We start from the raw sequence: 144,179 nt of genomic DNA on the forward strand, positions 1-144,179 counted from the left end.
GAAAGGAAAACCCAAATTATTGACATTAGGCATACAATACAAGTCTTTAATGACAGAGGCGGACAAGGTAGGGGTTTGACCCCTTACTTAGAAAGTGATTGACTTTTCATCTAAGGTCTTATTTGTTTCATGAAAAGTGGTTTTCTAGAAATTATTTTCCAAACTTTCCTGCATTTATTTATCATTAGAAAAGTTGGTAAACAAAAAAACCTTTCTAATCAAAGGAAAATTCGACTTGGTTTTCAGGAAAATATTTTTCTTTTATTTTTGGCGGAAAGCACTTTCCAAAAGTTATGAAAAATTTAGAAATATTATGTTTTTTGTTGATTATAACAAATTTGGTCTTCAAACTTTTGATTGTTATATATTTTGTTTTGAATCTTTTTTTATTCAATTTCATTCCCTTAGAATTTGATTTAATTTGATTTTTAAATCAACTTTGGTCCCCAGTTTTATGATTGTTATTTGATTTTCTCTTATAATTTTCTTAATTGAATTTTTTATGTATCAAATTTGATCTTCATTCTTTTGATTGTTATTTATTTTATTTCAAATAATTTATGAAATTATAATTTTTTTTTAATTTCATCATCTTTCAACTTTTTTATCTGTGAGATTTGATCTTGATTGATAATTTATGAAATTAGATTTTTTTTTTCATTTTCATTCTCATTCAACATTTTAATTTTAAGATTTGTTTCTCGTTATTTTAATAAACTTGAAAGTGTTTTTCAAATTATTTTTCATGATACTATCAAACATTGAAAAATAATTCATTTTTCAGAAATTCATTTTCCAAGGAAACCACTTTCTAAAAGGAACTACTTTCCAACAAATAAAATTCTCTTATAATTTCCATATAAGAAGCAGGTTCCCCTTCAGTTAGCTTTTCCCATTTTCTTTTTCTAAAAATTTCTTCAATGAAAGCAAAGACAATATTAGATAAATGAATTATAGATACCTCACGTTCTCTTAACACATTCTTCCTTTAGAAATTGGTCATGTATGCCTTTTCTACCTCTAGTAATGTGAAATGCTCCATCTTGGTAGAATGTTGTTCAGGTTTTAAAAATTGACCACATCTTTGCTTTTGTCGTTAGTCTTTTGAATCTAGAAAGGCTGAATAAGGGTTTTCTCAAAAGATAAGGTCTCCTACTCTTGTTCATCCAAGGAGCTCAAAAAAGGTGATACAACTTTCTTTTGTGCTTTCATCTTATACCGACCCAGTATAAATTAACACAACATTCATCAATAATGTTTCCAAGAAATTTCAAGATTCGTGCTTTTCAACCTCACACAAGATCCAACAACATGTTCCAATGTTGGATCAACAAACAATCATTTTACCATTTTTCTTGAACGATGTAGAATGAAGAGAAGATTTTGAATGCATATTGAAGAGATTATTAGGGATATCAAAATAGAAAAGAGATGAAAGATTTTGTCTTGGAAATGGGCAAAACAAGGACTTTAAGTCAAGATGACGATAAAGAGAATTGATTTGACTGAAGCTTGCGGTAAAAACAGATATAATAATGCAATATTTGACAAAGGCTCTATAATATCAAATCACGTTTCTTTTCATTTTATTAATAAGTCCAATTGACTATTCCCTATTAAAACATGTCCTTTGATTATTTAAAGACCTTTTTTGAACCACTGATTAATTTTTTTTTTTTTAAATAAGAACTCATTCAAAGTTATAAACCTTAATAAGGTTAGCCAACTTTTAGCCTAAAAACACTCACAATTGACAATTTTGAAAAGAGATACTTATCTCAATGGTTAATTTTCATTCATGAAAGCATATCATTTATTTGACCAAATAGAGACATGAGTATGTGAGTGAGATAAACATACCATTTTGAATTTTTTTTTTAATTCTTTGATCATCTTTATACATTAATAAAATATGCTAGCATGGTGTTAGCAATATACCTTAAAAGTCAAACTTTATGCTAGGGCCTAAATACATAAACATTTATTATTTCGAACATAAAATTTCATTAACTCAAACAAGAAAATACATGTGAATATAGGGGTTGAAATTGACCAAATCAGGGAGCCAAATTGAAAAAATTGAAAGTTGTTGGTTAATTGAGAGTCAAAATGCACAAATTCAAAATAAAAGACCAAAATAAAAAAGGTGGCCAATTTAAAGGATGATATTTAAGTTTGACAGGGGTTAAATTGCATCTAATTAAAAAAAGCTTTTGTGTTGATTAAGGGTGCATGTGCCATAATTGGAAGAACAAGGACTAAATTGAAACTTTGACAACTTCTAAAATAAAAACCTTAATTTCTAGGGTTTTAATGTGTAGGTCTACTTTGCTTTCAACTAATCTTCTACTTTTTCTTAGTTCCTGAGGTAAGAGCTTTATTAAGCTTTTTTCCTTCATGGTTACAAGGTATTCCTTGTAATTCCTCCTTTAATGTCCTTCATTGCCATAATGATGACAAGTGCCCTTGTTTTTCTTGATGCCCCTAGTAGGTTTGTTTGCTTTAGAGATAACACCTTTATTCTTCTTATCCTTCTTGATAGACATTGTTGAAGACTAAACTAGAAGAACTAGACCATTTTCCTTCTTAAGAACCCCTTCAGCAGTCTTAAGCATATTAAATAATTCTGGCAATGTACTATCCAACTTGTTCATATGATAGTTTATAATGAATTGTGAAAATATTTGGGGTAATGACAAACCCCAATTAGCTCAATTTCTCAATATAGCCAATCATTTTCAAAACATGGGTGTTTATTGAACAACCCTTTGTCATCTTGCAACAAAATAATTTCTTAAAGTTTTCATACATTTTAGTCTTATTACCCCATTCAAATAATTTTTTGAGTTGCATAATCATAGTATAGGCATCCATATTCTCATATTACCTTTGAAGTTCAGGTGACATACTGGCTAACATCATATATGCAGCCAGCTCATCGTCATCAACATAACGTTGATGTTCATTCCTAACTTTTTCTTCAACATCCTTAGCAGGGACATTTGGAATTGGATTTTCAAGAACATATAACTTCTTTTCTTGCTTGAGAATAATTCTCACATTTTGGTGTCCATCCAAGAAATTTGGTGAATTTAACTTGTTAGCATCAAATATGTTTCGTAGGGATATGTTACTACTTATTTTGATCTACCAACTATTTATATAAAGATAGAGAGTATTAGTTTCACACACGTATAATTAAATTCTGAATTTAGATAAGGTCTTTAATACTAACTTGATCTCCTACTATTTTCTTGCAAATTAATAACGGTCCGTATTAATTCATGAAATCTCACTTAGATTTTTTAGTGGCTTAGGATCCTATTTAATTTATCTGACATTGAGTGACTCAACAAACCAAAGTAAATAAAATTAGATAAATAACAAAGTTTATCAATCACATCTCTTTGTGATTTCTAGATTAGTTAGGTTAGTTAAGTAGAACCTAATTTTACATTATTAAACGTATTTGATTAATGGTAATCTTGGGTGACTTAACAAGTTATCCATGAATAAAACTTTGGTTTTATGCATATAAAATTAGAAGACAACTTTTCATGTTCTTAATATGCTCTTAATATTTTAATGAGGAATTTATTATCAATTAATTAGGTCTCATAAATAACATGACATAATAAATTAACATTTAATACATAACAATTTATATATAAACATACACCCCTAGCACGCTATTTGAATTGGATGATTATAGACATGTCTAAGCTAATTCTCTTAAGCCATTGAAGGAAATTAGGTGGTCAAAACCTAAGTAGCCGCTATAAATTTTCATAAGTCCTTTACGAGCACTATAGTTATATTTTCATGGTTCTTTGTCTTGCATTACATAATAATTTTCCTATCTAAATTCCTACATTTCTAAATTAAATAACCTTTATATAATTAATTAAGAAACCTCGAGTTACATTTGAGGGGAATTAGAATGAGAAAAGCATACAAAATATTTATTATTTAAAAAATACCAAAATATGTTTTTATTTTTATACATATGGCCAAATTCTATAAACATTTCATGCATATTTTATAAAAAATAAAAATTATATTTTTATCATACTTTGAAAAATACAAAGAATCAGTCAATGAGTATCATTACCAATTTATACTTATACATTCAGATTTGACTAGAATTAAAAAAAAACCAGAAAAAATTAAAATTTTAATTAATATTCGGGGTATTAATTTTACAATGTAATGTATATTCTCGGTATTAAATTAAATGAATTAAAAAAATAAAATGTTAGGAATTAACTATAGAATTTAATATTTGAGAGTATAAAATTACACTGTTAAGTATATCCCTAGGTATTAAATGTACAAAATAGAAATACAAACACCATTAAAATTTAGACTTTAGAATAGTTATATTTTAGCCTGATAATATAGGGACCCCTTTTATTATGAGGGAGCTTTCTTGAACTTTAGATAGGCCAAAAAATGAAAAAATAACTTAGAAATTTTTTTTTTCAATAATGCGGCTTACCATAGGTAGAGTGCATTTGGGGGTTTTATGTCTTTTCCATGCATAACTTGTTCCTTTACCCAGACTCTTGCAGATCAACAGGTTTCGTAGTAAACATAATACCAGATGGTGACTTCTAAACATTTCAAAATCATAAATTTATGATTAATCCAAACACATTCAAAACCCCCATTTAATGTCATGCATGCTAAGATAGGATAACGACTCCACTAGAGATATCTCTGGTTGGAGTAAACTTTGTTGATTGCTTTCTTGTTTTCTCATGTTTATTTATTGGTCAAGTTATTTAATCTAGCATGTATTTCTTTACATTCTATTCATAGATAAGTAAATTGAATATGGATTCATGCCTTCTTGCATTTTAATTCTGAGAGTATAAAACCTAATTCTAGGTTAGGTGGGGGATTATCAGTCTACCTTATGACTTTCAGTCAGGATCCAAATTCGTGAAATATCTAACTATGATTTAAGTTATCACTTGGTAATGATGACCATACTATGTCTCAATCATCACTTGTAAACCTTTATAATGCCTTTATAAAAGGTTGTCACTGGGCACATCATAGATCATTTTTAGATCAGGTAGTAAACTTACTCTTTATATAATGACTAGAACCTTCCCTTATGATGATTAACTCAATAATTCATTTTTGCATTAGGGAAACCTAATCAAAATCCTAAAATTTGCAAGATTGTTTTGAGCTAAGACCATGACATCCATAACCTTTTCTGAATATGAGCAAAAATCTGAGATGATATAACTAGCTGAGGGGAATTGCCCAAGAACCAGGGCGAGTGAATTACCTCACATAACTAAAGTACATTGTTTTATAAATAATATGGAGAAACTGTTGTCAATTTTGGGTTATGTGATTAGTACTTAAAAGTGCATTTTTATCAAGGTTTTATATCATTATTTTGCACTTGAAATATCAATAACTACTTAACTAAAGTATGTTTTATAATAACAAGTCTGATACTATAAGATACCTTAATTTATGGTAAATGTTCATCTTAAATGTAAGCGTATCACATAAATGAAAAGATTGATTGATGAGTTTAAGTACTGAAATTGAAAGGACAAAGAGATGGCCAAACTTAGAAAAGAGATGCTGATTCAGTCCAAACTGGAATATTGTTTGGTAATTAGGTCATATTTGGAGCTGTAGATTTTGGATTTAGGTCTGCTTTATATGGATGAAAAACTAAGACATAGGCCTAAAACTTTCATGAGAAGTCCAAGATTTAAAAAGAACGTTTTCAAGTCAAAATTGTAGCAACAAGAAAGTCTTAATCTGTCTTATAGCTTAGACACTGTTCAATGTTCAGTCCATATCTAGAGTTCTAGAAGTCTAAATGACCTTAATTGTTTTTTCCTGGAAAACTGAGACAATTTTCTAGAAGTTTCATGGTAAAGTTGGTTCGAAATTGGACGTTATCAATGATGTTTTATTTAGACAAGAAGATAAGGATTGTCACAAAGTCAAGATATGGCCACTCACTCAACAATTATTCATCAAATCAATAGTTATAAATTTTGGCCTATAAAAGGAGGCATTTGCTATGCATTTAGGCATCTTGATTGTTCAGATCAAGATCATGCTCTTTATTTCTTTCTTTATATTTTTGTAATGTTTAAGTTTTATTTCATGTTATATTTTCCTTAATCTCATGTTTATGCTTTTCATTTCCTTTACTATACTTATGTTCTTATGCTGTTTATTTATGTTTCTCTTCTTCATTATGTTTAGCTAAGTTTATTATGTCAAGGTGAAAAGGTTTCACTAATGGTGTTAAAATAGGTATAATATAAACTCAACATGGACTTCAATTTTTATATCCAAGAAAATTTGTTATTAACATGTCTTATCTTTTTATCTTATTAATTCTTAAGACCTTCTTGTTAAATGGTTAATCTAGATTTGTGTTGTATAACATTTGATACAACAAATGCTTGGCACTTTCATAGCCAACCATATGGTATAACCTACACTTGTGCTATGAAAGGAACTTGATTTGTTGTTAACATAAGTTAGTATGATGAATTCCTAACAATATTTAAAAGTTTGTTGTTACTTAAATAAGATAATTAATATGATCATGTTAAAAATTTATAACAAACTATTAAGGATAAGTCATCCGATTGGAAACTCCTTTGTGTGTGGTTTCTAGTTGATTAATAAAAAGAGTTTATGCTATACTTATTTTTAATACTATTAGTGGATCCTATAACCTTGACATTTGTTTTTATCATTATTAAATCCTCACATTAATCTTTCATTTTAAAGTCCTCTTTAACTTGTTATTATTATTATTATTATTATTATTATTTATAATTTATATAGTTAACCTCTCTATGGTTCGACCCTTGTCTTATCGGGTTATTTATTATTTCGACACTCCTACACTTGGTAGAAGATATCAATCTTTTGATCGTGTCAAGTTTTTGACACGGTAGCCGGGGAGGTAAATTTCTATACAAATTATAAATATTGTTATATTTTTCTCCTTTCACTTTTCTTTTATCTAACTTTTTTTTTCTTGTGTTTTGTCTCCTTTTTTTTTTTTTTTATTTCTTCTTCTTTTTATTCTCTTCCTACATGTGCATGAGAGTTTGGTCACAAACATTAAATGATAGACTTTGTAGGGTATCATCATCTTCTTTAGAAAACATGGTTGAAGAGGATAATCAGTCGCTTTATAATGAGAATAATGAGAATGATCGGGTTAGAACACTTAGAGATAACATGAATCCAACAAGAACAATTGCGTGATCATGTATATTTTTTTTTCCTTCTGATGCATCTCATTTTAATTTTAAGCTAGGCATTATTCAACTTTTACCTTCTTTTCATGACTTAGATCTAGAAAATACATACTTGCATTTGAGAGAATTTAAAGAAGTTTGGAACACTTATAATGACTCAAATTGTAGCATGAACACCATTAGATTAAAGCTTTTTCCTTTTTCTTTAAAAGATAAAGCTAAAATATGGCTACAAAATTTGAGATCAGGATCTATTCATGCTTGGGATGAAATGCAATAACAATTTTTAAAGAAGTTTTTTCCATCTCATAGGACAAACTCTTTCAAAAGACAAATCACCACTTTCACTCAAAAACCAAGAGAAACATTTTACCAATGTTGGGATAGGTATCGAGACTTACTTAATACTTGCCCTCATCATGGTTTTGAAACATGGAGATTGGTTTCATATTTTTTAAAAGGATTAACACCTAAAGATAGGCAAATGGTGGAATTAATGTGCAATAGAACTTTTGAAGATAAAGACCCTGATGAAGCAATGGAGTACCTAGACTTGATAGCTGAAAATGCTTAAAATTGGGATACTATGGGCACTTATGAGGCACCAGGTAAAACTCAACTTTATACATCTAGTGGAGGTATGTACAACCTTAGAGAAGATCATGACCTCCAAGCCAAATTTGCATCTTTAGCTAGAAAAGTCGAGGAACTTGAATGTAAAAAAAGTGGTCAATTAAAATTTGTTCAAGACATTGTGTGTCAAATTTGTGAAATAAATGAACATGCAACCAATGACTGTCCAACTTTGCCTTCTTTCAAGGAATGCCTCCACGAACATGCTCATACTTTAAACAGTTTTCAAAGGCCCAATCATAACCCATACTTGCAAACATACAACCCTGGTTGGAGAAATCCTCACATTAATCTTTCATCTCAAATCCTTTATAATTTATTATTATTATTATTATATAGTTAATGTAACAGCCCGGCCCAACATGCTGAATATTGTCTGCTTTGGGCCTTATCGCCCTCACGGTTTTGTTCCTAGTGACGCGAGCCCACTACTGAGCCTGACGTCCCAAAACGCGTTCAACATGTTAGAACCAGCACTACTAATAAGGCCAGCAACATATTCCTCACCCGCCGATATGTGATCTTACAATCCACCCTCCTTAAGGAGCCCGATGACCCCGTCGACACAACCGGACAGCCAGTGAGGTCAGCTCTGATACCAAATGTAACAGCCCGGCCCAACATGCTGAATATTGTCCGCTTTGGGCCTTACCGCCCTCACGGTTTTGTTCCTGGTGATGCGAGCCCATTACTGAGCTTGACGTCCCAAAACGCGTTCACATGTTAGAACCAGCACTACTAATAAGGCCAGCAACACATCCCTCACCCGCCGATGTGGGATTTTACAGTTAACCTCCCTATGGTTTGACCCCAATCTTACCAGGTTATTTATTACTTCAACACTCCTTTGATCGTGTCATTATGTAGATGATACTTTTGTTTTTTTAAAGAAGTATGAAAGGATCACTCATCTAATGAAGATTATAGTACAAGTTTTAGCAGTTAAAGCCCTGCTACATTTCTAAGACCTAAATTACAGATTTTTTTTCCTTCGAAGAGATTGATATGCTCCCTATTATTGAGGAATATGTTTAGATTTTGAATTTCCTGAACAACCTTGACAAAGTTTATTTTAGAAAAAGAATTGAAGGCAACTACTAAAGTCACTAATTTGCTACATTGAAACAAAATTAGCCAATATAGAACAACTAATGGAAGTTTTAAGTGGAAGTTTATTGAAGCTAAGCTAAAGATAAAAAAAGATGAGGGGAAGTTAGGAGATGAAAGATACCAAGCAGTTGCCTTTTTCACATTTGGGTTAGTGTTATTTCCATTAGAAGTTGTCAATATTATCAGTGTTGAAGCTGCTAATGCTTTTATTGAATATGAGCAAAAGAGGAGTAACCCTACTACAACTATCTTGGCTTTGACTTTCCTGTCACTAAACCATTGTAGGCTACATAGAAGGGGTGTGATGCGATGTTGTATTTAAATGCTATTCACATGGGTGGTAAGCCATTTGAAAACTCTAAAAGAGGTTTTTAATAATTTCTAGTGGTTTCACATAAGGCCTTTAACTTGCTATGAATGAAGATTAAAGTAGCTTGGATGAAAGAATATGGGTAGAGAAATATTAGACTATTCCTCATAGTAATTTCAAATGGAAAGCCTATTGGGCTGGAAACTCCTCTTATGTCATAAGTTGTTGAGAAAAAGTATGGGTCTCGCTGATTGGACTATTTGGTTATATTAGTTATCCACATTTATTAGTTGCTAAGTAGTTTAGGGGAATGCATCATGTATCAAGAACCTATGATTTAACTGAATACACTAGGTTGTTTAAGAATCTTGATTCTCTAGCCAAATTAGAAGTTATCAAACAATACTAGGGATAACTTGCACTGGTTCAAATAGGTGAAAAAAAGATCAAATTCTCAAATAGTCCTAATTATTCGGTTTGGATAAACGATGGGTTATCTAGGGTATTTGATAGCTTTGAAGCACAAGACCCAAAAATAGTTAATGAAGTTCGACCATTTGTCATCGGAGAACCTAAAAGAAAGAGAATTTGCAATGAAAAGGAGCTACAAGATGATTTGGATAAGTTTATGATTGAGCTAAGTCATATTAAGAGTCAACATAAAGTTTTAGAAACTAAGTCAAAAATACAATGCATGAAATGTTTTCATATGCATTTCTTGTATACCACACTACATATACAGCTTTTACAGGTGCAACTACTTACTTGGTATGTGGGATAAAGGCAGTGATGCTTTTAGAAGTAGAGATTCCATCATTGAGGATTTTGATGGATGCAAAACTAGAAGAATCAAAATAAACGAAGTTGAAGTTTGAGTAGTTGAATCTAATTAGTGAGAAGAGACTAGAAATTATTTGTCAACACCAGCTAGACTAGATCAAAATGGCTAAGTCATACAATAAAAGGGTCAGACCAATGGTATTTCAAGAAGGAGAACTTGTATTGAAAAAGATCTTACCAAACTCAGGAGAAAATTAGAGCAAATAGGCACCAAACTATGAAGGACCATATGCGGTGAAGAAAGCCTTTTTCTAGAAGAGTCTTGATATTGACCACAATGGATGGAGATGATTTACCTAAGTTTGTAAACTTTTATATTGTAAAAAAGTACTATGCATAATTTATTATGTCGATGAATTACTAAAGATCAAAGTTTGGCCAAAAATCCTTTGATGTATTTTCCTTTTTATAATTTCTGAATAGCTTTTCACATGATCTTACAGGCTTAAAAAAACATTGTTTTTGCAAAAGATAAAACAAATTTCAATCAAAACTTTTTGAAAATCAAAGGTATGAGTACAAATTCAAAGATCAAATTGTTGTTTGTTTTTAGCAAACGAGTTTTGGAAATTCAAGTGATCTCCTAATGAGGTAATTATACGCTTAGAAACTTGAAAAATGAACAAAAAACAATTCAAACTAACTTTAAAGTTGAGTTTTAGTTGGTTGAATAATGATTCATAATTTAATTTACAAATTATAATGGAAACTGTTTTTCATGTGTAGCTAATCACAATGAAAGATAGTAAAGCTTATTGATCCTAAATGTATGCGTTTAAGATGATGAAAAGCTATCTTTGACAATCATTTAACAATACTTGAAAAATATCATTTGCAAGTCTTTATGGAACCTGGTAAAATGTTTCTTACAAAGGAACTCTAATTTATATCACATCTCACAGTAGAGGCAAGTAAGAGGATTATAAAAGCAATATTGACATTGGAATTATACAAAATGGTCCTCAATGATCAATGAAAAAGACTAAAAGTGCCAACATAAAAGTTGGGGACACATAGTGATTCAAAGATTAAAAAAGGATAAGCATGTCATGTAAGAAATAGATCATTAAAAAAAATAAAAATGATGAGGATAAGGATGATGATGATGATGATGCTTAAAATAAAATAAAGAAACCAAGGACAAGTAATCCAAAACCGATATTGAGGAGCATGACAAGTTCATTTTACAAGATAAATCCTAAGGAATAGAAGGCCATTAACCATAGTGAAGAAAAATAAAGGAAGACATAGAAATGAACATTAGTGATGCTTAGTTTTGAGAACTTTTAAACACCTTTTAATCCTACAAATATTATGTTCTTTCATAAGCAAGAGTCAAGCCCCATATTACGTGCCTAATAAAGTTTGTTTTAATCTAAAACAAGCAATCTAGTTTAGTAAAAAATGCTCTCCCAAGCAAAATGAGTTCAAAAGATTATGTTTATGCTTTATTTTTCATACAAGTAAAATGAATGATTCAAAGATTTTCTTCTTTTCGAAACTCTTGAGTTAAAACTCGATCCCTTTGACCAACAAATCATGAAAACAAAAAAGTCACCTCATATTTTTACTAAAAGAAAAGGCTACAACAAAATTTAAAACTCAAACTTCATGAAACCCTATCTATAGGAGTTGCTTGAATTATTTTTTTGAAATAAATTTGCATTAAACTTCTATCAAAATGGTTTTTGCATTTGGAAGTAGCTTTGAAATTCCAAAGATTTTTTTTTTTATATTGATCTTTTATAAGAACCAAACATCTTCTGCATGACATCTTCCTTTAGAAAACACAAGTAAACAAAAAAAGATAAAAAAAACTTGGGGGTATGATCAGGCCAGGGGAAATTTAAGAAACCTATCAGGGCTGGCTACATAAATCTTTTTCTAGGAAAACAGAAAATGGAAAGCAAATTGTTTAAATCCTTAAATGTCTTTTGAGAACTCAAGAGATAACTGGGAAAGTTAGTATAAGGCAGGCATTGTGAATACTGAGTAGTGGTCATAACACCTTAGTAGGGGTACTTATACAATTACGGTGATGAATATAGGAGACTCGAAAGGTCATAATCAATAAGGCAAAAATGCCTAAATAATAGGATGGGCAAAGGTCATTTGAGCTCATTAAATGAACATCCCTTTCCTAAAGATCAAGTCCATAGGTTATGGCTTGAGTAGGCTAAAGTAGAGGAACCATGAATGTTTGCTACAAAAATTGAAGCTTGAAGAGACAAATTCCATTAAAAAAGAAGACCTAGGTCTCCGAGGAAAGAATTCTTGACAAATTTGAGTATTTTCCGGCAAAGGAAAACTATCAAAGGTTTAGTTCCTGCCAATACAAGAACAAAGAAAGCTTAATTTTCAAAAGATGATATCGTGAGATAACTTTAAGGTTATGTTAATGTAACTTTTAAAGCATATCTTTTGTAGTGCGCTTTTAATCCACTTACTTTTAGACAACATCTTTGAAACCTTCACCTTTTAGAATGTGCCACTGAGCCCTCGCCTTCAAGTTATGTGTTGTTTAGCAAATCAAACTACATAGGATTATACATACAACTAAAAACATTCCCCAAGAAACATGGGATGTGAGATTTTTATTTTTCATGTCTTGGTTCAAAATTGTTTGGTCACCTTAATTTAGGAATTGCTTGAATAACTTTTTGTCACCTTACAAAAGGGTGTCTAAATACCGTTCTAAGAAAACATCAAATTATTTCTAAAATAAAATAAAAAACTCATGATTATTTTGGAAAAATGATTTTTTACAAAACTAATGTGGTCAAAATGTTTTGAAAAGAGCCATGTGATCATTTATGAAAGTTATTTTATGAGTTTAAAAAGGGTGGTGACTGTCGTATGTGTGCGACGTCACGATGAATGCATCCACTCTTTGGTATTTGAGTAATCGGGAAATGGGGAAGACAAAGATTTCTTATCTTTTATCAGTGGAAAGAGGGAATTGAAGTTGTCACCTAGTATTTTGGTCATTAGAAATCCTAACTAGTCTTAGAGATTGAGTACAGGGACTAATTGTATAAAGAAAAGATAGTAGCACCTCAAATGTGCCTTATCTAAGGTAAACTGCATTATTTGATTGTCTAATATATGCTAAGGTGTTGCCATAGTTTCTAATTGTTGGTCTATCTAAGGTTTAAGAAAAGTGCTCCTCTATAAGGAGATCCTTATCTTACCGGGTAAAAATCTAATCGTTCTAATTTCTATAAAAGAACTATCTTTTTAATATCAAGAATACATCTTACATATAAGTTTATAATCTCAAATAATAATAAAAAATATATTTTTTTTGGTATTTTTTGAAATATTGGCCTAATTCTCATGGCTTTAATAATTTGGTTATTAAAGCCCTAACATACATGTTCATACATATATATATATTTTTTTAATGAAAATATGATATGAATATTTCTTATATTTTTGAGAGACTTGGCTTTATGCATGAAAACAAGATATTTTTTTTTGTTTCTTTTTTATTTTTTATTTTTCCAAGAAAACTGAATATTTTAATATCAGATTTGTATCTTTATAGTATAAAAATACAAATTGATCTTAATCAAAACAGGTAGAAAATTCTACACGAAAATCATAAATTTTTTTGAAAGGAATTTTGGAATTTGTTTATATATAATATAATATAATATAATTATAAATATATAACGGGATGATTTTGGACCAATTATATGGGTTGAGCCCACCTTGGTTGGGTCGAGAGTAGCACAAGAGAAAATTAGGCCGTGATCGACCCAAAAGGAATTGGGCTAAGTTCGACCTAAAAGAGCATTGGGACAATATTGGCCCAAAAAATGGGTTGGGCTGATGTCGACCCAACATACTTTTCTCAAGGAGAACTAGGTTGGACCCGACTAGACATTTTGGTCTGGGTCGGTGCTGATCCGACCCAAGAAGAGTTGCTCTCAACTGTTTACATGCTACATATTAGCAGAACAATGGAGAGGGGGGGGGGAAGGGAGGCTAACCCGATAATGGTGTTGGGGGAGTTGGGGGGTGGCAGACGATGGTGTTGTTTTTGTTTTTTTTCCTGTGCAGAAGCACCAATTTCTTTTTTTTTTTATTTATTTTTCTGTCTTTTGTTTCCATTTTTTCTGTCTTTTGTTTCTATTCTACCTCCTCTTATCCTCTCTTTCATGTCTTCCCTTTTCTTTCCTTTTCTCCTTTTTCTTTTTACTATATTTTTCTTTTCTTTTTTTCCTTTCTGCTTCGATTTCCCTTCTCTTTTTGTCTTGTTTCTCTCTCTCTCAAAATCTCGTTCCCTTTCTTGTGTCTGATCCTCTAGTATTTATAAGTGGGGAAAGGGGAGATAACCATCCTACCCTATCCAATCGTGCTTAATGGGTAAGGTGGCCACTAGGCAGTCACTTACAGGGCTTGTCCCCTTGCCCTTTTCTTCTTAGCAGACCAATAGGTGTGGGTCTTGTTGGTTTTGGGTTTTTAGAAGAGAGAGGGAGAGAGGTGTTGTAGGGGATAAAATCTTTTTTTTTCCTCTGTCTATGTGCTTCAAGGGAAGAAGAAAAAGAAGAAGAAGCACAGTTCCGTACAAAACAACACTATTTTGAGCATCTTTTTTTTTTAAAAAAAAAAATAGTGCATGAAATGACGTTGTTTTGAACAAAATACATTGTTTCATTTAAACAAAACAACATAAAAAAAGCCTTATTTCCAAATGAGTCCTTATTTTTTTATTTGTTTAATCAAGTCCTCAATTGCAGTTTTGATTTTAAAAATCAATTCAATTGCATCCCTATCAAATTCAAATGTCAACCCTGATGCTGGCCGCCTTTTTTAATTTGGTCCTTGGTCTCAAATTTATGCAATTTAACTCCTAATTGATCATCAAACTTTTAAATTTCTTAAATTTGGCCCTTGATTCTCGTCAATTGGGTCCCAAGAGTTTGGTGCCTTTTGCAAAGTGGCCTTGGCTATGAATTTTTTTCAATTTAGCCCTTAATTGACTTTAAAACTTTGATTTTCTTGCAATTTTGCCCATGATTTCAATAAACTGACTTGGTAAAAATTAAATTAGGTCTCTTGAAATTCCAATCTTCTTAATTAAATCTAAATTGGGCTCCCAAACTTAAATTTTTCACCAATAAAGCTCTTAATAAAATTAATTTGACCCATTTAAAGTATGATTAAGTCTTTGCAGTTGATTAAATCCTTCAATTGGACTCAAATTAATTCTCAAGCATAATTAAAATTTAATTTGGCCTATGATTTAATCAAATTGGCCTATTAAAACTTTAATTATACCCTTGGACTTAATTTTTATGCAGATTCGTCCAATAATAATTTAATGTGACCTTGAATCTACATTATTTCTTTAGTTTAAGGTATAATAGGGTACAATTAGACTTCAAATTTCATCCAAAATTATAGCTTGATTTTCCTATATGTTTGAGATCCTCGACCTGCTTTCTTCACGTTGCCCGTCTTTATTTTATTTTTTTAATTTTTTGTTGTGGAAGAACAAAAAAGTGAATTTGGGGAATAACAAAAAAATAGGTTATGACAGGGACTACCTCTTAGCATCTTGCATGAAATATCTTTGGGTTCAATCATTTCTGCCAATGTATTTATCCAATCATGGACAATAATATAATGCAAAGTTACTACTTTTACAAAAACATCTTTTGATTTTAAAACAACAAAGAGATTAAAAAGGCATATAATGCAATCCCAAAACCAAATACACAACAATATAGTTTGATAAATACCACACTTTTTCTTAGGTGAGATTCCTTGGCAGCATTTGTGTCTTGTTAGTTTTTGTCAACCACTTGTTACATTAAATATGATTTGGTGACAATGTGGTAAGTGACTTTATCTTCCACAAACTCAAATTGTCCCTTGCTCACTAGTTTTCGAACTTAATACTTGAAATTCTTGTAATTTTTTATTGAGTGGCCAAGGATCTCATCATAATATCCACATATCACTTAGAGAATGGTGGTTGTATGTGATCTAATAGAAATATGCCCCATGTTCAAAAGATACTAGTGAACATCTTTAAGTGATAAATGTATATTAATATTTGTTTTGAAGCCTTGACAAAAACAATGGAATGACCTACTGCTCCTGCATGGTATTTGCATTTGGCATTCTCGTTGTACCATTTAGGAAAGGGTGGTTGGATGAGTTTAAGTGGTTAAGGTATGAGGCACTATTTAACGAGCATTTATGAGGCTTGATAGATATCATTAATGAAAATTGGAAAGGGGAAAAAATGTTCTAGACATTTATTTGATTTGGATTTGGATTATTATGATATCCAAGCTATAACAAAGGCAAAGGTGTTTGGTGTATATGGTTTGTAGCAATTTGTAGTGAATTCAGAGGTAGAACAGCAGGAGCCTTTGATGAACTTATGGCGTAAAAAGAAAAAAATTATGAACTTTGATTAACCAAATAAGTATTAGAAACAATCTTTTAATGAGGGTGTAAAGAGGGCTAAGAGGCATATACATAGTAAACTTCTCAGTATTGGCTTTCATATATGGGGGCTTGCTTTCAGAGCAAAAGGTTCATCCTAATAGATCAATTAACTAAGCCATCTCTATTTTCAAATAGTCATCTTGCTTTGTCCATGTTGAACTCTCTAATTTGCTTCTTATAGATCTTTGTAGGGGTTGACGTTTAGGGGTATGCCTATATTTCTCCTTCAAATGAAAAATATGCAATATTGCAAAACAAATATGAGATTGTAGGTGAAAATAAAGGTAAATTAAATACAAATTCACCCTTCAGGGTTGAAAAATGATTGTCATTTGATGTCATTATTACACCAACAAGGGAATTCATATTTATCTTAGTCAATTTGTAATTATCTAGACTCTTACAGAATTTATATGACAACCATCAACAACTAAAAAGTCCTAAAATCCAAGATGTTACATGTCAGGCTTTCCTTGATGCAATTTACATATGACATATACAACCTAAGGATAGATTCTATTCATTAAGTGAGCATGAGTATGTTTTTTACCTAGTCTTAAAAAGATCTTAGATCTACCCAGTGATGGTTTTTATAAAGATAGTATGGGGGCATTGCAAAGAATAGTTAAAAGCATGTATACTCACTAGTACCAAGTAGGCACTCACATATGAGTTGGGTATTTAACAAATTTGAACCCTGACTAATAGTCATAGTGATGCGAACCTCGTGATCATGTGGTCACGCAATCCACAATCAAGATTGAGATCTGATCCTAGAAAGCCGAAAGAGGTCTGATAAGAGTGTGACACAATGAAAACGTGTTCCAAGGCACTAACACTATTGAAATGAGTAGAATGACACCACGAAGCCAGTTAATCTTCGATAAGTCAGATTCAGTTCGTTCAAGAACTGAAGAATGAAAGAATCACTCTCACACGTTAAAACTGAAAAATTCAGAATAATAATCATCAAAGCTGCCGAAATTTTGGCTTACATGAGTTTAAATAGTTCTTGAAAAAATTAACCTTAATGGACCCCTTATGTGGACTTATATGAGGGCCACTCAAAATTGGCCCAAAACCCTAAACTAAAAAGCCCATAACCTGATCCAAACAAGCCTTGGACCCTAGCTCAAAACAAAGTTTTAATTAAGCCCAAACATTAAAGAAAATAATAAAAATAACTAATCTATTGATTAATACTTAAAAGTGCATGTTTATCAAGGTTTTATATCATCATTTTGCACTTGAAGTATCAATAACTCCTTAACTAAAGCATGTTTTATAATAACAAGTTTGATATTATAAGATACCTTAATTTATGGTAAATGCTCATTTTAAATGCAGGACTATCACATAAATAAAAGGATTGATTGATGAGTTTAAGCATTGAAAGTTAAAGGACAAAGAGATGGCCAAACTTAGAAAAAAGATGTCGGTGCAGTCCAAACCGGAACATTGCTCGGTAATTGGATCATATCTGGAGCTCTAGATTTCGGATTTAGGTCCACTTTATATGGATGGAAAGGTAAGACAAAGGCCTACAACTTTCATGAGGAGCCCAAGATTTGAAAAGGTCGTTTTGAAGTCCAAATTGAAGGAACAACGAAGAAGTCCGAAGCTGTCCTGCAGCCCAAACACTATTTAGTGTTCAGCCCATATCTTGAGTTCTAGAAGTCCAAATGACCTCATCTTTTTTTTGTTGGAAAGCTGAGACAATTTCCTAGAACATTCTTGAGGATTCTAGGCAAATTATGATGTTATCAATGACGTCTTGATCAGACAAGAAGATAAGGATTGTTATCTAGTCAAGATGTGGCCACCCACTCATCAATTAGTCAACAAATCAATAGTTCCAAATTTTGGCCTATAAAAGGAGGCACTTACCATGTATTGAGGCATCTTGGTTTCCAGATCAAGATCATGCTCTTGCTTTCTCTCTTTGTATTGCTTATGTTTTGCTTTCATTAATATCAAGTTTATGCACTTCATTTCCTTTCCTTTGTCTAGTTAACTTCTTTCTCATTTATGTTCTTGTCTTGCTCATTTATGTTTCTTTCTTTTATTATGTCTAGCTAAGTTAATTATGTCAAGGTGAAAAGGGTACACTAATGGTGTAAGAACAAGTATAATATAAACTTAACATGGACCTTAACGTTGGATACTAACATGTTTTATATTTGTTATCTTGTTCACTTTAATACTTTGCTTGTTAAATGGTTAATCTAGATTTATGTTGTGTAACACTTGGTACAACAAATACTTGGCACTTTCATAGCCCATACTGTATGGTTTAACCGACACCTGAGCTATGAAAGGAACTTGATTTGTTGTTAACATAAGTTATAATCATGAATGCCTGCCAACATTTACAAGTATTAGCTTTATTCGAATAAGATAATTAATGTAATCATGTTAACAATTTATAATCTGATTGGAACCTCCTTTATGTGTGGTTTCCAATTGAGTAATAAGAGTTTATATTATACTTGTTTGAAGTACCATTAGTGGATCCTCTAACCTTGACATTTGTTTTTATCATTGTTTAATCCTTACGTTAATCTTTTATCTCAAAGTTCTCATTAATTTCTTCATCTTCTGTTATTATTATTATTATTATTATTATTATTATTATTATTTATATTCTGTTTATATTATATAATATATATCTTTGATCTTTTCATAAAGTCAGTATATAGGCTGGAAACCTGTGACCCGATCTTTAGATCATTCTCAGGTATAACAACGCCACGTACTGAGTATTATTATTGTTGTTGTTGTTGTTGTTGTTGTTGTCTTGTTATTTATAATTTATACAATTAACCTCTCTGTGGTTCGACCCCGGTCTTGCCGGGTTATTTATTACTTCGACACTCCTGCACTTGGGAAGAGACATCAAGCTTTTGGTCGTGTCAAGTTTTTGGCGCCGTTGCCGGGGAGGTAAATTCTTGTATAAATTATAATATTTAATTTATTTTCTCTTTTCACTTTTCATTTTATCTATTTTTGTTTCCTTTGTTTTGTTTTGTTTCTTTTTCTTTTATTTTCTTTTCTTGCTTTTATTCTCTTCTTACACGTGCATGAGAGTTTGGTCACGTACATTAAGTGGTAGACTTTGTAGGGTATCCTCATCATTTTCAGAAAATATGGCCGAAGAAGATAATCAATCACTTCATAATGAGAATAACCGTATGAGAACACTTAGAGACCACATGAATCCCACAAGAACAAGTGCACCCTCATGCATAGTTTTCCCTCCTGATGCATCTCATTTTAATTTTAAGCCAGGCATTATTCAACTTTTACCATCTTTTCATGGCTTAGACTTAGAAAATCCATACTTGCATTTAAGGGAATTTGAGGAGGTCTGTAATACCTATAATGACTCAAATTGTAGCATGAACACCATTCGATTAAAGCTTTTTCCTTTTTCATTAAAAGATAAAGCTAAAACATGGCTACAAAATTTGAGACCAGGATCCATTCGTGCTTGGGATGATATGCAACAACAATTTTTAAAGAAGTTTTTTCCATCTCATAGAACAAACTCTTTCAAAAGACAAATCATCACTTTCACTCAAAAGCCAGGAGAAACATTTTACCAATGTTGGGATAGGTATCGAGATTTGCTTAATACTTGCCCACATCATGGTTTTGAAACATGGAGATTGGTTTCACATTTTTATGAAGGTTTAACACCTAGAGATAGGCAAATGGTTGAATTGATGTGCAATGGAACCTTTGAAGATAAAGACCCTAATGAAGCAATGGAGTACCTAGACTTGCTAGCCGAAAATGCTCAAAATTGGGACACCACAGGTACTTATGAGGCACCAGGTAAAACTCAACCTCATACATCTAGTGGGGGTATGCACAACCTTAGGGAAGATCATGACCTCCAAGCCAAGTTTGCATCTTTAGCTAGAAAAGTCGAGGCACTAGAATTAAAAAAGAGTGGTCAATTAAAATCTGTTCAAGACATTGTGTGTCAAATCTGTGAAACAAATGAGCATGCAACCAATGATTGTCCAACTTTGCCTTCTTTCAAGGAATGCCTCCATGAACAAGCCCATGCTTTAAACAGTTTCCAAAGACCCAACCATAACCCATACTCACAAACATATAACCCTGGTTGGAGAAATCACCCAAATTTTAGTTGGAAGAGTGATAGCAACAATGCACAAACTTCACATCCACCGTTTCAAGCACACCATAATTTCCAAAAATTCTCATGGATATGCACCTCCTTATGCTCCACCTCCTAGAAGAAATTTTGAGGAAACATTGCATGCATTCATTGAAAAGCAGGAGACAATCAACACTCAACTTGCTCAAAGCATGACCGATTTTTAAAGATGCTCTTGCAAAATTAACATCTGCTCTCAGTTTCCAAGAAAAAGGTAAGTTTCCTTCTCAACCACAGCAAAATCCAAAGGGGCAATACAATGCAAATGCAAGTAGTTCTGGAAGCCAACACATGGATCAAGTCAAATCAGTCATCACTCTTCGTAGTGGTAAGGTTATTGAAAAACCTATTCTTGAACCTTGTGAGAAAGATGATGAGTCTATCTCTGAGGGTAAGGAAGGGGTTGAACCTGAACATTGCAAAGAAAAGGCTGATTCCCCGCCAGCACTTCCATTTCCTCATGCCATGATCAAACAAAGGAAAGTTAGTCACAACTCTGAAATCTTTGAAATTTTCAAACAGGTAAGGATCAATATACCTTTGTTGGATGCTATTAAACAGGTTCCTTCCTATGCTAAATTTTTGAAAGATCTGTGCACTGTGAAGAGAAAATTGAATGTGAAAAAGAAAGCCTTTTTAGCCGAACAAGTAAGTGCCATTCTTCAGAACAATAATGCTTTGAAATATATAAAGACCCTGGTTGTCCTACAATTTCTTGCTTTATTGGAGAACATAAAATTGAAAGAGCCTTACTTGATCTTGGAGCTAGTGTGAATTTACTTCCATATTCAGTTTTCAGAGTCTCAATCTAGGTGAGTTAAAACCAACCTCTGTAACTCTTTTACTCGCCGATAGATCTGTAAAAGTTCCTAGAGGAATAATTGAAGATGTGTTGGTACAAGTTGATAAATTCATTTATCCTGTGGATTTTGTTGTCTTGGACACGCAACCTGTTGAAGCATGTAATTCAATTCCTGTCATTTTAGGACGTCCATTTCTTGCCACTTCTAATGCATTGATTAATTGTAGGAATGGATTGATGAAGCTATCATTTGGAAACATGACATTGGAAATGAATATTTTTCAACATTTACAAGCAACCTGGAGATGATAATGATTTACAGGAAGTAGACTTTATTGAAAAATTAGTTCATGATCAATTTCAAACCACTTCTAGTGAAACTGAGATTGATGAATCTGATGATTTGCAAATGGTCTACTTTCAGGAATCAAAGGCATGCAATTGGAGACCACAAATTGAAGAATTGCCACCACGATCAATTGAGCCCATACCTTCAAGTGTTCAACCACCAAAACCTGAATTGAAGCCGTTACCATTTAATCTCAAATACTCATTTTTGGGAGAAAATGAAACTTTTCCGGTAATAAATCTCGTCCAAACTTAATGCGCATCAAGAAGGTAAGTTATTACAGACTTTGAAAATGCACAAAAATGCATTAGGATGGACCATAGCTGACATAAAAGGAATTAGCCCTTTGATTTGCACACACAGGATTTATTTGGAGGAAAATGCTAAACCCTCTAGAGAAATGCAACGAAGGCTTAATCCTAATATGAAAGAAGTAGTGAAAAAATGAAGTCATTAAGCTTCTAGATAATGGAATCATTTATCCTATTTCTGACAGCAAATGGGTAAGTCCTACCCAAGTTGTACCCAAAAAGTCTGGAGTCACTGTGATAACAAATGAGAAAAATGAGTTAATTCCAACTAGGACTGTTACGGGTTGGCGCATGTGCATTGACTATAGGAAACTTAATTCAATGACTAGAAAAGATCATTTCCCTTTACCTTTCATGGACCAAAATCCTAGAAAGAGTTGCAGGTCATGAATTTTATTGTTTCCTAGATGGTTATTCAGGTTACAATCAAATTGAAATTGCATTGGAAGATCAAGAGAAGACTACTTTCACATGTCCATTTGGTACTTTTGCATATCGAAGGATGCCTTTTGGATTATGTAATGCACCAGCCACGTTTCAAAGATGCATGCTTAGCATATTCAGTGATATGGTTGAACGTTTTCTTGAAATTTTTATGGATGATTTTTCTGTTTTTGGTGATTCATTTGATGATTGTTTGACTAACTTAGAAAAGGTTTTGAGCAGGTGTGAAGAGAAGAATCTTGTACTGAATTGGGAAAAATGTCACTTTATGGTAACAAACGGCATTGTACTTGGTCACATTGTTTCATCGAAAGGAATTGAGGTTGACAAATCTAAAATCGAGTTAATTGCCAACTTACCAACACCAAAATCTGTTAAAGATGTTAGATCATTCTTAGGACATGCTGGTTTTTACAGAAGGTTCATCAAAGATTTTAGTGTAATATCTAAGCCCTTGAGTAACCTTCTAACAAAGGATAATATTTTTGAATGGACTGAACATTGTGAGGAAGCCTTTGTTAAACTTAAAAACTTGCTTACTTCTGCTCCTGTCATTCAACCTCCTGATTGGTCATTACCTTTTGAAATAATGTGTGACGCTAGTGATTATGCCGTGGGTGCTGTCTTGGGACAAAGGAAAGATAAGAAACCTTATGTGATTTACTATGCAAGTAAAACTTTAAATAGTGCTCAAATGAATTACACTACCACTGAAAAAGAATTACTTGCAGTAGTATTTGCATGTGACAAGTTCAGATCTTATCTTGTTGGCTCACCTGTTGTTGTTTTTAGTGATCATGCAGCATTGAAATATCTTCTCTCTAAGAAAGATTCTAAGGCTAGATTGGTGCGGTGGATTTTGTTACTTCAAGAATTTGATATCACAATCAAAGACAAGAAAGGCACCGAAAATGTTGTCGCGGATCATTTGTCAAGATTGACAACCGATTCGAGATCTGACATTACACCAATCGATGACTACTTTCCTGATGAATCTTTATTTTCTGTCTCTACGATGCCTTGGTTTGCTAATATTGTTAATTTTCTTGTTTCAGGACAATTGCCAGCTCATTGGAGTACCCAAGACAAAAGAAAGTTCTTGAACGAAGTAAAAAACTTTTATTGGGATGACCCTTATTTATTCAAATATTGTCCTGATCAAATATTTCGAAGATGCATTCCTGACAATGAGGTAAGTAGTGTCATTAAATTTTGTCATTCTGAGGCATGTGGGGGTCATTTCTCATCAAGAAAGACAACTGCAAAAATCTTACAAAGTGGATTCTATTGGCCACCATGTTCAAAGACTCACATGCATTCTGTAAGATTTGTGAAAATTGTCAAAAGTTGGGATCTATTTCGAAACGTCACATGATGCCTTTAAATCCTATTCTTGTCATTGAGATCTTTGATTGTTGGGGTATAGATTTCATGGGTCCATTTCCTCCATCATTTGGTTTCTTGTATATATTGGTCGCAGTAGATTATGTTTTCAAAATGGATAGAGGCGATTCCAAGTCGAACCAATGATCACAAAATAGTGATAAAGTTTTTTGAAAGAAAACATTTTAAGTCGATTTGGAATCCCTCGAGCCATGATAAGTGACGGTGGAACACACTTTTGCAACAAGCCATTTGAGTCTTTAATGAAGAAATATGGAATCACACATAAAGTTGCCACCCCTTATCACCCTCAGACAAGTGGACAAGTAGAGCTTGCTAATAGGGAGATCAAACAGATCTTGGAGAAAACAGTGAACCCTAATAGGAAAGACTGGTCTTTAAGACTTAATGATGCACTTTGGGCTTATCGAACTGCTTATAAAAACATCATTAGGTATGTCACCTTATAGACTAGTCTATGGAAAACCTTGTCACTTGCCTGTGGAAATTGAACATAAAGCTTATTGGGCTATTAAAGCTTTCAATTCAAGCCTTGATGATGCTAGTCAGCTGCGAAAATTGCAAATAAATGAGCTTGAGGAAATAAGAAATGATGCATATGACAATTCAAAAATTCATAAAGCAAGAATTAAAGAGTTTCATGACAAGAAAATACTGAGAAAAACATTCAATGTTGGTCAAAAAGTCTTGCTTTATAATTCTCGACTCCATTTATTTCCTGGAAAACTAAGAACAAGATGGAGCGGTCCTTTTATTGTGAAACATGTGCATCCATATGGGGCCTGTGATATTGAGAATCCAAAGAATGGCGATGTTTTCAAGGTAAATGGGCATCGTTTGAAAGTTTATTTTGATAATTTTTCGGTTGAAAATGACTCTATTGAATTGAGTGATCCTGTATATAAAGATTGATTCTTTTTCTCACATTGTTTTGTGTTTTCTTGTTTTTGCTAGTCTCTCTTTCACCCCGGTCAAATGGCGGATAACGGTACTCCGTGACTTAAGTCGGTTTTTTTTTCAGTTTCCCAAATAACTGATATCTGTATATGTTTGTATAATTCTTAGCTCTTTCTTCCTTCTTTGAATCGCTTCTCTAATTCTCTTTTGAAAATGGACACCACTCTTGAAAAGTTGAAAAGGTATTTTCCCGCTTTGCCTCCAAATGCGATTAATAAAATTTACCGTGCTAGGTGTGCAAGATTGAGGTTGTTAATGAATCATGGAATTCCTGAAGATATCCGTTGGTTAATTGAAGCAAAGGTTCGATTATCAGGTGAGTCATCCAATTCTTTCATTTTCACACATGCCTGGAACAGGTAAAAGCACTTTTGCAAAGAAACGTCGTGCAAAACGACTGAAAGTCTGTCACAGATGTGCCAGATGGACTTGTAATGCAACATGTCGTTCTTTAGGAATGGTATCTGTAAACCGTGAAGATAAGATACAATTCATTAAGGATGGCCTGAGTAAGGGGTCTTTAGATAATCTTTTGTTGACCCTTGAGACGCATCCTAGTGGAGATGTACATCGTGTAATTCATGATTTATGGCCACAATTCCATAAAGAACATGATCGACTTAGTCTTGGGAATCTGACTAAAAAAGACCCTGTTTGCCAGTTTTTAAGAAAACTGGATGGGAAGCCTATCCCCGACCCATAGAGGGCGTTTAAGCCGTTCTTGGACGTAAAACCAAGGGAAGATGTGAGCCACAATCACAACTACCTGTACATACATGCTTTTTCAAAATAAATAATTAATAAAGAGAGAGAGTTTGTGAGACTACAGCTGGCCTACATATAGGTGGTATGATTGCATTTTCACTTTTTCATCTATAAATTCTTCTCTTCCTTCCCTTCATTTCTACTCATCCCATATATTCATCAAATATAGAAGTGTGTAGAAATGGCAGGTTCCTCAAGTCATCATATAAGAAATATTTGTGTTTTCGGTGGATCCAGTTCTGGGAAAGAAAAAGAGTTTTTAGAATCAGCAAATCATCTTGGCCGGGTACTAGCTGAGAGAAAGATTCATTTAGTGTATGGGGGAGGTAGCCTTGGGTTAATGGGAGGTGTGTCAATGGCTGCATTTTTAGGAGGCAGTCAAGTTTTGGGGGTTGTCCCCAAAGCTTTAGCAAATGGGGACATCATTGGAAAAACAATTGGAGAAGAACTACAGGTCCCAACAATGTCTGACCGACTGAATACCATGTTTAACCATGTTGATGCCTTCATTGCCTTACCAGGTGGTCTGGGCACATTGGAAGAGATCTTTCATATTTCATCCTGGGCCCAACTGCACATTCACCATAAACCCATAGGTTTGTTAAATGTTAATGGTTTTTATGATAAGTTGCTGTCTTTCCTTGATCAAGCTGTGGAACAGGAATTTCTAACATCTTCGGCACGACGAATCATAATCTCTGCTGCTACTGCTGAACAATTGATTGACCAACTACAATCTTTCATCCCTGTCATTGATCCCTGCATGAGTCGTCTAGATTGGTCAACTAAGGAAAGCCGTAAAAAGCTTAGATTAGATTTGAGCCTTCATCTGTGAAACCTTGTGTCTTTTGGTTTTATTAATAGCATATTATTTTGTTTTGTTACTTCTTATGTTTGTTTAAGTGTGTTTCAGGTTTGTCATTGTTCGCTGTTTCAGGTGATGTCTTCTATACTCTATCTTTCTACCTTCGAACATTGAGGACAATGTCTCGTTTTGGTTGGGGGGAGAGGGTAGTAGTAAAAAAAAAAATAATAATAAAAAAAAAATACTAACTTGCTAACTGTTTTTGCTATTATTAAAACCATTTGACAAAATTGTTTATTAGGATGGCAGAGTATGGAATCAATTTTATTGACTCTAGAGACGCATCTTAGTAAGTTTCATTACCAAGGTCTATCATAATACTTCTTGAAATATTCAGGTTTACAAACTCTCACATTGTTATCACTTGATTCTGCTTTTATACTCATTTAACAAGTATTATTAAACCTTCATTTTCACACACACACTTTAACATATGATTGTGGGTTGCACATTGGATTATTACATTAATTATGTTCTTTTGTTGAAGGTAACAACTAAGGGAAAAGGATAGTATATAATTTCAAAAAAAAAAAAAAAAAAAAAAAAAAAAAAAAAAAAAAAAGATAGTATTGATGATAATAAAACGTGGATAAGTTTGGTTTCGTAGCCTCCCTAACCTAAGCAATTAAGCCCGAAGGGGTGTTTTAACACCTAATACCCTAAAGTCAACTGACTTGGGAGCTATTGGCCCAAAGCTTGTTACATGGGTTAAGGAGAAAAGCTTAAGGGAATCAAACATTGCACTATCTACGTATCAGTATCTGCAACCCGAGTTGTTAAGCTCGTAGGGGTGTCTCAACACCTAATGCCCTAAGATCAACTGGTCTGGGAGTCATTAGCCTAAAACTCGTTACACGGGTTAAAGATACATTGTGTTTTAAGTTGTATGTGTATATAAATAAAAAGAAAAAAAAAGAAGAAAAAAAAGAAGAAGAAGAAGAAAAAAATAATAATCCCAACCCAAGGAAGTTCACCTTAAACATTTGAACATAATATTGTTTTCTTCCAACAAAAGCCCCATCATCTATGTTTTCATTGAGCACACAAAAAGAAGGTTTATTAATATCTTGTTTACGAAGTATGAAGCAGGAATATAAATTTAATGAGAGTTTGTTTATCTGGATAGATTAATGGAAGTTGAATGATGAATGCCTTGCTTTGTGGAACTTGCAAATTGTTTCTCTATTTTAACGCTTTAGATTACTAGGGACTAGTAATAAGCTGGTTGGGGGGTGTGATTAATACTTAAAAGTGCATGTTTATCAAGGTTTTATATCATCATTTTGCACTTGAAGTATCAATAACTCCTTAACTAAAGCATGTTTTATAATAACAAGTTTGATATTATAAGATACCTTAATTTATGGTAAATGCTCATTTTAAATGCAGGACTATCACATAAATAAAAGGATTGATTGATGAGTTTAAGCATTGAAAGTTAAAGGACAAAGAGATGGCCAAACTTAGAAAAAAGATGTCGGTGCAGTCCAAACCGGAACATTGCTCGGTAATTGGATCATATCTGGAGCTCTAGATTTCGGATTTAGGTCCACTTTATATGGATGGAAAGGTAAGACAAAGGCCTACAACTTTCATGAGGAGCCCAAGATTTGAAAAGGTCGTTTTGAAGTCCAAATTGAAGGAACAACGAAGAAGTCCGAAGCTGTCCTGCAGCCCAAACACTATTTAGTGTTCAGCCCATATCTTGAGTTCTAGAAGTCCAAATGACCTCATCTTTTTTTTGTTGGAAAGCTGAGACAATTTCCTAGAACATTCTTGAGGATTCTAGGCAAATTATGATGTTATCAATGACGTCTTGATCAGACAAGAAGATAAGGATTGTTATCTAGTCAAGATGTGGCCACCCACTCATCAATTAGTCAACAAATCAATAGTTCCAAATTTTGGCCTATAAAAGGAGGCACTTACCATGTATTGAGGCATCTTGGTTTCCAGATCAAGATCATGCTCTTGCTTTCTCTCTTTGTATTGCTTATGTTTTGCTTTCATTAATATCAAGTTTATGCACTTCATTTCCTTTCCTTTGTCTAGTTAACTTCTTTCTCATTTATGTTCTTGTCTTGCTCATTTATGTTTCTTTCTTTTATTATGTCTAGCTAAGTTAATTATGTCAAGGTGAAAAGGGTACACTAATGGTGTAAGAACAAGTATAATATAAACTTAACATGGACCTTAACGTTGGATACTAACATGTTTTATATTTGTTATCTTGTTCACTTTAATACTTTGCTTGTTAAATGGTTAATCTAGATTTATGTTGTGTAACACTTGGTACAACAAATACTTGGCACTTTCATAGCCCATACTGTATGGTTTAACCGACACCTGAGCTATGAAAGGAACTTGATTTGTTGTTAACATAAGTTATAATCATGAATGCCTGCCAACATTTACAAGTATTAGCTTTATTCGAATAAGATAATTAATGTAATCATGTTAACAATTTATAATCTGATTGGAACCTCCTTTATGTGTGGTTTCCAATTGAGTAATAAGAGTTTATATTATACTTGTTTGAAGTACCATTAGTGGATCCTCTAACCTTGACATTTGTTTTTATCATTGTTTAATCCTTACGTTAATCTTTTATCTCAAAGTTCTCATTAATTTCTTCATCTTCTGTTATTATTATTATTATCATTATTATTATTATTATTATTTATATTCTGTTTATATTATATAATATATATCTTTGATCTTTTCATAAAGTCAGTATATAGGCTGGAAACCTGTGACCCGATCTTTAGATCATTCTCAGGTATAACAACGCCACGTACTGAGTATTATTATTGTTGTTGTTGTTGTTGTTGTTGTTGTCTTGTTATTTATAATTTATACAATTAACCTCTCTGTGGTTCGACCCCGGTCTTGCCGGGTTATTTATTACTTCGACACTCCTGCACTTGGGAAGAGACATCAAGCTTTTGGTCGTGTCATCTATCATTAAATACCACTAGCCCTTCTTTCCTTGTGTAGCTAGGATGAATAAGGAATCTTTATAAGAAAAGGATTCTGAAACATTAATGAATCACTGCCACACTTGTAGATTATATTGCAGCTCATTAAAGATCCTTATGGAACTAGGAAATTCCCAAAACCAGCTGCCACATCCTTGTAGGAAAAGAATCCTAACCAAATAGGAAGTCCACAAGTCAAATGGAAGTAAATAACAAAATTCGTACAGCCTCCGTTGACCAGTATTGCGGTTTCTTCCTGAACTGCAATTGACCTGAATTTTTAACCCAAGGTAGTAAAACATGTTTGGAGAGTCCACATAAAATATTAGCCCGATCCAACAGTCAGATTGAGAAGTATGATTATTGCCGTAAACCTGGACTGTTGTGCTTTTTACGCCAAAATCTGAATCTGACCTTACTTGGGTCGTATCATAGGGCTGAACCATATCATTAATCCTACTCAATCTAACTCAAGATTTAATCTTACTCAAGATTCAAGGGTGAATCTTCTTGAAGAGGGAGGGAATGATATGGTTCAGCCCTATGATACTACCCAAGTAAGGTCAGATTCAGATTTTGGCGTAAAAAGTGCAACAATTCAGGTTTACGGCAACAATCATAATTCTCAATATAACCATTGGATTGGGCTAAAATTTTATGTGGACTCTCCAAACATGTTTTACTACCCTGGGTTAAAAATTCAGGTCAATCAGAGTTCGGGAAGGAACCGCAATACTGGTCAATGGAGGCTGTACGGATTTTGTTATTTACTTCCATTTGACTTGTGGACTTTCTAATTGGTTAGGATACTTTTCCTACAAGGATGTGGTTGTCGGTTTTGGGAATTTCCTAGTTCCACAAGGATCTTTAATGAGCTGCAATTTAATCTACAACAAGTGTGGCAGTGATTCATTAATGTTTTAGAATTCGTTTCTTACAAGGATTCCTTATTCATCCTACCTATACAAGGAAAGAAGAGCTGGTGGTATTTTTATTATTTTCTTTAATGTTTGGGCTTAATTAAAACTTTGTTTTGAGCTAGGGTCCAAGGCTTGTTTGGATCAGGTTATGGGCTTTTCAGTTTAGGGTTTTGAGCCAATTTTGAGTGGGCCTCATATAAGTCCACATAAGAGGTCCATTAGGGTTAATTTTTCAAGAACTATTTAAACTCATGTAAGCCAAAATTTCGGGAGCTTTAATGATTATTATTCTGAATTTTTCAGTTTTAACGTGTGAGAGTGATTCTTGTATTCTTCAGTTCTTGAACGAACTGAATCTGACTTATCGAAGATTAACTGGCTTCGTGGCGTCATTCTACTCATTCCAATAGTGTTGGTGCCTTGGGGCAGGTTTCCATTATATCACACTCCTATTAGACTTATTTTGGCTTTCCAGGATCAGATCTCAATCTTTATTGTGGGTTGCGTGACCACGTGATCACGAGGTTCGCATCACATAGGACAAACTATTAATCCTCCACCTAAGCTAGAAGCTTGTATGTGCTTTAAAAAATTAAAGTAGGTGATACATGAGACATTAATCCATATCCAATATACAATGCATGTGCAATATATAAAAAATTAATGCATAAAAAAGAATGCATGTTTTAATCCTCCACCTAACCTAGAAGTTTGTGTATGCTTTCAAAAATTAAAGTAGGTGATACATGGGGCATTAATCCATATCCAATATACAATGCATGTGCAATATATAAAAAAAATTAAAGCATTAAAAAGAAAGCATGTTTATAATACAAAAAGATAAACAAAAAGCAATAAAATTTAAAGTATAAATATACATACTAAAAAAAATATAACACAACAATCAAATAACAAATGAAGCTTAATCTACAAGATTTTCTTAGTGTAGTAGTCATTTTATCACATATATGCGGTGTCACAGCGATCATCCTCCTAAATTAGTATTTTTTATGATGGGTTGAAAGAACAATAAATTCTTGTACGTTATCAGTTAAAAGGTTTGGAGTCAACACCTAATATTTTGGTCACTAGAAACCTTAACTGGTCTTCAAAGTCTAGTTAAAGGAACCGGTTGTGTATAGGAAGGATGTATTACCCATACTACACCATATTTAAGGTAAGTTACATTGTTTATTGCTTCATTACTAAGCAAATGTTCTGTGTTTCTAACTGTTGGTTTGTCTATTAGTTAAAATAGATCCACCCTAGCAGAGTGGATCATGGCTTTACAGGTCTACCTTAACCATTCTAAGGCCTAACCATATATACAAACTTACATGTGTATACGATACTAAAAGAAGTAAAATAAATAAATAAATAAATATATATATATATATATATACACACACACATGTAAGTTTGTATTTTCTCAAGTTGAAAGGTGAGAAAGGATGGTTTTATTTACATGGCAAGTTTGTCATTTTGCTTTTATTTGAAAAGGCATTTTAGACACATGTATAAGACTAGACAAAATAATATTTTTAGAATCAGGTCTCCCCCCCCCCAATAGACTTCATAAGCTTTTTATTAATTCGATGATGCATGCAAAAATATAAAACTATGTTTTTATATATATATATATATTTAGAAATGCTAAATCATGAAAATAATTGTTTTTTTTTAAAATGCAAACTATGATTTTTTGGACAAAACTTTGCCATATGCAATTAAAACATTTGTTTAATTAAATTTTTTTTTAATCTTTTTTTACGATTTATTTAACACATACTAATAAAATAAAATAAAATAATGCAACACACACATTATTTTCTTACTATTGTTTTACTCACACACTACAATTGCATGCTTACGAACAACCTAAAATTCAAAATTTACCAATAATTCAAACACACACATTAAACATCTAAAATTTGCAAAATAAACCTTTCAAATAACAAAATAATATGGAGAAGTTGTTGGAATCTCAAGAACCATACTAGAAGATTTTGAGATTGCATGAACAGTGGGAGTGTGTGTTCTCCTCGTGCCACTGCCATGCCAATACGTGGAACCATGCGCCATCACCATTAAAGAGGGAAATATGGTGGATTAGGAGATGCTTTGTCTTCTTTTCCATGAAGAATCTTACCACTACCTAAAAAAAAACACATAACAAACAATTGATTATACCTATTTTTATTCCCTTCTTCTCGAGTTCAAAGATGGGAGAGTAATGAGTCGGTGGTTAAGGTTGTCATTGGTGTTGCCATTGTGTTGGGCTTTCTTGTGTGGAGGAGAACTTGTCATTACTATTGATGGGGGAGTTGATTGATGGAATGGGAAGATGAGTTAAGGTTTGAAGAAATCAAGAAGGGATTGGAAGTTTGTAAGTTGTAAGGATGCGAATTGGATGGTTTCAGGAGGATGGCTACTACTAGAGGGAGCTATTAATTATACTTCCAATTAAGCTCCTGATTACATTAATTTAGCTTTTTCAAGTTTCTATCATGTCTCTAATCTTTGAATCTGAATTGATCTAAATTAGCTCTGTAAACTTTATTTTTTATTCAATTAAGTCCTTAATTAAACCAATTAAAGCCATTAAAAGTTTCAGTAAATTCCTGAACTTAAATAATTATTCTAATTTTAGCCAAATTGACTTTTTAGTTTAATTTTGCTTTCATTAAACCCTAGATTAAATCAATTAGGCTCATCAAGAGTTCAATTAAGTCCTTGAACTTATTTATTATGCAAGTTTTCCTACATTCTTCAATATCTTTCTTTAATTTGATCCTACATTCTCATTGTTTTCTTCAATTAGGCCCTTCATTGTTGCAATTGAATTTCCAACCTTTTCTACTTAGTTCAATTTGGTCCTTCAACTTTCAATTTGAATGATTAAGTCCATTTTTCCATTTGTTATTTTTGAAAAAGACAATGTCAACATCAATTCAATTAGAAAAATTAATCAATGATTTTGAAATTGACATGTTAATATATGAACGCATTGAAAATAAATTTTTAAATTTTGAATCCTTTTGAAAAACACTAAAAATACCAAAAATATATATGCAAATACATCAAGAATATATATTTTTTTTATTTTGTTTTTGCTATTTTTTGGTTTTTTATAATTTTTTTTTTAAAAATAGGGTTATAACAAAGGTAAAGTCTCTCTCCATGGGTATCTTGCCTAGTCAACACAAGTATGCCCTTCATATTCTTTACCGAGCATAGATGTCTTGTCAACTAGTTGATACTCAATCATGTCCCTTCTCAAAATTGTCCATGGTGTTTGGTGCTTTATACTCTGATTTCACTCGGTTTAGACAAATTATTGGTGCTCTACAATATTTTACTTTTTACCATGCCTAATATATGTTATGTCATGAATAAGGTGTGTTTGTTCATGGATGCTCTTATTAGGGATCATTGGGTAGCTACTAAAAATATCTTGCATTATCTTCAGGCTACAACTTCATATGATTTACACATTACTTGAGGTTCATCCTTTTCTTTTTGTGGCTTCACAAATGCTAATTAAGCAAGCTGTGTTGATGACTGTAAATTTATTGGTGGGGTTATCTTGTGTATCTAGATAATACTCTTGTTTCATGGAAGTTTGGGAAATAACAAATTGTTGCTTAGTCCTTCATGGTACTATTGAGATTTAAGGATTCGCTTTTTATTGTTAAAATTCAGCTTCTCTATCCTACTATTACTACATTGTGGTGTGATAATTTAAGAGCTACCTATTTATATGTAAATCTAATTTTTAATACTTGTACTAAACATGTTAAGATTGGCTATCATTTCATTCACAATAGTGTTGCTAAGATGAAGATTCATTTTCAGTTCATCTCTTTAAAGGATTAGCTAGCTGACATTCTAGCTAAACCACTTCCTTATGCTTTCTTTGCTTATCTTTGGTCTAAGTTTCTTGTGGAGTCTTCACCTTCAGCTTTAGAAAGCTTATATAGAAATGTGTTTGCTATGACAATTACCTTGTATTTGTACATGCCTTATATATGTATCTATCTTATATAGTGTTGTTATCATGGGTAGTGCATTCCATTATATTATTATTATTATTATTTTACACAACCCTAAGTATATAAATATAAATGATGACGACTACAATTGTAAGCACCTATCATTATGCATACAAACCTATTTCTCTGAATTATCTTAACTAGTTAAAGCCAAGCTACAGATTCATGAACTATGTGTGTTTAATAATGCAATGCAAATGTTTTTGTAAAAGTGTATTTGGGCTGAAAAATTTGATGCTTTCCAAATGATTCTGGCAAAATGTGTTTTGAACAACACTTTCAAACGAAGTACAAACACATTACCCAAACACAACCTAAGCTTTGTTATTATTGCGTAATTATCTGCTACCTCGTTTTATTCCATCATGCATGGTTTGCTTGAAAACCACTGATTTTAGACCCTTCCCAAGCTGATTGATGGACTTAAACAAACTCCGCATCCTCTGTGGTATGGAAACTGGATTGATCTCAGTAGCTTTCTTGACTGCAAGACTTCTACTTCGTCAGATTTCTTGATCCTTCTTGTTGTTGAAAAATTGCAGGTGAAATGACCTTTTGTGGTCTCTTATGACTCCTCCAATTCTTGGTCTTCCTTGTTTTCCTAAGGATGAACCGTCGACATTTCACTTTGAAAAACCTTGTTGTGGTCTTCGTCAAAGAGTCAGTGTTCGGCGTATAGTTGGATTCTATCAATTCTCGGAGTCTGAGTCAAAAGTCATTACCTGTGTAAGCAAAATTCTCGTGAAGACTTGTCGCCCAGAAAACAGAAAAAAAAAAAAAAAAAAAAAAAAAAAAAAAAAAAAAATTCTCGTGAAGACTTGTCGCCCAGAAAACAGTAGATACTATCCCAATCAGGCTTGCAATAATTTAAAAAACAAGTTATTTCTAGCTAGCAAAATGAATCAAAGTTCAAAGCACTACATAAAACATCAAACACCACAAATTAAGAACGCTACCCAAGATGGAGGAGATGGTGGCAATACCAGAGGGCTTGAGACCGTGAGACTAATTCTAATGTGAGAGTTACATACCATTTCTACAACTCCGATCAACATATCAAGCCTGGTAGAATTTTATAATTATGTTATTTAAATAAATTAAAATAAAAGAATTAGACTTGTTTTTTGTTATTTCAATCCCAAGCACCTCTTTCAATTGTTTTTTTTTAATCTTTTTTATACAAAAAGAGTTACATGTTTAATTGTAATATAATTAAATAAAAAATAAATTTTAAAATAAAAAATTAATAAAATCTAATAGAGTGTATGATCTGGATTGCAAGTTTGATAGGTTAATTCAGGTTCATTTAAGCTTTCAATTGGATTTTAATTTTATCTTTATGATGAATTAAAAATTAAATTTTATAATTTATTTCCATTTGCTTTATAAGATTATTACAGTTTTATTACTCAATGCATGGTTTTGATTGTTTAACTAATTAGGTTGATCTAGGTTAATTTAATATACTACCACCTTTAATATTAAAAAAAAAAAATATATATCATCTAATATATCACTCTCTCAATATTTTTAAAAAATATTGCCCAGTGTTGGGTTTTGAAATCATGATTTTTTTCTCTTAGAAAACACGTTAATTAATAATACCTAGATATTTTTTATGTTAAAAACAAATTATTTTTACCCATGGTGTGATCTAGTACTAATTCAAGTAACATGCTAGCCCATTTTTAGCATTGTTATAAAACTCAAATATCTAAAGGTTGATTCGAAGCAAGACTTGATTTACAGGTCAAGAGGATCAATCTGGATTGATCTAAAATATATACACTAAATCACCAAATCAACCCATTAAATTAATGATATATCATATTAAAAATAATATATTTATTTTCAATGTAAGCTATTGACACAAGTTCATACCACGTTCTAGCGTCTCCAGCTTTGAAAATTAAGTTTCAAATTTCACAACCGGCCGCCGTCCTTCGCCCTCTCTTCTCTCTCTCTCTCTCTCTCTCTCTCTCTCTCTCTCTTCTCTCTAATAGTTTAGTACTTTTGGTGGATGTGAAACATCTTTGATGCTTGTTGACTCATAGGAATGATATGGACCAAGATGAAAGGGAGAGTGACAGTGTGAACATAATTATCACACTTCGTTCTTTCTTTTCTTCTTTCTCTTTCTCTGTTCATTGTATCATCGTTCTTTCTTTTCTTTTTCTTTTTTAATTCACCACTGCAAATTAATTTAGGTAATTCTTGCAAATTAATTGGGGTTGATGGCAGTGAAAGGATGTGAATGTGTGGCTACATAGAACCAGGGGCACATGATCAATGAAAACATATTAACCAGTTTTTATAAATTTACTCTCAATGTTCACTTAAAAAAATAAATAATGAAGGAGAAAAGCAGCCAAGACGTGCTTCGGCAAAACCTGCATTGTAAACGTGAATTGCACTGGCCCCGCCAAAAATAAATTGTGGTTCTTTGTCACCAAGGCTGCGGTTTGCTTTAAAAGCAACTAAAGCCTTGTAAACAAACAGCCTCTAAATCACCTAATCAACCCATTAAATTAATGATATATCATATTAAAAATAATATATATATTTATTTATTTTCAATGTAAGCTATTGACACGAGTTCATGCCACGTTCTAGCGTCTCCAGCTTTGAAAATTAAGTTTCAAATTTCACAACCGGCCGCCCTCCTTCGCCCTCCTCCTCTCTCTCTCTCTCTCTCTCTCTTGTCTCTAATAGTTTAGTACTTCTGGTGGATGTGAAACATCTTTGATGCCTGTTGACTCATAGGAATGATATGGACCAAGATGAAAGGGAGAGTGACAGTGTGAATATAATTATTACACTTCGTTCTTTCTTTTCTTCTTTCTCTTTCTCTGTTCATTGTATCATCGTTCTTTCTTTTCTTTTTCTTTTTTAATTCACCACTGCAAATTAATTTAGGTAATTCTTGCAAATTAATTCGGGTTGATGGCAGTGAAAGGATGTGAATGTGTGGCTACATAGAACCAGGGGCACATGATCAATGAAAACATATTAACCAGTTTTTATAAATTTACTCTCAATGTTCACTTAAAAAAAATAAATAATGAAGGAGAAAAGCAGCCAAGACGTGCTTCGGCAAAACCTGCATTGTAAACGTGAATTGCACTGGCCCCGTCAAAAATAAATTGTGGTTCTTTGTCACCAAGGCTGCGGTTTGCTTTAAAAGCAACTACAGCCTTCCAAACAAACAGCCTCTAAATCACCTAATCAACCCATTAAATTAATAATATACCATATTAAAAATAATATATTTATTTATTTATTTTCAATGTAAGCTATTGACACAAGTTCATGTCACGTTCTAGCGTCTCCAGCTTTGAAAATTAAGTTCAAGTAACTGGGTTCAAATTTCTCAACCGGCCGCCCTCCTTCTCCCTCCCTCCCTCCCTCTCTCTCTCTCCCCCTCCCTCTTGTCTCTAATAGTTTAGTACTTTTGGTGGACGTGAAACATGTCTGATGCCTGTTGACTCATAGGAATGATATGGACCAAGATGAAAGGGAGATTGACAGTGTGAATATAATTATTACACTTCGTTCTTTCTTTTCTTCTTTCTCTTTCTCTGTTCATTGTATCATCGTTCTTTCTTTTCTTTTTCTTTTTTAATTCACCACTGCAAATTAATTTAGGTAATTCTTGCAAATTAATTCGGGTTGATATGGCAGTGAAAGGATGTGAATGTGTGGCTACATAGAACCAGGGGCACATGATCAATGAAAACATACTAACCAGTTTTTATGGTTTATCTCTCCAATGAGATAAAAGTCATCCCTGGTATAGTCATTCAAAAGAAATTACTCATTGTTTTCTTTAGTGGACACTATCTTATTTCATAGAGTTAATAATTAGGAGATTAAAGTTAGAAATCAGTAATTATTAAAGCAAGCAAAGGGACCGAAATGAATGAGAGTTGTCACTATGAGCCTAGCTAGACGGGTGTCGGCCGATGAAATCTAAAATATTTTGATATGGCATGATACTTGGAGGATATTCCAATTCATTACAAAATCTAAATTCAAGCTGACAGTTTTCGATATATTAATGTTCTCGAATCCAATACCAAGTAAAAAGTTGTATTTCATAAACTACCAGAAGCAAGAGGGATTTGTGCTGTAAAGTTGTTTGTTCCACAAGAAGTTCAAGGATGAAAGTTGATCGTGAAGCAAGAACATATTCCGGTCGAATTTACATGTTATAAATGTCTAGCTAGTTGGTTTTGTTCTCGTTGCTCGATCACCATCAATCAAAAGCAAGAAAGTTGCCACAATTGCAGAGACGTGGGTTTGGGACCATGACATAAAATTTATAACCATGCACGGGGATGGAACAGAAAATGGGATAGAATAAAAGGGTTTAAAGGAATAGGCAGCGGAGGAAATACATTCAAAATAATGCTCGTTGTACTTCAAGGATCTGCTTTTACTTTTGATTTGATTTGTACCGATACGACCTCCCTTGCTTCTTTTATCTCTTCTTTTCTTTCTCTCTCCATTTATACTTTAATAAAAAAGGATACGGCAATTGCAAAAATAATAGGAACGAAAGATGGATGGTTGAGGCAATAAAGAGGAAAAAAGAAAAGACTTCTAAAATAAGAAATTTAGAAAAAAGAAAGAGTAAAGATTGAAAACAATATAAAAAAAAAACCATTAAATATTGTCATTATAAGATTCAATTTAGATCAACTAAAGCTTCTAAAACAAAAATCCGGAAACGATGTGGTTTTAGTTTTTTTTCATAATAACATTGTTCTGAAAAAAAAAAATCTATTGGCTCAACCGAGTTTAGATTACAATATTATTAAAATAAAATATAGGTTTTTATTTTTTAGCTGCAATTTTACGGAGAACAAAAAAAATTGGGAAAACTTTTGCATGGAACACTTAAGTTTCCGAGGAAAAATAACCATTTATGTATATTTATTTTGTAGTTATTTTCTAATTTGATTTTTTTTAATTACACTTCCCAATGTAAAAACTAGAAAAGAAATTCAAAAAACTGAATTTGTTTTAAATTATTACTAAATAAATAAAATTTTTAAGTATTTTAGAAATAAATTTTCAAATAAAAGAAATAACAAAAATAGTTTTGTTCATTATTCCCAACAATATTACCAATAATTACTAAATTAAAAAAAATTAATTTATTTTTCATCGATAATCCATTAGAAATAAGGTTTACAAGAAAATATATTTTTTGTATTCTTCATAAATAAATTAAAAAAATAAAAATATTATTTAGTCTTTTTTCATGTGTCATTTATGTTAAAAAAAATTATTTTGTTTCCAACGGCCTTACATGAAAATAATAACAAAATGTTTTGCCATAAATAATTGTTTTTTTTTTGGAAATGTAGGCCTCGGCTAGCAAATCATCGCACATGTATGGCATCATGAAGATTGTTTTTCTGGATCTGATTTGGGTGTGACAAGAATAAGAAATTCTAGTCCTTTAGGATTTAAAGATTTGGAGTTAGTATTTAGTGTTTTTTTATCACTGTAAAACCTAATTGGTTTATAGAGTTTGGATAAGAGGACTGGTTGTGTATATAGAACAAAATCACTTTTAATACACCCTACCTAAAGTAATATGCATTGTTCATTTGTTTCATTATTATTAAGGTCATGTTGTGTTTTACTAATTATTGATCTATTTATTGATTGAAGCGAACATAACTCAATAAAGTGAATCATTACTTTATATGTCAAGCCTAGCTCTTCTAAAGTGAATTAATATGTTATTTTATTTTTATTTCTTTTAATATCGGCAACACATATTACATATAAGTTCATAATTCTTAAATATTAGGAGTAAACAAAAGGAGAAAGAGTTTGCGGGTTTTTATTTATTATATACTTAATTTGTCATTGTTTAATGTTAGAAATATGTCTAACATATAAGTTCATAAATCCTAAAATATTAAAAATAAACATTTTTGTGGTATTTAATTTAGACCAAGTTCCTAATAAGCTTAATTAACTTGTTATTAAGTTAATTATGCAATCAAAATATAAAAAACTATTTGTTGTTTAAGTTTTGGTATTTTCAAGAAATGTTAAATCATGCAATATATATATTTTTTCTTTTTTCTTTTTTTTTTTTGCTTTCATATTTTTTTATTAAACATGAATTTTTGGAGAAACTTAACCATAATGTAAGTTAAAACAAGGAATTCAAACCATTAACTAGTTTTAAGTTAAACATGAAGTTAATTTTTTTCTAATCTATTTTTTTTTCTAACATATGCTAAAAAAAAATAAAAATTATGCAAAGAAACATACACACATACATCCTCTTTTCAATAATTTACTTGTATACCCTACAATCACAACGATGATGATGATGATGATGAGTTAAAAAGGACTTTGAGATGTAAGATTAATGTGAAGATTAAACAATGATAAAAACAGTTGTCAAGGTTAGACGATCCCTTAATAATATTTCAAATAAATATAATATAAACTATTTTTATTACTCAACTAGAAACCACATACAAAGGAGGTTCCAATCGGATGATTTGTCATTAATAGATCATTATAAATTATTAACATGATCATATTAATCATCTTATTTAAGTAACACCAAGTTTTTAAATATTGTTAAGAATTCATGATGCTAACTTATGTTACCAACAGATCAAGTTCCTTTCGTAGTACAGGTGTAGGTTATACCATACGGTTGGCTATGAAAGTGTTAAGCATTTGTTGTACCAAGTTTTATACAATACAAATCTAGATTAACCATTTAACAAGTAAGGTATTAAGAATTAATAAGATAAAAATGATAAGACATGTTAATAGCAAGTTGTTTAGGATATAAGCATTGAAGTCCATATTGAGCTTATATTATACTTATCCTAACACCATTAGTGAAATCTTTTAACCTTGACATAATAAACTTAGCTAAACATAATGAAGAGAAGAAACATAAATAAACAAGATAAGAACATAATTATATAAGTATAGTAAAGAAAATGAAAAGCATAAACAAGAGATTAAGAAAAATATAAAATGAAATAAAATTTGAACATTACAAAAATACAAAGAAAGAGAGCAAGAGCAAGATCTTGATCTAAATAACCAAAATACCTAAACACATGGTAAAAACCTCATTTTATAGGCCAAAATTCAGAACTATTGATTTGATGACTAATTGTTGAGTGGTTGGCCACCTCTTGACTTGGTAACAATCCTTATCTTCTTATCTGACAAAAACATCATTGCTAACGTTAGAATTTGAACAGATTCTCTTCATGAAAGTTATAGAAAATTGTCTTAGATTTTCATCTAAAAAAAGAATCGGTGCATTTGGACTTCTAGAACTCGAGATATGGGCTGAACACTGAATAGTGTCTGGGTTGTAGGATAGATTCCGACTTCTTCGTTGTTGTTACAATTTGAACTTGAAAATGGTCTTTTTGAATCTTGGACTCCTCATGAAAATTTTAGGCCTATGTCTTAGATTTCTAGCCATATAAACCAAACTGAAATCCAAGATCTACAGCTCCAGATATGACCTAATGACTTAACAGTGTTCTAGTTTGGACTGAACCAGCATCTCTTTTCTAAGCTTAGCTCTCTCCTTGTCTTCTTAATTTTAGTTGTTAAATTCATCAATCAATCCTTTTATTTATGTGATAGTCCTGCATTTAAGATGAATATTTACCATAAATTAAAGGTATCTTATATTATTAGATATGATATTATAAAACATGCTCTAGGTAAGGACTTATTGATACTTTAAGTGCAAAATGATGATATAAAACCTTAATAAAAATATACTTTTAAGTACTAATCAATTATGGTTGGTTGTTTATTGAGGCTGTTGTGTGATAGGTCACAACATTTGATGAAGAGGAATGTGTTGATCTATTGGGTTTGGAGGAGAAGGAATTAAGGACAAGAGAAGAGATAATAGGTAGTTGTGGGTGAGAGGGATTGCTATGTTTTTTTTTTTTCTTTTTGGAGAAATTATACATAATGGTGTGAAAATTATAGGATTTTGTCCATTTTTTTATTTTTGTCTTTTTATTTTTTTAAAAGGCAACATCAATGTTAACTCGATAAAAAAAAAATAACAAAAGATTTTAAAATGAACAGGTTAATATATATATATATATATATATATTAACCTGTTCATTTCAAAATCTTTTGTTATTTTTTTTTATCGAGTTAACATTGATGTTGCCTTTTAAAAAAATAAAAAAAAATAAGAAAATAAAAAATGGACAAAATTTTTTAATTTTGGATTCTTTCAAAAAGACATTGAAAATGATGCAAATGTGTCAAAAATACATTTTTAGACTTTTTGTTGTTTTGTTTTGCTATTTTTGGATTTTTAAAAAAAATCTTTGAAATAAAAGGTCAAGTTTTGATTATGATATTTGCCATCTCTTTACAATACTTATTGTATAGAGTCTTATAAGAGACTTTAGAAGGTAAGTATATAAAGAAAAGAAATAGTGTGAAAGCCTTCTTAGGTTAAGAGAAAAATCCACTAAGAGTTTTGGTATTAACAAATCAAGAGATGGTTATTCTTATAAATGTTTGAAAATAAAGGGTTTTCTCTTTGTTTTCAAAAATATTATTATTATTCAGGCAACCTGTTTGTTATGTGAAAAATATCTAGTATTTTTCATGAACGGTTTGTGTTTGGGTAACCTACCCGTAGTCTATGATCGGGTGACCTACTTGTGATCTATGTTTAGGTGATTTGTCTATTGGGTGAAAAATATCTAGGATTTTTTTTACAAATGGTCTATGTTTAGATAACCTACATGTGGTTTGTGATCGACTAACTTGACCATGGTATGTGTTTGGGTGACCTACATGTGATCTGTATTGGATGACCTGCCCATGGTCTGTGTTTAGGCGACCTGCCTATAGTTTGTGATCAGGTGACCCACCCATTATGAAACATATCTAGGATTTTCACAAGTGAAATGATTAATTTTAATCAATGATGATTTTTTTTTAATAATATCTTGGATTTTTCCAATGAGATGCCTTACCTTTCTTTTCTAATGTGGACCACCTTCTAAATTTTCTTATGATTATACATATTGGATTTCTTATCATCAAATGGAACGTTGTTAGGTTCTTATTTCTCTAGAGTCTTATTGAATTTTCTCATTATTAAAAATTTGTTGGGTTTTTAATGAACTATAGCCTTGTTTGGCTCACAACTTTGTTGGGTTCTTATTTGTTAGAGTCTAGGACTCTTTTTTTTGGTTAAAACCTTATTAGTGTTTTAATCAAATAGAGCATTGTATAGGATATAATCTTTATTTGTCCTTAATTCCTTCTCCTTCAAACCCAATACATCAACACATTCCTCTTCATCAAATGTTGTGACCTATCTCATAACAGCCTCAATAAACAACCAACCATAACTGATTAGTACTTAAAAATGCATTTTTATCAATGTTTTATATCATCATTTTGCACTTGAAGTATCAATAACTCCTTAACTAGAGCATGTTTTATAATAACATGACTAATAAAATAAGATATCTTTAATTTATGGTAAATATTCATCTTAAATGCAGGCCTATCACATAAATCAAAGGATTGATTGATGAGTTTAATTACTAAAATTGAGAAGACAAAGAGAGGGCTAAGCTTAGAAAAGAGATGTTGGTTCAGTCCAAACTGGAACACTATTCCGTTATTGGATCATAATTGAAGCTGTAGGACTTGGATTTAGGTTTGATTTGTATGGATGAAAAGCTAAGACGTGGGCCTAAAACTTTAATAAAGAGTCCAAGATTCAAAAAGGCTGTTTTCAAATTCAAATTGTAGCAACAACAGAGAAGTCAGAATTTGTCCTATAACCTATACATTGTTTAGTGTTTAGCCCATATCTTGAGTTCTAAAAGTCCAAATGCACCGATTCATTTTTTGTTGGAAAGACGAGACAATTTCCCATAACTTTTATGATGATTATCTGTTTAAATTCTGATGTTATTAATGACATTTTGTTCAGATGAGAAGATAAGGATTGTCACCAAGTTAAGATGTGGCCACCCACTCAACAATTAGCCATCAAATCAATAGTTCTAAATTTTGGCCTATAAAAGGAGGCATTTGTCATGCATTTAGGCATCTTGGTTTTCATATCAAGATCATTTCCTTACTTCCTTTTTTTCTTTATAGTTTTAATGTTCTAGTTTTATTTCATGTTATAGTTTCATTAATATCTTGTTTATGCCTTTCATTTCATTTACTATACTTATATAATTATGTTCTTATCTTGTTTATTTATGTTTCTCTTCTTCATAATGTTTAGCTAAGTTTAATATGTCAAGGTGAAAATGTTTCACTAATTGTGTTAGGATATGTATAATATAAACTCAATATGGACTTCAATGCTTATATCCAAGAAAGTTTGCTATTAACATGTTTTATCTTTTTATCTTATTAATTCTTAATATATTACTTGTTAAATGGTTAATCTAGATTTGTGTTGTATAACACTTGGTACAACAAATGCTTGACACTTTCATAGCCAACTGTATGATATAACCTACACTTGTGCTATGCAATGAACTTGATTTGCTGTTAACATAAGTTAACATCATGCATTCCTGACAATATTTAAAAGTATGGTGTTACTAAAATAAGATAATTAAAATGATCATGTTAAATTTTATAATGAACTATTAAGGATAAATTATCTGATTTAAACCTCCTTTGTGTATGGTTTTTCGTTGATAATTAAAAGAGTTTATACTATAATTATTTCTAATAGTATTAGTTGATCCTCTAACCTTGACAATTGTTTTTATCTTTGATTAATACTCACATCAATATCACATCTTAAAAGTTCTCTTCAACTCCTTTTCATTTGTTGTTTATAATTTTATATAGTTCACTTCCCTGTGGTTCAACCTCGGTCTTGCCGAGTTATTTATTACTTCGACACTCATGCACTTGGAAGAAGACATCAATCTTTTGGCCGTGTCAGTCCTGCTAAACTTTTTTTTAATATTAAAACCTTATTAGGTTTTTTAATCAATTAGATCCTTATTAGGCTTAGAACCATACTGAGTCTTTATTTACTAGAGTGTTTCTGGACTTTTTCTTTGTTAAAACCTTGTTTGATTTTTAATCAACTAGAGATTTGTTAGGCTTAAAACCTTGTTAGGTTCTTATATAAGGGTTTTATTTGTGTTTTTAAAAGACTTTTTCTGCAAAAACATTATACAATGCAATGGAAAAGGGGATTAGATAACATATATCTTTACCTATTTAAAAGTATATGTCCCTTTTTCTTGCAACTCATCTTGAATTTGTGGCGTATTTACAATTTCACATGGACACCTTGACCCATTTATTTATTGAAAGCTTTATGTCTTGCTAATCAATTTGAATGGATCATCTAGTACCCTTTCATTTGTCATCATTAACAAAACATGAGCTTAAACTATCATTATAAATAAAATTGCTCATTGTCTCACTATTGGAAATTTTCACTAGCTATATAGAATGGATGAAACTACCTTTTGTAATTGAAGTTAGCCCTTTGACTTGATATACTCCCAATTGATTTAGCTATTGATTCTTTCAAATAAAATTACTTCTAGTTGATCTAACTCTTCTCATTCTTTCAATAATCATCAAAAGACACTCATACTATCATCACCAGGTATCGTTCATGGTTTTGATGTTCATTAAACCATAATTTGATTACTGGTTACAATGGACTCCTTACCCTAAACTAATATAAATTTATCCATTACCTTATAGGGTTCACAACATTGCCACCTAACTGCTCAATATTCCAATGAATACCTATAAGAAGTGTCAACATTGTCAAGAACTTTATAAACTCCGTCAATAACTGTTTTTGCATGAAAATCATTTTTTATTTGAACCAAATCATAAATTTCAAAGATCATATTCATTTAATTTTAATTGTCGCAAATATATTATGAAGATATAATTTTGAATGTTTTTTTTTTTTTTTTCGTGATCCTAAGACATGTCATTTAACATTAAGATTCAACTTTCATGTGTATTGGTTGACAATTGACACTGTAAGGATAAAAAGCAAGTGTCGCCTCAAAATCAGGTTATCCATGGATCAAATAAGCATCCTGAAAGTTTGATTATTGTATTTTAAAGCATAAATTTATTCGATGTAAGCTTTAAAACAAATTTTTTTGACTTTCTTGCAACTCTCTAAAGGTTTATCTTTAGGGAAACTAGTAATTTGATCTTTTATACATACAAGATTGAAATTGGTGAAGGTACGTGATAAGATGACCTTCTGTTTCTTAAGGTTTCAAAGCAAGAAGCTCGAGGTTTCATTGAGATAAATTTATCTTATTTTTTAACTCCCAAACTATTCATCTCCACCTTTGAACCAAACTAGCTTAGGGATTTGTCTTTTTAGCTTGTTTTTCAATGATTTTAAGGCTGCAATATGTAGGTTTTGGTTTATTATAAGGTGTGTCCTTTTAAGAACATAAGAGTATATTTTTTTTTCATCTTAAGCTTAGCACAAAATGAGGGGCTCAGAAAAGGACAAATATTTGGCAAACCCATGCATCTCACTAACTAATAAGTTTAGTTGATTTGTCAGGTCTTCTTATAGGAGTTTGTAAAGGGCTTTAAAGGGAAGATGGGTAAAAAATGTGCTTGGAATGGTAGTGTAGGGTTATTGGAAACGTGTTTTTGGTCCATTTTATCTCTCTTTTTATTATTATTTTTATTTTTTATTTATAAAAACAACATTAATGTCAACTCAATGAAAAAAAAATATCAAAGATTTTGAAATGAATAGGTTCATACATGAACACATTGAAAACAAATTGTTAGATTTTGAATTTTTTCCAAAAGATGTTGAAAATATATCATAAATTATTTTTTAAATTTTGTTTTGTTATTTTTGGATTTTTTTTTTGAAGAAAAGGTAGAAATTGGGTTAAGACACAAGTTAGTTTATTTTACAAAGAAGATTTATTTAAGATATAACTTGTGAGAAATCTACATTTGCAATCAAGTAATAATAAGTTAAGTCACAAACATACCTAAAGATAGTTAATGTTTTTATGTATATAGACAAAATAAATAAAGTACAAAGGCTTTTTTTTTTTTTAACTTTTTTAACAAGAAAGGCTAATAAAACGAATAAGGTTTAAGAAAAAAAAAGTTAAATTATAAAAAAAATATAAGATGAAAAATAAAGCAATATAAATTGTATTAAGAAAAATATGTATGAGTTTGATGAAAAGATTATAATAATAGGATACTTTTTGTTATAGAAAAGTTTTAAAATCAAAATAGGAGCTTTGCATTTATAAAGAGATTATAATTTGAAGCCCGATCTATGTTTTCCATGTGAAAATATGATTGTAATTATTATTATTATTATTATTATTATTAATGAGTTGTTTTCATTAAAAAAAAAAAGCTTTATATTTGAAAAAATTAATTATTTATAAGGAAAAAAATGAATTCATTTTCAAGATGGAAACTAGTTTAAATAGGAAAAAAAGTCTTTTTTTAGTGCATAATTTTGTCACTTATGAACAACTTATGAATGTTATCAAAGTTTCCTAATCCAAAGAGAGACTCCATGATCGATTCTATCCTTTTCTTATATTAGTGAGTCATTAGAAATTTAAATAACACAAAAGTGAAGTATGAATTTACATCTAATGAGAAGTTTTTTTAAATTGTCAGAAATTCAAGCTACATACCTAAATAGTAGCAAGGTCGATTTAAATTAAGGACCATTTCAGCAATGACTTATGGTTCCCACTCAACAAAATATCCCAATAATAAATAAAGTATATTTGTTAATTGTATTTTATGAAATGAAAATTGCTCTCATTTAATAAAAGGCTCCATGTACAAAATTTTAGATTGTCAAGGTCTCATTTGTCAGACATACATAAAAAATACTAAAAAAATATTTCTTAAATATTTTAAAAAGCCTTTATTTATAGTTTTGCCCTAGACCTCATTCACCTTAAATTAGCTTTAGATAGAAATTTTGGCGTGATGACGATATCACACACTTAAAGGTAAACAAGACTAAAAGTTAGAGTAAATGAATTGCAAAAAATTAAGGAAAAGTTTATAAATTTAAAAATATATATATAAAAATAAAATTCTTTTTAAACTGAAAGAATAATAAGTTCAATTTAATATAGCTCTCATAGATTTAGTGATGTTTATGCACTATGCTCCCTGCTCCCTTCCACAATTTAAACATAAAAATGAATATTCAAATAAAAAAATTAAACATGCAAAAAATAGGGTTATATATAAAGAAAGAAAGTGTTCGAAGAGAAATTCTAAATTACAATGAGATGAGCTTTGTATTTTTCAATTGCAATAATAAAAGCTCTACATTTATAGTTCATAAAGAAAAACTAATTTGAAACCTATGCTATTACAATTACAAATAAAACTAAAAGAGATTGATGATTTTACTTTTACTTTTTTTTAATTGTATTCTTTTGTGAGCTGTTTTAGGAGTTGAAAATCTTTTATCTTTGTGTGTTAAAGATATTCATAGGTTTTTACTAGATTCTAAAACTTTATTGAAAGCTAATTTAATGAGATGAGCTTTGTATTTTTCAATTGCAATAATAAAAGCTCTACATTTATAGTTCACAAAGAAAAAGTAATTTGAAACCTATGCTATTACAATTACAAATAAAACTAAAAGAGATTGATGATTTTACTATGACTTTTTTTTAATTGTATTCTTTTGTGAGCTATTTTATGATTTCAAAATCTCTTATCTTTGTGTGTTATAGATATTCATAAGTTTTTACTAGATTCTAAAACTTTATTGAAAGCTAATTTAATGAGATGAGCTTTGTATTTTTCAATTGCAATAATAAAAGCTCTACATTTATAGTTCACAAAGAAAAAGTAATTTGAAACCTACGCTATTACAATTACAAATAAAACTAAAAGAGATTGATGATTTTACTATGACTTTTTTTAATTGTATTCTTTTATGAGCTGTTTTATGAGTTGAAAATCTCTTATCTTTGTGTGCTATAGATATTAATAGGTTTTTACTAGATTCTAAAACTTTATTGAAAGCTAATTTAATGAGGTGAGCTTTTTATTTGTCAATTGCAATAATAAAAGCACTACATTTATAGTTCACAAAGAAAAAGTAATTTGAAACCTACGCTATTACAATTACAAATAAAACTAAAAGTGATTGATGATTTTACTATGACTTTTTTTTAATTGTATTCTTTTGTGAGCTGTTTTATGAGTTGAAAATTTCTTATCTTTGTGTGTTATAGATATTCATAGGTTTTTACTAGATTCTAAAACTTTATTGAAAGCTAATTTAATGATATGAGCTTTGTATTTTTCAATTGCAATAATAAAAGCTCTACATTTATAGTTTACAAAGAAAAAGTAATTTGAAACCTACGATTTTACAATTACAAATAAAACTAAAAGAGATTGATGATTTTACTATGACTTTTTTTAATTGTATTCTTTTGTGAGCTGTTTTATGAGTTGAAAATCTCTTATCTTTGTGTGTTATAGATATTCATAGGTTTTTACTAGATTCTAAAACTTTATTGAAAGCTAATTTAATGAGATGAGCTTTATATTTTTCAATTGCAATAATAAAAGCTCTACATTTATAGTTCACAAAGAAAAAGTAATTTGAAACCTATGCTATTACAATTACAAATAAAACTAAAAGAGATTGATGATTTTACTATGACTTTTTTTTAATTGTATTCTTTTGTGAGCTATTTTATGATTTCAAAATCTTTTATCTTTGTGTATGAAAGATATTCATAGGTTTTTACTAGATTCTAAAACTTTATTGAAAGCTAATTTAATGAGATGAGCTTTGTATTTTTCAATTGCAATAATAAAAGCTCTACATTTATAGTTCACAAAGAAAAAGTAATTTGAAACCTACGCTATTACAATTACAAATAAAACTAAAAGAGATTGATGATTTTACTATGACTTTTTTTTAATTGTATTCTTTTGTGAGCTGTTTTATGAGTTGAAAATCTCTTATCTTTGTGTGTTATAGATATTCATAGGTTTTTACTAGATTCTAAAACTTTATTGAAAGCTAATTTAATGAGATGAGCTTTATATTTTTCAATTGCAATAATAAAAGCTCTACATTTATAGTTCACAAAGAAAAAGTAATTTGAAACCTACGCTATTACAATTACAAATAAAACTAAAAGAGATTGATGATTTTACTATGACTTTTTTTTAATTGTATTCTTTTGTGAGCTATTTTATGATTTCAAAATCTCTTATCTTTGTCTGTTATAGATATTCATAGGTTTTTACTAGATTCTAAAACTTTATTGAAAGCTAATTTAATGAGATGAGCTTTGTATTTTTCAATTGCAATAATAAAAGCTCTACATTTATAGTTCACAAAGAAAAAGTAATTTGAAACCTACGCTATTACAATTACAAATAAAACTAAAAGAGATTGATGATTTTACTATGACTTTTTTTTAATTGTATTCTTTTATGAGCTTGTTTTATGAGTTGAAAATCTCTTATCTTTGTGTGCTATAGATATTAATAGGTTTTTACTAGATTCTAAAACTTTATTGAAAGCTAATTTAATGAGATGAGCTTTTTATTTGTCAATTGCAATAATAAAAGCTCTACATTTATAGTTCACAAAGAAAAAGTAATTTGAAACCTACGCTATTACAATTACAAATAAAACTAAAAGTGATTGATGATTTTACTATGACTTTTTTTTAATTGTATTCTTTTGTGAGCTGTTTTATGAGTTGAAAATTTCTTATCTTTGTGTGTTATAGATATTCATAGGTTTTTACTAGATTCTAAAACTTTATTGAAAGCTAATTTAATGAGATGAGCTTTGTATTTTTCAATTGCAATAATAAAAGCTCTACATTTATAGTTCACAAAGAAAAAGTAATTTGAAACCTACGCGATTACAATTACAAATAAAACTAAAAGAGATTGATGATTTTACTATGACTTTTTTTAATTGTATTCTTTTATGAGCTGTTTTATGAGTTGAAAATCTCTTATCTTTGTGTGTTTTAGATATTCATAGGTTTTTACTAGATTCTAAAACTTTATTGAAAGCTAATTTAGTGAGATGAGCTTTTTATTTTTCAATTGCAATAATAAAAGCTCTACATTTATAGTTCACAAAGAAAAACTAATTTGAAACCTACGCTATCACAATTACAAATAAAACTAAAAGAGATTGATGATTTTACTATTACTTTTTTTTAATTGTATTCTTTTGTGAGCTGTTTTATGAGTTGAAAATCTCTTAACTTTGTGTGCTATAGATATTAATAGGTTTTTACTAGATTCTAAAACTTTATTGAAAGCTAATTTAATGAGATGAGCTTTGTATTTTTCAATTGCAATAATAAAAGCTCTATATTTATAATTCACAAAGAAAAAGTAATTTGAAACCTACGCTTTTACAATTGCAAATAAAACTAAAAGAGATTGATGATTTTACTATGACTTTTTTTTAATTGTATTCTTTTGTGAGCTGTTTTATGATTTCAAAATCTCTTATCTTTGTGTGTTATAGATATTCATAGGTTTTTACTAGATTCTAAAACTTTATTGAAAGCTAATTTAATGAGATGAGCTTTTTATTTGTCAATTGCAATAATAAAAGCTCTACATTCATAGTTCGCAAAGAAAAAGTAATTTGAAACCTACGCTATTATAATTACAAATAAAACTAAAAGAGATTGATGATTTTACTATTACTTTTTTTAATTGTATTCTTTTGTGAGTTGTTTTATGAGTTGAAAATCTCTTATCTTTGTGTGTTATAGATATTCATAGGTTTTTACTAGATTCTAAAACTTTATTGAAAGCTAATTTAGTGAGATGAGCTTTTTATTTTTCAATTGCAATAATAAAAGCTCTACATTTATAGTTCACAAAGAAAAAGTAATTTGAAACCTACGCTATTACAATTACAAATAAAACTAAAAGAGATTGATGATTTTACTATGACTTTTTTTTAATTGTATTCTTTTGTGAGTTGTTTTATGAGTTGAAAATCTCTTATCTTTGTGTGTTAAAGATATTCATAGGTTTTTACTAGATTCTAAAACTTTATTGAAATCTAATTTAATGAGATGAGCTTTTTATTTTTCAATTGCAATAATAAAAGCTCTACATTTATAGTTCACAAAGAAAAAGTAATTTGAAACCTACGCTATTACAATTACAAATAAAACTAAAAGAGATTGATGATTTTACTATTACTTTTTTTTTAATTGTATTCTTTTGTGAGCTGTTTTGTAGTAAAGAGGAACAATTAAAAGAAATCAAACCAAACTGGAAATAATAATAATAAAAAAAAAAACAAAGTGGCCAATCTTAAATTCATGTTAAAAAAATACTTTTTGGTTCATTTATTTTCTCTAATTTCTTATTCAATTAGTTTTGATTCAAAATTTATTTTATTCATTTCTCAATTCCTAGGTGGGGGGGGGGTCGAGAGATGTTGAAAAATGATTGAAGAGAAAGAAAGTTATTTGTTGATCACATTCTAACAATTAAAAAAAATACAATCTTGATGTAAATGAGTTTCATTTAATAAGATGATTTATATTATAGTCTTTTTGAAGATTCATTTTGCTAGAAAAAAAAATTAAAACTTGGAAAATTCTTAGGATTCTAGTTATTTTTTTTTATCATTTTAATGTCAATTTAATACTAGAAATGAATTTATAAAAGTATTAGTATTTCTTTAGAGTCTTCAAATGATAAAAAAAAAAAAAAAGTCAAAATAAGTTTTTTAGGTTATAAAAATCAAAACCTCGACTAAGATGGATGGAAAGTCAACCAGTAAACGACATGTTTTTTATTGCATTTGTCATAACAAGTGTCACATTATCTTTTATGTTTTGTAAAATAAAAAATTAGATGAACAATACAAATCTAGCCTTCGAGGTGCACTCACAATTGCCTTTCTTTGTTTTGGGCTAAGAGCTAGCCTACATAGGCTGGATTAGGAGCCTAAGCTTTTATATAATTTGTTTTATATATTTTTTTAAAATTAGTTAAAATAAATTAAAAATAATAATATTTAGGATTTTATTTCATTAAATTCTATTTATACTTTAATTTATTTCAAATAATATTGTAATATTAGTAATGCTCTTTTTTATAGCTTTTCATGATTTTTTTATGATCTCTTAAAGTTTAATCAAAATTAATTATAATTAAAGAAATAAAACTATATGTAAGATATTATTTCATTAGACATTATTCAGTTTCACATTTATTTTGAAATCAGATTATAGGAATGTTGGCAATTATTTTGTTAATTATTGTATGTGAACCTATTATGTAGGCTTTTATATATATATATATATGTGTGTGTGTGTGTGTGGGGGGGGGAATATTCTAAGAAAATAAATTTCAAATCATTATAGTTATAATAAATATATATTTTTTTAAATGTTGTTAGTTTTTATCAAATGATCTATGCTTGTTATTAAAAAAGCACTTATTTTGGTAGAAAAACAAAAAATTACATGAATCACAAAAGGAGAATTTGATGAAAAATTCTCTTCATATCTTGCTAATGTATTTTTTTTTATCACCATATAATTATATAAAATAGATTTTGAAGAGTTTTTTACAACAAAAGATTTGACATTTTAATTTGTATCTATTTTTTAATTTTTCAACTTAGTTTTTAGTTAATTTTAACAAAAGTTTTTATATTTATTGGCATATATAAATCTTAATTTATATTATTAAATACATTCATCAATTTTTTGAAATGATTTGTGTATCCCTCGATAAAACCCTTGTACGATTCCAAGTACGAAACCCTATTCCTTTCCCAAGACGCAAACTAGCTAGTTTAAGTAGGAAAAAGGGTCCGGTCCTTGAAATGTAATGATTTCATTAACAATTTTGAATAAAGGGGTGACAAAAGCTTATACATATCAATCACAAAGAGAGAAGGAAAAGAAATATAGCAGAATTTAGAAACGATCATTCACAAATGGACTTCGAAAAGTCGCCCTACTACTTCGGGCATGTGACAATCCATGTAATTAACTTCAAACCCTACCTGGCTAGTCAAGAATCACGACTGCCGTGTTTATTTTACATGAATCTCAGTGAGAACGGAGATGGGACTTCAACTTCATGAGAAATGAGACTTGTAGCTTTTAGTTCATGTCAACATCTTATGTACAGCTACAAGTCACTACTGAGATCACCTTGCCGTTTTTCAACCTTTTCGGTGAAATCTCTTTTGTCCTTGCATGCACATAAAGGAAACATCGAAAGATGGTCATAAACTTCTATTACATATTTTATGTGCCACTAAGATGCCATTTTCTTCTTATAAATTAGAAGCATGTAGAGTCCCTCCTCAAGCATCTTTCTTGGCCAACACTCTTTATTCTTTGCTCTTGTTGATCTTTCTCAGTTCATGCGAACTTTCCTACCCTCATTTAGCCATGGATGCTGGGTCTGGAAGCGGTGACAAAGCTGGGTTTTTCACTCAAGGACGCAGGTGGCTCAAGGCCTTGCCTGTGAAGTTCAAAGCTAACATGGTTGCTATGGTTAGGAACATAAGGAAACTTGGACAAGATGATCCAAGAAGAGTTATTCATTCACTAAAAGTAGGGCTTGCACTTACATTGGTATCAACGTTCTACTACTGTCAGCCACTTTACAGTAATTTTGGTGTCACTGCAATGTGGGCTATCATGACTGTTGTTGTTGTCTTTGAATTCTCTGTGGGTAAGTCTCTGACATTTTAAAAATAAAATAGAATTTCTCTTTCATGATTTTTGACAAATTAATTTTCAGGGGCTACTCTTGGAAAGGGATTGAATAGAGGAATGGCAACGCTAATGGCTGGTGGACTAGGTATTGGAGCACATCACCTAGCAAACCTCTCTGGACATATTGGAGAACCCATACTACTTGGGTTCTTTGTCTTTCTACAAGGTATCTTTAACCATGCATGCACACAAAATAAAAATTATTGCTCCTCAAAGTTAATACTATATTGATCCTTACTGTTACATGAAAAGGTACTCATGTATTCAAAATTATTCTGTTTTTTGTTTGCAGCTACAATATCAACATTTTTAAGGTTCTTTCCGAAAATTAAATCGAGATATGATTATGGGATGCTAATATTCATATTGACCTTCTCTTTGATATCGGTATCTGGTTATCGAGACGATGAAATATTAGAGTTCGCTCAGAAAAGATTATCAACCATCAGCATAGGTGGTTCTGCTTGTGTCATCATTTCTACTGTTGTTTGCCCTGTGTGGGCTGGTGAAGATCTTCACAATCTGATCGCTCTCAACATTGAAAAGCTTGGCAACTCCTTAGAAGGTATGTATGTCCCCAACAAAGCAGTGCACTGAGTCGTAGTACCAATCAAGTACTGGATACATTCATTCCAGCTGTTCCTTTTTAACTAGATTTCAACATGCAGATGCTCAAAAACTTACTAAGATGACGTAAAATTTACAGGATTTGGTGATGAATACTTCAAAAGAACAGGGGGTGAAGAGAGCAAAGACGACAAGAAATTTTTGGATGGATACAAAAGTGTTCTCAATTCAAAAAATAGTGAAGAATCCTTGGTGTGTGTGTATCTCTCACCCCCCCACCCCCAAGCTCCTCTTCCTTTACCTATTTACTTGGATTTTTTTTCTGATAATATTTTTTATGCCTTCCAGGCAAATTTTGCATCATGGGAGCCAGGTCATGGTCGGTTCCCATTTCGACATCCATGGAAACTATACCTGAAAGTTGGGACTCTGGCTCGAGAATGTGCCTACCGAATAGAAGCATTGAATGGATGCGTAAATGCTGACATTCAGGTATAAGAAAGGAAATTAGCTCCCTGGCAGCTATCTCATCTTTGATGTCTACATACAATGTGATAAGCTACTTTAAGCCTTAGACATAGATCCATTGTCATCAAAATGAGTAAAGTTGAAGCTCTTATGTATGGGTTAAGTAATAAAAAAATGAATACCAATTAGGAACATGTATGCTAAGAAGCACTCAGGTGATTCGTCACATGCTTATCTCTAAATATTTTCTGCTTATTCTTGCAGGCATCATCAGAAGTTGGTAGCATAATTCAGGAAGCATGCACAAATTTGAGCATAGAATCTGGAAAAGCACTAAAGGAACTTGCATTGGCAATCAAAAAAAATGGTGCAGCCATCTTCTGCAGATTCCCACATTGAAAATGCAAAATCTGCTGCCAAAAACCTCAAATCTTTACTCAAATCAGGCATATGGGAAGACATTGACCTGCTGAAAGTTATACCAGGGGTTACATTAGCTTCAATACTTATTGATGTGGTCACATGCACTGAAAAAATTGCTGAATCCATACATGAACTTGCCTCCAAAGCCCAATTTAAGAGTGTAGAGCCAACTCTATCAACAGAAAAGTTGCATTCAGGACAAATTCAGAGTGTAAAATCAGTTCAGATGGTCAATTGCTCCCATGTTGTCATCAATGTCGGTGAATCAACTCTGCCTTCCCCACCAAGTGAGAGTTCTTCAGCACCAAACGCTAGCAAGCAAAGGATGGAAGTGTAAAAATATGTGACTATCATATTATGTATAGGGTATTATCAAAATGAATGTAACTATAATAAGAAATATGGCAGAAATATCCTGAACCATGTATTTCAATTTATATCATCTTTTTTTTTTTTGGTAAGAATAAATGTCTTTTCTTCAGGATAAGAAAAATACCATTCTTCAGCCATATATGGGCAACTTATATTCTTTATTTACTTGTCATTTTGGTAAATACAGAATATATGGCACATCAGCCATTAATAACAACCTTAAGCCCCAAGCAAAGTGATCAATTTGCTTGAAAGCTTTTTATCTCTTTCTTTCATAGCAGAACAATGAGCTAGCTAAGAGCCAGCCAAGGTTATACATATAAAGTGACTGAGGTCAAGATAAATGCTCTTTTGTTCTTCATCCATCATGTTGTGCTAACATATCTTTGATTGGGGTGCATGAAATGGACAAAGTGACTGAGGTCAAGATATATGCTCTTTTGTTCTTCATCCATCATGTTGTGCTAACATATCTTTGATTGGGGTGCATGAAATGGAAAAAAGGATTCCCAAACTCCGATATTATGTGCTTTAAAATATTCCAACGTTTACACGTTTAAATATATATGAAGGGATATGAGATTTAATGTGCTGATACAAAGAATTTGTCCTTAGATGTACTTTGACAAAAAGAAAGACTAACAAGAACTCAAAATTTGTAGAAATATTTCTGTAAGAACTTTATCATTATCAACAACAAGGTCCGTCCATCAGAATCATCTTGTTGCACTCGAGCATTCTGTAAATCCAAGGCTTGCATCAAGCAAGTGTCCCTTCAAGTTCTAGGAGGAAAAGTTTTGTAACTTTTTTAGTTTTTTTAACTTTAAATATTTAACCAATCATGAAAGCTTTTGAATTTGATTTTTAAATAAAATTATCATTATCTTATTCTTGATTTCACTATTTTAATTACAAAAAACAAGAATAATAAGATTTAAACTCTTAAATGTTTGGTTATTAAATATTGAATATCATATTAAATAACTATTCTAGTTATAGAAAAGTGATATAAAATTCATGTCTTATAAATTATTTTAAGGAAACCCGTATAATTAAAACAAAAAATAACTAATTAATTAAGATGCGTGGGTATATATATGATATGCAAATATTATGTCCAATTACCATGTCCGTCAAGACTAATTGATAAGATTTGGAAATTTTCATAGAGCAAGATTTCAACATGCTGCCTCATTTGTAGGGTAATGTGCCTCTTTTGTAGGGTATGAGAACGTCAATTATGAGTATCCCACTTGTTAGAAGTTTGATTCGAACCTTTCTTTTTATATTTGGAAATTTTCACAAAACAAGATTTCAACTACTGTAAAGCGATTCAATTTATCTCTTAATCTGCCCACAGAAAACTATCATCTGGTTTTATAAGAGAAACATACCTTCTTACATAGACAACCTTAGAGAATAAATGAAGACGTACAGCATGGTAATTGCCAGAAACGTTAACTAGGAGAGGAGTTCATGTCCCATGTCTTATTTGCCTGCAAATGCACAGATTTCTAAGGATAAAAGGTTCCTTCAGAATTCACACTAACCACACAAAATGAACATGAACAAGTGGTAAACAGCAAAAGGCAAAGGCGAAACAAAAGGTGGGATTTGAGTTGTTTTCCACTAGGACCTGCATTTGGTCGCTAAATAAATAAATAAATAATCCCCCCTGCCCCCCCTTTTTTTTTTACGTACCCCATAAATGGTTGAGAAATTAGAACCGACTTTTCTAAGATTTGTAGGAGCATGTATCACTTTAATAAATAACCCAACTTATCATAGTAGTTCACCAACTTTTATGGGCTTTGACTTCTTGTACCTGTCAAGATATATATATTTAATTATGAAAGGCTCGCCTTCTGTTGCTTTCCAAGAAAGAAACATGCATCAGCTAGCACTTCCAAATTTACTTAAATCAACAGCATATTAATATTCATGGCGTGGACTCTATGCAGAATTTAATTATATTGTGGATCGATCAGTTTGTTAAGTCATGTAGCGAGCACTATAAAGTAAGTAATTTATTTCATCTTTTTGCCTTGGGCTTCACTTTTTAATCAAAAACCTGTTAACATTCCACTTAGGTCTCGACCATTAAAATATCAAATATTAAATTAATTGTCTAGCCATTTTGATTTCATATATTTAATATGGTGCCAGTATTCCCGAGTCTATCACTGGCTGTGTAGGATAAAATTAGAGACGATGGCTGATGTTAAGAATCATATATATCAGGGTAAGTAATACAGGAAGCTAGCTCGGGCAGGTTGGCTTTGAAGTTCCATTGGAAATTCTCATATTACATAGCATGAACCTTAATAGATTTGTGCGTGAGATTCTAATGCATAAAAAAAAAAGTTAAAAACATGCAATATATATATATATATATATATATATATATATAATAAAAACCTTTTTCTTTATTTCTACACTTTCTAAAATATTGGAAGGTTTTGCAGAAGTACACAATCTAGTAATTTCTTAGGAATTTTGAGAACTAGTTGAAAGTCTAAGAAACAAAAATATTTGGTTGTCCGGAAAAGTGAAGGGCCAAGTAGCAAGGCACTTCTTATATCCTTTTCAGGGACAATAGTGATGGGCCACTACATAGTTATATTTACTGTATTGGATAATAACACTTTTCTTATATAATTTGGATGTCTGAATTTTATGGTACTCCAAACATTTACTTCATGAATTTAGATAGATATATTATGAAAGAAAATAAATGAGACTCTTATTGTTTTTCATATTTTCTATGGAAAAAAAAAATCAGATTTATATCTTACAACTCTTTGTAAAATACCGACGGCATAATTCCATATGTAAATCCATCAATTCTAATTTAAAAAATATTTTTTTAAAAATAAAATTGTGTAGAATAAATAATATAAATCTGTATATAATAGTAGTAAAAAAAACCAATTAAGCAAATAAAATATTAAAAATAAATAAAATAATATTCATCCATATATTCATTACAATTTTAGAGTGTTTTCAAAAAACAAAAAATTGAACTAGAACAATGGCGGATGAGGAGGAGGAGGCTGGTCGTTCCCATAACCATACAGCAAAAAAAAGGGCACACACGCCCCATCCATCTATGATCTCATGCACATGACGATCTGATGGGGTTGTTCATAATCCGCTAAGAGTTGCTGATATTGTTGGGTGAGATCAGCTACATGTTGTTTCAAGGCCACGATCTCCTCAAACTGGGTGCTCGACATTGATTGGAAGCTCCCAATGGTTAAGACATTACGGGTCGCTCGTAAGTTATCGGCCGTAGTGTTGGAGAATTCGTACACCTAATTTTTATCGGGTCCACTAGACAATCTTACCTCCATCCACAAAATCAGATTGAAATTCGAGTGGGACGAAGGATCGTCCTCGTATCTCTCCCTCATTCGGCTATTATATGTCTCTTGAAAATTTAAAAAGAAAGCATCATATGCAATTTAAGAAAATAATAACATATGAAATAAAATGGTTGAACGAACATACCATGAAATGTTGAGCGTGGGTTGTCGATGAACTATTTCACCCCTCTTTGGCAGTCTTCACTACAAACGTGCAGTCTCCACAAACATCTTCAATGAGCTCTGTCACATCCAAGAGACGTAGCCTGTAAGAATAAAAATGTTGCAAGTTAAATATATTTACAAATAACAACAAATTAATTAATGATAGATTTCATTAAAATTAATCTTACCATCCGCTTCACATGTGCAGTGAACAGAACGGAGACGCCAGTATACGTGGTCACCGAACCATGAATTTGCCTATTTTGATTGTTGGCACTAGACTATGAGCGTCATGTGATCGCTCAAACGTCATATGCTAAATATATTGCGGCCATATATCATCTAGGATGTATGGCGGTCTGAAATCCCTCCAAACCTTCACGTCATTCTAGCCTTGTAGATTGTTATCTCTTGTGTATTTTTTTGCTTTTTTCTGCACTTCATACCAAAAATTATGAAACATACTTCTATCAATGAATTTTATATGAGTTAATGACAAATTAGATTTTAAAACATATATATTTTTTTAAAAAAAGTATCGTATTGTTTTTGAAGTTACCTAATTACTGAATGATTCTCCCACACCATTCTCGCAACATTGTCATGCACGCTATACCACTCGAATTTGTTCTATGAATAAATAATTTATTAAAAATAAAAATAAAAATAAAAATTTAGTAAAAATAAATAAAATTAGAAGTTAACACCAACCTTAAATCTTTGAAACCATGCATCGATATAAGGTATCCAATTAGGATGTTTGGAAACCTGACTCCATTGAAATAATAGAATCTCCATCGATGATTTAAACATCAATGTTATTACTCAAGTGGCCTCAATGTTTGTGAACCTATAAATAAATTAATTAATAAAATAATAATTAGTTGTTCACAAATTATGTTATAAAAAAAAAAACCCCAAAACCAAATCAAAACAAACTTATATTGAAAGGTCATCCTTTCGATGTGCCTCGTACTTGCAGGTGAATTGACCCTAGTGTGAAGGCACACCGCTTTTGCGCTGTGGAACCGTACTGAAAGAGGCAGCATCACAAGTTGGCGCAAATGTCTCTTCTTGATCAGTAACTAAGGACAAGTCATCCTTACTCTAAAAAAACTAGCTACAACCATATGCTCACGACATGTTGTTGATTTTATTTTACACATCTACACAAATTAAACGAATAATTACATAATCAAATTCGATTATTTAAAAAAAAAATGGCAGCACCTCCCCTATACTAGAAACTACCCAAATTTTTCAAACCTGCAAATATTGACAATATATATGGCACAAACCAGTTGATTTTATTTCATTTATACTAGAAATTTCATATTTTTCAATTTCATCTCAGTTTCAGAATGATAATAAAATGTTTCTAACCATAAAACAAAGAAAACAAATTCTATATATAACTTGACATCTATATAAATTTAACAAAAAAATTAAAGAAAAAAAATGAAATTTAATTATATATTCAACTAACATCTATTTAAATTCATCAATAACAATTAAAAATTCATGGAAACAATCAAACACTCTATTATGCAATAATAGAGTAAAATTGAGATAAAATAATTAAATTTAATGCTATATATTCAATTAACATTTACAAGGCAAAATCAACAATAACAATTAAAAATCAACAAAATATTCAATTATTATAGCAATACAAACAATAAAATAGACAACAAATTTTTTAAAAAAAAAACTATAGATTTTAGGAATGAAAAATGCTTGTGTTAATAGTGTGTTTATTTCTAGACTTTATCTACGTACAATACAAAAAAAAAAAAAACAAAAAAAAGATGAAAAAAAGAAAATCATTAAGATGAAGATAAAGATTATGAGAAAAAAAACAAGAGTTATATTGCCATTTTTTTCGACAACCTTACTGACAAACTATTAAATAATATTATTTTTAATTATTCTCTTGGTGATTCCATCGGTGAATTCACTTTAAAATTTTAAATTTCACACTCAAATTTTTAAAGAACCCTTTAGAATTTTCACAATCCGTTGGTAAGGTGAAATAAATACACACGGCTAGAGATGCAATAATTACCCGCGCTTTGGAATTCACATTTCGTTGGTGATTCAGAGGACTTCACTGACATAGGAGGTGAATTGTTCCCATCCTCTAGAAAATTCCGACGGACTCATTTCATCTATAGAGACGTCGGTGACTGTGGCATATGCAGTAAATACAACTCTCTGTGAAATACTGATGAACTCATTCTCTCTGTAGAGACATCGGTGATTATGACATATGTAGTAAAAAAATTAAAACTCTTTATGAAATACCGACGACCTCATTCCATTTGTAGGGATGTCCATGATTGTGGCATATACGGTAAATATTTTAAAACTCTCTCTAAAATACTGACAAACTTAGTCCGTCTGTAAATTCGTTGGTGATGTGCACAATGCATGATAAATTGTGTTTGTATTGTCTATTTATTCTTTCTGCAAACACTTAAATTGCAAACTACCCGCACAAAACAATAACAATAGTGAACAATTATAAAATAAATATTTCATGCTACAAAATTTCATCCATAATATTACATTATAAAAAATTCTTTACACTTTTGTGTTATGATAATTAGTCAAAATTTTCTTCTTCTTCATCTATTGAATCATCATTAGCTCCATCACAATCTTCAATGTGGATATCATCATTATCATCATCATCATCGACATGTGCTTGTCCGCAAGAGCTCAGAACAACTTTCAACTCCTCTGCATCAACATCAACAAGACTATCATCGAAAAAATGAAAATTTAAATTTTCTTCTAAGTCAATCGAAGGAGTAACTCAATATGGTTTAACTAATTCACTATTTTGAAAGACTTCATCTCGTACACTTGTGTTTTCATTCTCATCCTAAACAACCTTGACATGATCTCTTTGTTTTATTTTTAAAATGGATAACCAATTAACTCTTGATCGATCCTTTCTAAAGGAAGGGGTTGTGTGTAATAAACTTGTTAGCATTGCTTTGCGAAAATAAAGATATTGTTTACGTTGCTGAGTCTAGATTTTGAGTTGATTTCAACCAGACCATAGTGAAGATCTACTTTGATTCCTCTTTTAGTGGTGTCATACCAATAACATTTAAATAAAAACACTATATTTTTCTCCTAATGATATTGCAATTCAATAACCTCTTTTAATTTACCATAGCAGTTAACTTCAAACTCATTACAAGTCGAACACAAACACCACTGTTATATGTCTTTCTTTCATGGCTGTATTCTTCAGTATGAAACACGTATTGATTAGTACTTAAAAGTGCATGTTTATCAAGGTTTTATATCATCATTTTGCACTAGAAGTATCAATAACTCCTTAACTAAAGCATGTTTTATAATAACAAGTCTAATACTATAAGATACCTTAATATATGGTAAAAGTTCATCTTAAATGCAGGCCTATCACATAAATCAAAGGATTGATTGATGAATTCAACTACTAAAATTATGAAGATAAAGATAGGGTGAAGCTTAGAAAAGAGATGTTGGTGCAGTCCAAACTGTAACACTGTTCGATAATTGAGTCATATCTTGATTTCTAGATGTCCAAATGATCTCAAATTTTTACACAGATTTGGTAAGATATAGGCCTACAACTTTCATGTGGAGGCCAGGATTTAAAAAGGTCGTTTTCAAGTCCAAATTATAGCAACAATGAAGAAGTTCGAATCTTTCCTGCAGCCCGGACATTGTTCAGTGTTCAGCCTATATCTCGAGTTGTAGAAGTCCAAATGACCTCAATTTTTTTTTTCCTGGAAAGCTAATATAATTTCCTAGAACTTTCATGGTAATGGTGGATCAAGTTCTGATGTTAGCAATGACGTTTTATTCAGACAAGAAGATAAGGATTTTCACCAAGTCAAGATGTGGCCACCCACTTAACAATTATTCATCAAATCAATAATTTCAAATTTTGGCCTATAAAAGGCGTTTTACTAAATCTATTATGTCAAGGTGAAAAGGTTACACTAATGGTGTAAGAATAAGTATAATATAAACTCAACATGGACTTTAATGCTTGATACCAACATGTTTTATATTTATTATTTTGCTCACTCTTAATACCTTACTTGTTAAATGGTTAATCTAGATTTGTGTTGAACAACCCTTGGTATAACAAATGCTTGGCACTTTCATAGCTCAACCATATGGTATAACCTACACCTATTGATTAGTACTTAAAAGTGCATGTTTATCAAGGTTTTATATCATCATTTTGCACTTGAAGTATCAATAACTCCTTAACTAAAGCATGTTTTATAATAACGAGTTTGATACTATAAGATACTTTAATTTATGGTAAATGCTCATCTTAAATGCAGGCCTATCACATAAATAAAAAGATTGATTGATGAGTTTAAGTATTGAAAGTGAAAGGACAAAGAGATGGCCAAACTTAGAAAAGAGATGTCGGTGTAGTCCAAACCGGAACATTGCTCGGTAATTGGATCATATCTGGAGCTCTAGATCTTGGATTTAGGTCCATTTTATATGGATGGAAAGGTAAGACAAAGGCCTACAACTTTCATGGGGAGCCCAAGATTTAAAAAGGCCGTTTTGAAGTCTAAACTAAAGGAACAATGAAGAAGTCCGAAGCTGTCCTGCAGCCCAGACACTATTTAGTGTTCAGCCTATATCTTGAGTTCTAGAAGTCGAAATGACCTCATCTTTTTTTTTGTTGGAAAGCTGAGACAATTTCCTAGAACATTCCTGAGGATTCTGGGCAAATTATGATGTTAGCAATGACGTCTTGTTCAGACAAGAAGATAAGAATTGTCACCAAGTTAAGATGTGGCCACCTACTCATCAATTAATTAACAAATCAATAGTTCCAAATTTTGGCCTATAAAAGGAGGCACTTACCATGTATTGAGGCATCTTGTTATTATTGTTGTTGTTGTTGTTGTTGTTGTTTATAATTTATACAATTAACCTCTCTGTGGTTCGACCCCGGTCTTGCCGGGTTATTTATTACTTCGACACTCCTGCACTTGGGAGAAGACATCAAGCTTTTGGTCGTGTCAAGTTTTTGGCGCCGTTGCCGGGGAGGTAAATTCTTGTATAAATTATAATATTTAATTTATTTTCTCTCTTCACTTTTCATTTTATCTAACTTTTGTTTTTGTTTTCTTTTGTTTTCTTTTTCTTCTCTTTTCTTTTCTTCCTTTTATTCTCTTCTTACACGTGCATGAGAGTTTGGTCACGTACATTAAGTGGTCGACTTTATAGGGTATCCTCATCATTTTCAGAAAATATGGCCGAAAAAGATAATCAATCGCTTCATAATGAGAATAATGAGAATAATCGTATGAGAACACTTAGAGACCACATGAATCCCACAAGAACAAGTGCACCCTCATGCATAGTTTTCCCTCCTGATGCATCTCATTTTAATTTTAAGACAGGCATTATTCAACTTTTACCATCTTTTCATGACTTAGACTTAGAAAATCCATACTTGCATTTAAGGGAATTTGAGGAGGTCTGTAATACATATAATGACTCAAATTGTAGCATGAACACCATTCGATTAAAGCTTTTTCCTTTCTCATTAAAAGATAAAGCTAAAACATGGCTACAAAATTTGAGATCAGGATCCATTCGTGCTTGGGATGAAATGCAACAACAATTTTTAAAGAAGTTTTTTCCGTCTCACATAACAAACTCTTTCAAAAGACAAATCATCACTTTCACTCAAAAACCAGGAGAAACATTTTACCAATGTTGGGATAGGTATCGAGATTTGCTTAATACTTGCCCTCATCGTGGTTTTGAAACATGGAGATTGGTTTCATATTTTTATGAAGGTTTAACACCTAGAGATAGGCAAATGATTGAATTGATGTGCAATGGAACTTTCGAAGATAAAGACCCTAATGAAGCAATGGAGTACCTAGACTTGCTAGCCGAAAATGCTCAAAATTGGGACACCACAGGTACTTATGAGGCACTAAGTAAAACTCAACCTCATACATCTAGTGGAGGTATGCATAACCTTAGGGAAGATCATGACCTCCAAGCCAAGTTTGCATCTTTAGCTAGAAAAGTCGAAGCACTTGAATTGAAAAAGAGTGGTAAATTAAAATCTGTTCAAGAAATTGTGTGTCAAATCTGTGAAACCAAGGAACACTCAATAAATGATTGTCCAACTTTGCCTTCTTTTAAGGAATGCCTCCATGAACAAGCCCATGCTTTAAACAGTTTCCAAAGACCCAACCATAACCCATACTCCCAAACGTATAACCCTGGTTGGAGAAATCACCCAAATTTTAGTTGGAAGAGTGATAGCAACAATGCACAAACTTCACAGCCATCGTTTCAAGCACACCATAATTTCCAAAATTCTCATGGATATGCACCTCCTTATGCTCCACCTCCTAGAAGAAATTTTGAGGAAACATTGCATGCATTCATTGAAAAGCAGGAGACAATCAACACTCAACTTGCTCAAAGCATGACCGATTTTAAAGATGCTCTTGCAAAATTAACATTTGCTCTTAGTTTCCAAGAGAAAGGTAAGTTTCCTTCTCAACCACAACAAAATCCAAAGGGGCAATACAATGCAAATGTGAGTAGTTTTGAAGCCAACACATGGATCAAGTCAAATCAGTCATCACTCTTCGTAGTGGTAAGGTTATTGAAAAACCCATTCTTGAACCTTGTGAGAAAGATGATGAGTCTATCTCTGAGGGTAAGGAAGGGGTTGAACCTGAACATTGCAAAGAAAAGACTGATTCCCCGCCAGCACTTCCATTTCCTCATGCCATGACCAAACAAAGAAAAGTCAATCACAACTCTGAAATCTTTGAAACTTTCAAACAGGTAAGGATCAATATACCTTTGTTGGATGCTATTAAACAGGTTCCTTCCTATGCTAAATTTTTGAAAGATCTGTGCACTATGAAGAGAAAACTGAATGTGAAAAAGAAAGCCTTTTTAGCCGAACAAGTAAGTGTCATTCTTCAGAACAATAATGCTTTGAAATATAAAGACCCTGGTTGTCCTACAATTTCTTGCTTTATTGGAGAACATAAAATTGAAAGAGCCTTACTTGATCTTGGAGCTAGTGTGAATTTACTTCCATATTCAGTTTTTCAAAGTCTCAATCTAGGTGAGTTAAAACCAACTTCTGTAACTCTTTTACTTGTCGATAGATCTGTAAAAGTGCCTAGAGGAATAATTGAAGATGTGTTAGTACAAGTCGATAAATTCATTTATCCTGTGGATTTTATTGTCTTGGATACGCAACCTGTTGAAGCATGTAATTCATTTCCTATTATTTTAGGACGTCCATTTCTTGCAACTTCTAATGCATTGATTAATTGTAGGAATGGACTCATGAAGTTATCTTTTGGAAACATGACATTGGAGATGAATATTTTCAATATTTGCAAGCAACCTGGAGATGATAATGATTTACAAGAAGTAGATCATATTGAAGAATTAGTTCATGATCAACTTGAATCTACTTTGAGTAAAATTGAGTTGGATGAATATGAAGATTTGCAAATGATTTATTCTTAGGAAGAAATCACGGATGAAAAAGGCACCAAAAATATTGATGCTGATCTTTTGTCAAAAGTGACAATAGATTTGACATCTAACATCCCACCAATCGATGATTACTCTCCTGACGAATCCTTACTTTCTCTTAGTTCAATGCCTTGGTTTGCTAAAAATATCAATTTTCTTCCTTTAGGAGATTTGCCAGCTCACTGGAGTACCGAAGACAAAGGAAAGTTTTTGAACGAAGTGAAGAACTTTTATGTGGATGACCCTTATTCAAAAATTGTCCTGATCAAATATTTCAAAGATGCATTCCCGACAATGAGGTAAGTAGTGTCATTAAACTTTGTCATTCTGAGGCATGTGGGAGTCATTTCTGGATTCTATTGGCCCACCATGTTCAAAGACACACATGTGTTCTGCAAAGCTTGTGAAAATTGTCAAAAGTCAGGATTTATTTCAAAACATAAGGAATCTTTAGATAATCTTCTATTGACTTTTGCAACATATCCTGGTGGCAATGTGCATTGTGCATTTCATGACTTATGACCCAATTTTCATAAAGAACATGATCGACTTAGTCTTGGGAATCTGACTAAAAAAGACCCTGTTTGCCAGCTTTTAAGAAAACTGGATGGGAAGCCTATCCCCGACCCATAGAGGGCGTTTAAGTCGTTCTTGGACGTAAAACCAAGGGAAGATGTGAGCCACAATCACAACTACCTGTACATACATGCTTTGTCAAAATAAATAAATAAAGAGAGAGAGTGTGAGACTACAGCTGGCCTACATATAGGTGGTATGATTGCATTTTCACTTTTTCATCTATAAATTCTTCTCTTCCTTCCCTTCATTTCTACTAATCCCATACATTCATCAAATATAGAAGTGTGTAGAAATGGCAGGTTCCTCAAGTCATCACATAAGAAATATTTGTGTTTTCGGTGGATCCAGCCCTGGGAAAGAAAAAGAGTTTTTAGAATCAGCAAATCATCTTGGTCGGGTACTAGCTGAGAAAAAGATTCATTTAGTGTATAGGGGAGGCAGCCTTGGGTTAATGGGAGGTGTGTCAATGGCTGCATTTTTAGGAGGCAACCAAGTTTTGGGGGTTGTCCCCAAAGCTTTAACAAATGGGGACATCATTGGAAAAACAATTGGAGAGGAATTACAGGTCCCAACAATGTCTGATCGACTGAACGCCATGTTTAGCCATGCTGATGCCTTTATTGCCTTACCAGGTGGTCTGGGCACATTGGAAGAGATCTTTCATATTTCATCTTGGGCCCAACTGCACATTCACCATAAACCTATAGGTTTGTTAAATGTTAATGGTTTTTATGATACGTTGTTGTCTTTCCTTGATCAAGCTGTGGAACAAGAATTTCTAACATCTTCGGCACGACAAATCATAATCTCTGCTGCTACTCCTGAACAATTGATTGACCAACTACAATCTTTCATCCCTGTCATTGATCCCTGCATGAGTCGCCTAGATTGGTCAACTAAGAAAAGCCGTAAAAAGCTTAGATTAGATTTGAGCCTTCATCTGTGAAACCTTGTGTCTTGTGGTTTTATTAATAGCATATTATTTTGTTTTGTTACTTCTTATATTTATTTAAGTGTGTTTCAGGTTTATCATTGTTCGCTGTTTCAGGTGATGTCTTCTATACTCTATCTTTCTACCTTAGGACATTGAGGACAATGTCTCGTTTTGGTTAGGGGGAGAGGGTAGTAGTTTTTTTTAAAAAAAACTAACTAACTAACTGTTTTTGTTTTTTTTTAAAAACCATTTGGCAAAACTGTTATTACTAGGATGGCAGAGTAAAGAGGAATTATTCTTGAGACGCATCTTAGTAAAAATTTTCTAATGGTTATTTGCAATATTCATAACAAGGCCTATTAGAGTACTTCTTGAAATATTCAGGTTTACAAATTCTCGCATTGTTATCACTTAATTCTGCTCCTATACTCATTTAACAAGTATTATTAAACCTTCATTTTCACACACACACTTCAACATATGATTGTGGGTTGCACATTGGATTATTACATTATTTATATTCTTTTGTTGAAGGTAACAACTAAGGGAAAGGGATAGTAATATATTTGCAAAAAAAAAAAAATTGATAATATTGATGATAATAAAAACGTAGATAAGTTTGGTTTCGTAGCCTCCCTAACCTAAACAATTAAGCCCGAAGGGGTGTTTTAACACCTAATACCCTAAAGTCAACTGACTTGGGAGCTATTGGCCCAAAGCTTGTTACATGGGTTAAGGAGAAAAGCTTAAGGGAATCAACATTGCACTATCTACGTATCAGTATCTGCAACCCGAGTTGTTAAGCTCGTAGGATGTCTCAACACCTAATGCCCTAAGACCAACTGGTCTGGAGTCATTAGCCTAAAACTCGTTACATGGGTTAAAAATACATTGTGTTTTAAGTTGTATGTGTATATAAATAAAATAAAAAAGAAGAAAAAAAAAGTAATAATAATAATAATCCCAACCCAAGGAAGTTCACCTTAAACATTTTGAACATAAAAAGGCCGTTTTGAAGTCCAAACTGAAGGAACAACGAAGAATTCCGAAGCTGTCCTACAGCCTAGACACTATTTAGTGTTCAAACCCATATTTGAGTTCTAGAAGTCCAAATGACCTCATCTTTTTTTTGTTGGAAAGCTGAGACAATTTCCTAGAACATTCCTGAGGATTCTGGGCAAATTATGACATTAGCAATGACATCTTGTTCAGACAAGAAGATAAGAATTGTCACCAAGTCAAGATGTGGCCACCCACTCATCAATTAATTAACAAATCAATAGTTCCAAATTTTGGCCTATAAAAGGAGGCACTTACCATGTATTGAGGCATCTTGGTTTCCAAATCAAGATCATGTTCTTTCTTTCTCTCTTTGTATTGCTTATGTTTTGCTTTCATTAATATCAAGTTTATGCACTTCATTTCCTTTTCTTTACTTAGTTAACTTCTTTCTCATTTATGTTCTTATCTTGTTCATCTATGTTTCTTTCTTTCATTATGTTTGGCTAAGTTAATTATGTCAAGGTGAAAAGGGTACACTAATGGTGTAAGAATAAGTATAATATAAACTTAACATGGACCTTAATGTTGGATACTAACATGTTTTATATTTGTTATCTTGTTCACTTTTAATACTTTGCTTGTTAAATGGTTAATCTAGATTTATGTTGTATAACACTTGGTACAACAAATACTTGGTACTTTCATAGCCCATACTGTATGGTATAACCGACACCTGAGCTATGAAAAGAACTTGATTTGTTGTTAACATAAGTTATAATCATGAATGCTTGCCAACATTTACAAGTATTAGCTTTATTCGAATAAGATAACTAATGTAATCATGTTAACAATTTATAATCTGATTAGAACCTCCTTTATGTGTGGTTTCCAATTGAGTAATAAGAGTTTATACTATACTTGTTTGAAGTACCATTAGTGGATCATTTAACCTTGGCATTTGTTTTTATCATTGTTTAATCCTTACATTAATCTTCCAACTCAAGTTCTCATTAATTTCTTCCTTCTCTTCTTTACTATTATTATTATTATTATTATTTGTTCATAAACTCAGTATATAGGCTGGAAACCTATGACCCGATCTTTTAGATCATTCTCAGGTGTAACAACGCCACGTACTGAGTATTATTATTATTATTATTATTATTACTATTATTGTTATTGTTGTTGTTGTTGTTGTTGTTGTTGTTGTCTTGTTATTTATAATTTATACAATTAACCTCTCTGTGGTTCGACCCAGTCTTGCCGGGTTTATTTATTACTTCGACACTCCTGCACTTGGGAGAAGACATCAAGCTTTTGGTCGTGTCACATGTGCTATGAAATGAACTTAATTTGTTGTTAACATAAGTTATCACCATGAATACCTGATAATATTTACAAGTATTGATATTACTCGAATAAGATAATTAATGTAATCATGTTAACAATTATAATCTTATTGGAACCTCCTTTGTGTGTGGTTTCCGGTTTGAGTAATAAGAGTTTATACTATACTTATTTGAAGTACCATTAATGGATCCTCTAACCTTGACATTTGTTTTTATTATTGTTTAATCCTTACATCAATCTTAAATCTCAAAGCTCTCTTTATTATTACTATTACTATTTATTAATATCATCATTACTACTACTACTACTACTATTATTGTTATTATTAGTGTTAGTATTAGTATTAGTATTATTATTATTATTATTATTATTATATTATTATTATTATTACCATTGTTGTTGTTGTTGTTATTTATAATTTATATAGTTAACCTCCCTGTGGTTCGACCCCGGTTTTGCTGGGTTATTTATTACTTCGACACTCCTGCACTTGGAAGAAGACATCAAGCTCTTGGTAGTGTCACATATTCATTGACAAAATACCCATTGTAGCACTTAACTTTTCTTTCAGGACCTAGACTTAGTAAAAACAATGAAATAATAGCACTCCTTCCCATTTGATATACGTTGTATATCAAGAGATAATGAGTTTGTGATAGTACTTATATGTGTTTTGAACCACATGGAAAATTGTTCATCTTATAATCAAAAGATTTGGGATTCGGTCAACTGTGAATTATTGGACAGTAAATATTGTCGATGTTGCCTACAAGGTTTTCAAAATTATATGAGTTTATGATATTACAATATATAAATAGTACATTTTTCACAAAGTTTAAGTAATATATATACTTACTAAATAAAAGGTCTCAACTTATCACAGTTAAATAGAACATAATTATATGCTTGTTTGAACTCTATTTCAGACAAATATCTTCCCCTTATGGCATTTTTAGGTGTGGGTCATTTAGGATTGGAGAATATTGACAAGTTCCCACTAAAAGACACTTCACCACCATCATCATACCGTGAAATGCGATTGATTCTCGTTTTTAAATGAGGTTTGAAATAGTACGAGATAAATGATGAGATCTCCTCAACAATATAGGCCTCACATATCGAAGCCTCAACAAACACCTTATTCTTAACCCTTTTTTTTTTAAGATTGAACAAGTACCTTCATGGAATTAAGCAAATATTTTTCAATTAAGAAAAACAATGAAAATACTTTATGAATTACATTGTATTTGTAATATCTAACCTCTCAAATGGATACATCCATCTATATTGGACTGGTCCTTCAACTTTTGCCTCATACGATAAATGTATAGGTAGATACTTCATCGAGTCAGAAAATGATGGAGGGAATATCATCTCAAGTTTGCATATTGTCTCAAGGATATTCATTGCAAGCCGCTTAATGTGATTTGTCTACAACTTGTTGGAGCATATATTTATGAAGAAATGACTAATCGTTGTGAGTGTATCCCATATCCCCTTTGAAAACAAATCACGATAAGTTAATGAAATGAGTGTTTGCATAAAGATGTGGCAGTCATGGCTCTTCATTCCATACAATCTGCATTCCTCTATATTAACTGACCTTAATAGGTTGGAGGCATGCCAATCGGGAAAACACAGACTTATAAGCCATTGGTAGACTAGTAGTTGTGTATTTTTCTATAACACGAAGGTTGCTTTGGGTTTTATGACCTATGACCCTTCAAAAACCAACTCTATATTTTTACAGTTAAAGAACAATGCTATATCCATTAGAGCCTTGATGTTGTCTTTTGTTTTCCCCTTCACATCCATGATAGTGTTGAAAATGTTTTTAAACACGTTCTTTTCTATATGCATGACTTCAAAGTTATAATAGAGGAGATTGGTCTTCCAATAAGGAAGCTCCCAGAAAATACTTCGCTTTACCCAGTTGTGGGTCAAACAAAACCTAAAAAACTTCTTCTTACCAAATTGTCATCGTACTCTAATACAACGTCATGCAATTCTTCACCAGAAAGATGCGGGGGTGCAAAATTTTTTTCAACTCTGCTAACAAAAAAATCATTTCTATTCTTTCTATACTTGTGATTTGTTGGTAAGAAACGACAGTGGCAATAAAACAAAAAGAAGCTTTACCTCTGTTTGTTAGTGTGAATACCTTGTTGTTTTCCATGCAGTATGGACATACTAGTTTTCCATGCATGCTCCAACCAGAAACCATTCCATAAGCTAAAAAATCATTGATAGTCCATATCAAAGTTGCCCTCATAAGAAAATTTTGTTTTCTTGATATATTATAAGTCAAAGCTTCAGAGGACTACAACTGCGTCAATTCATCAATCAATGGTGGAAGACAAACATCTATATTCTAGTCCGAACAGTTTGGACTAGGTATCACCATAGATAAAAACATGAACTCCGGTCTCATACACATCCCCGTTGGCAAGTTGTAAACAGTAAGTATGACTAGCTAATAAGAATAAGGAGCAACAAATTACTTGAATGGGTTGAATCCATTTGTACACAACCCGAGACGCATATTCCTTGATTCAGCTAAAAAGTGAGGATGCACGTTGTTAAAGTGTTTCCATGCTTTGGCGTCAGGAGGATGCACAATCACTCCATCATGTGATTGTTGTCATGTTATGTGCTTAGAAGTCCTTGGTGACATAAATGACCTTTGCAGTCTAAGTGTGATTGGGAAGTATCTAAGTTTTTTATATGCCATGAGAGTCTTTTCCATGCCGATTCTGGGTTTGTAACAGGAATGCCTACATGTCATGCACTCGGTCAGCTCAGGATTTTCAAGGTAGTATAGCATACAGATGTTAGGGCATATGTTAATTTTATGGTATCCTAAAATGAGGGGTTTCATCATGGATTTAGTAGCATATAAGTTATCTTTTAGTTTGTTCTCTTCACGTAAAATTCTTCTTGCTCATTTAATAATTTTATCATAACCGGCCTCACTTAACCTACAATCCAACTTGATGGTGAACACTTGTGCAACGGCTGAAAATTTACTATGATTCGTGCAACCATCCTATAATGGTTCATCAATATCTTTCAACAGATCAAACAACTTGGCCGCGTTTGCATTAGGTTCTTCTTTTATAATTGGACATTGTCTTGCATTACCTTGATCCATTGTTATGATGTCGCAGTCACACAAATTAATTATCCTACCTTAAATAAACAAGATAGTATAAAGCAAGCAAGGGGTCGATCCCACGAGGAAGGTTTAGTTCAGATTTTTATGCTATATGATATGCAACTAGGGGGTTGTAGAGTTAACTATGGTATGTGCTTAGTACTTAAAAATGTATTTTTATCAAGGTTTTATATCATCATTTTTCACTTGAAGTATCAATAACTCCTTAGCTAGAGCATGTTTTATAATAACATATCTATTAATATAAGATACCTTTAATTTATGGTAAATGTTCATCTTAAATGTAGGTCTATCACATTAATCAATGGATTGTTTGACGAGTTTAACTATTAAAATTAAGAAGACAAAGAGAGGGCTAAGCTTAGAAAATAGATGTTGGTTTAGTCTAAACTGGAAAACCATTCGGTTAGTGGATCATAACTGGAGCTGTAGAACTTGGATTTAGGCCTACTCTATATGGATGGAAAGTTAAGACACAGGCCTAAAACTTTCATGGGAGTGCAAGATTCAAAAAGGTCATTTTCAAGTTCAAATTGTAGCAACAAAGGAGAAGTCTGAATTTGTCCTGCAGCCTAGACACTGTTCAGTGTTCAACCTATATCTCAAGTTCTAGAAGTCCAAATACGCCTATTCCTTTTTTGTTAGAAAGCTGAGACAATTTCCTAGAAATTTCATGACATAAATCTGTTCAAATTCTAACGTTAGCAATGACGCTTTGTTCAAACAAGAAAATAAAGATTGTCAGCAAGTCAAGATGTGGTCACCCACTCAACAATTAGTCATACTCTTGGTTCCAAATTTTGGCCTATAAAAGGAGGCATTTTTCATGCATTTAATCATCTTGGTTGTTTAGATCAAGATCATGCTCTTTATTTCTTTCTTTATATTTTTGTAATGTTTAAGTTTTATTTTATGTTATATTTTCCTTAATCTCTTGTTTATGCTTTTCATTTCCTTTACTATACTTATGTTCTTATATTGTTTATTTATGTTTATCTTCTTCATTATATTTAGCTAAGTTCATTATGTCCAGGTGAAAAGGTTTCACTAATGGTGTTAGGATAAATATAATATAAGCTCAATATAGACTTTGTCATAACCCAATTCTGGGTTACTCCAAAAAAAAATCATTTTTCATTTTGAAAATAAAAATAAAAAATAATAATAAAGGCTGGTAACGTGGAGAAAGCAAATCAAGGAATCAAGCTATAATTTTAAAGGAAATTCAAGGCCTAATTGTACTATATTATGCCCAAAAATGAAGAAAAAAAATGCAAATTCAAGGTCAAATTAAACGATTATTGGACGAATTTGCATAAAAATTAAGTCCAAAGACATAATTAAATTTTTAATAGGCCAATTTGATTTAATCATGGGCCAAATTAAAATTTTCATTATGTTTAAGAACTAATTTATGTCCAATTGAAGGATTTAATTAAGTGCAAGGACTTAATTATACTTTAAATGGGTCAAATTAATTTTATTTTGAGCTTAATTGGTGAAAAATTAAGTTTGGGAGCCTAATTTGAACTTAATTGAGAAGATTGGAATTTTAAGAGATCAAATTTAATTTTTACCAAGATAATTGATTGAAATTAAGGGCTTAATCACATTAAATAAAAAAATTTTAGGGCCAATTAGGGTTCAATTGAAAGCAATTGAAAGAGAAAGGACTGAAATGAACTTTGGCCAAAAACATATTTCATCACTGTTCATTTTCTTTTTTTTCTCTGAAAAAACTAGTCCAGTTGACTACTTTGCAGCTACATTTAATGTACCTAATATACACCAAATTTGACAAATCTTATACGAAAATAATCCTCTACACTTTCTCTGTAACCCCATGTGACCCATTCAGGCTAAATTACAATATATTAGCACTGGTGACAGCCTAAAGAGGCCTACCCAGTCAGCTTTTGTCTGCAAAATTGCAACACATGATACCTACTTTGAGCTAGTGGTTGGGATTCTTCCCAACTAAATCAAGGGTTGAATTTTTTTCCCAAATATAGACAAGATTTCCCTCTTCCACTGCCTATAAATAAAGGTGGATTTGATGGCCTAGGGGAGGAGAGAATCGGGTCCAAAGTCAGCCAAAAAACTAGTTTTTCTTTCGGTTTCTGCACATTTCTTCTTTCTTTCTCTCCACCGTGTCCTTCAACCATCACCACCCTCATCACCAGTCTTCCTACCATCATCTCCACCACAGGAAGCCAACGCAACCACCAGTCGACCACCAAGAGCCACCATTGGTTTCTCTCTCCTTGCTGCAACCCCGCCAGCGTGTTTTTCTTCTTCTTCTTTTACTTCCTCTGCCACCGGCCACCATCTCTATCACAGCCTCAGCCACCGTTTCTACCACCAACCGGCCACCATCTCTATCACAACCTCAGCCACCGTTTCTACCACCAACCGGCCACCAAGCAGCCACCGTGATCTTCTTTCTCTTCTCCTTCCAACATTTCTCTCTCCTTTCCAACTTTTCTTCTTCCCACCATGACCTACAACCAGCTCCAACTACTAGCCACCAACTCTTCCACCGTCCTCAGCCAGACCAGTGACAGTAGCCACCACCATGCCAGGTTGTTCGCCCTCTCTCCCCTTCCCCTTCTTCTATTTCTTCTTCTTCTTCCTGCGTGAACAATAGGCGTGAATTATAATTCACGTCCTACTGTTCATGCAAGACATGAATTATATATATTTATATGTGTGTGGGTGTGTATTATAATATTTTAAAAAATCAAAAAATAAAAAATCCCAAAATCATTTTAAAAAAATGTGATTTTCTCGCATATTTTTTCTACTAATTTTGCATAATATCGGGTTGTATATTTACATTGTAAAATACAAATCTGGTATTAAAATACTGGTTTTCTCCAAAATATTTCTAATTTTTTTTAAAAAAATTCAGGGATATATAGATGAAAATCTGTTTGAGAACAAGTATCGAGGAATCGTCCATCTAATAAGAATTCCTATTCAGATTTCAACACTCAAAGCCTTGATGCATTTCTGGGATCCAAGCTACAGATGTTTCACCTTTGGGGATATTGATATGACCCCTACTCTTGAAGAATTACCTAGATCTTGAGTTTCCTGAATGACCCTTACAAAGTGTACTTCAGGCAGAGAATTGAGAGTACAGCCGCAGCGATTGCAAAACTTCTACATTTGGACTAAGTGGATCGATACAGGACATCCAATGAAGGGTTCAAATGGAAAATGATCGAGAATAAATTGAAGATGGAAAAAGAAAAAGGGAAGTTAGGTGAAGAAAGATATCAAATAATTGCATTCGCCATCTTTGGGTTGGTTCTGTTCCCTTCGGAAGCCACTGGAATTATTAGCATTGAAGATGCTAACACTTTCCTTGAATTTGAACAGACAAAGAATAACCATACTTCAGCTATCTTAGTTGAAACTCTCTAAATCATTGCAGGCTGCATGGGAAAGGGGCGATGAGATGTTGTGTTCCTCTCTTATTCATATGGATAGTTAGTCATTTGGAAATGTCAAAAGAAGTCTTCAATAATTTTTGGTGGTTTAACATGAGGCCTTTTTAGTTGGTGCTAACTGAAGAGTGGAGTGATTTGGATGAAAAGGCATGGGTAAAGAAATATCAAGCACTTCCCCAAAGTAATTTTAGATGGAAAGCTCCTTGGGTAAGCGGCGGCTCATCTTATCTCATGAGTTGTGGTGACAAAGCATGGGTTCCATTGATTGGCCTAATTGGTTATATGAGTACAATACGTGCCAAGAACTTGGTGGTTAGTCGAATATACTGGTCTATTTAAAGAAGCTAGCTCTTTAGATATGCTAGATGCCATAAAAAATGACTAGACGCGACCTGTTTTGGTCTATAAGGAAGAGCATCAAAAAGAGATCTTAGTTAGAGCATCTCCAACTAGAGAGGCAAATGAAGAGGCAAATTTAAAAATGTGTCCTTTTAACTTTTGTTTCTTTATTTTACCATTCCAATGCATCATGCAAAAGAGAAGCCAAAATGGCTATTCAATTTGGGAAGAGCTATTTCTACAGGTTTCTGTAGAAATAGCTAAAATGGAATTAACGTTGCCAATAACTATTTTTATAGTCGTTGGTCAATAGAGTTTTTTTTTTCTTTAAAAGCAAGGAAAGAAACTTGTTTTTTTATATAAAAAAAAATCTTGTATTGTGCCTCACTCTTCTCTCAAATTTAGAAAAACAAGAATAAATTATTCTCTGGTTAATTAATAACATCGGTTGTGTTAATTAGCTAAAGTTAAAAGGTATGTTTATTTAAAAGCTTTTTATATTTTCTCTTTAATATCTCTTGATTTTGTAGATCTTTTGTTGTTAATTTGATATTCGTGATGATTTTTATTTCTTTGTTATTTTATGTCAGACAGTAACAGTTCAAAGTCAGACAGTAACAGTTGGAAGTGAAACAATAATAGGTTGAAGTCAGACAGTAACGGTTCAAAGTCAGAGAGTAAAAGTTGGAAGTCAAACAATAACAGTTTAAAGTCAGACAATAACAGTTCAAAGTCAGACTGTAATAGTTCAAAATTGGACAGTAACAGTTCAAAATTTGATAGTAACAGTTGGAAATTGGACAGTAATAGTAGACTTTCACATGAAATATTGACGGCTTTTTTCAAAGTTTGAATTTGAATTTACTTTTAAAAAATTAATTTTTTTAACAGTAACATATAAAACTAAAAAATTAAAAATATTCATATAAATAAATTTTAAGTTTAATTTTAAAATTATATCTTTTAACTTTCATATTATTTCATTAAATTTTATATTATTTTTATAAATTACTCATATTAATTATAATTAATAACATCATAATTATATTATATATAAAATATCTAAATTAGTTATATAATTATATAAAAATGAATTTAACATGAAATATATTAAAATATAAATGGCCTTTTTAAATAGCTTTTTACCATTGGAATGCACATAATAAAAAAAGCTATATTTATACTATTTAAAAAGCCATTTTATTAATTTAGCTCCTCAATTTAGCTTTTTGCATTGGAGATGCTCTTAGCCTTACATACTCAATATGGAGGAGTGGTGGCTCATCTAAGATACTTCAAGAGACAAAGGAGCAAAGAAGAGCCCAAGATAAGCCATATGTGACATTGAAGCTAAAAATAAAAAGGGATAACAACGAGGAAGATATCCAAGAAGAGTTGGATAAGTTGAGGATTGAGCTCAGCAATAGCAAAAATCATCAAAAATTCCTGGAAAACTAACTTTTAAAAGAAGAAGAGATGAAAGCCTCTCTAGATCAGCAATTGAGGGAAAAAGATGAGCAAATTGTTAAGTTATGGAGGAACCAGCACGAAACGAATAAGCAACTAGAAGAGGGAAAGGTCAAGTATGATGAGTTGGTAAATAAACATGTAATGGTGGAGCAAGAATTGGTGACTCTTAAAAGGGCCTCAAAAAGTAGAAAGCCTGATGATAAAGAGACAAAGCTTCTCTGAAGAAAGAAAAGGACTAGTATAAATTAAAATGGGAAGCTGAAAGAGAGAAGAACAGATTAGCTGATCTCACTATTGAAGAAGAAAAAAGCTTAAGAACTTGGTATTAGGTACAGGCTGACGATGAGAGAGAAGTAAGGAGGATAGCTGAGTTAGACATAAAGGAATACCTCAACAAAATAAATGATATGAGAAACCGAGTTCCTGTGATACAAGCCGAGCTTGAGTCTCGAGAGGAAGAGGCAAAGAAGATGCAAGAACAATTTGAAGAATGGCAGTATTATATCGGCAGCCTTGATGTACAGCTAAACACCAAGGTAGCTAAGCTTGATATGGAGAAAGAAGAATTACAAAGGGTCAAAAAACAAATTCAGCAGTTGGAAAAGATGGTTCAAATCTTGTATGAACCATCTGTATAGGCCTAAGCCTACTTTTGAACTTTTGTAATGTGTAAGGAATTCAATCAATCAAAGGACTTGGGTAAAACCTCTTTGACTATATCAGACTTCAGATTCTACCTATATTTTACAAAGAAAGTCATGGATTAGCTCTTTAATCCTTATACATGCATCTTTTTCATTTGCATCCATATTCATACATTCATTCATTATAACACACATGCATACACCAGGTCAAAATATAGGTCCCCAAAGAGTCTACAACACTCGACTTCGAGCAAGGAACGTGGAAGATGAAGAGTGTGCTTATCGTGAAGCTCACTTCCAAGAAGAATTGGATTCTCTAAAGGTTAGTGTGGCTCGCCTCACCAGCTTACTCGAGCAAGCACTAAGGAATACCTCTGGTGAAGGCCCTTCCACTAGACCTACCACTTTCCTAGTAAATCAACTTGAAGAAATAATAGGAGAACAAGCACAGGAGCCCCAGCACAATCCAGCATTTATGCAGTTAACAACACCAGCACCAACACCTGCAATCGCAGATGCATTCGCTAATGAGTCCCACAAAACCAAGCCATTTGATGACATTGATCAAGACAAGATGGTAGCACTAGAGGCTAGGATTAAGGCCATTGAAGGAGTAGACTTATATGACCCAGTACGAGCTGTAGAAATATGTCTGGTCCCTAATGTGGTGGTACCAAAGAAATTTTGAGTTCCTGAATCTATCAAATATACTAGAACCTAGTGCCCTGTTACCCATCTTAAATCCTATTACAATAAAATGGCAGAAGTAGTGCATGATGAGAAGCTACTGATGCACTTCTTCCAAGACAGCTTGAGTGGAGCAGCATTGAGTTGGTACATAAGGTTAGATAATATCAGGATTCATACATTGATGGATCTCATAGATGCTTTCATTAAATAATACAAATATAACACGAATATTGCTCCAGATAGAACCAGTCTATCTAATCTGGAGAAAGGAGACCAAGAGAGTATAAGGGAGTATGCCCAGAGATGGAGAGATTTGGCAGCATAAGTACATCCTCCACTCCTAGAAAAGGAAATGGTTACTTTTTTTGCTAACACGCTAAAAGTGCCATACTAGGAACACGTGATTGGTAGTTTGGCTCAACAATTCACTAATGTCGTCGCAGTAACAGAGCGAATAGAGCAAGGAGTAAAGAGTGGGAGAATCTCTGCACCTATGGAAAAAAAGGGTTTTGGAGTAAAAAAGAGGGAGATTGATCATATCGAAAGTAGCTATAAAAGCAAGAAAGGCCAATTACAAAGATATAGCACTCCACCCCTTTCCATCCCAAATTGCCAACACCAATTTCAACTTCTCAATCCCAACCAGAAAACCTGAACCCCAAAACCACCAAGTAAAAAACCAAGTTAAAAGTTTCCCTAAAAAGAACTACCAAAGAACCCAAGAATAATTGCCCTCATTGTCGTTACCCCTGAATGAAATGTACAAAAAACTACTAAGTATCAGACAAGTAGCCCCTGTACCTTTGGCACCCCTACAACTGCCTTACCATAACTGTTAGAAACATAACACTAAAAAATCTTGAAGGTGTCAATGGATAGGATCTACCAAATGATGGTAGATGCAAGGTACAAAAAGGGTGGCGAGAAGTGTTGTAAACATTATAGCATGGAAGACCATGTGATTAGCCAGTGTGAAGGCTTTCACAAAAAAAGTGATGTAAATGATGAGTCGTGGATTGCTACAAATCGAGAAAGCAATAGGTGAGGAGGTGTCTATGATGGAAGCACCAAATAAAGAGGTATGTCGAGTACAATTCGTTACAGGAAAGCCACCCAAACTGGTCTTATCCAAACTATGGCCAAAAACATATTTCATCACTGTTCATTATCTTCTTTTTTTTCTCTCTGAAAAAGCTGGTCGAGTTGACTACTTTGCAACTATGTACTTAATATCCACCAAATTTGACAAATCTTATACAAAAATGATCCTCTGCACTTTCTCTGCAACCCCATGTGACCTATTCAGGCTAAATGACAATATATTAGCACTGGTAATAGCCTAAAGAGGCTTACTCAGTCAGCTTTTGTTTGCAAAATTGCAACACATGATACCTACTTTGAGTCAGTGGTTGGGATTCTTTCCAACTGAATCAATGGCTGAAATTTTTCCCCAATGTAGACAAGATTTCCCTCTTCCACCGCCTATAAATAGAGGTGGATTTCATGGCCTGGGGGAGATGAAAATCGGGTCCAAAGTCAACCAAAAAACATGTTTTTCTTCTAGTTTCTGCACATTTCTTCTTTCTTTCTCTCTCCACCGTGGCCTTCAGCCACCACCACCCTCATCATCGATCTTCCCACCATTATTTCCACCACAGGAAGCCAACGCAACCAACAACCGACCACCAAGAGACACTGTCAGTTTCTCTCTCCTCGCTGCAGCCCCTTTTGCGTGTTTTTTTTTTCGTTTTCTTTTGCTTCCTCTACCGCCAACTAGCATCTCTGTCACAGCCTCAGCCACTGTTTCTACCACCAAGCAACCACCATGATCTTCTTTCTCTTCTCCTTCCAGCGTTTCTCTCTCCTTTGCAACTTTTCTTCTTCCCATCATGACTTGCAACTAGCTCCAACCGCCGGCCACCAACTCTTCCACCGTTCTCAACCAGACCGATGACAGCAGCCACCACGACGCCAAGTTGTCTGCCCTCTCTCCCTTTCCCCTTCATCTTCTTCTTCTTCCTATGGGAGAAGTAGGCGTGAATTATAATTCACGTCCTACTGTTCATGCAGGACGTGAATTATATATATTTATATGTGTGTGGGTGTGTATTATAATAATTTAAAAAATAAAAAATCCCAACATCATTTTAAAAAAATATGATTTTCTCGAATATTTTTTCTACTAATTTTGCATAATATTGGGTTGTATATTTACATTGTAAAATACAAATCCGGTATTAAAATACTGGTTTTCTCCAAAACATTTCTAAAAAAATTCAAAACATTTTCAAAAAGAAAAAATATATATTTTGTTGCATACGGCCAAACTCTAAAAATTTTCCAAGCATATTTTTCAAAAAAAAAAAATTGCATTTTTTTCATGTTTAAAAAAATCCAAAAATGGATATCGTAAAAATTTGACCAACATGTTAAAAATCTTTTTCCAATTTTTTTTTTTTAGGATCCAGAGGTAGACTTTAATATTTATGGGTTGTAAAATTACACGATAAGTACATCCTCAGGTATTAAAGATACAAGGTGTAAAAATGCGATGCTAAAATTCAGACTTTAAAATGATTAGGATTTAACCCAATAAGATAGAGACTCTCTCATGAAGAGAGATTTGCTTTGAACCTTAAAAGAGACCAACAAATAGAAACCGGAATTAGAAAAAACAATCAAATAACAATACAGGGGAGCCCAAAAAAAAAGAAGCCCGAAACGGCGCCGTTTCATGCACTGTTGCCAAAAAAAAAAAAAAGCCCGAAATGGTGCCGTTTTGAACGGCACCATCATCTTCTTCCCCTGGACACGCAGAGAACAGGGGAGAAGAAGATTTTCTTTTCTCTTCTATTTCGCACCGACTTCCCTCCCCCCGTTGACTTCAAAAAGACGCCGACATAAACCACTTTCCATGTGTTGAAGGGACGGTGAAGGGGCGGCAGCACAGTGGCCGCCCCAGCCATGTCTCCCTCCCCTGTTTTCCTATAAATACAGGGGGGATTGAGAGACAAAAAGGAGAACCGAGAGAGGAGCGAGAACATAAGAGAGAGGGAAGAGAAGAGAAGAGAAAGAAGAGAAAAGAGAGGGGGAAAGCTGAAAGAAAAAGAAAAACAGAGAGAAGTAGAGGAGAACGAAAAATAGAGGAGAGAGAGGGAGAAGAAAAGCAGCACCGCCGGCCACCGCGAACCACCATCGCCGCCACCAACGTTGTTGCCTATCGCCTCTAGTAACTCCGCCAACGACAGAACCCACCGCTGGTCAGCCCTTCTTCTTCTTTCTCCTGCTTCTTCTCTGTTGCCAGCCTCCATTGTTCACGTAGCATGTGAACAGTGGACGACACTGTTCACACGGGCTGGGTTGAGCCCAGCCCATGCATTTGGGCCTGACCTGACCCATTTCAAAGAGAAAAAATTAAAAAATATATTTGTTTCAGCATTTTATAATTTTTCTACATAGTTTTTATGTCATTTTGATTAATATCAAGTAGTATTTTTATGTCGTAAAAGTTCAAATTTGGTATTAAAATACCCGGTTTTGTGTCAAAACTTCTGAAAATACAAAAAAATGTGAAAAAAGAGTAAAAATGTTTTTGTGCATACGGCCAAGTGTCTCAAAGCTAAAAAATTATATTGTATTTTTCATACACCAAAAAAAAAACACAATGTTTTAGCATGCATTTTGGCTTTAATAACCAGTTTATTAAAGTCAAGTGAACATTTGCCAAAATTTAAAAAACAACAAAAAATTTTATTTTGTTTGATTTTAGTATTAGGGATTATGAATTTATATGTAAAACGTATTCCCGATATTAAAAAGATATTTTCTTTTGACGACTTAGAATAGTTAGGTTTTTACTCCATAAGATAAGGATCTCCTTACAGAAAAAGACTTTTCTTAAACCGTAAACAGACCAACAATTAGAAACCACAACTAGACTTTAGATTTTATCAGACAAAACAATGCAACTTACCTTAGGTAGGGCGTAGTTGGAGTGTTAATACCTTCCCTTTATGCAACCAGTCTCTGTACCCGATCTTTAAGACCAGTTAAGGTTCCTAGTGACCAGAATACTAGGTGGCGACTCCCATTCAAATTTTTCACTGATAGGAGACAAGAATTCCTTGTCTCTACACATTTGCCAGGAATAAAACCATATTCCATTTTTTTTCTTGAGGGTGGACGATCGTCGCGCCGCCGTACAACATTATTAAATCCAAAAAAATTTCTGACACACCACACCTCAAACAAGAGGCATGACAAAGAGCCTCCACCGTTGCTAGATGACGTCGCGTCGCTTGCGCCCTGCGACAGACTTTAATGTTTATATCCAAGAAAGTTTGTTTTTAACATGTCTTATGTTTTTATCTTACTAATTTTTAATACCTTGCTTGTTAAATGGTTAATCTAGATTTGTGTTAAATAACACACTTGGTACAGCAAATGTTTGGCACTTTCATAGCCAACCGTATGGTATAACTTACAGATTTGCTATGAAAGGAACTTGATTTGTTGTTAACATAAGTTAGCATCATGAATTCCTCACAATATTTAAAAGTTTGGTGTTACTTAAATAAGATAATTAATATGATCATGTTAAAAATTTATAATGAACTATTAAGGATAAATCATCCGATTGGAATCTCCTTTGTGTATGGTTTCTAGTTGATTAATAAAAAGAGTTTATACTATACTTATTTCTAATACTATTAGTGAATCCTCTAACATTGACATTTGTTTTTAGTATTGTTGAATCCTCACATTAATCTTACATCTCAAAGTCCTCTTTAACTTATTATTATTATTATTATTATTATTATTATTATTATTATAGTTTATATAGTTAACCTCCTTGTGGTTTGACCCTAGTTTTGCCTGGTTATTTATTATTTTGACACTCCTGCACTTGAAAAAAAACATCAATCTTTTGGTCGTGTCAGTATGCTATAGTAAATAAAAAGAAACAATCAATGTTAAATCAAAGAAAACCAAAATTTATCAAGAAAAACAAATCCTGGTCGCAAGTACACATCCACCTACAAAAATAAAAAATAATCATAGAAACAAAATGTCAATTTCTACTCTAAATATTTATCTTTTCTTATGTTGATTAGTTAACAAATCCGTTATATAACTTATCATAACCATCAAACAACCACAGTATCCACACTAGTAATTTAATTCAATGACAACCTTAAGAACTAGATTAGTTGATTAATCCATACAACATAATTGTCCACAGTCCATGTTTGATTTGATCGATCAAATGTTCCCCCTAAGATTACTAATCTGGATCTGCTATAATTATTAATCTCATTTGCTTCACAAGTTTATAAACCTTAACTCTGGTTTTGATAGCAAACTTAGCAATAGATTGTTCAAAATAATAACTTAGAGTCCACTCTAGCAATTAACATAAACAATAATAGGAAATAAGCATAGGAGAACAAACATATTCATTCATCATATAAACTAAAAAGAAAAGGTAAAATAAATCTCATAGTTCTTGAAATCCGAAGGTTTTCGTGTCCATGCAACCAAGAAAAAGAATTTAGCCTTGCATGTCTGTTGAACAACTAATCACAAAGAAAGAAGAATGCATGAATTCAGGTTTGTGGAGGAAAGAGGCTTTTTTTTTTCTCTTGGCTGATCGCCCTCTTCATTTCTCTTTTTTTTTTTATTTGATAGGAAACCCTAATATCTCTTTCTTACAAAATAGTCCTTATCTAAGTAGACAATTTACATTGAAGTAGTTCAATAACACTTTTTCTAAAAAAGGAGAAATAGCCTTGAATAAAATGCTCAAACTTTGACTTATAAGAGTTAAATTGCTGAAATAAAAACTTGGATATCAATTTGGATGCTTTGGGAAGTAATTTGGACTTGTTTTTTTACAAAATCTGTCTGCTTGCAAAATTCATATGGCATCTTAGAAAACTCATATCTCTCTCATATAAGCTTTTTTCTGCTAACATTTTGTAGGCTAATAGGTCTTCGAGTAAGGAATCCAACAAAATTGAGTTTGCATCAATTGGACTTTTATAGCTCAAGATGTTCAAGTTGGAATGGTCGAAGGGCAACACTAGCAGATTGCAAGATTTGTCTTTGAAGGCTTCAATCTCCATGCTCTTTCTCTTTCTATTTTTCTTTCCATATATGTACATAAAGGTATGGATGTTAGCTTTCTAATTCCACTGGAATGACTTTATTTCGACCTCTAGAGCTGAAGCTCTGTAAAAAAACATTAATTGAAGGTCAAATCTGTCAATTATCTTCAATTTACTTCCTTTTTAATTTTACATCCAAAAGTGCTTTCAAAACATAAAACAAAGAATATGAAGGCATTTTATGTATAAAACATAGGCAAAATACTAGGTAAATGTGGGTAAAACTATCAAATAATATTGTTACATCATCCATTCTCATTGCATCCATAACCATATTCTTGTAAGTATTACTGTTGTCATTTACAACTTCATACACGTTGCTAGCACTACAGTTGACCCAACCATGCTCTCATTATGAACAAATAGATCTCCATGTGCATACCAATGCTGGTAATCCTCCATGAACTTCTTGTGTAGAAGATGCATCGTTACAACATCTAGATGTAGATATTTTTTATTTTTACACTTCTTGCATGGACACCTAATATCACCTCTAATAAAATTTATCAAAATAGATGTTGCAAAATTAATGAAACCCTGAACCCCATTACAATAATCCATCCTCCACAATCCTTGTGGTGAATCTCGATACATTCATGAACAATCATCCATGACTTTTATCGAACCTCTATAAAATAATGATGACAACATGTATTAATTAACTATGTTAAGTAAATAAATTTGCAAAAATATTGGCTTAACTCAAGATTATCCACCAAACTAATTAAAAGTTCTCTTAAATACTCATTATCAATTATCAATGTCCATACAAATTTATACATATAAAAATTTACAAAAATTACAACTCCGCAATAGCATTGATAAAAATTAAAACGAACTCGTTAAACAAGCTATTATTTATTTCATCACAACACATCTAATTCAATAATTAAACATAAGTTTCAATAATTTACAAATAAATACAATTTTATTAAATCTAAAACAAACCATAACAAGTACAAAATTATACATTCATACTACAAGTTTGTTTGAGAAAAAAACAATAAAACATGTACATACACTAACAAAATACATATACTAAAAAAACATTAAATAATAATAAAATTTACATTTTAATGTTAAAATTAAAAAAAAGATAAACAAAATCCACAATAAATTATAACACGGATGTTGTGACTAGAAAAAAATATAAACAAAATCCACAATAATTCATCACCACCACCACCATCATCATCATCGTTGTTGTTGTTGTTATTGTTGTTGTTCTTTATAATTTATATAGTTCACCTCCCTGTGGTTCGACCCCAGTCTTGCCGGGGAGGTAAATTCTTGTATAAATTATAATATTTATTTTATTTTCACTTTTCACTTTTCACTTTTCACTTTTCTTATATCTAACTTTTGTTTCTTTTGTTTTGTTTCCTTCTTCCTTTTATTTTCTTCCTACACGTGCATGAGAGTTTGGTCACCTACATTAAGTGGTAAATTTTGTAGGGTATCCTCATCATTTAAAAAAAAAATGGTCGAAGAAGATAACTAGTCACTTTATAATGAGAATAACCAAGTTAGAACACTTAGAGGCCACATGAATCCTACAAGAACAAGTACACCCTCATGTATAATTTTCCCTCCTAATGCATCTCACTTTAATTTTAAGCCGGGCATTATTAAAATTTTACCTTCTTTTCATGGCTTAGATCTAGAAAATACATACTTGCATTTGAGAGAATTTGAAGAAGTCTGTAACAACTATAATGACTTAAATTGTAGCATGAATACCATCAGATTAAAACTTTTTTATTTTTCATTAAAAGATAAAGGTAAATCATGGCTACAAAATATTAGGTTAGGATATATTCATGCTTGGGATGAAATGCAACAACAATTTTTAAAAAAGTTTTTTCCACCTCACATAACAAACTTTTTCAAAAGACAAAACACCACTTTCACTTAAAAACCAAGAAAAACATTTTACCAATGTTGGGATAAGTATCGAGACTTGCTTAATACTTGCCCTCATCATGGTTTTGAAACATGGAGATTGGTTTCACATTTTTATGAAGAGTTAACACCTAAAGATAGGCAAATGATGGAATTGATGTGCAATGGAACTTTAAAAGATATAGACCCTGATAAAGCAATGGAGCACCTAGACTTGCTAGTTGAAAATGCTCAAAATTAAGACACTACAGGTACTTATGAGGCACCAGGTAAGACTCAACCTCATACATCTAGTAGAGGTATGTATAACTGTTGCGACGTCGCGGTCGCACAAATTAATTACCCTAGCTTCAAACATAACACACAAGATAGTATAGAGCAAGCAAGGGATTGATCCTACAAGGAAGGTTAAAGTCTGATTTTTATGCTAGATGATATGTAATTTGGGGGCGTGTGGACGTTATCTAGGCTAAAGCAAAAGAAAATAGAAAACTATCAAATGAAATTTAATAAAATCAGAAAATTATCAAGAGAACAAACCTTGGTCGCAAGCACATATCCACCTATAAAAATCAAAACTGATCATGGAAATGAAACATCAATTTATATTTTGAATAGTTATCTCTTCTTAACATTGGTTAGTTAACGGATCCGCCGTATAACTAACCCTAAACATCAAACAACCACAGTGTCCGCACTAATAATTTAATTCAATGGCAGCCTTAAGAACTAGATAAGTTTATTAATCAAGAAAACATAACTGTTCGCAGTCCATGTTTTCTTTGATTGAATATTCTTCCTAAGATTAATAACGTAGATCCGCTACAATTATTAAACTCAGTTGCTTCATAAGTTCATATACCACAACTCCGGTTTTGATATCAAACTTAGCAATAAATTATCTACAATAATAACTTAGAGTCCGCTCTAGCAATTAAAATAAACAATCATAGGAAAAATAAGCATAGGAAAACAAACATATTCATCATATAAACTGAAAAGAAAAGATAAAATAGATCTCACAGTTCTTGAAATCCGAAGGTTTCCGTGTCCTTGTAACCAAGAAAATGAGTTTAGCCTTGCATGTTTGTTGAACAACTAATCAAAAACATGGAAGAATGCATGATTTAGGGTTTCTTAAAGTAGGGGGGCTTTTTTCTTCTCTTGGGTGGCTGGCTCCCTTCTCTTCTCTCATTCTTTTTATATTCTAGGAAATCCTAATCTCTATTTTACAAAACAGTCCTCCTTTAAGTAGACAGTTTACATTTAAGTAGTTCAATAACTAATTTCCTAAAAAAGAAGAAACAGCTTTGCATGAAATCTTCAAACTTTGACTTAAAGGAGCTAAATTGCTGAAATAAAAACTTGGATGTTGGTTTAGATGCTTCGGAACGTAATTTGGACTCGTTTCTTCACAAAACCTGTTTGCTGGCAGAATTCAGTTATCATCTTTGAAAAATCATATCTCCTTCATATGACATCGTTTTTGGCTGAAATTTGGAGCGTTTATAGTCCTTTGAGTCAGAAATCCAAAACAATTGAGTTTTCATCAATTGGACTTTTGTAGCTCTAGATATTCAAGTCGGAATGACCGAAGGTTAACACTGGCAGATTGCGAGATTTGACTTTGAAAGCTGCGATTTCCATGCTCTTCCTTATTTTATTGTCTTGCCTTAGATGTCTAGAAAGGTATGGATGTTATCTTTTTAATGCCACTAGAATCACTTCATTTCGACCTTTAGAGCTCACGCTCTACACAAAACATCGACTGAACATCAAATCTGCCAATTACCTTCAATTTACTCCTTTTTGCATCTTTCATCCAAAAGTGCCTTCAAAACATAAAACAAAGAATATCAAGGCATTTTATATATAAAACATAGGCAAAACACTAGTTAAATGTGGGTGAAACTATCAAATAATATGGTTGCATCAAATACCCCCACACTTAGCTCTTGCTCGTCCTCGAGAAAGGATAGGTAAAATCAAATTGAAGTTAAATAAAATCAAATCACTATGAATAATCTCCTAATCTTCCATCAATATCCAAGAATATATGCATTATAAACAAGAACACAATTAAGAAGGATAAAGAGTATAAGTTTTCATGAATTTATTTACATGCAAACTTCAAAACTCAATTAATCATCGGGATTTAAATAAAATCTATGCCATGCCAAAGTGATAGGTCCTCTCATTGATATACACTCCAACACTCACGTGTTTAGGGCTTATGTGTTTAAATCTCTCAAATTCAATCAATGAATATGTTCTACCATAAGCTTGCTCTTTAATCCCATCTCCATTACCAACATATTACAAACAATGCATGAATCAAAAGGTCTTATTTTCTGGTTGTAATAGGGCTAAGGTTAAGGTGAGGTAAAAGAGAGTAAAAGAAAAGGTTCAAACCAAAGCAAGTAGAGTATTCTAAAAAATAATATTTCAAATAAGATATTCCATCAAAGCACATAAATTTTCCATCTTTAATCACCAGTGCTAAACTTCTTTTGATTTCAAGCTTTTTCAACATAAAATCTTAAGAACATAAAGGAACATTTTTTTTTCTTTTTTTTTTCTTTTCCTTTTCCTTTTCCTTTTCTTTTTCTTTTTCACAACTTTGCCCATCTTTTCATCAAGCATCACTTATTCTTTCTTTTCACATAATTTCCAACCATAATTCCATGAAATATCACAAGTATATGCTCTACTTATCCTTGGCCAGGGAAAAAAGAAAACATATATAAAGTTAAGGCTTATACATGGATAAAGCAAAGAAAAGATAAACAAGCTCAAAAGAGGCTCACTAAGGATAATATGCTTTAGGTTGGCTTTTTGGATCAAGTGGTTAAAATTCCTAATGCCTTTATCATCTTCATTTATATGTGTAATGCGAATGTAATCTCAACAAGATATGAAGTAAGTTCTAGAGATACATATCATTGAAAGAATGCACAATCAAAGAATATAATGTTGAAGGCTCAAAAGCTTGCATTGGTATAACACTATAAAGTCAACATGGCATATTCTCAAAGTTAGTCCCTAAACCAATTAAACCTTACAACCTACATGCACGCTCCTTCATTCGATTCATATCTCCATCTATCTCAATTAATTCTCATATGTAATACTCACAATCTCATAAACTAATAGGAGTTCAAAAGATCAAACATAGAAATTTGTTTTTTTTTTTTAACAACAGAAAATCAAAATAAGAAAACCAACATTCTCCCAGAACCCCCACAATTAAAATACAACATTGTCCTCAATGTTGAAATAAAAGAAAAGGACTATAGGAGAATGACAAAAGTAAAATGCGAAAAATAAAAGATAAGGGAAAAAGAAAGCAAATCTGTTTTTTTTTTATGCTGGGTTGCCTCTCAATAAACGATTTTGTTTTATGTCATTGGCTTAACATGTTGCATGCTCATTCTTCATAGATTGGTTTAGCTAACTCTGCAAAAGCGATGAGTTCTACCGTCCAACCTTCATAGAAAGGTTTCAAGCAATGCCCATTGACCTTAAGTACTTTATTGGTTTCTAAACTTGTAATTTCAACTGCACCATAAGGAAAAATATTAGAAACAACAAAGGGTCCAATCCAATGAGAGCGCAACTTTCCAGGAAAAAGTTTCAAACGCGAATGATAAAGAAGGACTTTTTCTCCAACATTAAACTCTTTTCTTGTAATCATTTGGTCATGGAGTCTTTTAGTCTTTTCTTTATAAATCATGGCATTCTCATAAGCATCATTTTGAATCTCTTCCAACGTAATTCCAATCTTTTTGGGCACCAAAAGGATAGACGCCACCCAATCACTGTCCGTGATAGGGTGAATGACTCTTGCATCATTGGGAACAGTTTGCAAAGCTTGCAAAGCCAATGCTGATTCATGTATGTTTTGGGGTACACATATATGCCTCTTCATCTCTTCTATCTTGGTAAAATCATAGTCATAGCTCAAAGTTACGCTTAATCCATCCTCACTATCAAAACCACAAACTTGTTGCACACACTTATCAACTTGGTCATAACATGTGATAGAATAAACATTGCTATAAGGATATGTCATTGCATCATGAAAATTAAATTCAATTTTTTCATCTCCTACCTCCATAGACAAAGTATCCTTACCACAATCAATCTTTGTATTGGCAGTTTTCAAGAATGGTCTCTCAAACAATATAGGAGTGTTGTTTGATGAATCACAATAATCATGTTCCATATCAAGAATATAAAAGTCGCATGGAATGACCAAACTATCAATCTTGACTAGGACATCTTCTATCACACCAAGTGGGTAAACAAAACTACGATCTGCAAGTTGTATTACAATGCTAGTTTTATTCAAAAGCTCAAGACTAAGAGAATCATAAACATATTTAGGCATAACACTAATGGATGCACCTAAATTGCACAAGGCCCTTTTGAAACTCGCATTACCAATAACACATGGGATAGTAAACGCACCGGATCTTTTTGCTTCAAAGGCATATTCCTTTTAACAACAACAGATACAACTTCACCCATACTTACCATTTCATGACCTTTCGATTTGACCCATACTTACCATTTCATGACCTTTTGATTTGAAAGCTCTCTTAGAAGTACACAACCCCTTCAAAAAATTGGCATACTTGGGAATTTGCTTGATAGCATCAAGCAAAGGAATGCTGAGTTCTACTTTCTTGAAAATCTCTAAAATCTCTTTTTCTTTGTCCTCTTTCTTTGACCTAGAAGAACTCACAGGAAAGGGTCGAATTGTTTTAAAACTGGAAGTCATTGATTGAGATTCTTTTTCTCACATTGTTTTTATGTTTCTTTTTTGTGTGACTTTTGTTTTGCTAGTTTCTCTCACCCCGGTCAAATGGCGGATAAAGGTACTCCGTGACTTTTAAGTTGGTTCTTTCAGTTTCCCATGATAACTGATATCTATGTATATATTTGTTCAATTCTTGTTCCTTCTCTTTTCTTTGCATCTCTTTTCCACTTCTCATCTAAAAAAAAATGGACACCACTCTTGAAAATTTGAAAAAGTATTTTCCCGCTTTGCCTTAAAATATGATTGCAAAAATTTATCGTACTAGGTGTGAAAGGTTGAGATTGTTAATAAACATGGAATTCCTGAAGATATTCGCTGGCTAATTGAAGTAAAGGTTTGAATATCAGGTGAGTCCTCCAATTCTTTCATTTTATACATGCCTGGAATAGGTAAAAGCACTTTTACAAAGAAACGCCATGCAAAACGACTGAAAGCCTGTAACAGATGTGCCAGATAGACTTATAATGCAAAATGTCGTTCTTTAGGAATGGTATCCATGAACCGTGAAGATAAAATACAGTTCATTAAGGATGGCCCGAGTAAGGAGTCTTTACATAATCTTATATTGACTCTTGAGACAAACCTTAATGGATATGTGCATCATGCAATTCATGATTTAAGGCCACAATTCCATAAAGAACATGCTCGACATAATCTTGGGAATCTAACTAAAACAGACCCTGTTTGCCAGTTTTTAAGAAAACTGGATGGGAAGCTTGTCCCCAACCCATAGAGGGTGTTTAAGCCATTCTTGGATGTAAAATCAAGGGAAGATGTGAGCCATAATCATTAGTACTTGTACATACACATGTTTTTAACTTGTACATGCACATGTTTAAAAAAAAAAAAAAAAGCTGAGAGAGAGAGAGAGAGACTCTAGATGGCCTACATATAGGTGGTATGATTGCATTTTCAATTTCTCATCTATAAAATCTTCTCTTCCTTCCCTTCATTTCTTCTTAACCCACACATTCACCAGCTATTGAAGTGTGTAGAAACGGCAGGTTCCTCAAGTCATCAAATAAGAAATATTTGTGATTTCAGTGGATCCAATCCTGAGAGAGAAAAAGGAGTTTTTAGAATCAGCAAATCATCTTGGTCAGGTACTAGCTAAGCGAAAGATTCATTTAGTGTATGGAGGAGGCAACCTTAGGTTAATAGGGGGTGTGTCAATAGCTGCATTCTTAGAAGGTAGTTAAGTTTTGGGTACCGTTCCAAAAGCTTTAGCCAAAGGGGACATAATTGGAAACATAGTTGGAGAGGAACTATAGTTCTCTACAATGTCTAATCGACTGAATACAATGTTTAAACATGTTGATGCCTTTATTGCCTTACTTGGTGGTCTAGGCACATTGGAAGAGATCTTTCATATTTCCTCTTAAGCCCAACTTCACATTCACCATAAACCTATAGGTTTGTTAAATGTTAACTGTTTTTATGATACATTGTTGTCTTTTCTTGATCAAGCTATGGAACAGGGATCTCTAACATCTTCGACATGAGGAATCATAATCTCTTCTGCTACTGCTAAACAATTGATTAACCAACTACAATCTTTCATCCCTATAATTGATCCCTCCATGAGTCACATAAATTGGTCAAATATGGAAAGCCGTAAAAAGCTTAGATTGGATTTGAGCCTTCGTTTGTGAAACCTTATGTCTTTTTGTTTTATTATTTTGTTTTGTTATTTCTTATACTTGTTTAAGTGTGTTTCAGGTTTATCAGTGTTCGTTGTTTTAGGTGATGTCTTCTATACTTTATCTTTCTACCTTAGGATATTGAGGACAATGTCTCGTTTTGGTTGTGGGGAAAGGGTAGTAGTTGATACTTAAAGAAAAATTAACTAACTGTGTTTTTTATTTTCAAAACCGTTGTTACTAAGATGAAAAAGTTAAAGAGTTCTTTTGTTAAAGTAACTCTTGAGACGCATCTTAGTAAACATTGTTAAAGGTCTATCAGAATACTTCTTGAAATATTCATATTTACAAACTCTCTCATTATTATCAATTGCTAATGCTCATATATTCATTTAACAAGTATTCTTAAATCTTCATTTTCACACACACACTTTAACATATGATTGTGGGTTGCATATTGGATTATTATATTATTTATATTCTTTTTGTTAAAGGTAAGAACTAAAGGAAAGGAATAGTATATAATTTGCAAAAAAAAAAATAATAATAATAAATGTAATTAAATAAATAAATATAAACGTAGATAAGTTTGGTTTTGTAGCCTTCCTAACCTAAGCAATTAAGCCCGAAGGGGTGTTTTAACACCTAATACCCAAAAGTCAACTAACTTGGGAGCTATTGGCCCAACACTTGTTACATGGATTGATGAGAAAAGCTTAAGGGAATCAAATATTGCACTATTTACGTATTAGTATCTGCAACCCGACTTATTAAGCTCGAAGGGGTGTCTCAACACCTAATGTCCTAAGACCACCTGGTTTGGAAGTCATTAGCTGAAAGCTCATGACATGGATTAAAGAATTGTGTTTTAAGTTATATATATATAAAAAAAGAAAAAGAAAAGGAAAAAAGCCCCAAAGAAGTTAACCTTAATCATTAGAACAGAATATTGTTTTCTTCTAATAAAAGCCCCATCATCTATGTTTTCATACATTAAGAACATAAAAAAAGAAGGTTTATTAATATCTTGTTTCAACAGTATGAAGCAGATATATATAAATTTAATGAGAGTTTGTTTACTTGGATAGATTAATGGAAGTTGAATGATGAATGTCTTGTATTGTGGAACTTGCAAATTGTTTTTGTATTTTAACGCTTTGATTACTAGGGACTAGTAATAAGCTAGTTGGGGGGGGTGATTAGTACTTAAAAGTGCAATTTTATGAAGGTTTTATATCATTATTTTGCACTTGAAGTATTAATAACTCATTAACTAAAACATGTTTTATAATAACAAGTCTAATAATATAAGATACCTTTAATTTATGGTAAATGCTCATTTTAAATGCAGGTATATCTCACAATTCAAAGGATTGATTGTTGTGATTAACTATTGGAAGTGAAAGGACAAAGAAAATGCTAAGCTTAGGAAGGAGATGCCGATTCAATTCAAATTCAAACATTGTTCAGTCATTAGCTCATATCTAGAGCTATAGATCTTAGATTTCAGTTTGGTTTATATGGCTGGAAAGATAAGAAATAGGTCTACAACTTTCATGAATAGGAAAACACCCAAATCTGCCGTTTTCAAATTCAAAGTTTGGCCACAAAAGAGAAGTCAGAATCTATCCTACAATCTAGCCCAAACACTACTCTGAATTTTCCCATATCTGTAGTTTTAAAAGGCCAAATGATGTGCAATTTGATGGGTGGAAGGAAAATACAATTTCCAACAACTTTCATGTAGAAGACATGCTCAAATTCTAATGGTAGCAATGACATTTCATCTAGACAAGAGCTTGAGGGCTATCTACCACGTCCACCAGCAGCACTACTTAGTATTTTAGACATCTCTCGATCTATAGTGATCCAGATGCTCTGAAATTTGGTAGGGGGAAGGAAAAGACAATATCCAACAACTTTCATGCAGAACACTTTGCCAAATTATGATTGCATCAATGTCATTTCATCCAACCAAAATGCTTGAGTGCTTTTGTTCACCAAATCCACTAAATTAATAGTTGGCCACCATATCAATAATCAATTACCAAATGAATAGTTCCGAATTTTAGCCTATAAAAGGAGGCATTTGTCATTCATTTAGGCATCTTGTTTTTCAAATCAAGATCATGTTCTTGTTCTCTCTCTTTATATTTTTGTAATGCTTAAGTTTTGCTTTCATTAATCTCTTGTTCATGCTTTTCATTTCTTTTACTATACTTAGTTAACTTATATCATGTTTATGTTCTTAAATTGTTTATTTATGTTTTTCTTCTTCATAATGTCTAGCTAAGTTAATTATGTCAAGGTGAAAAGGTTTCACTAATGGTGTTCGAATAAGTATAATATAAACTCAATATGGACTTTAATACTTATATCCTAAACAACTTGCTATTAACATGTCTTATCATTTTTATCTTATTAATTCTTAATACCTTTCTTGTTAAATGGTTAATCTAGATTTGTGTTGTATAACACTTGGTACTTCAAATACTTGATCCTTCATAGTCTTCGGCCGACATCGTTGTTATGAGAGGAACTTGATTTGTTGTCAACATAAGTTAACATCATGAATACCTGATAAAATGTATAAGTATGGTGTTACGTAAATAGGATGATTAATATGATCATATTGATAATTTGTAAAGAGTTTATACGTTACTTATCTCTAATACTAGTAATGGATCCTCTAACCTTGACATTTGTTTTTATCATTGTTTAATCTTCACATTTATCTTACATCTCAAAGTCCTATTTAACTCGTCACCACCACCACCACCACCATCATCGTTGTTGTTGTTGTTCATATTATTATTTATAATTTATATAGTTCAGCTCCCTGTGGTTCGACCCCGATCTTACCGAGTTATTTATTACTTTGACACTCCTACACTTGGGATAAAACATCAACTCTTTGATCTTGTCAAGAAGCTCGAAAATTTTAGAAGTCATACATACTAACATATATGCACTATTTAATACTCCATGTTCGAATGGTTAGAGATATTTTATCTTATTTTCTAATTACCATACTGGATTTATGTATCTTTATCTCTTATTTAATAAGAGTGAAGCACTTGATACTTTTAAGACCTATAAGTTGAGGTACAGGGGGAAAAAAGACTATAAATATTGTAAGGTTAGATAGAGATGAGGAGTATTATGGTAAGTACACAGAAAAATGAAAAATGTCAGGTCCATTTTAAATAGGATTTCATCCAAGTTTTGTTCAGACACCTTTTGAATTATGGAAAGGATGAAAGCCCAGTTTAAATCATATATGTATATGTGGTTGTTTTGTTGAGGTAAAGATTTATAATCCTCAACTAAATAAATTGGCTCAAGAACAACTAGTGGTTATTTCATTGGTTATGCAATGAACTCTAAAGGATATAACCTTTATTGTCCTTCTCATAGGACAAGAGTAGTGGAGGCAAGAAATTCTACATTCCTTGAGTATCTTAATTTCAGTGGGAGTGATTTTCCTAGAATGATAGAATTTGAGAAAATACAAGATTTAACTTAGTTGTGTAAAGATAAACAACAAATGATTGTTCATAAATTTCATTTATAGAATTTTAAGCAATAACCAATTCAAGACCAACTAGTTTTTAATGAAGTAAACCTACATGAGAAAATTGAATTGGGGAGATCTTCAAGAACAAGGAGACACGATATTTCTAATGACTATGTTGTATATCTTCAAGGTTCTGACTTTGATGTTGTACCTAATGATGATCAAAGTTCATTTTTACAAGCTATGAATGGATAAAACTCTGCTCCATAGTATAATGCCATGAAGAAAGAAATGAATTCTATGTCTTAAAATCAAGTTTGTGACCTCATCGAAGTACTTGAAGGATTTAAAATTGTGGGCTGTAAATAGGATTATAAAAACAAGAGAGATGTTTCTGGTAATATTGAGTAATATAAAACTAGACATGTTGCTAGGGTTATACTAAAAAGGAAGTCATAGATTATCATGAAACCTTCTCTCCATTTTCTAAATAGGATTCATTTAGAATAATAATGGTATTAGTAGCTCATTTTGATTTAGAGCTATATTAGATGGATGTCAAAAGAATGGAAATTTGGATGAAGAGATATTTATGAATTAGCCTGAAGGTTTTTGTGATGACGCACATAGTCACTTGCTTTGTAAGCTAATGAAATCTATATATGAACTAAAGCAGACCTCCTAATAGTGATATATTAAATTTCATAATGTTATAGTCTTATATGGTTTTATTAAGAACATTGTTGATCAATATATTTACCTTAAGAGTAGTGGGAGCAAATATAACTTCTTTTTCCTATATGTAGATGATAGTTTTATTGCAAGTAGTGATTCGGGTTTGCTACATGACATAAAACAATTTATTCTCAAAATTTTGATATGAAATATTTTGATGAAGTCTCTTATCTCATTGGCATAGAGATTTACAAAGACAAGTCTAAAATGATATTAGAATTATCTTGAAAGGCTTATATTGAAAACGTTTTGGAAACATTCAAGGTGTCAAATTATGCACCTTCAGTAGCACCCATTATGAAAAGGTAGAAATTTAACCACAATCAATTCCCACAAAATACATTGGAAAATAGCAGATGAGTAACATTTCCTATGCATCTGTAATTGATAGTTTAATGTATACACAAGTCTATACAAGACCTACCTCGGTATTTGTAGTAGGAATATTGGGAAGGTTCTAGAGTAATCTAGGAATGGACCATTGAAAAATTGCTAAGAAAGTCATTAGGTACATATAAGGAACCAAGGATTACAAGTTGACTTCCAAACACACTAATCACTTTGAGGTGATTGGTTATTTAGGCTCGGGTTTTACTAGCTATATAGACATAAGAAAATTTACTTCTGGTTACATTTTTCTTTTTGCTAAAGGAGTTGTATTTTGGAGAAGTACTAAGCAAACCATTGTTGACTCATCTACTATAGAAGTAGAATTCATTGCATATTATGAAGCAACAATATAGGTGATCCAGTTAAGAAATTTTATTTCTTGTTTTAAAGTTGTCGATTCCATATCAAGACCAATAAATATATATTATGATTATCTGGTTATAGTTTTTTTCTCTAAGAATAATAAGAATGGAAGCCGAAACAAGCATATTGACATAAAGTATCTTATTGTGAGAGGAAAAGTGAAGGAACATGAAGTGCTCACTGGGAATATTAACACTGAGTTGATGATTGTAGATCTCATAACTCAAGCATTGTTGGCAAAATAGTGTATAGGTCATGTGGATCGTACGGGTCTAGCTAACCCATTTGATATTTAACTTTATTTTCTTTTAGTTAATCGTCTAGACAATTGTTATGTTATTCTTGGAGACTAAATTGATGATTTGTGCACATAAAATATTATTTTCTATATCTATTGAGATATATAAAGTTGGACCCAAATGACTTATTAGAAATTCATTCATAAAGTTTATTTTCTCATTAAGTGCTTTATTCTAAGGAAGCAAAGTATTGTAATACATGGAAGGAAGTACATGATTATAAAATGTGACCGGTATGATTATTGTATTCTTGATTTAAGTGTGAGTGTTTCCATTCACTAGATATTTTAAAATCTAAAAAGATATTATCACTTTTCAAGTTTTGTTATATAGACCAAGTGGGAGAATGTTAGAAAAATATTTTTTAAGGTAGTCTATATGTCATGTAGATTTTAAATTAAGTGACAATAAAAACTTAGAGCCCATTAGACTATATAGTGAGCTAAAAACATTTATGATGGATGAAGTTGTAAAATCAAGTTATATATAAAAGGTCCTTAATCTAGTCAAAGAGAGGTTAATGAAAAGTATGTGTCTTCCATCTACACAAAGAAACCCAAAAGTTTTGGCATAAATTTGAAGACTTTTTATTCTTGATGGCACTGAGATTCCCAAACAATTGTTGTAACACTTAATCAATCATGGAAGGAGGTGTGTATCCTATTAATTTTCTACTATGTTTATATGTTTGGCATACTTAGATTATCTTATAATTTAAATAAGATGTAAGTAAAGTTCTAAAAATTTAAATATGTTTTTTTTTATAATAAGGACCTTTGTTGCACGCATAGGGTTTGATCCTATATAGAAATTTCTAGATGGTTGGCAAGCACTACAATGTGAGTCATATCAATTTTTTTTTAACATACAAAAGGATCATCCAAGCATTGCTAAAGTTTTTCTAGTAATTTTTTCTTACATTATACGGAGGTTGATTCAATGTGACTTGATTGACTTGATGGGTCCAAAAGTAGCCCAAATGATTAGTAAAAATGGTTTGACTCAAAAAAATTCAAGATAAATTTTAAAAAAATAATATTGAAAAGGCAACATATTAGATTGATTTGGGCCAACTTGGTTAACCTGCAAAATTCACGACGTGAAGCATAAGACCATGATAACCCCCATATAAATAAAATTAAAATAAATTATAAAGCTCCATTACAATCAACCTAGTGTTGAAGAATGAAAATGAAAAAAAATAATTAAAAAAAAAATCAACATTGGTTAATCTACTAAATTCATAACCTAGTTCATGAGACCAAGATAATCTAATAGAAAGTAAACATAAAAAATTCCTTGATTCAACCCATGTTAACCTGCTAAACTCGTGATCAAGATCATGAGACTGTGATAACTTTATAGAAAACAAATCAAAACAAATTATAAAACTCAAATCAATTGTTGAATTATAAAATTGAAAAAAATCAATCTAGAAACAGGACACAATAGAAATTGTTAACCTACAAAACATATGACCTGAGTTATAAGATTAGGATAACCTTATAGAAAGAAAAAAAAAAAATAAATCATGAAGCATCATTCCTAAGCAACCTAATTCTGAAGGATGAAATTAAAAAAAAAATACCAAAAACAAAAGGATAAAAAAACTCGAGTCAACTAGGTTAACTCATTAAACTCGCGACTCAAGTCATGGGACCAAGATAACCTCATGAAAAGCAAACCAAAATAAATCATGAAACTTAATTTCTTATCAACTCAATGTTGAATGATAGAATTAAAAAACAAATGCCAAAAATTGACAAAAAAAACTCGAGTTAACATAATTAATTCGCTAAAACTGAGACACTAGTTATGAAACCAAGCTAACCACGTATAAAGTAAACCACAATAAATTATGAAGTTTAATTTTTAATAAAATAAAATGTTAAAACATAAAATTAGAAAAACAAAAGAATCAAAGAGAAAAAAAAACTATTAAATTTAAAAGAGATTTGTGAGGTGGTTTGTAGTAAAAGCACTACCTTTGTTAATTGATGGAGAGATAAACACATCACACACTTAAAGAAAATGGAGTTTGTTGTCTTATTTCGAGGAATTTAAATAATATTTATATATGGAATAGTTTGTTGACTTAAATAAAATAAAATAATTTTTTTAAAAAACAAAAAGAATAATAAGTTCAATTTAGTATGGCTTTCTTAGAACTAGATCTATTGGTGTTTTTACACTATTCTCCTTCCTCATATTAAATAGAAAAAATGACTATTCAATTAAAACAATTTAAGCATTCTAAAAATAGGGTTATATATAAAGAAAGCAAGTGTATAGAGACAAACGCTAAATTACAAAGAAAATAGCTTTGTATTTTTAAATTGCAACCATGGAGAAAGTTTAACTTAAAGCCTAAAGTATTACAATTATAATTATAATTTCTAGGAAAAATAAAGAAGATGGCGGTTTTACCATAGATTTTATCACTATACATGCTTTTAACTTTTATTATGGATTACAATAGTAACAAAATTTATTTTATTTTTTTAGTTATGGTCATTAAACTCTTTTTTGTAATTGCATCCTTGTCAACTAATTTAGATATTTTGTGAGTTTATGGTCTTTATCCTTATATGCTATAATATTTATAGGTTCTTATTTGATTTAAAAATTTTATCGAAGACTAATTTAGTAAAATACAATTTGAATTTGTAGTAAAGAGGCACAATTAAAAGAAAAGATACCAAATTGAAAACGTAATAAGATTGCTTGACCAATCTCAAATTCATGGAAAAAAAGTACTTTTTTACTCGTTTTTTTTTTGTCTCATATTAAGTCCCTTTTGTTTTTAGAATTTTAGTTTTGATCTAAAACATTATTTTTTTTATTTTTCACTTTTTAAGTTTAAGAGATGAGAGAAAAAAAAGTAGTTGGAAAATTGTTAAAGATAGAGAAACTTCTTGATTTGCCACAATCCAAAAAAAAATTTTTAAAGAAAAGATTTTGATATCAACATGTTCAATTTTACGAAATCAGTTCATTCAAGTGTTTTTTTAGCCTTTATCTTGTCAAAAAAATAGATTGGGACGTAAGAGATTTTTAAGATTCAGATTAATTATTTTTTTTACAAATTCAATGTCGATTAAAGAATAGATTTGAGTTTATCGATGTCTTTAGGGTGTTTCTTAAGTTTTTTCAATTGAAAAAAATAGTCAAAATAGGGTTTTTAGATTATAAAAGTCAAATCTTGATTTTCTAGTAACTTAAGGTGGTTGGAAAGTCAACTTGTAGATAACATGTCATCAGTTATATTTGAAAAAAATAATAATTAAATGAAACAATGTTTTTAGAGAAAAAAATTAAAATGATGAAATTTCATTCACTTGATTAACAAAAAATAAAATAAAAAGAGGACCAGACTTGCGAGCTTGGCCTTACAAATCCACTCTAGCCTACCTTTCTCTATTTAATAAAGCTCTTTTTTTATATATATTTTATTTATAATTTTTTTGAATAAAATAACTACAAATATATTTAGGATATGATTCAATTAAATGACATTAAATTTTTAATTTATTTCAATTAAGCTTAAACCATTTTTTATATATATTATTAAAAAAGCTCTCTTTTTGTATAGTTGTAACAACCTCAAATTTCAACATCCTTTTTTAACGATACATTGAAAATTTTCAGGTAATTTTTTTTTTAGATATATAGGTTCCACTAAAATTTCAGCTGAGTCTCCCTTATATTAAGAGGTCCTAAGTTTTCGACAAAATCACAATACACTTTCAATTTTAATGTCATATTCATTGTAACCACGGTTACTAAGTATAATTCACACCAAACTTAGTTATCGACACTACGACCACTAAGCATCATTCACATAACCTTGGTCACCCTCATCGCATTGTCAAGTATCATTGTAATATATTCTTAGCCGCCGACATTATGATGACCAATTATCTATCATTTCGCCCCTTATCTCTAAGTCATTGTGCATACCCAATCCATACCGAGTTATGTAAGATAATTACATCTATTCCAAGGTTATCATGACAAATTCAATGTCTATCAATGTAAGGTAATTGTATTTATCCTAATAATAACAAAAATTAATTTGATACATAACAATGCACGCAAGATACTCATATTTGTTCAAATATCAACCTAACTAATGGAGGTATATCGTTGCACGCATGGTACTCTTATTCATTCCAACAATGTCATCATAAGTTTGATACATATCAATGTATGTAAGATACTCGTATCCATTTCAATTATATTATAACTAGTCGATACAGATCAAAGCACGCAAGGTATTTATATTCATTCCAATATTATCCAAGCAATAAAACAATAAATTGTAAAATTTATCAATAAGTTTACACATTAAAAAGACAAGGTGAGATGCACCTACCTAGAGTATGTTCATGTGCTTCCACTCCGTGCAATTTTCCAATCCCCACAGCTACCTCTCTACCACCAAGGATTACAAACAACATCACAAGTTTATTTAATTTTCATTCAACTAGTAGTCTCAAACCAATCACAATGAATTTCTTTAGGATCTCATACTCTTACCCATTTTCATGTTTATATTCATTCTTATAATTTTGTTATCAAAATCATCACTCAACAACAATTCCAATTAAATATTAAAAATTGTCTAATTCCAATCAATTTAGCTTAACCAACCCAGAATACTGTCTAGTGTTTTAATCATAACTAAAGCTGTAAAACTCAGTTTTGGGCGTGATTTATCTCTATGAAAGGCTAAAACATAAAAATACAACTTTTATGAAGAAGCCAACTCCAAATTATTTTGTTTTCAGGCTCAAAATCAACAATCACAGTAGCCTTTCCTTTAGAGCTAAAATTTTGGGCAATGAGGATTTTCATCCCTTGAAAATCCTTTTCAACTTCCAACTTATTTTAATGCAAAAACAACATTATCCAATGTCATTTGGCATCATTAAATCACAAATTCAAATCAATTCTAAAGCAAAACATTCAAACAATTTCCCTACCTCTACAATATAGCAAGATTAGGCCAAAATAAGTAAACTCATCCCTTTGGGATTTATCCTATTATTATTATTATTTATTTAGTTTTTACACACACTATATATGTTATTATCCTTGTTTAGCATTACTAATACCACAAAATGATGACCATTTATTTTCTTTCGCTTTCTCCTCATGCGATTAAACATATGTGACAAACCTTAACAATTAATATTCTTAGATCATTATAACAACAATAATTTCACCCTACTAGTCGGAATCCATGACAATATTCATTAACTAACCAATTTGCCAAAAATAGTTATGGCTAACTTTAAATATGTTTTATTTTTCAAATTTCATTCATTTCAATTTCTTTATGGTTCCACCCCATTCATAACACACAACCAACAAGTTAGCTTTTTATTCAATCAATATGTTCATATAGCAATGTTCCTTCCTATTCTTACACAATAATCATTTTTCCCCTCATATAAAGAATACACAATTAATCTATAACAATACTAATAAGAAAATATTTTACAATTACATCTTCCATAAACCCTACACCCACACAATTCTAATTTCATCAAAACATGTATTAATCAAGCTTACTAAATTTTGCCAAAACTAGTAATTGATTCAAAAATCAATAAGTCATCAACCTTTGATTATTGTTTTAAACCAAACAGACAGACTATACATCATAGAGTTGTGCACAATATATCTCAAAAGCATATTGATCCAACAGTTAGATCTCCCTAAATCTGAATAAAACTGAGCTAACATGAAAATGGACGGGCTACTGTTCAACATGCACGAAACCTTGTCGGAGAATGAGATTCCTATCTCCACCATCCAGAATGAAAGCAACATCTAGGCGCACAACATATCCAAGAATGAGCATGAACCAACGGTGGAAGAGAGAGAAACTGGCCGGTGACCAAACTGCCATGTAGGTGTATTTTCTTTTGTTTTCCAGGAAATTTTCGATGATGATTTCTTTCACATGGATTATGTTCTTTCCAATCCCTCCATTCAGTTAGTAGAGAAGTGTGAGAAGAAAAATATATGCAAAACTCAACATGATCCAACAGTGGATTCCAAAGATATGGGCACTAGAGCATTATTGGTTTCTCTAAAATCTACACTTCTCTCTTTATTCGAATTTTCTCTATTGTATCTCACCTTCTTTTTTTTTTTTTGAACTGGTGGCCTCTTTGCAGTTTTATAGGAACCTTTTCCCCTAATTATAATTTTGTCTTTTATTTATGCCTTTATGTATTTTATTTTATTTTTCATATAAGGTTTATTTCTACTTAAATCACTAGTCTTTACCGAACTCCGATTGAGATGACATATTTAACCAAGGTATGAAAATATATTAATAGACATCATGCAAAATTTCATCTCGATTCGATTATTGGATTGAGAGCTCTGCTTCCTAATGTAAAATTGGTTAGTTCATGACTTTTTTTATCAACGATCCAAATTTTCTTGTTCAATCTTCACATAAAATCATATCAATTTTCCTTCTAAACCTTTAAGGTCATTTTATTATTTTTTGAATATATTCATTTTAGAATTTTCATCTTTTTTTATTTAATAGGCTTATTACCGTTTCAAAATAACATCGCTGATTTTTAATCGATGCTTGCACCTTCAGTCTTACCCTTTTCATTGCACTATCCTTTATTATCATGTATTCTTTATTACCTCACTTATTTCTTAGAAACATTTTGTCATTTTTCTCATTATTTTATCCATCAAAACACATTACTAGTTTCTCTGTCCTTATAAATTCTAATCCAAAATTCATTTTATGAAGGTCATCCCTTCCATTATATATCATTATTTATCTATTATTTCTAATCTTGGTTTCCATCACTCATTGAAATCATACCACTTTCAGCCTTATGTTTACATAAGGGTTTACATATCTGCATATTTAAATATAAAACAATTAGATGAATATCTTTTATAATACATAATTAATTAGAAAATAGATTCTATGAAGTTTTTTTGTGGTAGCGTGCAAGCTTTATATTAGTTTTTTTTTTTAATACATTCATGTAAAAATTATCAAATATATATATTTTTTTATTTTTTTTATCAAAACTTGATTATATGATACTATTTGATATTGTATTAGTAACTATTTTTTAAAATATGTTTTTGTTTAATAATATAAAAAATAATATTTTTTATTTTTAAAATTTTATTTTTAACATTAGTACATTAGCAAATTGATTTAAAAATATCAAAAAAATTAATTTTAAATAATGTTTTTAAAAAATATTTTCAACAAACACACAGTGAGCGAGTTACGCTCCCAAACAAGTTCTAAATATCATTTTGCCCTCAACAACTAAAAATATATTTCAATTTGTTTTATATTTTTCAAAGTTTCTATAATAAAATAAAAGTTAAAGAAGGAAGAGTATGTATCATTGGAGAAAAGAACATACTTTTTTCTAAATATTAAAACACCCCAAAGCATTAACTTCGCATTAACTCTAATTTTTTTAATGTATTCCATGAGAAAACCCCTGTACAATTCTAGGTAAAAAATCCAATTCTTTTTTCAAGATGCAAAATAGTTTAAGTAGGAAAAAGAATTCTTGAATTGTAATTGTGATGATTTCATGATTAACAATTTTCAAAGAAGTGGTGACAAAAAGCTTATACAATTGTTTTTCATTTTTCAATTTATTTCATGAATTGATTGTTCATATTTTATATTATGACAAACGTTTGTTATGATTAAGAAATTTGATTAAAAAAACAGCTCTTTGAATAGCTTATGGAACCTTTGAGGTGAGATCTCATGTGTACGTGCGTGTATATATAAAGGAAACATCAAAACATCGTCATAAACTTCTATGGCATATTAATTATGTGTCAAAAAGATGCCCTTTTCTTCTTATAAATTAGAAGAGCATGTAGAGTGCCTCCTCAAGCATCTTTCTTGGCCAACTCTCTTTATTCTTTGCTCTCTTTGATCTTTCTCAGTTCATGCGAACTTGCCCAACTCATTCAGCCATGAAGGTTGCGTCTGGAAGCGGTGACAAAGCTAGGTTTTTCACTCAAGGACGCTGGTGGCTCAAGGCCTTGCCTGTGAAGTTCAAAGCTAAAATGGTTGGTATGGCTAGGAATATAAAGAAGCTTGCACAAGAAGATCCAAGAAGAGTTTTTCATTCACTAAAAGTAGGATTAGCACTTACATTGGTATCAACAGTACTCTACTACCCTTACCCAGTTTACATTTATTTTGGTTTCGATGCCGTATGGGCTGTTATGACTGTTGTCCTGGTCTTTGAATTCTCCGTGGGTAAGTCTCTGACCTTTTTAAAAGTACAGCAAGAATGCCCTTTCATGATTTTTGACAAATAAATTTTCAGGGGCTACTCTTGGAAGAGGATTGAATAGAGTAATTGCAACACTTCTGGCTGGTGGACTAGGTATGGGAGCCCATTACCTAGCAAAACTCTTTGGACGTATTGGAGAACCTATAATACTTGTGTTCCTTGTCTTTCTACAAGGTATCTACAACCGCGCATGCACACAAAAGAATTACATGATCCTTCCTATTAAAAGAACAGGAAAAAAGTACTCGTATATTCAAAATTATTCTGTTTTTTTATTGCAGCTGCTATATCAACATTTTTGAGGTTCTTTCCGAAAATTAAAGCAAGATATGATTATGGGATGTTAATATTCAATATGACCTTCTCTATGATAACGGTATCTGGTTTTCGAGAAGATCAAATATTAGACATAGCACAGAAAAGATTATCAACCATCATCATAGGTGCTGCTGCTTGTGTCATCGTTTCTATTGTGGTTTTCCCTGTGTGGGCTGGTGAAGATCTTCACAATCTGATCGCTCTCAACATTGAAAAGCTTGGCAACTCCTTAGAAGGTATGTATGCCCCCAACAAAGCAGTGCACTGAGTCGTGGTACCAATCAAGTATTGGATGCATTCATTCCAATTGTTAATTCCTTTTTAACTAGCTTTCAACATGCAGATGCTCAAAAACTTACTAAGATGACGTAAAATTTACAGGATTTGGTGATGAATACTTCAAAAGAACAGGGGGTGAAGAGAGCAAAGACGACAAGAAATTTTTGGAAGGATACAAAAGTGTTCTCAATTCAAAAAATAGTGAAGAATCCTTGGTGTGTGTGTATCTCTCATCCCCCCACCCCCAAGCTCCTCTTCCTTTACCTATTTACTTGGATTTTTTTCTGATAATATTTTTGATGCCTTCCAGGCAAATTTTGCTGCATGGGAGCCAGGTCATGGTCGGTTCCTATTTCGACATCCATGGAAACTATACCAGAAAGTTGGGACTCTGACTCGAGAATGTGCCTACCGAATTGAAGCATTGAATGGATGCTTAAATGCTGACATTCAGGTATAAGAAAGGAAATTAGCTCCCTGGCAGCTATCTCATCTTTGATGTCTACATACAATGTGATAAGCTACTTTAAGCCTTCGGCATAGATCCATTAATGTCATCAAAATGACAATAAAAAAACGAATAAAATGAAAAAAATAATAAAAAAATGAATACCAATTAGGAACATGTATGCTAAGAAGCACTCAGGTGATTCGTCACATGCTTATCTCTAAATATTTTCTGCTTATTCTTGCAGCCATCATCAGAAGTTGGTAGCATAATTCAGGAAGCATGCACAAATACGAGCTTAGAATCTGGAAAAGCACTAAAGGAACTTGCATTGGCAATCAAAATAATGGTGCCGCCATCTTCTGCAGATTCCCACATTGAAAATGCAAAATCTGCTGCCAAAAATATCAAATCTTTACTCAAATCAGGCATATGGGAAGACATTGACCTGCTGAAAGTTATACCAGGGGTTACGGTAGCTTCATTACTTATTGACGTGGTCACATGCACTGAAAAAATTGCTGAATCCATATATGAACTTGCTTCCAAAGCCCAATTTAAGAGTGTAGAGCCAACTCTATCACCAAAAAAGTTGCATTCAGGACAAAATCAGAGTATAAAAAAGTTAGTCAATGGCCCCGATGTTGGCATCAATGTCAGGGAATTAACTCTGCCTTCCCCACCAAGTGAGAATTCTTCAACATCAAAGGCTAGCAAGCAAAGGATGGGAGTGTAAATATAGGGGTAATTTGTATTCCAGTTTGTATTATCTTTTTTTGGAACAAAATAATTGCCCTCTTCTTTCAGGATAAGGAAAATATCAATCTTTTCAGCCATTTTTGGGTAACTTGTATTTTTTATTTACTTGTCGTTTTGGCAAAGACAGAATACATGGCACATCAGCCATTAATAACAACCTTAAGCCCAAAGCAAAGTTATCAATTTGCTTGAAAATCTTCTTATCACTTTCATTCTTAGCAGAACAATGAGCTAGCTATGAGCAAGCCAAGATTATACATGTAAAGTGACCAAGTTCAAGATGCTCCTCTGTTCTTCATGCATCATGTTGTGCTGACGTGTCTTTGATTGGGGTTCTGACATGCACATAAGGATACCAAACAACAATATTATATATGAAGCGATAAGATATTTAATGTGCTGATAAAAAGAATTTGCCCTTGGTTACCCTCGTAGAGCCTCCAGAAAGATATTTTGGCAAAAAGAAAGACTAACAAGAACTCGATGATTTGTAGATATATTTATGAAATTACTGTGTCATTGTCAACAAAAAAGTCCATCAACATCATTGTCAAAAACAAATTTTTACACCCTCAATTTTAAGAGAAAATGTCTTCAAAACCATTTTCAAACAAAAAAAATTGTCAAAGAAAAATGTTTCCAAAATAAAATACAATCTGGGTTGCAAATGGGCAATAATTTAAATAATAGTTGGTCAGAAAATTATGCATGCATGGAATTTGGGGTTTTATTGAATAAAAAATAAAAATAAAAAAGATTAAATCGGTCATAATCAAAAGAATTGAAAGACCAATGATCAAAATGGAAAAGATAGCAAAGTTTAGAAGTCCAATTAATTAAATTGATAGCCTAATTGAGGAGAAAATTAGAATTAAATGAAAAAAAATAGCTACATTTACAAGCCAAAGACCAAAATGAAAGAAATGGAAAGGTTCGGAATTCCAATTAATTCAATTAGGGACTTACTTTAAGAGAAAAATGAAATTTGGAGTTAATTTGCTTAAAATTAGAAGAATTAGAAGACTAGTGACCAAAATAGAAGAGACACTGAAATCTAGGGATCCTATTAATTCAATCAATGGTGTAATTGAAAAGAAAATAAAAATAAAGTTTAGAGTCCATTTGACCAATATTAGAAGAATTAAAGGATCAAAGACCAAAATAGAATAGGCACTAGAATTTGGGGATTCTACTGATTCAATTAGGGATGTAATTAAAGAAAAATTGAGAATTTTTGTCTAAAAATAAACAAATTAAAAATCCATGTACTAAATTGTAAAAGGCACCAATATTGTAGGACAGTTTTGAATGTTATCAAAGGTTTAATTGAAATAAATCTTAGAAAATCAACCCAAATTAACTGAATATGAAGGAATTAGAAGTATGAGGACTAAATTGTAAACAAAAAAGATTAAATAAATATAAAATAAACTTAAGTAAAATGGTGCACAACATCATCTCTTACTAAAAGAATGAGTGTAAGGTGCCTAAACAATGTTGTTTTGCATGGAAGAGATTGTCTTCAAACCCTCGCACATATATGTCTTTATTTTCTTTTTTTCTTCTTCTTATTATAGGTTTTCAGAGCTACTTTAGACCATTATCTCTCTCTCTCTCTCTCTCTCTCTCTCTCTCTCTCTCTCTCTCTCTCTCTCTCTCTCTCTCTCTCTCTCTCTCTCTCTCTCTCTCTCTCTCTCTCTCTCTCTCTCTCTCTCTCTGTCTCTCTCTCTCTCTCTCGTGTTAACATTAAATGTCAAGAGACATGTCATTACCCCCTACACTTGTACTTTATCTTTAGTCAAAGACCTGCTTGCCTCTTTATGGTGGTAGAAAACATGTGCTAAAGTAGCTCTCCCAAACATGTTGTATAAAAATGTTAGATGGCTAAGATTGGCTCATGAAAATCAAAAAACATATTTGTTCCACTTAGAAAGATTCTAGGACCTTCCTCCATACCTATAAATAGAGGGGCATGGTAAGAAATAAGAGAGAAGTCTAGAGAGAGAAAATATGACTTTGAGAGAGAGGTAGTGGGTAAGGTTGGTGTGAGTTTAAACAAACTTGTCCAGAAGGGAGAAAGCAGTAAGGAGAGAAAGAAAATAAAGAAAAAGAGAGGAAAATCAAACTAAAACATCAAAAATATGAATATGGTAAATGGGGAAAGGTTGGTTTCTAGGTCACTGAACCAATGAGTTCCAATTAGAGAAAGGAGTAAGAGAGGAAGAAAATGAAGAGAAGAAAAAAGATAAAAAGAAACACAAACCAAAGAGAAAGAGAAAACCCTAGTCTATAGAGAGAAAGATGCTCGAAATACCTCTCAAACACCAATAAGCTATTGTGACAACCACTATGAGCCTCCACAACTCCTCCCAACTCTATTGAAACCATCCTTGAGGTAAGTTACAACTCCCTTTCTTCTTTTTAGGGTTTGTTTGTGTGTTATTTAGGTTTTGCATGTTTCTTATCTTAAAAATTAAAAAAAAAAAAAATAGAAGAATAAATGTGATGATATTGATTTAAAAACAAATGTGTGAAATATAAATCAAAACTTGTTTTTAGGTTTGCTTGTAACCTAGACATGGAATGATAAGATTAGGGTTTTGCAATGTGCTTTGTTTTTAGATGATGATGCATGGACAAGATTTCAGCTCAAATATTGCATGCTTCTTGATTATGAGAAAAAATCATGACATGTGTGTTTTGCTTATTTGGATGATGCATGAATAAATAATATACACTTAAGATCATTAATTCTTGGGATTAAATTGTTATCCTGGGTTTTTCTTCATTTGCTTGTTGTAGTTATCCTTGTCTTTATATTCATGCTAAAAAAAAAAATGTTTAAAATTCTATACGTTTTGACTAAAGTCTCCTAAAAAAACATCTTGCATCTATTTCATATTCATGCAAGTTTGTTAATTATTGTGTCATTTCAATATTTTCATTTTGCATTTTCATGTCCTTATTTATAAAAGAAGAAAAGAGAAAACAATGTTTTTTTTTCCACCAAATTGCTTGTTTTCATAGTATGTTTTATAACTTATTTATAAAACTCATTAAGATTTGACTTGCATTAAAACAATTTTTATGGGTCGACATTCCAAAACAATTTCAAAAACCTAAGATTAGTCTAATCTAGTATTTGTTTTTAAAGAAATCAAAGTCTTTTTTTTCAAAGTGACAAAATCTTTTATTTTAGGGATTAATGTTAAGATTTTTTCATTAAAATTCCAAATTCAATGAAATCTCCTAATTTTAGATATTAACATCACAAAGTTTTATTAGAACTTCTATTTCAATAAAATCTTCTATTTTTAGGGATTAACGTTTCAATTTTGTTAAAACTTCTATTTCAATGAAATATCCTATTTTTAAGGAGTAACATAAGTTTTATTTACTAAAACTCCAAATTCAATAAAATCTTCTATTTTTAATGATTAACATCAAAACCTTTTTTTGAAATTCCCACATTGATAAAATCTTTTTTTTTTAGGGATTAACATCAGATATTTCAACAAGCTTTCAACATCCCTTTTACAAAATAAATATCATAAAATATAAGCTAAAAAATAAGAAAATACAGTTAATAGCAGACATAAAGTAATTTAAAAAAAACACATAAAAAAGGTAACATTTCATTTGAAATAATATGGTAATGGTGGTGTCCACCTTCCTTAAGCATATTTAACCCCATACTTGAATCATTGTAACCAATATTTATTTTAGAATTTCTAATTTTTTTTAATTATTAAATGGCAAGTCAATTTATTTTTGTTTTCCCCCTTCAACTTTCAAGAATCTCACATTCATCATGATGTGACAATCATCTTCTTGCACTTGAGCATTTTGTAAGTCCAAGGCTTACGTGGAGCAATGGTCCCTTCAAATTCTAGTAAGAAATGTATTTTAATTTTTGTTTATAAAGTCCATTCACTTTTAACTATTTGTGCTTTATATAAATATCTAACAAATCTTTTCCAGTAGCAATTTTTTAAGGTTGAAACTTGTAAAAATATACCATTATCTTGTACATAAAATAAAAAAGTAAAATTTAAACTCATGAATGTTAAGTCATTAAGTCTAGTAAAAGACTATTTAAATTATAGAAAAGTGATACACAATTTATTTTTCATAGATTTTTGTTAAATAAATACATATAATTAAAAAAAAAACTAATTAAATAAGATGGGTGGATTGCATTATATGATATGAGAATATTATATAAAATTAACATGTCTGTCTAAACTAATCGATAAAATTTAAAATTTTTCACAAAGCAATAATTAGATCAAGGAAAGAAATCTAGGTCAATTTAACATTGATTGAAAACAAGGTTTCAACTAGTATTTATTAAGAAAAACTAAAGCGAAAGGGTCAATCATTGTTGCAACAACTGTTGCAATAGATTTATTAGTAATGTAAATTCACACAATGCTAATTTTTTTTTTTCCCCTTAAACTTTTTCCTCATTTTTATCCTTCCATATTTATTTTATTCATGATTGGAATTAATGATTTTTTTTCTATGAGCTTGATATTAGTTTTCAAGGGGAAATAAACATCATTTGCTATTTTTCTTTGGCTTGAATTTGTGAAATATTGTTTAGGTTTTTTGTTTTTCAAGAGATCAAAAATCAAGAGACTATAATTGATCATTTACAAAAGAAAAAAAAAAAGTCCCTCAAAGGAAAGAAGAATAAAAACTTGCATATTTTAAGCGGAAGAGAGAGAGAAAAAAAAAAAAGGAAAAAAAAATTGGACTTCGACTAACAAATTAACACGCGTTGGCTAGAATGAAAGAACACGATAGGATGCTTTCAAAGACACCAAAAAAGACCACTTTTAAAGATGGGAGGACCCTACATATGTCTCAATAAAGTTCACATGCTTGTGCTTGTTTGAGATGCACCATATAACTTTTTTTTACTATTCTTTCACTTTGGTTTCTAATTTTATGAGCACCAATCAATTTAGTCCTGAATTTCATCTCACATAAATCCAAACCCTTTTCTTTCAATTTTGTTCTTAATTAATTCTTGAATTTAAGCATGGATTCTATCCGACCCAATCCTAATAAAGGCCTATCAAGAGAGAGAATAATGGTTGGGAACAAAAAAAGACAATTAATCAACCGAGTTAGCACATTGTGATCGTGCCCATAACTTAGGTTGTGATTTTTGCATTAAAATTATGGTGATTTGTTATATCTCTGTATCAAAATTAAAAAAAAAAATTAATCTTGTCATACTGATTTTTTTAATTATTCTATATTTTTATTAGTCATCCATGTTTGCTTTTAGCTAGTCACTTCATGACAACTCGCACATACTTAATTTGATGCTCAGCCTACATAAATAATTGGGTCATGAAGTTTAAAGGTTAGTCGTTGTTCGCAATGACATTGTCAAGAAATTTCCTATGGCGTCGCTAATTATTTTTACACCCAAGAAAACAACATCGCTTAATATCTTTGTTTTGTAGATTTTTTTTTTTTTACTCATATCAGACTTCCACTATGCTAGGTTTGTCCATCATGAGATTATGTCACATAGTTGTTACTGACATTTCAAAATCCATACCCATAATAGATCATAGACAACATGAATAGTGATACCTAAAATTGCATTAGATGTAAAGTAATGTGCTTTTTTTTGTAGAGTATGAGAATGGTGATGAGTATCCCACATGTTGGGAGTTTGATTTGAGCCTTTAGTTTTATATTTTAAGGCTACGAGAAGAAAAGTGTGTTATTGTTAGAAAATAATATAAATCATATGTTGAGACCTCACTTAACAATTTAAATTATTAAGTTGAATTGGTTCTTTAATATAGTATCAGACCTTTGATGATCGAGCGGTCACGAGTTCGAATCTCACTATTTTCATTTATGTGATAAAAATTAAACACATTATAGTATGGGTTTGTACAAGTTTCAAATCCAAAGGGCTTTCACTTAAGAGAATGTGTTAGAGAATAATATAAATCATATATATATTGAAACCTCACTTAACAGTTTAAACTATTGGGTTACTGTAGTATGAGCCTATACAAGTTTCAAGCCCAAATGACTTTTATTTGAGGGAAATGTTACAGAATAATATAACTTATATCTCGAAACTTCACTTAACAGTTTAAACTATTGAGTAAAATTAGTTCTTTAACAGCTAACAAGGTTTAAGACTTCTCCATGAACTACTACTGTACTGTGATTGAATTTATCTCTTAATCTGCCCACAGAAAACTTTCAACTGGTTTTACGAGAGAAAAATACCTTCTTATATAGAATACTATAGAGAAGAAATGAAGACGTATAGCATGGTAATTGCCAAAAACGTTAACTTAGAATAAAAGGTTTATGCAGGATTCACTCTAACCACACAAAATGAACATGAACAAGTGGTAAGCAGCGAAAGGCCAAAAAACAAAACGTGGGATTTGAGTTGTTTTCCTTAGGACCTCCATTTGGTTGCTAAATAAATAAATAATCTTGTTTGTTTGGTGCACCATAGGGTTGAGAAATTAGAACCAGCTCTTCAAATATTTGTAGGAGCATGTATAACTTAATAAATAGTACAACATATCTTAGTAGTTCCATCATCTTTGCTACGGTTGGATTTCTTGTACTTGTCAAGAAATATTTAATTATGAAGGCTACCTCAGACAGCTTTCATGCTTTCTGTTGATTTCTAAGAAAGAAACATGCATCAGCATCTCCAAATTTACTTAAACCAACAGCATATTAATATTCATAGTGTGGACTCTATGCAGAATTTAGTGTTTATATTAATTAAATTATGTTGAGAGCACCATAAAGTAAGTAATTTGTTTTATCTTTTTGCCTTGGCGCCACTCTTTTATTAAAAGCATGTTGACTTAGATCTCTACCATTGTCTGACCATTTTGTTTCCATTTATTTAATTTGGTGCCGTCATTCTTTGAAGTTCCATAGTTTACTAATAAGATTTGGAAAATCTCACGACATAGCAATTAAACCTTCCCCAGCTACAAGAAACAAAAACAGTGAATTAAGTAGTTAATAGCTTGGAGATTTGAATTGAGAAGGAGGTATTGGGCTTACTTAGCTTATATTTAATAGTTTTATCGATGAAAATTTATATTGATATTTAAACTAGTTGTTTGTTGGTATATATATTAATGATAGATTCACAATCAAAACCAATCCATCAAAAAAACTCTCATCGGTAATTTATGAATTGTTGATGAGTCCGTCAGTAATAAATATATCGATGAATTTACAGACGGACAAAATATGTCCAAAAAAAATTACCTACTTTATTTTGTCAGTATATCCATCAGTAATAAATATATCGATGGATTTACAGACGGACAAAATATGCCAAAAAAAAATTACCCACTTTATTTCATCAATATATCCATCAGTAAATATAACATATCATTAATAGAATGTCATATGTAATTCCATCAGTGCATTAATAGTAGTAGTGGTATTTTGCGGTAATTCTTTTACAACTCTCTGGAATATACCGATGAAGTTATGTCGTCAATGACCCTATTAGTAATATTCTAAAAATATATATATTGAACAGAAGTAGAAAAATAATTAAAATCAAATAAATCAGAATAAAAATCAAATATTTATTATAAATTTAAACATTTGTACATTCAAATATAATAAATCTAAAATTAAGCCGAACTCTGGTAATCGCCGAGACCACGGGGGCAACTAGCAGGTACACATGAAAGCTTTCTTTCTTTTCCATTTTTTTTTTCGCGCCTTGTACAAAAAATCATGCAACCCATATAGTACAAATTAACTATTTGTTAGTAAATGAAAAATAAAATTTTAATATTTGGAATAAAAAATTTATCTTGAATTCAATCTTACCTAATTGCAACGTGATTCTCCCAATCAATCCTCACAATATAGGAAAGCACATCACCTCCAGTGCATCCTACCTAAGATAAGTTGCATTGTTGTTTGATTGTTTTTCTAGGTCGGGTTTCTATTTGTTAGTCTTTTCTAAAGTTCAAGGTAGATTTTTCTTCATCAAAAAGTCTCTACCTTATTAAGTTAAATCATAATCATTCTAAAGTGTGAATTTTAGCAATGTATTTTTACACCTTATATCTTTTATACTTGAGGGTATACTTTATTGTGTAATTTTACACCCCACAAATATTAAAGTCTACATCTAGATCTTAAAAAAAGATTGGAAAAAGGTCTTTGATATTTTGATCAAACCCTTATGGATGATCATAAACTGGTTATGATATCAATTTTTTGGATTTTCAAAATATGAGAAAAATGTAATTTTTTAATGAAAATATGCATGAAAAATGTTTAGGATTTGGCTGCATGCATGAAAATAAAATTTTTTTTTTTTTTTACAGGGAAAATGTTTTGAATTTTTTCAAAATATTTCGAAGAAAACCGGGTATTTTAATACCTGATTTGTATTTTACAGTGTAAATATACAACTCAATATTATGCAAAATTGGTAGAAAATATTTGAGAAAATCACAATTTTTTGAAATGATTTTTTTGGATGTTTTTTTTAAAATATTATAATATACACACACACACACACACGCACACTAAATATACATGGGTTGGGTCGGCCCAACTAACTAGGCCGACCCCAGGAATGTTGGTATGGGCCAATCCCAACTCAATAGATCTTTTTTCTTTCTTTTTAGGGGTAGGGCTAGACCCGGCCCGGCCAACTATGTTGGGCTAAGAAACGTCCAACCCAAAGTAACTTAGTCACTGACACAACCCAGTGACTAAGTTGTATGAATAATGCAACGTGAATTATAATTCAGTTGCATTGTTCATAATTGAGTGTATGAACAGTGGAACATGAATTAAAATTCATGTTCCACTGTTTGCATGCAGTGGTAGCAGAAAAGGGAGGAAGAAGAAGAAGAGAGGAGGGAGGCTTACCTGAAATTTAGGGATTTGGGGGCCTGATTGGTGGAGCACGGTACGACTTGAGGTGGCGAGGTCGGTAATTGGCTCTAGTTGCAGCTGAAAGAAGAAGCAAAGGGTTGTAAAGGAGAGGGGAAGCTCACAATTAGAACTGATGGAGTGGCTGAGTAAAGAGTTGCTGCCCTAGCTTCTGTTAGGAAGGACAAAAGCTTTTGGACAAGGTGCTTAATGTTACTGGGGTCACGGTGGCAGAGAAGCAAAGTTTTGCAGAGAAGAGAGAGAAACACTGCAACCACCACATGAGATGGTTTGATGGCTTCTTGTGGTGGAAATGATGGTGAGAAGACCGGTGATGAAGGTCACAGTGGAGAGAAAAAGAAGAGAGAGGACCGGTTGCAGGAAACCTAAGCAAGGAAGGCTAGTTTTCGGCCAACTTTCATTTGATTTTTCTCCTCCCCTAGGGCATGAAATCCACCCCTATTTATAGGGGATTGAAGAGGGTAATCTTGTTTACACAAGGAAAAATTTTGAACCTTTGATTCGGTTAGGAAGGATCTTAACCGTTGGCTCAAAGTGTGCATCGTGAGTTGTCAAATCTGCAAAAAAAAGCTAGTTGAGTTGGCCTATTCAGATTGAACTGTTCACTTGGGGTTATAGCGCAATTATAGGGAATCACTTGCGTGCACATTTTGTTAGATTTGATGGAGAAATGAAGCATTAAATACACCTCAAAAGAAGCTACCCAGGCAGCATTCTTGAGCAAAATCTAGGAAGTTAATAAGCAGTGTCGTCTGGCCTATATATATATATGACGTCATTTTGGATTGAATTATGGATTTTTATTGATCTTCAATTTAGTCCTCTAGCTTACAATGGCATACAATTGTATCCCTAATTGACCCTAATCTTTTAACATAATGCAATTAAGCCCTTGACAAATTTTAATTTTGAACAATGAAGTTATACGTCTATTACAATTTGATCCTTGGTCTCGGATTTATGCAATTTAACCTCTAATTGACCATTAAACTTTCAATTTCTTCAATTTCATCCCTGATTTTTATTAATTGAGCCCCTAAAGTTTGGCGCATTTTGTAAATTGGTCCTTGGCTGCTAATTTTATCAATTTAACCCCTAATTGACCACAATACTTCAATTTTCTTGTGATTTTTCCTCTGATTCAATCAATTAACAAGGAAAAATTAAATTTGGTCTCTTAAAATTCCAATGTTCTCAATTAAACCCAAATTAGGCTCTCAAACTTAATTTTTCACCAATTAAACCCCAAATAAAATTAATTTGACCCTTTTAAAGTATAATTAAGTACTTGCATTTAATTAAATCCTTCATTTGGATCCAAATTAATTCTTAAACATAATTAAATTTTAATTTGACCCATGATTAAATCAAATTAGCCTATTAAAAATTTTATTATACCCTGGACTTACTTTTCATGCAAATTCATCCAATAATCATTTAATTTGACCTTGAATTTGCATTGTTTCTTTATTTACCTGATATTGAGACCATTTCTTAGAAAAGCATGGAGTTTTTTAAGAATTTTAAGATGGACAGGTCACTTGATATTGAAACCGTTTCTTAGAAAAACATGGAGTTTTCTAAGAATTTTAGAGGGGCTGGTCACCCGATATTGAGACTATTTCCTAGAAGAAAAAAAAGCATGGAGTTTTTCAAAAAAAAAAAAACATGGAGTTGTTCTAAAATTTTTTTACAATAGGTAGGTCTCCAGATATTGAGACCCCTTTCTAGAAACCTTTTATCTTACATCTGGGTAGGTCACCCATCATAATAAGACCATCATCTTCCATTTGGGTAGGTCACCCGTCATAATGAGACCATCTTATATTTGGGTAGGTCACCCATTAGAATGAGACCATTCTCCATCTTTTTTTTACCTGGGTAGGTCACCCTTTATAATGAGGCCATTCTTCCCCTGGGTAGGTCACCCATAAGAATGAGACCACTCTTCCCCCTTTCCACTTGGGTAAGTCACCCAACACAATGAGACCATCATTTTTTTTTCTAAGTAGGTCACCAATTAGAATGAGACCATTCTCCATCTTTTTTTTACCTGGGTAGGTCACCCATTATAATGAGGTCATTCTCCCCCCTGGGTAGGTCACCCATAAGAATGAGACCACCATTTTTTCTAGGTAGGTCACCCATTAGAATAAGACCATTCTCCATCTTTTTTTTTACCTGGGTAGGTCACCCATTATAATGAGGTCATTCTTCCCCCTGGGTAGGTCACCCATAAGAATGAGACCACTCATCCTCTTTTCCACTTGGGTAGGTCACCCGTTATAATGAGATCATCTTTCATTTTGGGTAGGTCACCCATCATAATGAGATCACACATATTTTTATATTGGTTGTGGTTAAAGGAGATCGCTAGATGGGATCTCAGGTTAATCCAACCACATACATAGTTTAGCTTTGGTTAAAGGAAATCGCCAAATGGGATTTCAGGTTGACTGAGCCACACACCGACTTTGCTTCGAGTTAAAGGAGATTGCCAGATGGGATCTTAGTTTAACCCAATCAAAAGGGCAGGTCGCCCCTAAAAATTTTGTGCTACCCAATTTTTGACCTATGTTTTGATAAATTTTTCAAAAAAAAAAAAACAATAATAAGAATTTACATGTGGCGATAACCTAGAGCATCATGGCTAATATTAAGGAAGCAATATGTCAAGGAGGTAATTACAAAATCATAAATAATTTGGTTTGATTTGTGCTGGTTATGAAAAATAATCACTACAATATAAAATATCATAGATATATGATTTGATTTGTACTAGTTATGGAAAATAATTATTGCAATATAAAATACCATAAATATATGATTTGATTCGTGCTGGTTATAGAAAATAATCAATGCAATATAAAATACCATATATATGGGATTTGTTAGTGCTGGTTATAGAAGACAATCTCTGCAATAATTATTGCAATATTTTCTTGAATAGCACATATAGAGATTTTCTATATAAGTGAACCTCCAATCATAATAAAAAAAGAAAAGAGAATTTGGAGGAGAGCAATTTGAAGACAGAAAAATTAGGGCATCCACAAAACCCTAAACCCATCTCTTTTAAGCCAGCCGGCTGCACACCCTCCTTTGAAAAAAAAAGAGCCACCGCCCAAGGAAGCCCTCTTCCTTCTCCTTTCAGCCGACAAAGCTCCCCTGCACTCTCTTTTCCCTGTCGCCAACCAAACAAACCAAGAGCTAACCTCCAAACCACAACAGCCACGCATTGTCGCCACACACTTCGCCTCCAGCCGCTACCTCGCAGGTAAGTCTTTCAAACTTTGAGAATATATTCACATGGTTTCTTGTCTTTAATTGCGATTAACTGTGATGCTTGTGTTTTTTTTTACAAAAAAAATATAAAAAAATGTTTTTGTGTGTTGCATACGGTCAATACCCTAACATGTTTTTTTTAATGTCTTAACAAATATTTGAACTTTCAAAAATGTGTTTTCGCATGGATTTCTTAAACACAACAAAAAAATTATTTTCTTGCATTTCTGGATTTTACAACATGTTTGTAAAACTCCAAAGGGTATTGGCCAATATTCCAAAAAATACAAAAATCTTATTTTAGGGGGAATTCATTTATTATTCACCGTTAATATTTGGATAAAGAAATCTCAAAGGGATGAATATCCAAAATATTATTGGGAATAACTTGTTATTATTCACTGTTAATATTTGACGTGCAACAGCTCCTATGCCATGATGTCCTCTATGATCAGATGGGTTTCAATTAGGTTTGCAAATTGTAAGTTTTGTTTTGGAACTGATATTGCTTTGTTCTTCTTGTCTTCAGTTTTTAGCGTTTTGGCCTTTTAAAAGGCCAAAACGACGTCATTTAATAATTGGCAATATAAAAAAAAATTGACTGGGTCTCACCCGGGTTGACCGGGTCTCGGGTCCACCTGTACCAATCCCAAGCCTAGGTTAGCCGGGTCCCAGGCCGGTCCGGGTTTTAAAACACTGGTTTTATAAAAGACTTTAAATAGTAAGCTTTGTAAAGACAAAAAAGGAATGAGAGATAACGGACTTGTCATATCAAGAGATGATAAATCCTTATGGAACTATTTGAAGTGAGGGCTAGAAAGCACACTTAGAGGAAAGACTAAAAGGTTTGAAAAAGGGCTCGATGACACACTCAAAGGAAAGAGATAAAATTGTACAGTGCATTATTTTAGAAGGTTGAGGGCTCAAAGACACATTAAAAAGGAAAGAGGTATGTTTGTGAAGCGCACTAGCTAAGATGGCCGAGGGTACGAAGACACACTCAAATGGAAGGAGGTAGGGCTATAAAGCACATTAGCTGAGATGGTTGAGGGTTCAAAGACACAATCAAATGGAAGGAGGTAGGGCTATAAAGAGCATTAGCTGAGATGGTCAAAGGCTCGAAGGCTCTCTTGAAAAGAGATAGGGTCAGGAAATGCACCATTTGAGAGATTATGGCTCAAAGTTGCATTTGAAATGGAGATAAGGTTATGAAGCGCAATATCAAGAGCTGAGGGATAAAGGGCCCACTTAAAAAGAGATAGGGTTAGAAAAACATACTACACAAGAGGTAATACGTTATGATAATGGGACACTAATTTGCTAAAGGTGATAGTAATGCATTATGATCAAGATGCATGTATACTTACCTATGAAATTTAGGTCCCCTTTCTTCACTAATTTTCCATCTTGAAAATTTGAGTCTCTAAAGTAAGCTTTGGTGGCTTTTCTACTCTGGCTTACTCTAATCACCTTGTGGACTTGTTCTTCATGGAGTTTTCATTTTCCTAAAAGTTTGAGTCTCTGATAGTAAGCTTTGATAGCTTTCTCGCTCTTGCTTACTCGAGCCACATCTTGTGATCTTAACCTCTAGGAATGATATGACAAGAGCATACTTTTTTGCCTATAAACTTCTATCTAAAGGATCACCATATCTCCTGTTTTCTTAAAAAGGAAATCATAGAGCCAACCTTATATGTTTTGCTGGATTTCCCCTCAGTTTGATCATGCTCACAAGTATTTGTTTGGTGTTTTCTTTAGGGACAAGGTTATGTGAAAGAAGATTTGGTTATTTATAAGGAGTTTTTTTTACAGTGAACTTTTGGAATTTCAAAGTTATTCTAAAAAAATCATTTTGATGTTTATTTAAAAACAAACTTGTTCTGAAAAATTCAAGCAATTCTCATGGATAAGCTTATATAAGTGTTGTTTTTTATGAAAATGTGAAGTGATGTTTTGTTGGTTAAAAAGGGTTCAAGATCCAATCTAAGGGTTTCAAAGAACCAGTTTTCAAAGTATTCATTTTGATTGCATGAATAATAACTTGTTTCGCATGGAAAAGCATTACCTATTGATCCAAATTGCTTACCTTTGATCAGAAAGGGCTTGATTAAGCACGTAATATAGGCTTTGGCTCTAGGTTATGAAAAAAGGATATTTATAGGCTCAAAAGGTGTTTAAGGGACTTTAAAACTAAAGATCACTAGTGCTTATTTACCGACCTCTTCTTTTGGTTCTTGAATTTTCTAGGCCTTAGAATTGATTTGCAAAATAGTGCCCCCTTAGGTTTGGGCTTTTTTTCATTTGGTTTTAAGCATCATCGTGTTAGTAATATTTATGGGATGCTTAAATCTTTTTGACTCTTTGTACTTTTCATGTCCTCCAACTTTGTTTTGGCACCTTTAAACAATGAGACTTTTTCATATGCCCTCTAGCGTTGTTTGAGAACTTTTAATAATTGAGGATTTTTCATGCCCCCCATTGTAAGGTGTGATTCTAGCCAAAGTTATTTTTCAAGAAAAATGCATTAGACTCAAAAAAAGGACTACAAGGGATTTTTTAGAATTTGTGAAAGGATAATCAAATATGGCTTTCTTCATTTCAAATGCATGCATTCAGAATTGGCAAGCTTTGCTTTCTCTCATGCAAATATGCAAAATGGTTTCTCATTATTCATGCAACCAAAACTCAACTTTGAAGTCATTTCATAGCATTTGGGTTGTATTTCAGGTTTTATAGGTGTTAAGATATCACTTGAATTTTCAGAACTTGTTTGTTAGAACTTTGATTTTTTTTTTTATTTAAAATTTGATTTCCTAAAAATCCTTGTGAAAACATGAGATCATGCATAGCTTTTTAGAGGAAACACACTAAAGAAATCTTCTGCAAACTTCAATTTTATTGATTGATAAAGATAAATACATCAAGCATAGTACTTCTTTACAACATCTGAGTTTACAGGTCTAGGTAGATCCTTTTCATTCATATTAGTTAGAATTAAAGCCCTTCCAGAAAAAGCCTTTTTCACCATATATGGCCCTTCGTAGTTTGGTGCCTTCTTACTTTGATCATCTCCTGATGCTAGTGAGATCTTCCTTAACACCAAATCCCCCTTCTTAAACACCCTTGGTTTAACCTACTTGTTGTAATCTTTTGCTATTCTGCTTTGGTATAACTGGTGATGGCAAATAGCTGCTAGTCTTCTTTCATCGATCAAGTTTAGCTGCTCAAATCTTAACCTTGCCTATTCTAATTCGTCCAGATCTGTATCCTTCAGGATCCGTGGTTATGGGATTTCTACTTCTAAGGGCATAACTGCCTCCATTCCATATACTAAAGAATATGGGGTTGCATTCGTAAAAGTTCTAATTATGGTACGGTACACATGAAGTACGTATGGGAGCATCTCATGCCAATCCTTATAGATGAACAACATTTTCTGGATGATAATTCATTGGCTAACTTCAAAAGATAATTTTGATATAACTTCAATTTATCATCCTTGGTTTGCCACATACCTTTGACTTGACAGATAATTAGTAAAGAATCCCTGAAGACCTCAAGCTTATTGGCTTTAAGTTCTAAAGCAGCTTCCATGCCAATGATGCAGGCTTTATACTCGGTCGTATTATTGATACATTCAAACAGTAACCTTGTTGAAACAGGATATTGCTTATTTTCTGGTGAAATTACTACTACTCCTACCCCATTTCCTGATACATTTACTGTACCATCAAAGTAAAGGGTCTGTTGATCGCTTCCCCTACCTCCATTCTCGATTACTATCACATCTTCATCTAGAAGGTCAAGTTTAAAGGCTCGTTGTAATCACCAAAGAAAAAAAAAACCGGTTTTAGATAAACCAAAACAAGGATAAGGATACATCTAAACCAACCCCCAAACAACCCATTTCTTTTGATGGGGAGTATAAATACAAGGAGAGGAGAGAGAATGATCCATCTTCTTCCCAAACCAGCAGCTGCATGTCATTCTTTCCTTCCCCTTTCACAACAAAAACGTGAATCAAACCAGTAGAGATGACTTTGTGAACTTATGAGGGAGAGATGAGACCTTGAGAGAGGAGTGGGCAGCGGCATAGAGGAGAGGAAAAAGAGAGCTGGAAAACGTGAGAGGAGGAAGAAGGAGGAGAACCAGCAGCTGAAGAGAAAAGAATAGTGTCAAACCTTCCTCAAACTTAGTTAAATTCAGAAGGTATGGGTCATGAAACTCTCTTCCTCTCCCCCTTAAGATCAAAAACGAAAATGAAGAAGAAAAATCCTAAGAAAAGAATTGATCTAAGACCTAAGCCAGCTGTGAAGGAAGCTGAAATTAAATAAGAGAACAAGCAAACAAAAGTGAAATAAAGCCAATTTTAGAACATCTAACAAATAAATAAAATGGAAATAACAAATCATGATAGAGGGCTGGCTCTAACAATGGGGTGGGCCAGCTTGCATGTATGTGTGTTCTGCTGGAATTTATTGAAAGATTTTATGCTAAAATTAATATGTTCTGCTGTGATGTTGTTGTGCTGAAATTAATGTGTTCTGTTGTGATGTTGTGTGCTGAAAGTAAGGTATTCTAAACCTGTTTTTATGAGTCTTTACAAGTTGATTTTGAATTGATGACTGGATGTTAAATCATAGATTTTAGTTCTTAGACTTAAATTGAGGAAAAAGTATGAGTTACTAAATTAAAGAACTTCTTGTGTTGTGTGTAAATGGAAAGGCTGACGAATCTGGACAGTTTCATCTCTTGATTTTCAAGAGATTTCGGGTAGGAGGATGAAAGAATTAGGATCATATTCCTTATAGAAATTGTAGTTTTGAATGTTGGCTAATTAATGAAATTGGTCTTGCTCAATTTGGAGTTATAGAACTCCCGTTCTGGGTCACCAAATGAGACAGTGACAGTTCAAAAATGTCTAGATAGTAACAGTTCAAAAATGAGACAGTAACAGTTCAAGACAGTAACAGTTCAAAAAAATGAGACAGTAACAGTTCAAAACAGTAACAGTTCAAAAATGAGACAGTAACAGTTCAAAAACGAGACAGTAACAGTTCGGATTTTACGTAGAAATAGTTCAAATATATGTATATAGAAATGATGACTGAAAGAAAGACTTATTGGTTGTTGATATGTTTATAATAAAACATATTCGTGAGTGAGAAGAACTTATGGGATAAACCTGTGAATTTCAGGAGGGACCACAAGCGTGGGGCAACAACAACAGCAGCAGCAGGGGAGTACAAATAGAGCTTCTATTCCAGGTAGGTGACTTGCACCTTCCCTTTTCATACGTTGAATATTGAAATATTTAACTTGAGTATTACCATATTGTTAGAACCGATATTAGATTGTCGAACGCTTAAATGTTGATTAAAGGTTGATTAGCTTCGGCTAATGGCATCCGTATGGATGGTCGGGATGATGGATTGATTAGCTTCGGCTAATGGCATCCGAGTGGATGGCCGGGACAAATGAATGATTAGCTTCGGCTAATGGCGTCCGAACGGATGGCCGGAACAAAGAATGATTAGCTTTGGCTAATGGCGTCCGAGTGGATGGCCGGGAGAAAAGAATGATTAGCTTCGGCTAATGGCACCCGAATGGATGGCCGGAACAAAAAAAAATGATTAGCTTCAGCTAATGGCGTCCAAGTGGATGGCCGGGAGAAAGGACTGATTACCTTCGGCTAATGGCATCCGAACGGATGCCCGGGACAAAGAATGATTAACTTTGGCTAATGGCATCCGAATGGATGGCCGGGATGATGGACTGATTAGCTTCGGCTAATGGCATCCGAATGGATGGCCGGGACAAAAGAATGATTAGCTTCGGCTAGTGTCAATTCGAAAACTTGTGCATCTAATTGTATTACTAGTTGTTATATCAACTACATAATAAATTATAAATGTTAATGCTTTATTTAACGGCCAAACCGTTAGTACAATTATTATTATTATTAAGTATTTTCATCCTCTTAAATGTTTTATACTACTGCAGGGACGTCACACCAATGAGATGTTTAGGAAACCCGATACACGGGAACCTATTTTTGCAAGGAATCATGTAGATGCATTCTATATCACAATGTATTTTGTATGGATCAATGTACTGAATGTATAACTTTTACTAGATCCTTTTTGTTTAAAAAGGTGATGTCTATTAGTGAGATAGGAATGCAAACTCATGACTATGTATATATTCTTTTAATATGATCTTCAAATCATGCAACTTTAATATTATGTGTTTGTGTAAGATTCACTTTTAAATGAAATGTTGATTGTATGGATTGTAGTTTGATGATGTGAAACTTCAAGTTCCCTAATTACCGGCACCATGTGTTTTAAATATAAATAAAAAAATTACTGTTGATTTGGGCTTGGAAAGCCGGGTTGTTACAATCGTAGTTTTCCATGGCATGATCTGCAAGATGATCAACAATTACGCTTCCTTTTACAACTTTTCTTGTCATAAAGACAATGTAATATTCTGCCAACAACACTTGCTATCTTGCTATTCTACTTGACAGGAAAGGCTTTTCATAGATATACTTGAGCAGATCTAATTTTAAAATTAACCAGGTTGTGTAGTACAACATATACTGCCTGAGTCTTTTCACACTCCAAACCAAAGCACAGCACAACCTTTCAATTGTTGTATATCTCGACTCACAGTCATTGATTTTTTTACTCAAATAGTAAATAGCTTGCTCTTTTATTTCCTGACTCGTCATGTTCTCTCTGCACACAGCTCATAATTGTTTCTATTACTATCAAATACAGGATCAAAGGCCTCCCCGGTATTGGAGGTACTAGCAGTGGTGGATTTTGCAAGTACCTCTTTATTTTTTCAAAGGCTTCCTGACAACCATTGTCCCATACTCTACGATTTTTCTTTCTAAGCAAACAAAAAATTGGTTCATAGGTCACTGTCAGCTGAGATATAAACTGAGTTATGTAATTTAGGCGCCCAAGGAAAATTCTTACTTCCTTTTCTTTCTTAGGTGCATGCATCTCCTGAATGGCTTTATCATAATCAACTTCTATTCCTCGATCACTTACTATGAAGCCCAAAAATTTTCTTGTTTTTACCCCGAATTAGCATTTTATAGGATTCAAATTTAACTGGTATTTTTGCAACCTTTCAAATAATCTCCTTAATACTTCCACATAATCTTCTTTCTTCTTTGATTTTACAAGTATGTCATCCACATAAACCTCCATTTCTTGGTGCATCATATCATGGAATAGGATAACCAACATTCTTCAATCCGAATGGCATTACTTTATAGCCGAATGTTCCCCAAGGTATGACAAAGGTGGTCTTCTCTTTGTCTTCTACTACCATTCTTATCTGGTTGTAACCAGAGAATCCATCCATAAAAGAATACATAGCATTTCTTGCAGCATTATCAACTAAAATGTCTATATGAGGTAAAGGAAAACCATCTTTTGGGCTCGCCTTATTCAAATCTCTATAGTCCACACATACCTGGATATTGTCATCCTTTTTTGGGCGACAACTACCCATTGAGGATATTGGAACACATCTAGAAATCCTACATCCCACTGTTTTTTTTTTATCTCAGTCTTTACCTTGAGCAACATGTCCGAGCACATTCGCTTGGTTTTCTGCTTAACTGGTTTGCTTCAATATCTAGACCAAGCATACCTTCATAAGTCCAAGCAAAAACATATCCATACTCATGTAAAAGAGGGACTAGATTGTTTCTTTCTTTAGTTTTTAGAAGGATGTCAATCTTTAATTCCTTCTTTTCTTGCTTATTTCCCAAGTTGATGAGTTCTAGTTTCTCACTAGCAGGTTCCCGGGACTTCTCAGAGTTTTCTAACAACCTAGTAAATTCTTTTATATCTTCTTCATCTCATTCTTCATCACCCATTGTAACCATATTATCAAAGTTTGGCCAATTATTCTTAGTGTAGTGATTTTGTGAATCGATAGAACTTTCAAGATTCCTAAAAGTGCAAGGTGTGCTCATGTAAGTGTGATTCGTGAAAAGATAAAAGGATGAAGGAACATATTGGACACAAGAAAATGCATGATCTCATTAAAACAAAAGTGCTTAGTTAACATAGAAAATCTTGTGGTATAATGAGCTAAATTACTAACAAGATCAGCATAAGTCAAAACAAAGCAAAACAAATCCGAATATAATCAAACAAGAGCAATTACTTTTTAAACACAATAGGAGCAATCTCTATCTCCTTCAGCCAATCTTCGCACAAAAAATCTTACAAGGGGTTCATCAATGGTATGAATGGAAAGCTGTGATAAAACTTCATCCTTCACTTCCAAATCCGCTTCCTCTATCTGTTTTTCTTTTGGCTCTCTAGTGTACTGATATGGAGATCTAGTATGCCGGATCTAATCACTTTTGTAGCCTTTAGGAAAGATATTTGGAGTGGTAGGATGATAAATTCCTCCTTTTTATGGCTATCTTCCTTCAATCCTTGTCATTCTTGCCTCCTTTCTAATACGGCCACCCTGTTTCTAATCATCTTTCTTGGGCTTATATCCAAGCCCAAATCTTTGATCCACACTCTTTAGCTTTATCGGTCCAGTCTCAGGATTATATTAGAAAGGAGCCCTATTCTTCAGAAAGCATTTGGCAACCATTTTTGTTGCTTCAAGGATTCTAAGCTTTCTCAACACTGCACCTTCAGGAACCCATTCTGTATTTACAATTCAAAATGCATGAATATTCCCATCTCTACAGTCTTTCGCTTCAATTAAGGGTATGGCTACATTTTTTATCATGGAAACTATCTCTTCAGCTTTGATAATTATCAACAATTCCATTCATGATATACTTTAAACATTGGTGTAGTGAAGAAGTCACTGCTCCAGCTGCATGAATCCACGGCCTCCCTAATAATATGATGTAAGATGAGTGAATGTCCATTACTTGTAATGTTATTAAGAACATATAAAGCCTTACATATAGCTACCTGAGTTGGCCTATTTAGGCTGGCGTCGTTTTGTTGCCATTCAAACTAAATTGTTCACTTAGGTTTGTAAAGAAACCGCAGGGGATCATTTGCGTCCATGTTTTGTTAGATTTGATGGAGAAATAATGCATTAAATGCACCTGAAAAGTAGCCACCCGGGCAACATTCTCGGGCAAAATCAAGGAAGACAATCAACAGTGACAAGACGATGCGTCGTCTAGTCCTTTATATATATATATATATATATACAAAACGGGTCGTTTTGGATTAAATTAGGGATTTTTACTAATCTTCAATTTAGTCCTCCAGCTTACAATGGCGTGCAATTGTTTCCCTAATTGAACCTAAACTTTCAATTTAATGCGATTAAGCCCCTAAAAAATTTTCAATTTGAACAACAAAGTTACGCGCCTATTACAATTAGATCCTTGGTCTCGGATTTATGCAATTTGACCTCTAATTGACCATTAAGCTTTCAATTTCTTCAATTTCACTCTCGATTTTTGTCAATTAAGACCCTAAAGTTTGGCGTATTTTGCAGATTGGTCCAAGGCTGCTAATTTTGTCAATTTAACCTCTAATTGACCCCAAAACTTCAATTTTCTTGTGATTTTGCCCTTGATTTCAATCAATTAACTTGGTAAAAATTAAATTTGGTCTCTTAAAATTCCAATATTCTCAATTAAACCCAAACTAGGCTCCCAAACTTAATTTTTCACCAATTAAACCCCAAATAAAATTAATTTGACCCTTTTAAAGTATAATTAAGTCCTTACACTTAATTAAATCCTTTAATTTGATCCAAATTAATTCTTAAACATAATTAAATTTTAATTTGGCCCATGATTAAATCAAGTTAGCCTATTAAAAATTTAATTATATCCTTGGATTTAATTTTTATGAAAATTCATCCAATAATCATTTAATTTGACCTTGAATTTACATTGTTGCTGCATTTTTTTGGCATAATAGGAGTACAATTAGGCTTTGCATTTCCTCTAAAATTGAAGCTATATTCCCTGACCTTCTTTCTCCACATTTCCAACCTTTATTTTATTTTTTTACTTTTATTTTGAAGGGAAAAAAAAAGTGAATTTTGGAGAATAATCCAAAATTGGGCTATGACAAGTATCGTTGCTAAAGAAACTTGCAGTGATCTTGTCCTAGTAATATCCAATAGACTTTCCCTAGCATCTAAACAAATTAACAAATAAAAGAAATTAAATTATTCATATTTCTTAAAAAATAAATAGGCAGCATGTCTCATATACGAGAGACTATCCAAAAAATTTTAAATTTACAAATACACAGATTTTATTCAATTTCTTCTAGCAATTTATCATAATTCAATTTTGTAGAAAAATTTTATTTTCTACGTGATAATATTTTTAATCATCATTTTACATCAAATTATTCTAAATTTAAAAAAATTCAAACTAATAAATAAAATTAATTCTACACATTTAATTGAAATTGAACAACAAAATTGAAAAAAAAAACAACTAAAATTCAACAAAATAATGAAAAACTTATTGCACAATAACAACTAAAATTAAACACAATTATTTCTAAGTAATAATATTTTTAATTCTAAATTTAGAAATATTTATTCTAAATGGAATAAATACAAAATCATATTTAAAATTAATCCTACACATTTGATTGAAATTGAACAACAAATTTGAAAAAAAAAAATAACTAAAATTGAACAAAATAATGCAAAAATTATTTCAATAACAACTAAAATTCATGTAATTTATTAATTGATAAAATTGCCAAGAACACAAAATTGAACAAAAATAATGACAAAAAAATACAAAAGAAAAAGGAATGAATATTTTTTTAACCTTAATGGAGTGCTTTATTCCGGGTCTTAATTAAAATATAAACAAGAAAAAGAAAAGGCAATGTTAATAAACCCAAAAAATAAAGAAAAATGATGAAAGACAAGTTTTTTCTCAAATGCACTTCCCTATCATTTTCATATCTTGGAACACGGTTGATTCTTGTTCTCATTTGAGACTCGAAATAATACAAGATAAATATTGAGATATCTTCAATAATATAGGCCTCACATATTGAAACCTCAGCATGTGCCTTGTTTTTTTACTTTTCTCTTAAGGTTGAACAAGTACTTGCATGGAATTAAATGAGTATTTACAAATATGCAAAAAAAAACAATAAAATTTTAATTAAGATGTAGGTGCAAACCCTACCCTCTCGAATGAACACATCCATCTATATTGAACTAGGCCTCTAACTTTTGCCTTAAACGGTAAAAATATGGGTAAATGCTCCATCAAGTCAAAAAACGATGGAGGGAATATCATCTCAAATTTGCATGTTGAATTGACAATATTCATTTCAAGTCTCTCCATGTGTTATGTCTGCAACTTATTGAAGCATAAATCTCTAAAGAAATGACTAATTTCCTTGAATGCATCTCATATCCTCTTTGTCAATAAATCCTGGTAAGTTAATGAAACGAGTGTTTGCATAAACATGTGGAAATCATGACTCTTCATTCCATACAATATGTAATCCTCCAAATTCACCAACCTTGATATATTCGAGGCATGTCCACTAGCAAAATGCAAAACAAAGTTATATTTATTCTAGCCTGATTGGTGTCAAGTCATATGATTGGTGATTGGTATGATTGGTGTCAAGTCATATGTTTAGCAGTTTCTGATAACATGAACAACCTCTGTAGACTAGGTGTGATTAGAAAGTATTTAAGTTTTATGTATGCGATAAAAGTCTTTCTCTGCTAGTCATAGGTTTATAATGATAATGCCTACATGTTTTGCACTTGGTCACCTCTGTATTTTCAAGGTAGTACAACATGCAAAAGTTTAGACACATGTTAATTTTCTGATATATTAGATCGAGGGGTTTCATCATCGATTTAGCAGTATAAAAGTTCTCTTTCATCTTGTTCTTTCAAGTAAAATACTTCTCGTTCATTCAATAATTTTGTTATAACGGGCCTCACTCAACCCATAATCTGATTTAATGTTAAACACTTGTGCAACGACTGATAATTTACTATGATTTGTGAAATAATCTCATAATGGTTCATTAGAATCTTTTAAAAGATCAAAAAACATAGTCATGTTTGCATTAGGTTCTTCACTATAATTAGACATTGATCGGTATGACCCTGATTTATTTTCATCACATCCATAACCATATTCATATAAGGATTATTATTGTCATCTACAACTTCATGCATGTTGCTAAAACTAGAAGTTGACCCAATCATCCTTTCTATTATAATATCATGAAGAATATATGGTTCTATATGTGTATACCAACATAGGTATTTCTTCACAAACCTTTTTTATGGAAGATGCATCGTTACAATATCTAGATCGAGAAACTTTTTATTTTAACACCTTTTACATGGACATGTAATACCCCCTCCACTAATATTTCTCTGATTATATAGTGTGTAATTAATAAGATCATGAACCCCATTACAATAATTCATCATATGTAACCCTTCAAATGAATCTTTATACGTCGATGAATGATCATCCAATATGTATATCAAATCTAAATAAAATAATGATGACAACATGTATTTAATTAACAATGTTAACTAAATAATTTGCAAAAATATTGATTTAGCTCAAACTTATTCTATCTATTTTAATAGTACTCTTAATTATTTAATATCAATTATGTACAAAAATTAAAATCTTTACACATTTACCGAAAATTTCAACTCTACAATAAAATTGACAAAATATAAAATGGACTCATTACATAAGCTATTATTTATTTATTTTATCACAAAACACCTAAATCAAAAATTTGACATAAGTTTTATCAATTTACACACAAATATAATTTTACAAAATCTAAAACAAATCCTAACATGTACAAATCATAAATCCATACAATAAATTTGTATGAGAAAAAACTATAAAACAACTAAACACTCAAATAAAATAAATATACTACAAAAGAATATGCAAAAAAAATCAAAATTTTAAAATTGATTCAAATAAAAAAAAAATAGATTACTTATTTAAAGTGAAGAATCCTCAATAAAATTTGAATCAGAACATGAATGCTAACAAAGTAAGTATTGTGGTGGTTAAATTTATTGTTGGAAGTTGAATTGTGTTGAAATTGGGGAAGAGGAGAGGGGTAACCATTTGTTGTAAAAAACAAAATGCATAAGAAAGAATGAGAAATGAGGGAGGAGGATAGAAGGATCGATCATGAAGTTATAAATTAAATATCATTGATGACATTCCAAAAAAATTATTCGGTGAGTAAATCTTTCGGTCATTTTGTTGGTAAACATATTATGTCACAATATAATTTGTTTTTTTTAATCTTACTGTAATACTCTCTATTATTCTCTCGGTATATACAACGAGAATTTTTCAATCAGTATTTTCTGATGGATATAGAAATGGAAAATTTTATCAGTAAAAGATCATTGTAATATACTAACAAAATTTTTTTGTTGATTTTTCTGTTTGTATTTTATTAATTTACTAGTAGTGTTATTTGTAGAATTTCATATTCATGTTGTGAATAGGATTATATGATTTTCTTCTCTTCTTCATGCCCGGGCATGCTTCTTGGAATCATGGGGCTTAGTTAATGGATTAATCTATTATTATTTTTATCTTTTAGATTATGAAACAGAGGTTCGAACTCGATGAGTTGAGTTATAGTTCATCGAAATTAATTCATTACTTGATCATTTCTGTAATATTCTTGTTAGAGCTTCCTTTTCTTTCCATAATCTCTTGTTTCTTATTTCAGTGGATTTCACTTGACTTGTTATCCTATTCTTCACAAAACAATTATGTAATTTTTATCTCTAATTTTCTTATTTATTATAAAAAAATCCATGAAAAATTGGAATTGTGTTTATTGAATTAAGATTTTTCAAAATCTTATTAGTCTTATATTTTGTAATAAAATAAATAAATCTAAGAAAATTACACGAACAAAACAAGATCATTCCTAACTTATGGTGAAGAATTATTATATATATATATATATATATATATATATATATGTATTTTTTTATTTTCAAAGAACTTGAAAAAAAAAAAAAAAACAATTGGCATAACCATAACACTTGTATATCCAATAACTTTCTTTAATGAACTTCAGTCATGATAATATTAATAGGGATACTTTTATTATATAGCTCAAGATCTTACCAGTCTTTTTATACCATCTTGATCGAAATTTGTTTAGCATTGTGTTTTAAAAGTGTTTTTATAAAAAGTTAAATTTTAAAAAATTATATATTTTTTTTAATATTTTCAAATCATTTTGATATGCTAATCTTAAAAATAAATTTTTTAAAAAAATATATTATTAACATATTTTTTGAGTGAAAAATACTTTAAAAATAATCATAATAACTCATAATGCTTGATACAAAATACTCAACCTAGACAACAAAAATATGCAATATAGGGAAGGAAAGACAAATAGTGCATGTAATGCACAATTATCATCAAGAGTTGCGCTCTAAGGGCTCGCTTTGATAATTTGATAAGGTATGAATTAAGATTGTATTTTATTATAATTATAATTTTAAAAATATTTTAGTCGACACACATCATGGATCTCGTTAAAATCTTTGTTTTATAATCTTTATTACAAAAATAATAATAATATAGTTTTTATAAATCTATTTTTCCAAGCTGCCACCTTATAAACTATCATAATATTAAATAAACAAAAAAAAAAATTAAAGTGGGTTTCATTGGTTAAATATTGGAAAACCAAACTTCTTTCGAATATGCTGGAAGTTTCACATTTCAGGATGAGATCATGGAGTATTATATGCATTAAAGAAATTGATAATTATTTTTGCTTTACTTGAATTGAGCCATCAAGCAAATTTTAAAAACTGAAAAAATAAAAAACGAGCAAGTACGTTTAAAGGTGACGAATGCCATAAGTTTAGTCCAGAACCCTCGAATAATTAATTAATTAATTAATTTTTCGTTTTCAGTTTAAGCTCGTAGGATGAGATCGAGCATTTTTTAAAGAATGGGAAAGGTCGAAGTTAGGCTCGTCGGCTTCCTACCCTTGAATAATTTAAAGAACGGTGAATGGGGATGTTCTTAGGGCGTTCGATTATTAAACAATTTCTTTTAAAATATAATTTCTTGGATTTAATAATCTTAGAGCCAAAGAATGGGTGTAGTCAAATCCTAGCTACCTCTAGGCATCACTGGTCTATCTTTTGTTTTTTGTTTTGGACGATAGAGGTTGATTCTACCATGATTATGGTTTGCATAAAAGTAAAATAAGAGAGAAAATAACGAGAATGATATTGATTGCCGATTTTAATATTTATTTTACATTCAATTTATAGAGATCTTATTATACAATATTCTAAATGGTCACTGTTCCCTATATATATAATATACTGTGGATTACAATAGTAATTAACAGTACATTTTTTTTTCTTTTTTTTTTTTTTGCATTTTTTTCAATTTTTCTTCTTTTTTTTCATTTTTTTTCCAAAATTACTATTTTTTTTTAACTTTCCTATTTTTTCTTTTTCTTTTTGCATTTATTTTTTTTTCTAAAATTATTTTTGTTGCTTTTATTTTTTAAATATTGAGTTGATTAAAATTTTGCTTTGTAATTTTTTTCTTTAAAATATTATGAATTGTTGCGGTGTTTTTCCACATAGTTTTTTTATTTTATTTTTATTTTTTAAAATTATATTTGTCGAATTTTTTTTTTAATATTGAGCTGATTGAGAATTTAGTTTTGTAATTTTTTTTCTTTAAAACATTGTTGATTGCTACAAAGTTTCTCTGCATAGTTTTTTTTATGATTTTCTCTGAAATTATTTTTTTTATTTTATTTTTTAATATTGAACTATTTAAAATTACAGTTATAATATTTGAGGAAAACACTATAACTTTCCTCAAAAATTACTGTAGATTGCTATAGTGTTTTTTTTCACATGATTTTTTTTCTGTTTTTGTTATTTTTTTTTCTAAAATTATTTTTGTCAATTTTATTTTTTAAATATTAAGCTTGTTAAGAATTGCAATTACAACTAAATACAAGTTTTTCCTCACAAAATACTATGGATTGATACAGTTTTTTCTCACATGGTTTTTTTCCAGTTTCTTTTGTGTTTTCTTTTTTTGTAATATTTTTTTTCAAAATTATTTTCATTGATTTTATTTTTTTTAATATTGAGTTGATTAGAATTTAACTTTGTAATAAAGCTTAATCATGTGGGGAAAGAACTGTAGCTTTCCTCATAAAACATTGTGGATTGCTACAGTATCTCTCTGCATGGTTTTTTTTTCTCTTATAATTTTCTCCAAATTATCTTTGTCAATTTTATTTTTTTAATATTGAGTTGTTTGAAAATTACAATTACAAGTCATTACAAATAAGGCTAAATCATGTGAGGAAGAAGCACTGTAGCTTTCATCATAAAACACTATGAATTGCTATAGTGTTTCCAAAATGATTTTTTTTTCCTTTTTTTGGTGTTTGTTTTGTTATTGTTTTTCTAAAATTATCTTTGTCGATTTTTTTTTAATATTGAGCTGATTAAGAATTTACCTTTTTAATTTTATTTTCTTTAAAACACTGTGAATTGTTGTAGTGTTTTTTTCATATGATTTTTTTCCAAAATTATCTTTATTGATTTTTTTTTTTTAATATTGATTTGGTTAAGAATTATAATTACAATAAAGATAAATCATATGAGGAAAAGTATTGTAGTTTTTCTCACAAAATACCGTAGATCTTGCTATAATATTTCTCTTAAATGATTTTTTTATTTTATTTTATTGGGGAAAGCACTATAGTTTTCTTCACAAAACATTGTCAATTGCTACAATGTTTTTTCCTCATGGGTTTTTTTTCCTTCCAAAATTATCTTTGTTGGTTTTTTTTTTTAATATTAAGTTAGTAGAGAATTTAGCTTTGTAATTTTTTTATGCTTTTTATTAACTAAAAAGTTAAATCATATGGCAAAAGCACTGTATCTTTCCTCACAAAACACTATAAATTGCTACAAATCATTTTATTCAGTCTCTAAGTTTGTGATCACCAACACAAGTTTTTTTTTTTTTTCGTTCATGAAATATTTTCTCAATCATACCTTTAGTTTCTATTATTTATCTAGTGCTGATTCACAAATACAATATTATCAAGTACATTTATTTTATAAACCCGCAGCAGTGCGCGGTCATGTTATCTTATATGGTATATAACAAGACATGTAATAAAATAGAATAAAATATATTATATAAAATTTTTGATAATTTTCTTTGATTAGATGATAGAAATAATTTTTTATTATTTTGGGTTATAGTTTTGAAACCCGGTTCAGGCCTGACGAATCGAGTCGGAGCTAGAACCGGGCCGGGTTTAAGAAAAAACCCGGCTAACCGACCCGGTCAAAAATCCGGTTGCAACTCCGTTGACTTTTATTTTTTTTTTTACCTAAAATGACGTCGTTTTGATTTTTTTAAAAAAAGAAAGAAGAAGAAGAATTAACCTAGGTGACCCGGTCAAAATCCAGAACCTGGACCTGGAATCGAGCCGGATCTAAAAACTATGATCTTGAATTTTTTATTTCCTTAATTTCTTTCTATTATCAATTATTAAAATAAAAAAAATATTTATCTTGATTATTTCTTTAATAAAATTCACACCATGTTTATGCTCGACGGACTGTTTATGGGCCTAAGTGTGACAAGGAAAATGGAAGTGGCTTCCTGCGGCTAAAAAATATGTGCCTAGTACTTTGGTCCATCGTCTATGATTTCAGTCAAATTCATGGTAGCAGCCTAACAGGTTGTGAGTTTGGGCTTTAATGGAAACCGCAGGAAACCATCCGAATTTGGTCCAATGGAATCAGCTGAATTTAATCTCTGTTAGGGAGTCTTTTTTCAAGCTCAGGTTAATTTAGATGGGTTAACTTTCAAGTACATAGTTATTAAATTTAAAAAATATATACTTAAAAAATTATGTTATTTAAAAAAAAAATACTTTTAAAACACAAAAACAAGTATAATCCCAGCAGCTAGAGTTGCTTTGCTTGTCGAAATCATCGAGAAAGTTTCAGATGCTATACAAGAATTAGCTTCTATGGCTCAATTCAAGAGCGTGGAACCTGCAGTGTCTCTTGAGCAACCCCATTTGCATCACCAGGTAACAGTGAAGCCAATTTCAAGAATGGAAGCACAAAATCACGTCATTAATTTTGATCACAGGAGGATTAGTGTCGGAGTTTGATATCCACGCGCTCTGTGGATTAGGCCTCGGCCTAATTTACTCACCCTTCGCGTCATGAGTCTCTGGATGTAGAGCCCAGAGAGTTTCTTATGGGTCTCTACTTCACTTCAAGTAATTGCTTCAACCCTTTGATACTAGCAATAATGCTAGTGGGAGTGTGTGATTTTTAAAAGAGAGCTGAAGGAAAATATTTAATTTGTCGCAAATAGAATTATAATTTGTTCAAAATGCTTAGAAATATCAATTGTTAATTAAATCATTTAAACTAACTTTAAATCATTGATTTGGTGGTCAAGAGGGTATCTCTTTTTTTAATTTTAATTTGTTATTTCTCTAAGTTGTTGCAGCGGTGATTATTTTTAAAAATCTTGGATTATTGATTATATTTATCATTAGAAGATATTTTATAAGCTAATTATGTTTCTTTTAAATCAAATCATGGAAAAAGGTTATGTCCACTGACTATTAAAAATATGGAGTGATATTACAAATTAAAAACGGAAATAACACCAATCTAATAATTATGACGTCATAGTAATCAATAAGAACATCATACAGCACAAGGACAATAATAATATCTTTATACTCTAAAGATAAAAATAATATTTAATTATTTCTTAGTTTTGTTCAAGTTATAAAATGAATTTATATTAAAAACTAAATTCAAATTCACAATTTTAAAAGAATGTTTTGTGGATTTAAGAGAAATAATCACAGCTAGAATACCAAACGGATCATTTCTGATTTAATTAGTTTGGCAGGTGATAAGCACAGTGACGTTGGTAGTGACGGTAATTGAAGACGGCGCCCTCAGACGAATTTCCATCATGGAATATATAGGGCGAGGATCTTTAATGGCTTCCCTAATAATTTCTCCAAGAATGGCTGCATGGGTCATCATTTGTTATCAGTTTCAACTTGAAAAGCTTCTTATTTTGAAACTCTATAAATCGGTTCTCACTCTCGATTGTTTAGACACGCATCCACTTTCCTGTCTCTGTGGGGTTTGGGTTCTCAAAGGTTGCCTTTCCTCAAACTTTTCCAAGGTTTCCACAGAAATGGCATGTCCTTCCAAGTTTTACTCTCTCATGCTAGTTCTAGTCTTGCTCTTCATGATCATGGAAGAATCTTATGGTGGTCTGAATCTCTCCCCATCTCTCTCATTGCATGGTTTGTTTAGTAAGAATTGGGCCATGTTAAGTAAAAACTAATGCATGAGCTAGCTCCAATAAACAGCTGAAAATGTTTTCTTGCCTGTTTAGCAGGATGCAGTACTGGTCAGAGGTGCATTTATGGTGAGGCGGTATCTCCTGTGGAAATCAAAAGCAGAAAGGTTGGGGTTTACTTTGCTTTTTATAATTCGTAATTCTTGTTTATGGGCTTCTCTGTTGTGTTAGTATTGTTATTTGAGCTAACTACAGTATTATTGTTTAATTTCCATGGGACCAGGTGGTGGTCGTCTTGACGGGTGGTGTCCGTGGATCAACTGGCGGCACTGGAAATGGAGAGAAGTTGGAGGTTCGAGAGTTAAGGGCAGCGCCTTCAGGCCCAGATCCTTTGCATCACAATGGCGGGAGCCCCAAGAAGCCAAGAACACCGTGACTGCACCAAGCAAAAACTATAGCTAATTTAGCACTAGTAACTTGTTATGTTTAGGCCAACAATAGATCTTTTGCATCTGCTCTG

The 144,179-nt window shown here is 31.8% G+C and overlaps 2 protein-coding genes and 3 pseudogenes across 2 annotated transcripts; 3 read left to right on the top strand and 2 right to left on the bottom strand.

Annotated features, from left to right (window-relative positions):
- Nucleotides 1-20,029: 20,029 nt before the first annotated feature.
- On the top strand, nt 20,030-42,606 carry LOC140954877 (uncharacterized; annotated as a pseudogene).
- A 12,483-nt stretch (nt 42,607-55,089) lies between these two features.
- Nucleotides 55,090-57,431, top strand: LOC118046958 (aluminum-activated malate transporter 7-like). Its single transcript, XM_035056070.2, is given in 7 exon segments — nt 55,090-55,437; nt 55,507-55,647; nt 55,774-56,046; nt 56,188-56,300; nt 56,397-56,540; nt 56,781-56,873; nt 56,875-57,431. Coding segments are annotated over 7 exon segments (1,452 nt in total). The 5' UTR covers nt 55,090-55,151; the 3' UTR covers nt 57,277-57,431.
- Nucleotides 57,432-73,130: 15,699 nt separating this feature from the next.
- LOC140954891 (uncharacterized) lies at nt 73,131-74,135 on the bottom strand (annotated as a pseudogene).
- An 80-nt stretch (nt 74,136-74,215) lies between these two features.
- Nucleotides 74,216-77,700, bottom strand: LOC140954902 (uncharacterized; annotated as a pseudogene).
- A 32,158-nt stretch (nt 77,701-109,858) lies between these two features.
- On the top strand, nt 109,859-112,118 carry LOC118046998 (aluminum-activated malate transporter 2). Its single transcript, XM_073408971.1, has 6 exons — nt 109,859-110,176; nt 110,247-110,387; nt 110,495-110,767; nt 110,913-111,025; nt 111,121-111,264; nt 111,506-112,118. The coding sequence occupies exons 1-6, from the start codon at nt 109,861-109,863 to the stop codon at nt 111,992-111,994; spliced, it is 1,476 nt and encodes a 491-aa protein (XP_073265072.1). The 5' UTR covers nt 109,859-109,860; the 3' UTR covers nt 111,995-112,118.
- The last annotated feature ends 32,061 nt before the right edge of the window (nt 112,119-144,179 follow it).

Source organism: Populus alba, chromosome 1, assembly GCF_005239225.2.
Source record: "Populus alba chromosome 1, ASM523922v2, whole genome shotgun sequence".
In the NCBI taxonomy this organism is placed as follows: Eukaryota; Viridiplantae; Streptophyta; class Magnoliopsida; order Malpighiales; family Salicaceae; genus Populus; species Populus alba.

Coding starts and splice junctions, on each gene's coding strand:
- LOC118046998 (XM_073408971.1), top strand. CDS start 109,861: ATGCGAACTTGCCCAACTCATTCAGCCATGAAGGTTGCGTCTGGAAGC. Junction 110,177..110,246: donor GGTCTTTGAATTCTCCGTGG/GTAAGTCTCTGA, acceptor ATAAATTTTCAG/GGGCTACTCTTGGAAGAGGA. Junction 111,265..111,505: donor GCTTAAATGCTGACATTCAG/GTATAAGAAAGG, acceptor TTATTCTTGCAG/CCATCATCAGAAGTTGGTAG.